This window comes from Acinonyx jubatus, chromosome C1, assembly GCF_027475565.1.
Source record: "Acinonyx jubatus isolate Ajub_Pintada_27869175 chromosome C1, VMU_Ajub_asm_v1.0, whole genome shotgun sequence".
In the NCBI taxonomy this organism is placed as follows: domain Eukaryota; kingdom Metazoa; phylum Chordata; class Mammalia; order Carnivora; family Felidae; genus Acinonyx; species Acinonyx jubatus.
In genome coordinates, this window is record NC_069381.1 from 194,166,402 (window position 1) to 194,310,580 (window position 144,179).

Here is a 144,179-nt window from a genome sequence, read left to right on the forward strand (position 1 = left end):
TAGCATGCCAGGTTGTCATATAGTCAAGGTTATTATTTGATTCTAATCTAGGTAATTATTTTTCAATAAAAATAATTGATTTTTTTTTTGACAGACCAAAGTAGACTATCAAAATCCAAACAAGCCTGAGCAAGAGGCATGTTTGGCTATAATACAAGATGCTAACTGAAGAGACCAGTGGAGCTGGGAGAACACTCATTCCTGGAATAAAGTATAAGAACTGACCAAGTAGAGAATGTTCTAGGAGCAGCTGAAATTAGACCAGTGGACCAAGGCACAAGGTCAAAAATGCTGAGCCAATTCCAACAAGAATCACTGGCACCATGGGATTCAGTCCAGAAAGCAGAAAGCAGCAATTAATTGTCTAAGCTTTTCTGTTCAGAAATCAAACAAGGAGACAATCTTAGTTATATTCAGTAGGAACAGTAGGTTCTATTTAGTAGAATCTAAACCAAAGAAGGAAGGGCTTCCCAGCAGGACCAAGAAGCCCTTCTTTCTTTAAAGATAAGCCACTTTGGAATGGTCCACTACTGGAAATGCCATGATTATTAAGACATACTTTGTCTTATACATTTCTATATTTCTTATTTCTTCAAATGTGAATAGCCTATACAAATGAAAATATTAAATCAATAATTCCTTATTTCATCACATTTTTCAGTGTATCAATAAACAGGAAGGACCAGTGACACAAAAAAGTAGGTGAGAGTTGATGAAAATAGAAGAAAAGGGAATTAGACAGCACTTCGGGAAAACACAATTTTCTTACTCAAAATTAGTCTTCAAAGCTATCAAACTAAGCACATAATCAGGCAATTGCCTGAGAACATACTACACCCTTGGCCAACATTTTTATTTCTTAAAGACTAGACTCCATTTTTCATACAGAAGTTCTCTTATAAGTACGGAAATATGCAAACATTTATTCAGTGCTCACTCTACATTGCTAATACCATCACTATAGAGCAGAATGAGGAAGTGCAATGGTAAAGTGGTCCCTGGTATCACAGAGTTTGCAACTGAAGAATTCTGTTTACTTTGTCCATGTCACTTGTAGAGAAAACAGCCACCAATAGTGGCTAGTTTTTACCTAAAATAGAATAGCATCATAGAAACATTCTAAAATTCATGCCATCTTCTTAATATTTCTTGCAGCTTCACTTTCAGGAAGCAATAGAAGCTTAAAGCATATTCTAACAGGCTAAAAGCAAGAAACTCAAAGTAGAAATCTACTCTATGGCTACTAGTTTTTCAAAAACACTGCACAAATCATTCAGGATTGGGGTGCTGCTTATGTGCCGTTCATGTACAAAGGAACCCTATGCCAGGCAACAAAGCAGTAAGTGATCTGCTAAATAAACAGGCACTTCCCTTGTAGTCTCTCTTGAAGAGAAAGTGGTTGTTATTAAGTATGCACTATGTTGAATAGGGCAATTCAATTGGAGAGAACTTATGGTAAAGAAATTTTAAAAAAAAGTTTCTTGACAGTTTAGAAATAGAACTTATTTTCAAGAGTGTCTTGATAACAGGTTCTATGGAGGCTGTCAGCTTGCTTTGGCCCTATTAACACAATTGTGATTCAGCATTCCTGGAAGAAAAAACTGGAATGTAAAATTCCTCAATAAACATTTTCAAAACATGAGAACTACAGGAACACATTCTGCAGTCTTTTTGCGAAAGAGCTGGGGAAGAGAGACTATGCTTAAAATTATGAGTCTGGATGTTCCTTTTCTGTTCTCTTCCAAATAGTGCAGCAAAAGGCCCCGGTGCATGATTTGTTTCCCTGCACTCTGCAGTTACTGGAGAGGATCTACAATGGATACAGTGTTGACATCAGATTTATTTTCAGGATTTAAGAGATGATGTCAGAACAAGTGGCAGAGCCACATAAAGCAACAAGTGGGTTGTGAAGTCAGCTTGTCCTCATAGCACCTATTGTCACTTTGTTTACAAAACAATGGGTTGCCTATTTCAGGGAAGAAGAGTGTGTGCTTGTGTGTATGTGCTTGTGTGTTTGTTATTTTATTAGTGTAGAAAGATTTCCAACATAGTAGGAGAGTTTCTCAGCTAAGAATGAATTAATATATATATATTATATATATGTATGATATACATATGAGTGTTGTGTGTGGCTGAAACATTGCTACTTAGGTAGGGCTCTTTTATACTGCCAAACTATCAATCACTTAAAAAATAACATAAATCATAGGGGGAATGGCTCATGAAGGTAGATACCTCAGAGGATTAGTGTTATAAACTGATTGTCTTTGGCAGTATCTCTTTGGAAGTGGCTATTTTTGAGGACAGGTGTAAAAGCTAAAACTATTAAGAGAAGGGAAATGCTGACTTAATCAGAGTGGTGTGGTATTTACCACTGAAGAAGTTATCTTCAGCCCAGGGATAGTGAGTTATATTCCAAAGATGGTACATCCTAATTAAAGGGGTCTGGGATTTAAGACAGTGTCCTGGCATAACTAGAAACCATACTCTCAGGGAATTGCCTATTTTTGAACTTGACTTTCAATATTAAACAAGCATATTATGTGTGTGTAATACATAGACAGATGAAGGTGGAGAGAGAAAGGGAGAGAGAATATAAATATGGGCAGTGTGGGCAAAGGTTGATCCCAAGAATTATAAGGCTAGTAAATTTATATGGACATAAATTGGACACTTTGTAATCCCTCTATGGATTATTCTCTCTTTTTGAAATGAAGAAACCAAAATGAGTCGTGCTTCAGTAACTTGTCAGAGATACCAGAGCTAGTAAGCATTGACTTGAACCTGAGCCTTTAAATAATAAGACCAATGTTCTTCCTACAATATCATGTTCTTCTGTTTCAATTGCTCAATTTCATGTATCTTTACAGCCATTTTCCACTCTCAGTCCCTCAGAGGAGTCCCCAGGTAGCAAAACCAGAATTCAGATGAAGGAGGAATTGATTTCTACCTGCCAAATTCAACTACAAAAGTTTTAGACACTCTTGTATATAGACACACAACATAGACATCAAGAGACAGAGCTGAAGGGCACCTGGATGGCTCAGTCAGTTAAGCATCTGACTCTTGATTTTGCCTAAGGCCATGTTCTCACAGTTGTGAGATCGAGTCCCATGGTGGGCTCTGTGCTGAGCATGGAGTCTGCTTAAGATTCTCCCTCTCCCTCTCCCTCTAACCCTCACCCTCACCCCTGCTTACTCATGCACACGCTTTCTCTCTCTCTCTCTCTCTCTCTTTCCCAAAAAAGAAAAAAAGAAGAAAGAAAAAGAAAAAAAGACAGACCTGGGATTGTTTATGCAATCCTAAACACATCCTTTAAGAAGAAGTGAGTTGCTGGGGCGCCTGGGTGGCTCAGTTGGTTGAGCATCCAACTTCAGCTCAGGTCATATTCTCACAGTTTGTGGGTTCAAGCCCCACATCAGGCTCTGTGCTGACAGTTCAGAGCCTGGAGCCTGCTTTGGATTCTGTGTCTCCCTCTCTCTCTCCCCCTCCCCAGCTCATGTTCTGTCTCTGTCTCTGTCTCTGTCTCTCTCAATAATAAACATTAAAAAAAGAAGTTGCTTGATATACAGATAAATTGTACTACACATATGTAACCAATATAGTTATGCCTTGACTAACGTGTGTGTGTGTGTGTGTGTGTGTGTGTGTAAGTAGAAAATATTATCAAAATATAGTTTACCCTGGGCCACACACCAATCTAATGAACATGACAATTTTTCACACTTTACAGTTCAAGGCCCAAACAATTACTTTGACTATTAAAACATCACCTATATCAACAGAATCTCTCTACTTGTTTTATTTAATAAATATCACATGGATTTTAATGAAACCATACCACCATCATTTCGTGACAGCAGTACTTATAATTCATTGTTACTACAAATCGATTATCCAGGGCATCTGCTATGCTAGATGTTTTAGTAAACTGCCCCATAGGACACACATAATAGGGCTAACATCTGGAGTACCACACAATCATGAACCACTATGATTTCTGATGGATGACTATTTATGACATATAAACGTTGTGTGATGCCTGATTAACTCAGTTGGTTACTGTAAGGTTTTCATAAAATCAAGACTATGATCCTACCAAATACAAATAGTGAAGGCTTTTATACAACAAGTGCCACAATTATGAAGATCAGTCCACTTATTTTTTCATAGAGGACAACTTTACTCATGGCCAGACATCTCCCAAAAGAAAGAGGCTGGCCCTAAGAAGACAGACACAAGAGCTGATTCACTAAATCACTAATAAGATAACTAAATATCTCCATCTTGATGTGTAATCAGGGACAAAGGAGGAGATTTGGAGAAAAACTTTAGGTGTCAACTCCATGAAAATAACTGTTTTTCAGAACATGTAAATATGTTCATTGCTTAATTTCTTGGTTGACAGCATGGTAAGATAAATTCATAATGTTGGCATTCTTTCTGTACTGAAAATGCTCATGACTGAAATAACTACATAACTAAACACTTTAACAGCTTTTCTCAGTTGTCTATCAGAAAAGGAAACAGCCATATGAACTTTCTTATGTTCTAGGTGCTGCTGGCTCTCTACACAGTAGCCATGCAGAGTAGCTGATGAGCCTTTGGCTCCCCGAACTGGTATGTAATGAGTCTGGAGAGGTAGCATAGGGAGGAAGAGTGCACATTCAGCAAGCACACACCCAGACAAATGGTTGCTTGACCTTAAGTTTTGTACAATGTGAATTATAAATCGTGTCTTGATTTTGGCTATTTCACAACTCTCAGCCATCTAATAAGAGTGCCTGGAGAAAACAATGTCTTTGAAGTCCTCAAGCAGCCATTCACTTCAGTGAGAAACACAACAGTTATTCAAACCGTTGAAACCTTCTCAGTTATCTTACTCTGTGCTTTTATACCTTACTTTACAAGTCATAAGGGTTTATAATCATTTCGAGCTGCAATATCTTCAGCTCACTAGTGTCACAGGAAGATTTTAAATCTTGCCTGAAAATTATACAAAGCTGGAACAAAGGTCTCCCTTGTTCCACCAAAAGTGATCTCTCGCTCCGAAGCTATCCCAATACACAGCAAATGCCCTCAAACCAACCAATCAGGCAGCCCACCTAATATCCCACACATAAAACAAAGCTATCTCAATCCACGTTATATGGCCCCCAACCAACCAACCAACCTACCCAATACACTACCCCACCCCAACTCACAAAACAACGAAAATACTATCTTCAAAGAACAAAACAAAGAACTAGCAGACTCCCCAAGAATAAAGGTGAGTCAAGAGGTTAGCTATTTTAAATTTAACATTAGAAAACCAACTGGAAAAAAATGGTCATAAAACCTAAATATATGCTTTTAGAATCTGTCATTTTCTTGATTTAGTTTGATTCTATCATACCACATGGTTAATGTGACATTTACCTTAATTTTGTATTAACTGGCTGGAAAGAAATCTGAAATTTTCATTACATTTGATTTCTTATTCTCATAAGGCACTGTGAAGCTCTAGGATTTCCTGTGCATCAGTTTCCACAATCAATAAAATCCAAATAGGTTCAGAATGAATAAATTAACACTTATAATTTTTCTGCCCTGCTTCAGCAAAAAAAAAAAAATACAATAGAAAATGTAGAGATTACAAAATGAAAAACATCTATAAGAAACATTGGTACACACTACTTAATAAGCTTAATTTCTAAAGCGTTCCCCAATATTATTCTCAACAAATATCTGAAGTAGACTTAAGGAAGAAAATGGCAATAATAGAAACTATTGAATCTACAGTCCTTCTCATTTAAACACCATATAAAAACCTGATGGTTCCTCAACTGACAACTAAGTAGATCATCTTGTAGCAATCCAAAATCTAACAAATGTGTAATTCAGAGAACAAGCTATATTCATTATTCCTAGTGGGTAATTTATTAATAGGTTACCCTACCTACTTACAATATGAAAAACAAATGAAATAATGAAATATTTCCAAACTGAAGCACACTTAAAAAAATATGCACACCATATGCACACCACCATTGCATATGTTCTCATATTATACAAGGTCAACACTGCCAGAAGCTTGTACTGAATCTGTTTAAAACACAACACCTATGAGAAAACCCTCCTGGGAATGGTCACTGAAATGTTTCACATTTTCCAGACAAAAGCAAGATGTATTTTTAAAACCTCAACAATGGACATTTACTTTGCTAACCATTAACCTGTTAACATTTTATTACTTTGCCTTTACCTTTTCTACCTTCCTTCCTTTACCTAAAAAGCCACTATCTGTGTTGTACAACCAAATATTTAAACATTGATGTACTCCCATGATACTGCTAACCAGAATACGGAGATATGATAATAGAATCACCTGCCTCAGTAATGAGACTCTGGTCATTTTCTGTTTCCTTTGAAACTGTTACCTTGGATGTTTAATCCCTCCATAATTTCTGATAGTTTTAGTGATGGGAATGGTGGCATATCAAGGAGAAATTGCATTTCATCATTTTGGCTTTAACACGTACACTATAAAAGTGACAGCCTGGTGCACCGTAGCTGACAGTTCCCATTAACTGGAAGCTAATGTTGCAGAGTGGGTCCAAACACCAAGTCACGGCCTCTGGCTATAGGAAGGTCCCCTTCATACTAGGATTCTCACACCCCCTATGGGAAAGAAAAGCTATAAATATTTTCCACTAGTTTCCTCCTCAAAGCGATATAATGAATATTTACACATTGGGACCCTTTTCCTACCCTGAATCTTGGAAAAACACCTCCACTGCCACATTGTGTTGGTCTGAGCAGGTGACTCAAGCTGGCCCTCCTTCTCTTCACAGTAAACAATAAACATGCAGCAGGGTTTGGAATCACTGGTAAAACAATAGGTAAAAAGGTAGGAAACTTGTTTTGAACATTTTTGTAGGTTTTTGTTGTTGTTGTTTCTTTATGAATTGGTGGAAAAGTGAAGCAAGTACCAGGAAAAATCAGCAAAAATATGAACAAAATGTTAGAAAGTATTTTGAGGGAGATTGCAAAAGTAAAATAAATGTTAGATTGATTTGTTAAAAACTTAACTATGGGAGACTAATGAAAGAAAAACAAATCCAATTTTTGTGAAAATGCTTATGTTCATTTAACACGTTAGGTTGCTCCTAGTTTGCAAGTTAGGTTACTGTGAGTTTGTATGCACATGCAGTGGGAGGAGAGAAAGAGGCAGAAGATACAAAGAACCTGTCACTGTGTACAAAGTGCTCATACTCTAGTTGAGCAAACTCACAAATTACAAATTTTCCAGGTGAGGCCATGGAGTCCGGAGATTAAGAGAAGAAACAGAAGAACCAGACTGCTTAGGGCCAGTGTTAGGGCCAGACTGGCACTGTCACTTACCAACTGGTAAGCAACTTTGAGTAAGTTTATTTAACCATTCTGTATGTATTTCCTCCTCTGAAAAATGGGATAGTAATGGTACCCAGTTTAGTTTAAGAACTAAATGAGCTCATATTTGTAAAGTGCTTAGAATAGTGCAAATAGTGACATAATAGCATATTTGACAATATTACTAGGGAAATATATGGGGATACAATGATAAATAAAAAATATCTCCTGCCCTCCAAGAGCTCATTGACTACTCAGGTGGAGACAGATAAGTACTTTACAAGTTTCCAAAAATGTGGGTACAATGGCACAAGGTACCTGTGGACACAAAAGGGAGATGTAGCCACCTAGAATAACTGAGGGGGCTGAGGAGTACCCAAGGGAAGGTAATGTTTAGGAGATGTGAAGGATGAGTGTGAGTGCCCAGACAACAAGGGGGGTTTGAATATATATTTTTTAATGTTTATTTTTGAGAAAGAAAGAGAGACAGAGCGTGAGTGGGGCAGGGGCAGAGAGAGGGGGAGACACAGAATCTGAAGCAGGCTCCAGGTTCCAAGCTGTCAGCACAGAGCCCGATGCGGGCCTTGAGCTCACGAACCGAGAGATCATGACCTGAGCCAAAGTCAGACACTTAACTGACTGAGCCACCCAGATGCCCCTGGTTTGAATGTTTAAAGCAGAGGGACCAGCATGTATCACTGCCAGATGTGAATTGTGGGTGTATTTGAGTCTAAGAAGGCATTTTGGCAGACATGGACTGTAGAGCACAATGGACAGCAAGACGATGGAAAGTCAGGCTGGCACCAGGTTATGAAGGGCCCCATGCGACACTCGGACTTGATCGTGTAGGATAAGGGAGAACCTAAAGGTTTACAAGCAGGGTGTTCTGGCAATATTTACATTTTAGAAAGATCACATAAGCAACAGAATTGAGAATGAATGAGAGGAGGGTAACATTAGTGATCTAGATATCAACTGGTTATAATAATCAAGGGAAATGCATACTCGAGGGAAGGATTCAAAGAGGTTGAAAAGAATCTACAGAACCTACTTCTTGGTTAGAACAGGGGTGAGGCTAAGGGAGGGGATGAGTTGAATCTCCAGGTCTGGTCTGTGGGACTGGACTGATGAGATACCTTTCTCTAATAGAATACAAGGGAAAGCAACAATGCTACAAAATATAATGAGTTAGATTTTTCATTTGATGTCCAGAATATATACTTAAAATCAGAAAAGAATTCTAGTCTTAGATTTGTGTCCAAAACTCAGTCGAGGCATCATCACCTCCAGGAATCTTCCTTAAAACACCACATTGACTTAAATGTTGATTTTCTGTGCAGGATCCCTTAGCACCCTTGGCTGTATAATTTATTGCATTCTATTTTAATTTTGTGTGTATATCGATATCTCTTTATTTATTCATTCTCTTGATTATTTATTCATTTATAAATCAAAGAATATTTAAAAAATATACCCCATGCTATACACAAGACAGATGCTGGGAATTCCCAGTGAACCATACTATTCTGATCCTTGCCCTTCTGGAACATTCAGCCTAAGAGGAAAAACAGATCCTCAGTAAATGCTTGTTAAATCGGATGAGATAGATTTGGGGATCATGAGTAAAAGTGGTGTTGAAATCTTGAACATGGATTAAACCTTTATAGTAAGTGAAAGATAAAAAGAGACTTAGGCTGAAAGAGGATGGGAAACCCCAATATTTAAAAGGTGAATGAAAACAGGAAGGGGAGAATATAAAGGACTGTGAAAAAAAAAAGGTAAACTTAGATCCCTAAGAAGAAACAACATAAAATTACTTTTTAATCTAAGAAAGCAGAGCTTCAGGGAGGGAATAGTTCAGTGTCAGATGCTGCAGAGGTCAGCGAAGATGAGGCCTAATGAGTACCAATTAGACCTGGTAGAGGGCAGAATTTGGTCTCGATGACCTTCAACCCCTGGTGTTATTCTTATAAATTTGTTAGATTGCATAAGGGATATAAGTAAGACCTTAGAAAAGGGTTGTTATCCTGGATTATCTGTGTGAGTCTAATCCAATCACATTACCTCTGAAAAGCAGACGTCTTTCTTCAGGTGAGAGTAGAAAGGGTGTCAGAAATTCAAAGAAAAGAACTCTAAGGGCTATTGTGGGATTAATGACGAAAGGGACATGTGTGCAAAAACTGGGAACCTCAGTCCTACAACAACAAGGAACTGAAATGTTCCAATAACCTCAATAAACTTAGTAATGGAATATTCCTTAGCACTTCCAGATAAGCGCTCAGTTCCACTGACTCCTTGATTTCAGCAGAAACCCCAGCTAAGCTACACTGTGACCAGACTTCTGAACCAGAGAACTGTGAGATAATCAATTTGTATTGTTTTCAGTCACAAGGTTTGCAGGAATTTGTCAAAATAACTGTTGGGGAAGCAGCTGTCAGAGGACCTGCTACCCCTCTCCAGGATTGTGCTATCAGCATTCTAGGCCTGGAATACTCCCCTGTATGGAAGGTGGGTGTTGGAGCTGTGTGTTGCTTGACCCCAGATTGTTCTTCCTTGTTAGGAGAAATCATTCACTTGTTCTAGCTACATGGTGAACTTCCTTGTGCAGTGTGTGTGTGTGTGTGTGTGTGTGTGTGTGTGTGTGTGTGTGTTATGGCACCTGGCCAGCCCCTATATCTGCTCTCTCCTGTTTCAAGGTAAAGTGATATTAGCTTGCAGCATGAGAGGGGTATCTGCACTCCCTCACCCTGTGCTGGCTATCAGGGAGGACCCAATGTCCATGGGAGACTGATGCACACTACAGATGCTAATTACGCTGTGTTTTTTTCTTTCTGTAAGTAAAGCATTGTTCCAAACTGTGTGTGTCAAACCACAAACCAAACTGTGACTCCAAACCCATAGAAGGTGCAATGGTCTGACGTCTGTGGGACTGATCTTTGTGGTTCTCCATCCTCGCTGCGTATTGCTAGCTGGACCTTCCTGCTCTGCAACAGAAATAGAAAACTAATATGTCTAGTTGATGGCTAATTTTATGTATTAACTTGAATGGGCTAATAGATGCCCAAATGGCTTGTAAAATATTACTTCTGGGTGTGTTTATGAGGGTGTCTCTAGAATAGATTATCATTTGAGTCAGTAAATTGACTAAAGATTTCCTTCACCGATACAGGTGAGCATCATCCAATTTACTGAGGTCCAGAAGAGAACAGAAAGATGAAGGAAAGGTGCCTTATTCTATCTGTTCGAAATGAGACACCCATCTCCTCCTGCCATTGGATATCAGTGTTCCTGGTTCTTGGACCTTCAGAACTGGGCTGAATTACTTTCTAATTTTCTAATTTTCTTTCTACCTTTCTAGTTTTCTAGCTTGTAGACTGCATATTATGGAAGTTCTCAGCCTCCATATTTGTATAAGCCAATTCCAATAATAAGTTTCCTTATCCTCATCCCATTGGTCCTGTTTCTCTGGAGAACACTGACAAACATGCCTGGCAACCATAAGCCAATAGATAGTTGATGCTGTGAACACCTTTAGTGGTATACTGGGGCTGAAAAGCCACCTGGAGTTAGGAAGGGGTGGGAGATTAGGACTAAAGGAGCATTTCCTTGTTTATACAAGTTTTCATTGTGCTCCATGTAACCATGGATTTTTGTGAGATGATATATGAAAGTAATTTGTTGAATTTTACTCCTACCTCTACCAAATAAAACTTAACTCAATGAATTTAAAACTGTTTGTAGGGGTGCCTGGGTGGCTCAGTCGGTTAAGTATCTGACTCCTGATTTTGGCTCAGGTCATGATCTCACAGGTTTATGGGTTCAAGCCCAGCACCCAGCTCTGCTATACTGATAGTGAAGAGCCTGTTTGGGATTCCATCTTGCCCTGTCTCTCTGCTCCTCCCCCCACAAAAAAAATAAATAAACATACTTTTTAAATAAATAAAACTGTATCTTTGATAAACATTTCCCTAATCCCTGTCTGGATAACTAACAAAGAAATGAATCAAATAGAACAGTCTCAAGACCAACCTTCAAATGTCAAGATAAACTTAAAATCCTACTGCATTTACTGTATGTTTGCTAAATATCAAACAGTTTCGAAAGACTCCTCTTCAAAGTCCTTTTCCAAAACTCAATATAGAAAAACACATGATTGAAATGACTCTTGTGGCACTTTGAAGCAAATTTCTTTTTACTTGAATTCCCACTTTTTCCTTTCTCAACATTTTATTTATTTATTTATTTATTTATTTATTTATTTATTTATTTTATTTATTTATTTAGAGAGACAGAGACAGCGTGAGCGGGGGAGGGGTAGAGAGAAAGTGAAAGAGAGAGAGAATCCCAAGCAGGCTCCACACTGTCAGCACAGAGCCCAACGTGGGGCTTAAACCCATAACTGTGAGATCATGACCTGAGCCAAAATGGAGAGTCAGACACTTAACTGACTGAGCCACCCAGGCACCCCTCAAAATTATATTTAAACAGATAAAAATTATAGTGGCAATATTTATGGAAAACTCATAACATATGTAATTGATTTCAATCTATGTTTTAAACTAAAATTTAGCTCCAAAAATAGGAAGAATGACACTAGTTCTCAAACATGTTTTTACATCTACTTACCACATATACATACATACATGCATATATAAATGTGTGTATATTGTTATACAGATATGCATACATTTATAATTCTTTAATAAAAATATTAAAACCATGATGAAAAAATGTTTTTTGGTTTGTATTTAGAGGATTTGATATAATACTGGTTTAATAGACATCTATTTAATTCCTACTATATATAAAGCTCTTTCTACTAGACATGAAAATAAATAGAAGACTATTCTTCCTCTCTCAAGTCCATATATTACATGTTTAGATGGAAATCCAAAGAAGCTTTGTTAGTATATATATGGTAATAACAAATGGAATCAATATAATTCATCAGGTTCATCCCATGTTTGTTAAGATAGTCCCAGAAAGAGTGAAACTAGTTCTCTACCTCTTTTCTTTACAGGACTGGGTCATGTACTTCTGTTTCATGTAGTTCAAAAACTATTACAATAGTTGCTGCTATGGGTTTTTAACTGAATCCAACAAAAATACTATCTATTGGTTACTTGTTACATGAAGCCTGAAGTTTAAAAGCCTTGTCATAAGACAAGACCTTGCCCTCAAAGAGCTGAGTCTCAAATACATACTTCACTATATGACTCATGCCAGTCTTACAAATCAAGGAATATTTAGGCACTTGCCATTAAATCTTTAAAGTTTTTTAATGTTTATTTATTTTTGAGAGATAGAGAGACAGAACACGAATGAGGGAGGGGCAGAGAGAGAGGGGGACACAGAATCCGAAGCAGGCTCCAGGCTGTGAGCTGTCAGCACAGAGCCTGACATGGGGCTCAAACTCACGAACCATGAGATCATGACCCGAGCCAAAATCTGACTGCCACCAACTGAGCCACCCACGCGCCCCCATTAAATCTTTTTATATGTCTACTTTTGTGTTTCTCTTTTTCTCACATAATTTTATTCTAACTGATAATATACCCAGATGGTATACAGCTTTGAAGATTTTGTCATCATTATATCAACTTGATGGATAAAATGGTCTTTAAAGTATATTCTAATTTTTTCATGAAGTTGAATTCATGCTAATTTATGTTTATATTATGCTTACTTTGGTAATTCAAAAATACAAAGGATAATTGGTAAGATGTCTTCAGAGAACTGATAGTATGATCTTAAAGTCTGGAACCTGGCACATTATTTACACCTACTCCATGTAATTTATGAAACATTTTTCTCATATGTGTATTATGCAATTTAATCCAATTTAAAACAACTTATAAGTAATTTCCAGGAACAAATGTACTAAGCTGGTATGTAGAAGCCATTAGATATTTTCATCTACACATATAGCTTTAGACAAATCACGTTTTATTTTAAGTTTTATTTGTCACACCCTTTCATTGTGTTTAGTAAGCATACTATTCCTTATGACTATAAAAACACAATGCCAAATTCAAAAAATGCCTTGCATTCTTAAGAAAGTAGTTGTGGTTGTTGCCTTGTGCCATATACTTGATATATTTGGTGATTTAAATTATGGCAAATCTTTAAAATAAAGAGCTACAATTTTCTTCATTTTTAAATAGTTCACAAAACCTTCAACGTAATGTAAAACAGAAGGGAAGCTAACATCTGTTTGGATGCTCTGACCTGGTAGACTGCTGAATATGACTTTGTAAAGAAATTACTTTGGTTTAACAATAACTCTCCCCCTCTCCTTCCCCTCCTCCTTTTTCTTCTTTTTCTCCTTTTTTAACAAAGGGATCATTGTAGAGAGTCTGTGGAAATTATGTCTTTAGTTTTCATCATATTGATATATTTTTAGCCTTGAAGGAAAATAGCAAAAATAATATGACTTATAAAACAAACCATTGGTTTCTTAAACCAAAAATAATTTTGAGAAATACATTTGCCTTTACTCTTGGCTTTATATCCATTTAACTGACTTCTTTCTTATTTGTGTGCTTCTCTCTTCATTAAAAATCTAATACGAAATGAAACATGTTTTGTAACATCAATAAGAATCCCTGCTGCCAGTATTTGTAAAACATGTAAATTTCTAGGCTCTCTATTTTTCTACTTCATCCATGACATAAAACAAATTAGTGTTCTTTCACACAGAAAAGCACTATAGTCAACACTAAGCTTACTAATGGCCAGCTTGCATTTTTAGAGCATGCTTCTAAAGTCAGAAGTAGTCCATTTTAACCAGAAGTCCATCATAATCACATACCAAGTCTCTCATATTTCTACCAAGAATAAAAATACGATATAGCCAACTCATTTGCATCGTAATATAATTTTGAAATTACTTTATCAGTGCAATAACACATTCAATAGAGCTTTTGTCTTATTGATGAAAAGGGAATCCACTTGGTTAGGGAGTACATAACATTTTTTAATTAAATTTGTGTTATTATTGTCTTTACATTCAAAGGGCCAGGTGATGGCAATGTTCCATGGAGGAAAATAATATTGCCATAATAACAAGAATAGTCATGAAAATTTAATAACATTTTCACTGAGACATGATGACATAATAGTAAATATGTCATCATTGTTTAGGTGTTTTGTAGGGAAGTGTTAATTGGTAAGAATATTTGCTAAATCAAAGACATTTCTAGAAATTAGAGATATGGAGATGGGATAAATATGACTTCTGTAGGTTAGTCGAAGAGATACTACATAGTCTTATTCTACGTATGAAGATAAATAATAAGGTCAATGTATAAGGTCATCAATGTATGAGATGTCTGTGAGTCAGGTTATTGGATCACTATTTGAAGAGGCCTTGGAAAAGAAAGGGAGTGGGACAGAGATTCCAGACAGGAAAGGACATAGCTATAGAAATATAGGTGATACGTTAAGATGATAAGTGGACCAGAGAAATGGTGTAGACACTTCAAATTGGAGGCCAAGGTGAGATGAACCTAGAAAGGTAACCTGAGTCAGACTGTGGAGTATTTTGAATGTCCAACCAAGGAGAGAAGAGCATATTGTCTAGGAATCTGGATATGACTAAATGACCACCTCAGTGGGAATTTAAAGGGACATAAGAGGCCTAAGGTCATTTTCTAGGAAGAATAGGTAGGACCTAGTGATTGAAGGAGAGCTTAATTGAATAAAGAGAGTGAAGGATGACACAGTTTTAAGTTTGGATGACTAGAAAAATGAAGACATCATTTCTCTGTAAACAATTCTTAAGAATATTTTCTCCCGCAAGAAGTTTTCAACAGAAAATTCTGAAAATTCTGAAAATTCAGTAAAAACAAAAACAAACCACTCTAGTTATATAAGTGATTATGTGAAAATCACAACTGTTACTGTATAAATATTGGTAATGACAGGTAAATAGAATTTACCAAATGTTATTTTTCTTAGATGGATGAAGATTAAGGCTAATTAAAGTCACTGCAAGAAAAGCCAAGAATTATATTTATCAATTGTTCCAAAGCAGAATTTGTAATTGTTTCTTTATACTTTATAAAAATCACAACTGTTACTGTATAAATATTGGTACTGACAGGCATCAAGATTATAGTGACAGTGTATATGAATTGTGTCTCTGAGCATGCATTTACTTGGGCTTCTTGTAATTAAGTCTAGAATTTCTACATGTAATGTTAAACATGTGCACTTATATTGAATTTTATATAATGTATAAAAGTATTTATAAGAATTTTGTGCATTTCTGAGAGTTTACTTAATCATATAGGTTTCCTGTGAGCACTTAATCATGTTTGAAAGTTAAAAAAGGTAAAAACTGTGGAACCGTAATTAAAAATTTTAAGAAACCTACAAGGAATGCTTATTAAACATTAAAAGACAAATGAACCCTAGGACCATGGTCAAGAAGAACAGAGAATACTGAAGAAAGGAAAGAACAAATTAAGATTTAAAGAGTGAAATGCCCTAAGATCAATCAAATAGCAATACCAGATGTGAACAATCAGCAAGCTTTAACAAATGTGAAAGAGTAGAGCTCAGGAAATAAGTGTTAAACCTATGGGCATTGCAAGATAAGGTGTCAGAAACAAGAGTTAAACACATTGAATAAAGGCAATCTGATTTAAATAATAACTATCAAGGAGGTATTACAGAATAACATATGTCACACAAAGTGTAACTAGTTATTGGCTATCCAACCCTGATTTTTTAAACGTGGCTTTTCTTTTAGTATAATTTAAAAGATGACACAAGAGGAAATACCATGAGAAAAAGAAAAGTTTCATCTAAAATATGGTCAAATAAAAATTAAAATTAAATAAAATAAAATAAGGTCAAATAATTTGGTACTCCTGTGTGTGTGTGTGTGTGTGTGCACGCGCGCGCGTGTGTGTGAACAAGTCTACTACAATTAAAAACTCTTTGCTTTGGATTTTCTCAGGACCCAAGTTTATTCTAGATTTAGATACAACCTACATGAAATATTCTCTGCATACTGGTTGAGTGCAGAATTCAGTGCCCTGTACTGCTCTAAAGATCCCCAAAGTGAATAATAAACCCACATAACACCATGAAATAACTTAGGTACTGGTTGTTAGGGAAGTAAAATGTATACAAAATGAGTAGATACCCTCCATGTAGGAGATAATGTAAATGACAGCCAGACAGACAAACTTAAAAGCGGTTAAGTCTAGTATTTTGAGCTTTATTTTACTCAGAGTTTGTAGCTCATGATCACAAAGTACCTACTCAAGTGTCTGGTATGAAGAAGGTATCTAGTAAAAGTTTAGTAAGTAAATTAATATATATGTGAATCAGAGATTTGCAGAAGTAATGCAGATGGTTGTAATCTTAAAAGCAAAAAACAAAAACAAAAACAAAAACAAAAACAAAAAACAAAAAACAGTTTCAGGAATATTTACTTTTGCATTTGTAGAGAGCACATTTTCCTAAAGGGCGGGCAACTTGCCAAGCCCTTGTAGACATCACATGGAAATAACAAATTTTATCACCCTTTTCCTTTTCTGCCATATCTTACTTATAAAGGTATTCTAAGTTAGCTTCATAATTTTATTTTCATTCACACATCCTCAGGACAGCTCATTTTTCTTATGCCAACTGTTTTTCAGTTCTTCTTTTAAGTCTCCGTGACTAAAGGCTTTCCTCTACTTTATTTTTTTTTTTTAACCTCACCTTTCTAGAGAGCCAGCAACTCTAACTCAAAAACCCAGTCTCAGTCATCTTCCTTTTCTTCCTGAGCTTTTTAGATGGGATGGACCAAATTATCTTTTATGCACTTCATTTTACTGCACATTAATTTAGCCTTTCATAACAGCCTCATGTTTTAACTGCAGAGAAGAATAGAGAATGCTGAATGCCCCTTTAGAGCCCCAAAAAATTGAGAGTATTTTCAGAAGTGTGTATGTGTGTGTAATAGAAAGAGGCAGACGTTGTCCTGGTTCACAATATACAACATGCACTATTGACATATTTATGAAACTAGAAAACTTGCCATCCAGGAATGTCATACATTCCACAATACATCAATGCTAAATACATTTTATTGATCAACTGAAGGTAATTTTAAATTATACGTTTTGATCTCTCTTGAGCTATAATTGGAAGGTCCATGTGGAAAGAAAAACAGAGCCAAAGTGGTAAATGGAAAGGCAGCAACAACCATTCTATGACCAGCATATGGTACCTATTCCTGGTCTGCAATCATTTAAATCCTTACATAAGTCAGTCCTATTTGCAGATTTTTCTAAGCAGCATTAATTCATAAAGATCCATGCAAGTATTTTTACTAGAAGTTCCCATATGGGAGTACTACAGCATTGACCCTACAGTAACTACAGCTTTCTTCAAGGTCATTTCTTCAAGCGACCTTCATGGTGAAAGAAAATATTATATGTTATCTAAGGGAAGAAACCAAGAGAGTATTAGCTTCATTGGTTAATGTGGCTACTGACATTCCTAAAACATAGTCAAGAAGCTATTGGTTTAAACTAACCACATTTTTTGTTTTCAGATGTGTTGTTTACCAGAAAATCCTATGATCTAAAAATTCTATTCTAAATTTTTGTGCCAAAAATTCTAAAACCAACTATAAAATAATTGTGCATATCTTTCCTTTGCAAATGCTCAAACACTAGTAAGATATAAAAGTAATATAGGCAAAGGAAGTGTAACATAACTAAATTAATATCAAATAGTGTGAAAAGATTTGAATCAGAAATATAGGAAGGGTGCATTTTTCACTCTTTTACCACATGAAATATTTTTGATACTTCATATGTTAATCTGATCAGCTAAAATACAAACATATGTAGTAGAACACATCAGGCAAATAAAATAAAAATGTTCATAGAATTTACCAAATGTTATTTTCTTAGATGGATGAAGATTAAGGCTAATTAAAGTTACTGCGAGAAAAGCCAAGTATTATATTTATCAATTGTTCACAAAGCAGAATTTGTAATTGTTTTTTTATACTTTATAAAAATCACTCTAGATTTTCTACAGTATCATTTAAAATTAATGAAGATAGTTGGAGTACTGAATTTCAGTTTTAAACATTCCTATTCTTTGATAGATAAGAATGAGAAATTACATTAACAATTATTAAGCCCCTTGTACAAATTCATTTTATATGGTAGACGATGCAATAAATACAGTATCTGTAGGTCTTCCTGACTAAAAAGTAAATTTTTCAAGTATTTTTGGTGTCACAGATTAAAAACAATACTGATTTTAAATTAAATTTAGAGTGTGACACAGTCAAGAGTAACTCATGGATCAGATATTCTTAATTTATATTTTTGTGTATCCTTTCAATTAACAATGATTAAGAGCAAACCACTAATAAATCTTTCTGGAAAGTTGGCCTTTGAAATAATATGCAATATCGTCTTATTTTAAAAGTCTATTTTTTTTTCTCTTTCATCGCTGAACTAGAGAAAGCTGTTCCTTCTTCCTCCCCCGCCCCCAACATTGAACAAGGAAAATCTAGGCTTGCTAAATGTAACTCCTTTCAAAGAAAGGGCAGTACTGTCCCCTAGTGGACATATGATATAGCAAAATAGTTGCTCAAAAGAGAAAAATCTATTTTTAAAAAAAAGTTCAATAGCAGGAATTTTAATGTATCAATGTGTCAGTTTTAGAATTGTGCCAAGATGCCATCCATTTTTCAAATAGTAATGGTCTTTACGTGTTATTGGTAGTCAACCACAATTTGTTAAAGCAAAAGAAATCGAAATATCAATGAAGTTGACCCAACTTCTGTACGTATATAGAATATATATTACTACTATTGCCATTACTGTGAGCACTAGGAATATCATTCGCTTAGATTCCCATGGCCCACTGCTTTGTGACAATCATTTAAATGTAAACTCAAATATCCAACTCCATGCCCCCCATTAGATTGTGTATCCTTCTTACATGTTCCTATAACATCATTCCTTTTCTTTGGTAGCACTTATCACAGTTTGTAATTGTATTAGTGTGATGCTTTGCTTAATGCCTGTTTTACCCACTAAATGTATAAGGGCAGAAACTACCCCTTAATATACACCACTTAACACTGTGTACTTAACACTGTGCCTGGCACAAGAGAGAAACATTGGATAAGTCTGATGAATTAATAAGTAAGCCAGAAAAATAATTCACTAGGAATAGAGGTGGGGTTAAAGTCATAGTTTCATACTAATTTCCCATTTAATAAAATGCTTCTATAGCCACTCAACTAACAATTAAGCATGAAAGCAATACACTCTTGGCTTTCTTACTCTACCCTTCCAGGTTTCAGTTCTCACAGTATGCTTCTTTCTGATTTCCTTAGTATCCTTGTCCTTCAATAGAGCATTATCATTTAGCTTTTGCTTTCCCCTCTTTATTAGGCCTTGAAGTATTGCTGCTTTTGGTGTACCCTCTAGTTACAGGTGAATGGATTTATAAATTATAGTCCACCTCCTAAAGGGGGTGGTATAGATCTCAAATGTGAACTTGATTTTCATAGTTGGCTTTCATTCCTCATTTAAGGCAATAGGACCTAGCATTATCCTACTATAAATGCCTACTATGAAATAGGAGAAAGCTAGTTAACATTATTTTATGGTATTTTAGAAAGTAATTAGTTAATTTTATGGTGAGAACATTATCACTGGGAAAGAGAGAAATTGGTCTACTTCTCTCTACAGGGGATACATTCGGAGTTCCTTGACATATGACTTCTCAGTATGCATGGTTATTTAAAATTCTGAAATGACTTCATGGCATTTCCTCCACAAATACTTCTTGGAGTATGAGTAAGACAATGCCAAAAATTCAGTTGTCCTCTTCCATGAAAGAGATGCAGCCCAGAGTGACTGACTCACAGTCATGAGTCATTGTCAATGATGGCAAATTAATATCTTGGGACTTTGAGATAACCTTGACTTTCCTTGGGATTCCAAGCTCACTTCGCAATAAGCTTAAGCACAGTGCACAAATTGCTCTTGAAAATATAATTAGAGGATTAGTTCAAAAGCAATGGGTAAATAAGGGAGATTTTTGTACAGCACAGAAAGCCCCTTGATTCTTACATAACTTTCTCAGCACATTAATGGTTTGGCCTACCAAGTAACAATAGCCAGACATAAAATAGACAACACAGCTGAATATAGAAAGCAGTTGTGTTACAAAGTATGGTAGCCATGCCCTTTGATCCATCATTTCTCTTGGTTCAGTTGGGCCAAAGGCTATGTGACTATGGGAAGTGCTTATTATGTGATTTATCTTGTCTTTTGCACATTTTGCTTTGACTTCATAACTCACTAATTTCACCCACTCCTTATACCTGCTTCCATCACAGTACATCTCTCCCCATTCTGATTTTTAAATTTCTATACTTAATGTAGTATATAGATGAGGGACCTGGGTGGCTCAGTCAGTTAAGCCTCCAACTCTTGATTTCGGCTCAGATCTGATCTCAGGGATCGTGGGATTGAGCCCCACATCAGGCTCTGAGCTTATAGCACAGAGCCTGCTTGGGATTCTCTCCCTCTCTGTCTCTGTCTCTGTCTCTGTCTCTCCCTCAGTATAAATTTTAAAAAAATTAAAAATTGCTTGTTTCAACCCTCTATTTTTCCTACATGCCCTATTATTTTTAGAGTGTTACTTAATAGAACATGAGGCTTTTCAGGAATGTACATATCCTATGTAATAAACTCTGGTAAGCAGAATATTGGTTCCCTGAAGATGTTCATACCCTAATCCCTGGAATTTGTAAATATGTTACCTTACATGACAAAACAAAGTTAAGATTACTACTCGACTGACCCTGAGATGGGGAGATTATTTTGAATTACCTGAGTGGGTTCAATCTAATTATTGAGTGCTTAAAAGTAAAAAAAAAAAGAAGGGTCAGGAAACTAAGGACTAGATCCACCAGTGCCGGCTTTAAAGAGGAAGAAGGGGCCATGAGCCAAGAAATGTAGTCAGCATCTAGCAGCTGGAAAATACAAGACAATATATTTTCCCCTAGAACTTCTAGAAAGCAATGAAGCCTAACAAAGTTTGATTGTAGCCTAGAGAGACCCATGTCAGACTGCTGACCTATAGAACTATAAGATAATGAATTTCTACTGTTTGAGCCACCACTCTTGTGGCAATTTATTTACAGCAGCAATAGAAAACAAATGCAAACACACATCTTTAAATTGTTGCTATTATTTATACTATTAATATACCATATCTCATGTTGCACAACTGCATTGGGAAAAAATTAAGTTAGAATGCTTTCATTAATATAGCAGGAGACATATTTTAAGATCTCCTTTCTAGGCTTATTTTCATTCAGGGATTACCAATAACAATTAGATCTAGATTGTCATGAGTTCAATACCAACACTCTTTTAGAGAAAGCAGGACAACTCTTGGTGAAATGATTATATATGTATGTGTACACACACACACACACACACACACTACTTGGAGATAAATCATGACCCCTCTTCTAGAAGGAGATAAGCAGAAGGTTTATCGTTTTAGTAACAGTATCATTACCAGATCATACCCTGACATCTGCACAGCAGTCCCCCGCCTAATTTTTCACTTAAGGTTCCCTTCAGGATGTCATCTGATGTGGGAAACTCCTCTCTATACCCCTGTCTCCTTAAAACTGTCCTGTCATCTATTCTCTTTGCTCAAATTCCTAAGAATGAATTAATTTCTGTTAATGAATTAATGGAAATTGATATATTTACCTTAAATTAAATAATTTAATTTTAACTAGATCCTTTAGGGGATAGTCACTTAACCTTTGACTTTAACTGTTAACAACTTTCAGGAGATAATATTGAGCAGGTGGGATTTTTCACCTTTCAAATCACATATGTTCAACTTTAATTATAAGGTTGGGTCCCATGCATCAAACAAACTCACTCTTTAACCCCAGCTAATTAGCAGTACTATTTTTCTGTCTCTAAAACATTATTAATGGGATGACTGATGGAAATTTATTATTATTAAAAGAATAGTTATCTCACTCTTTTTCTTGGGTGACTTAATGGAAAGTCTTAAAAATATTTTTATAATCTCCTCAATTGTAGCTTTTTTAGCTATAAAAGACTGATATGATAGATTCTATATGTATTTGATGGACTGTCCTATATAAAAGGCATTAGACTTATTTATCATGAGAAGGCAGAGCAGCAAAAGAGAAATTAGAAGGGAAATAAATTTATGTTTAATATAATCAAAATTTGAACACTTACTGATGCTGAAAATGGCATCAGTTTCCTTCTGGGGTACAATGCTTCTGTAGTTTGAAGTGTTTAAACAGATATTAGATGACACTTAAACAGGAATAAATATTGTGGAACTTATTCCGTTTTCAGTGGACTTTATGGGTAGAGCTCATGCAGATCTATCCTGGGGCTCAAACAACTTCATGAAGATTTGGTCTCTTTCCAACTCTTGGCTTTGCTTTCCAAAGTGTTGGTTTTATTCATGTAACCTTTCTCATTCTGAGGTTGGCAAGATGGACACCAACAGTTTGAAGCAAATGCCTAAATTCTGCAGTCATTCCAGTTGAAGTAGAGCTTCACTTTCCAGACAGAAGTTCTGAAACTGAATCTGCTTTGCCCGGTATGTGTCATGTGACCTGAATCAGTCATGGCCAGAAAAAATTACTTTGATTGACCAGTCCTAGGACATATAGTGAAACAAGAAATTGAAAGTATGACCCATCCTACTCAGTCACAAGGACTGAGCATGGGGAGCAGGAGATTATCTAAGAAAACCAGAATACTATCAAAGAAGAGACTGGATATCAGGCAGTCCTAAACAACAGATACTGTTGATGGTATGATTTTTAAAAATTTCTTTCAGCTCAGAGATTCTATGGTTTGTAAATTTCTTCCCTTCTTATAAATGCAATTGATATAAACAAATATTCTCTGAGGACTGCCGACTATTTTTAATTTTGAAAGAAAATAAATGCCCTTTTTCCAAAAATATATTTGATTGATTAATTGATTGATTGAGAGAGTGCACTCAAGCACATGCATGTGAGTGGGGGAGGCGCAGAAGGGGGAGAAGGACAGAGAATCTCAAGCAGGCTCCATGCCCAGCCCCAGCGCAGAGCCCAAGGTTAACTGAATGAGCCACTTATGTGCCCCTCCAAAAATACATTTTAACTAATAAGGGAAGATTTCTTAAATAAATCACTCAATATTAGGATGAGAATTTAGATGCATCATCTTCAAAAGGGAGGTATTCTAGGTAACATTATTTGTTATACTTTAATAAACAATATTGAATTATGTGTATTTTGCATCTGGTAGAAACTATTCATAGTATTTCTCCAAATTTGTGTTTGTGTTTCATAGAAATCCATGAATACTGCAAAAAAGAAAGTGATAATCTCTGGGAAGTTTATCATAATAAGATCCCTTTCAAACACCTACTGGCAAAAACTTGAAAATCCTATCACCGGGTTCAGTTGGAATGATGTGATATCAGTTATTTAACTACATTCAGAAGTGGCATTCAGAAACTCCCAAGATATTATATTGCTTATTGAAAGGTCCTCTGCCAGTGAAAGAAAATATTAATACTGGGAAAGTCAAAGTCCTCTGTCACCTTCTCTGGACCCACATCCAAACAACTTCTGAACAATTTGGTGTTTAATGCTAGAGAATTGTTGGAATCTATAACACTGCTGCAAATTTTAGAAGTCACCAAACTCCTTCTTAGGCTAACATTCCAAACAGGCAGCAATAGTGTAGGGATTAAAAATACAGAATTTGGTGCCCAACTGTCTAGGTTCAGATCCTACCTCTAACACCTACCAGCTGGCTGGCCTCCACCTGCAGATAATAAGGGCTGCTACCTAAGAGGACTATTATGAAGACTAAAAGAACCAATGTTCATAAAGCATTCACAATAGTGTGTATCACAATAATAAGTGCACATAAAAATAGTTCATTTTCCCTTTCCAACTCTTTTTCTGTGGTTTGTGAAGATATAGACAGCACTTATCTGATCAGTGATTAGTTCAATTTTGTCATCTTTTTGCCTCTTTAACAAATGAGCACTTAATATTGGAGACGGTATGTTCGTAATAGTCTGCCTCTCTCTGGGGATTAATTGATATAATATTACATGATATGACATGATATAATTTATAAGGAAAATAATAAGAATTCTAAAGAGAAAGGTCTTTTATTGCTTGTACTGTATTGCTTCCTCAAATAGATTTGTTTTGAAGATTAGATGATTCACTGAATACATTGTCCTCAATGCTTTGAAGTACGAAAGTAAAATAATTGACCATATTCATCTTGCCTCTTTTTGTGACTGGTTTTATAAATAAGTATTCTGTCACCCAAGAAGGGGAAACTCAACAAATTCAATTACACAGCAAGAAAATACGTGTTTTTAAAATTAGATGCCATTTTTAAATGAAGTTATTATCAGTTGAACTGTTTTAAAAAATATATTAGCTAAAGAAAATCTGGAAGTAAAAGAGAAAAACACATATTTGAGATGCAAATAGTTTTATTTAGTCTTGTAGATGTAAAACCAAGTTAGGAGTTATCAATAGATTTTTTTGAAATTCTCTTGATTCTCATCAGTCTAATTGCATTGCAATCATTGGTCTAGTCTACATGGGCAATTTGGGAGTAGAGGTTGGCACATAGCTCTGTGAGGGGGGCAGAACAGATGCCAGTATGGATTCATGAGATGAGCTGTAAAGTTAATTGCATTCTCATTGTTTTATCAATGTTTATACCCAGAATTATTATACAGAATCCTGGCTATTTGTTATTCATAGAGGCTGTTAACTCTTGCCAATCTTAAAACATAGAATGCCTTGGCCATTCAATTTTAGCAAATAAACGAACAGAGCAGCAAATGTGTTTTTGTTTATTTGTTTTATAGTTGCTTGCTTGACATTGGTTAGTCAGGATTCTCTCCAGATTTTTAATTTAGAGAGAAAAAGAGAGAGGGAATGAGAGACAGAGAGAGAGAGAGAGAGAGAGAGAGAGTACCCTTGAGTGGGGGAGAGGCAGAGAGAGAGGAAGACCAAATCTGAAATAGGCTCTGAGCTGTCAGCACAGAGCCTGATGTGGGGCTTGAACCCATGAATAGTGAAATCATGACCTGAGCCGAAGTCGCACGTTCGACCCACTGAGCCACCTAGGCACCCCTTTCTCTTGGATTTGATAGGTCCTATTGAAAATATAGGGATAGCCAATTCATCCTCCTTTCATACAGGTCCTGAAAAGAAATGTGGTTCCTGAGGACAATAGAATATCGCATGATAGAAAAGAGAATATATAATCTGCACTTACATATTAAACTGTAATTGAGACACTTAAGACATATATTTTATAAATTTTTCTTCTTTTAAAATATACTTATCTTTAATATAGATATGGGCCTAAAAACTGCTTCTTTTTGAACATGGCTGCTGAAACACCTAGGCTATAAATGCTTGATTTGTTTGAAAACTGGGCTAAAATATACTTTGTTTTCTCAAATGTAAATAAAAGCAATGACATGGCAGAAAGGATCCTTTGACTAAATGATACACACACACACACACTTTTACATAAAGAGTATATACACGCTATAAACATATTTGATCACGTACAATGTTACTTCCCTACACTAAACTTTACAGTGAGCTGTGTATGTTATATGTTAGGAGTTTGATACTTAAGTATTTGCAAAAAAAATCAATGTATTGATATTAAAATTCATTTAACAATGTAATCTGAATGGCATAATCAAAAACCTGATTTGTGAAAAAGTAGGTGAACATATTTGTACATAAATAACAAGGAAATAAGAAACATGTAACTACAAGTCACATCTAAATATGTTCTGAAGATATGGTTTTACGATTTTACAAATAATTTTTAATGACACTTATGGCAATTTCTAATGTTTTTACTCTGACCAAGACTTTGCGTATCTAGTTCAGTCTAAGAGAAACATTTTATTTTATTAAAAAAAAGTTTTTTAATGTTTATTTTTTTTGAGAAAAAGAGACAGAGTGCAAGTGGGGGAGGGGCAAAAAGAGATGGAGACACAGAATCTGAAGCAGGCTCCAGGCTCAGAGTTGTCAGCAAAAAGCCCAATGCGGGGCTTCAACCCACAGACAGCATGGATGGTGAGATCATGACCTGAGCCGAAATCAGTCGCTTAACCGACTGAGCCACCCAGGCATCCCTAGGAGAAACATTTTATAACTGAATTATAATCCCCAAGAGACAGGAATTTAACCTGAAAATTGTAAAAAACTCCTCAGTTATAGCACCATAAATAGGAACGTATAACAACTTGATGGCTGTTTATGAATTAGAGTTGAGTGTACTATGTAATTATCTAAAGCCACCCTGATGCTTTCTTAGCTTCTCTTAAGAGTAGGGCAACTGCTAACTTGACAATAAATTATACTAAAATAAAAAAAAAAAGAGTAGGGCAACTATTCAGAAAAACTGAGCACAGCTAAATACTCCAGAATTCAGATGTATAAAACATTTCATTTCCTGCCTTGTGATCCAACCAATTTAGTATGTGCATTTTGAGCTGTAATTTCTTATTTTGAAAAATGAGTTGTTTTTCTAAAATTATTTAACATCTTCAAAAATAGTGTAAAATAAGCTAAACTTTGGAAGAAAGATCACAAGAACTTTTCTCAGCTGGCCACCAATATTCAGAAACAAGGTCTTTAGGAGAAAAAAAATTCCATTGATATTTTCATATTGCTGTTAGATGAAAAAAAAAGATTTAGGATGGACTACTACACAGTTTAGAAAAGAAAGATTACAGAATCACTTGCAGGGCTTAGAAATCATTATATCTTGTGTTATTTATATTTAAGTTCTTTCCAGCTGCACTGCAAGATGACATCTTTGTAAGACAAAACTACTGTGTACAGTTTTATTTATACAACCAATTAACTGCTAGTAATAATGGCCTTGGTGATGCTAGACACTTTTAGACACTTTCTCTGTTAATCTTTTTCATCTATTAATTGTAGATATATTCTATTTGTACTTTTGTGCCTTCATAATATTTTTGTAACAAATTTCATCTTTCTCTTAAATGTTTTCCTGAGATATCTATATAGGGTTCGATTTAGATATAGACACAGATATATAGATATAGATGATATAGATATAGATAGATATCTCCCTTCTAATTTGCATTTAATAGTAATGAGAAAATATTGAATTGTTCCCAACTTTGTATTTGAAGACCCAAATATAACCTCCTTTGCTTTTCCCTCCTTTTTTTAATATTTCAGGTTTACTCAGAAATCAGAAGCAGCTGTAATAAGACTAAGAAAATGAATTTAGCATTCTAAATGCAGATTTTTTTACATTAATGGAAAATAGTATTCTATTTTTTATGGGTTGAAATTTCCTTTCTACAAAAATTTGTTAGACAATATCAATTTAATTTTATAAGTAAATCTCTTTTATAACTCAGAAAGCTATCCTGATATCTTCTTGTAACTTGAAACTAAATTATGTCTTTCTGTACATTCAATCTTCATATTGACAGGGGCAAGATTTTTTTTCAAGTTTTTACAGAAAATATGTTATATTGTAAATAGTGCAGGGACTCTTACGTAAGTCACTGTCACAGAAAGTTATGCATGGAAAGCCAAAAGAGGTCTTCAATAATGATTACTCTTTAGTCTATAGGCAGCAATTTTCCAATAGTCTATATGGCATGTGCCTAGAAATGTTGACCATTAGTAAATCATAGGTGGCATAACAATCTGTTATGTGGGTTCAACAATCTTCGCCATCTTTCAATTATTGATATTAGCATTTGGATGAGAAAAGGCAATTGAAACACAATTCCTGTTGAGAGAGCAACCAGTAAAGCCATCCATCGTCATCTATAATCTGAAAGAATGGAGATAATCTCTAAAATCTTTTGTTGATCCTTAAAAACCTCTAATTCTTGTCACTGAGCAATGTATGTGCTCTGTATTCCCACATATCCCAGAGAATCTATTTTTATTGAGTACTTATGATGCCTTAGGCTTATAAACAAAAATCTACTTGGAATACATGACACCTATGAAACAGTGGGTAAAAAAGTACATTATTTAATCTATAAAAATCTCTGCATTCATGATATAATTAGCAAAATTCTTAAATGGGTTGCTATTCATCAGGCATTCCTAAAGCTATATGTGCTTAAATTTGGGTTTGGAAACATACTGTCAATGTGAAAAAACAGATTTGGAAATGTGTGGATATTATGATTATGAAATGGCCATTAAACATGTCCCCCGCCAACAGCCTCTAACAGTTTAATAGAAGTCTTTAAAAATCTAGGAAGTGAGGTGAAAGAGATATTTTTCTAAAGTTGAGCCATTAAAATTTCTTTGTTTTATTTTTAACTTCAAGAGAACAAGAAGTATCAGAATTGACGTTCTAACACCTGGACACACACAGACTATGTACCTGAGTAGTTGGTTGTGCTTGTTTTCATGTGCTAATGAGGATGGGCCTGATCCATGAGACTTTCAAGTTCTTAATGCTTCAATCACATAGCAAGTAAACTATAAAAAAAGATAATAAATGTTACACAGCTATTCCACTGGTTACAAAGAAGAAATATGGTCATTTCAATAGAAAGAAGGGTAGTAGGTGGGGATGAGGGTCTTTAGAGCCCAAAATGAAAATCTGCCACCCCCCAAATTATTTTTAGGCAAACCTACTGTGCTTATCCAGGTAAGAGTAAACTATCAGTGTGTAGTATACTGAGAATTTATGTGCAGTAACTTGGTAAACCAGGATTAGTCAAATGCTGTCTGGGTAGTAAAACAATATTTTAAAAAATCATAGTAAAGGGAATTTTAAAAAGTTAAATCTCTTCTGGCAATCCATTTTAATCTAGCATTTTCTTTCATCCTCTTAATTATTGAGACAATGGTATAAAATTTAACATCTCTTGATTTTTTTAAAGGCTTGTAGTAAAATAGGAATAGAATGAAATTGCCTTAATGTTATTGATAATAAATCTTCATATAAGAATAAGCATTGTACTAATGTTTATTTGTTTAATGACATTTACTATTAGTATTAGTGTAATGGTACTAAGTACATTCCTGTTAAAGGAATGAGAAAGATAGCAAGTAGTAACACAACCTGTAGCATTATTTTGGAGATTCTAAACAAAGTGCTTAGAAAAGAAAATGAATTAGGAAAGGTAAGTGTTATAAAAACTGGGATGAAATTATTATTGTTTGTCACAGCAAATTTTTTAAATTCAGAAATTCCAAAAATCAAGTGAAGAGTTGTATGAAGCAATAAGAAAGTTAAGATGTCTAGAAACAATCAACCAACATGCATACACTCAATAAATGAAGCCTGGGAATAAATAAGCCATGTGAAAGATTCTATATAAAAAAAACCTTAAGCATTGTTGAAAGATATAAAGAAGACATAAATAAATTATAATGGTGAGCATTAAGAAATTTGCTCTAACATATCACATCATCTTCAGTATAAATTTATTAAAACAAAGTAAGATTAGTACAGGAATAGGAAAATATATCCATGAAGCATAGCAGTGAGTCAGGACCCATGACAGTGAGTGAGCAGTGACCCATGTATGTAAAATAAAGGCATCATTTCAAATCACTTAGAAAGCACAAATCATTGAATATATGGTATTAGGATATTGAATACTCATATGGAAAAAAAGACTTAGTTAAAGTCCTACTTGTGGATTTCAGAATAAAAAATAAATTCCAGAAAGATTAAAAGGTTAAAAACATAAAAATCTCAAAGGGATAGAATGAGACATAGAATTCCATCTTAAGAATGAAAAAAAAGAAACAACTTTTCTAATTATGACATGAAAGCGAGAAACCCTAAAGTAGAGGAAGGCCAGACTTGGGGGGAAAAAAGACCTTCAAGACTTGTGTAGAGGAAAAGACCTTATCTGCAGAGTAAAAAAGACAGTGCCAAACTGGGGAAAATAGTATTATTTTAACATATTAAAACTTTCCAAATATAGATTCCTTCTACAAACAAATAAGATTGATTTTGCTGAGAAGGATGCTTGAGCACTTTCATTTTCTACTTTACATACTTTAAAATATTTTAATTTTTTTAAATTAAAGGTTTAAGACTTAAACCTTAAAGTCTAAAGGTTCAGAGATTTTGTGAGGGTTAGAAGTTGAATGAAAGAAAATTTATAACAGGGAAGAAAATAGAGGATTGAGCTTTGTCATTTTGTAGTGTTGACTTTGATATTCCTTCCCTAATTCTCCTCCACTTGACCTTGACCTATCCCACTCCCACACCTCTGTCATGGCCATTACTTTAGAATAAAAAGTGGCTCATTCATTTGTAATAGCCTATATGGAGTAAAATTAACAGTGCATTCTGAAATCATAGTGTTTTACATATAAGAAAGGTTTCTTTCTTACTCAAGTAAAGTTGCTAAACTGCTGGAGATGCTCTATAACAGCCCCCTTCCAAGCAGGGACATTGTTACATCTTATAACTGCCATCCCATGTATGTTACTTCCAAATTTGCTGTCACATGACAACAAAGTAATGGAGGGGGTGGGGAACATGCCATTAAAGAGAGGGATCTTAGAGACCCTTCAGAGAGAGCTGCTGTCTCTCAAAGCACTAGGGCATGTTACTACCTGTTCAGAATCCTTACTCACAAGCTTAAGTATGCGAAAGGAAGAGCCTGAGATGTTTAAGGCATTAAATGCTACAGACAGTAAATGCATTAAAATAAAAAAGGCTTTCGTATTCTAAGATACTAAATCTATTTTTAACATGCAGCTACTTACTTTTATCATGATATTTTATATCGTTTCAATGGTTATTGTGGTATTGACTATTTGCCAAATAATACACTAAGTGCTGGCAAACTCCATGTGTTCCGTATTATATATGTCTCATGAAGATCTTCCCTATGAATACAAGTTCTTCTTAAACTTTCTCTATTTATTCCCCCAAATATGTTTATTCAATTACCACATTTGCCCATGAAAATTCCATAAATAATCCGTCATCTAGGTGGCAGCCGTTGAACTGTTTTAGAGCTCAGAGGAAGTAGGACAGTGATTAGAATAACTTCTATCTCATTCCAAAGTCCACAATCTATAACACAAACTGCAAAGGGAATGAAAGGCATTAACGTTCAGATGTTCTTGAGTTTTGCTAAACATGGGACATAGAATGAGATTAAATATTCAACAATCATTATTGTAAACCAAGTTTGCTGGGAGCCCAAACATGTTAGTATTCAATAAGTATTTTTAAAGCACTTTCTATGAGAAAAATTTGGTGTTCACGGTGCTATAAGGGGAGACACTGGGAAATATAACATACCCTCCACTCACAAAGAAAATTACAATCCAGTAGTAAAATAAGCAAGTAACTAAAGATTTATCATGATTAATATCACACAAGAGATACTAAGTTGCCACTAAGGGATCAAAGGAGGAAGAGACAGCATTGCTCTTCAGCAGAGAGTGCAGGATTCACCAATAGCATGACCTTGGATGACATTGGTTCGAAACTCAAGTTTGATCATTTAATTTTACATGAGGGCTGGAAATCTGGATTTTTATGTGTAATATTCTTCTACAATGTTACAATTTTTAAAACAATATAAATGTGTAGACAAATTTACAGGCTGAACCTGATCATTAGTGGGCCAACACAGCAGAGGCACTCTATTTGGAAATACTATTAGAAGAAACAGCACGGGATTTGGGATTGGAATGTGGAAAGCTTTGCAGCACTTAGGATTTTATCCTCAATGGAGTAGGAAGTGGGGACATTTGAGGGGTTGTCAACAAAGGCATGAAATGAAATGACTAAAACAATGCTGAGAAAAAAATGCCCAGAAGAAAGCTGAATTTAGCAGCAACATGCACATTGAAGAAAACTGCTCAGTTAGGGCGCTGTTCCAATACACCAATAAGAATGTGAACCAGGGTAACAGAAGTGGTAATGGAGGGAAGGGACAGAGATGGTAGTTTGAATGTAGAAACACATGCAAAGTTCATAACATGCTGCTCACGCTCTTTTTTCAAACATAATACAAGTTCATACGAAAATTCATATTTTGAAAAGCAGGCCAGCATATATATATATATATACACACACATTTACATATATACGTGTGTGTATGTGCATACATATATATGTATATGTGTGTATATACATATATGTATATATGTGTATATGTACATATGTACATGTGTATATATACATGTATATGTATATGTACATGTATATGTGTGTATATATATATAAAATACTTTATATTTATATAAATACTTTATATATATGTGTGTATATGTGTGTGTGTGTGTGTGTGTGTATATATATATATATATAAAATACTTCCTGGCAAAAAGTAGGTATTACAATAAGTGTTCAACTATTTAAAACAATAGTAACCACCAGGGTAGACAATCACTTTTTAAAAACATGTATGGCATCTCTTCACTGACTTCTCTTACCAATCCTCTTCACCTTCCTCTTAAAAATTTCTCCATCAAAGTACTACATGGCAATGAGAAAGAATGAAATATGGCCCTTTGTAGCAACATGGATGGAACTGGAGAGTGTGATGCTAAGTGAAATAAGCCATACAGAGAAAGACAGATACCATATGTTTTCACTCTTATGTGGATCCTGAGAAACTTAACAGAAACCCATGGGGGAGGGGAAGGAAAAAAAAGAGGTTAGAGTGGAAGAGAGCCAAAGCATAAGAGACTCTTAAAAACTGAGAACAAACTGAGGGTTGATGGGGGGTGGGAGGGAGGGGAGGGTGGGTGATGGGTATTGAGGAGGGCACCTTTTGGGATGAGCACTGGGTGTTGTATGGAAACCAATTTGACAATAAACTTCATATATTGAAAAAAAAATTTCTCCATCAAAAAGTAAGATTTCAAATTACATAGATGCCAAATGTTTATACTATATCAAAGATATAATTCAGAAGAGCGAGAACTATCAATCCCTTAGTGAAATAATCCCTTGGTGATAATTACTTTCTCTTCATTGTCCTTGTAACTGTTTATATCTAACTTTTAGCCCTGATACAGGTAAAGAGAAATGTAGACATATTTTCTCTCTGTTAAATACGCATATGTTATGTATACAAAACATATGTATATACATACATACTATAAATATACTATAGGGAAAATGTGGGTGCTGCTTTAAAATCTAAGCTTTTTCATTTTGTTGATTGCATGGTACCAGGTAGAGTGTTTTCATAACCATCACTTAATAAATGTTTGTTACATAAAAATAAATTTTTGATATTCTGAGTATCCTCCACCTTGCAAGATATTTGGGTAGTGCTCTTATTCAGATATAACAGAGAGAGGATGACACCAAAAAAAATCTGTATTCTCTCATCCAATTCCTTTTAAATCTGAAGAATCTAATTCCCTCCTCCTTTCAGATACTCTAAACCCAAGACTAAGGCATCATGTTTGTTTGCTATGTACCTATTGCCTCTGTGGGATGTGCAACTCAAAATGTTTAATTTGGGTTAGGGAAAGCCCACTTGCTTTTTCATTTACTTTAATCTGTGTCTATTGTGTGTCCACTACATCCAAGAGAGCTAGGCAACCTCAGCAGACAGAGGGGTAAATCAAACATTCAAATTTTGTATCACAAGGAACACAAATCTAGAAAATTTTAAGGACAGATGTTAAGTGTTACAAGTAGTAAATTTTGCCCTCTCTACCCAGAGAGTTTAGTTATGTTGATTTGCATATGAGAGTTGAGACACCAGCCAACTTTTGCTTTGACATGGTGGGAATAGAGTTGCTTATACATGAACCCACAAATCAACCAACCAATAAGTTCAGTTGCTTACTCGGCCAGTGCTGGTTCAAAGAAAACTGACTCGTGCTTTGTGATAGTTGACTCACCTCGGTACAGATATCCAGAGTGCATCTTATCTCTCAACATGACACATGAACTTCTCAGATTCTGTCTTTACGGTGAATTAGGCATTTTCTTCATATCCACACTAGTTAAATTCACTATCTGGCCTTCAGAAATTCACATTATACTGTTCTAATCTAATAGCAGTGAGTGGTCTAGAAGAAAAATCTTCCATTTTAATCATAGCAAATAATTTTGATTGCATAACTCATTCATTTTTTTCTCATTAAAGTTACTGGACTTTTAAACTGTGAAATCACATCTTTGAAGTAAGTAGCAGCTTTCAAACATCTAAACGTTTAAATTTAGAGATCCAAAAGTGTTGCGATTATTACCTTAAAGTAAATAGTACCCTTTCAAATCTCGACTTCTATAAATTTTTCTCCACGTCTTGATGTTGTAGATGCCCAGGTACACAGAGCATAAAACACTGAGTAGTATTGAGCGGTACAATACAAAGACTATAATACAAACAAGGGGTGATGAAAGGAAATAACTAAGAAAAGACAACAGTAGCAGATACCAAAATAGCTGCTTATTTTTTGTTGTTTCAAGATACATACCCATACATACATACCCAAGGAACAGTAACGTGGAACTGGGGGCAGTGGTGTGGAAGAACAAAAGAGGTACCATAGAAAGTACAAACATCTTTACCTAACAACCAGAAGAGTGTTGACTATACTACAAATTCTATTTCTTCTGGAAAACAATAACCCATCTCCCAATAAACACAGGTATGTTAGGTTAAATTTAAAAATGAGACACCTAAGTTATTTTCTGTGGCTATTTAGTTTCAGCAAATTAAGTAGCAAAATCATTTCCTGAAGAATGGAAGCTGTACTTTCTTTGTAAGTTTGTATGTGTTGTCTTTAGAGACCTCATTTCCAAAATAAGTCTAAGCAAAGGTAGCAAAATAATGTGCACATAATTCTGAATTTTTAGACCAATTTCAGTCCTCCTGCTGCATCTCTGGCTATTATTGTATGATCTTGGCTTGCCTCTTCAGCTTCAGTTTATCTTCTGGACACAATGGAAAAACCCACAAAGCTAGGGAGCCAAGTGATACTCATCTTTGTATCCCAGCCCCTAATGAAGTGTCAGACACAAGAAATATTTTGATAAGTGTATATAAAAATGTATTAAGTAGGGACAAATAATTTACTTTACAATGTGATTACAAAGATCTAAAGAATCACCAGATGTAATAATTTTCAATCTGTAAAATATACATAAATAGAAAATATTTCAGGGGCTCCTGGGTGGCTCAGTCGGTTAAGCATCTGACTTCAGCTCAGGTCATGATCTCGCAGCCCGTGAGTTCAAGCCCCACGTCGGGCTCTGTGCTGACAGCTCCCTCTCTCTCTGCCCCTCCCCCACTCATGGCCTGTCTCTAACACTTTTAAAAATGAATAAATGTTAAAAAATAAAAAAGAAAATATTTCATTATTATCTCATGGCTAAAAAAATGTATATTTATATTGCATACACTTTTGTAAGCAGCCTTATTTCTTTTTCTTGAATATACTCTCAGTACATGTATGTGTGTGTGTGTGTGTGTGTGTGTGTGTGTGTGTGTGTAAAATTCAATTGATCTAAGCCTGCATGTCCTCATCTTTAAAGAATTATGTTAATTATCTTCAAAAATATATTCCAATTGTATCTTTTATGGAAAATAAATTTATGATCTAATGTTATATACATATCAATTTACCTGTATAAATATGAGATAAAATATTAAGTAAATTATTAGAATTTCTCTTCATCTGAATGATATTTTTAAGTAAGTATACAACAAGGTCAGATGGCTCTTTTTTACCTCATGGAACTCTCAGTTCATTGCAATACAAAAACCAATACAACAAACCTATCAAAATTTACCAAAATAAATATCAAAGATTGCAGAAAATCAAAATTTCAACAAACCCATCAAAATTTTTTATCAATTATTGAATGACAGGCTGAAACATTTTGAAAAGGGTGTTTAGAAGAAGTATAGGAATTCCCTGAACTCAAGGAATTTACAGTCTAATCAATGAGACCAAACTATTCCATAAATAGAAACAAATAGTAACTAACTCAAGACAGATTATAACTAAACATCAAGGAGTTACAAAGACTCTAAATGCTACAGAAATTCAGATAAGAAGTAGTTTGGAAAGACAAGAGAAAGGGAAGACATGCCAAGAAAATGAAACTTGAAAGATAAATAAAATTTGACAAAAGACAGTGAGAAGTACCTTCTAGGCAAAAGGAATATAAATCAAGTTGTGGAAGTAAAAATAACCTGATTTCTTTTTTAAAAGTGAAGAAATCAAGTCTGACAAAACTGAGCATGTGTTGTGGGAAATAATAGGAAATAAGATTAGTAAGAAAAAAGTGAGAAATACAATACAGGAATTTCATAAATCACTGTAAAGAGAAGAAAAACATATTAGTATGTGGTGAATCCAGAATTAAGGAGAACACCTACGAAGGACTGCGGTCACTAATGTGATACACATGAAAATGGAGAACAGACCAATGTAAGAGATCAGAATCTGCAGATGTAACTAATAAATAACTCTTCCTTCATTCATCTTCAATCAACCTAAAGGCATGTCTATTTTTATCTTCCTTTAGATCCAGTGACATGATTTTGCAGGCACTAGATGTCACTGTTCCACTTAAGCAAAATAAAATCTAGTCAGTTTGAAGTCAATTGCATCTACCTAATTATATCTACCTGTATGTAGATCTGAGTGTGCTTTACTTGGTTCAGGCATTTTCAAGATAAAGTACTAGAGATTTGTACCTACTGCAATCTGAAGAAAAATCAGCTCTGAAGTTCTCTTTGACATCTTCTTAAAGTCTATTTTGCAAAGAATAAAATAAAAATTAAAAAGAAATTAATTCAAGAGAAAAACAAGAGGGAGGGAAGTTATTCATATCATTAAAAAATAGAAAAATTTCTACCATATAAGAAAAAATGTTGCTAGTTTCTATACAAATAAAATAAAACCAACACCATTTCTTCAGAATGAGTCCATATTCAATTTGCCTTGTGAACCTACCTATAGGGAACCACATATAATTTTCTTTTATCTGTCCAGCACCCCATAGTTAGATCTTTGACATCCTTTATGGAATTCCTCATTGGGCCTAATCTTGAAAAGTATACTCAGTCTCACACGCAAAAAAGATAAGTGACTAATCTGTTCTCTGTCTGCTGACAGGATTTGATCCACTGGATACTCTTAGGGACTTTGAGTCTTAAGTGAATGGTGCAAGGACATGGGGACTGTTGGAGGTATTTCTTTAGGAGCTATGCTGATGTAGACTGGTTCTGTTAAAAGGCTGTTGCACTTTTTGTGACTGATTGCTCTAGCGTTCCCATAATTCCTGGGTGTTCTGAAGCTTGGCCCTCCAGCTTCTTGTTGAGTCCATGAGCCTCTCACCCCAATACCACAACAACCACAACACACATGCACACACACAAAACAAACAGCCTTACAATAAATTCCCTTTTCCTTGTCCTTTTCCTTTTCCTTACAGTAGTAGTTCCTGTTGTTTGCAGTCACACAAAACAAAAGCCTAAATCAACAGCTTGCAGAGCAATACACATACTGACCTGGTATTAAACTATCAACTTTGCTTTGTCAGATGGGAAAAGGTTCTCAAGAAAGAAATCTTTTATGTACCTCATCACAAAATACCCTGATTCTGAACTCTATTTTTCTCCTAAAAGTATCCAGGCACTTAATCATCCTCAACCTCTAAGGTTACACTTTTTGGACATCAGTCTTCACATTTCTCTGAGAGATATAAAGGAGTTGAAAGACAAAGCAAGAGTATTTTGAAAATCACTGGCAATATAGTCACCTCTCAAGGCATCCCCAGAAATTGCAGGAATGTGGACTGTCATTTTAGAACTGACACTGACACAAGGCCCAGCAGCAGGAAAAGAAAATTGGCTGGGAAATGGGTTGCTGCCCCAGTCCTAGATGCCATGATTTCTTGTTAGGAGGTAGCCTGGTATGGTAGAAAGGGCAGGGACTTTAGCTACAAGTATACCAGGGTTCCATTCCCAACTCAACTATTTTATGTGTTAGTCATACTAACATTGATAATTTAATAATCTGACTCTCGGTTTTCTTTTTCAAACAGGAAAATAATGCTGCTTCTCAGGGTGGCTGTAAAGTAAAAGTGAACTTCCTTACAAGCAGTACACTAAAATTCAATTTCATTTCCTCTTTTCTGTCTCTCCCTCAACTGCTATACACCCCAAGGAGTCTGATCCGGATGCCATAAATGTGGATCCAGAAATAGGTAACTAATAGCATGAAAAAGAATCACACGTTAAACTCTGGGACGGTCACAGAATTACTAACTTCTAGAGCTTTGAAAGAAACTTACTGATCTTACACATATCAGGAAGGAACTCATGCACAGAATTTTAGGATCTTGCCCAAGATTACAGCTAATTAGTAACTAGAAGCACTTACACGCCTTATTTCACACAAATCTCCAATCAATATTTTTACATTTTGAAAAAGACATGATCTGAAAATCTGATCCATTAAAAGGTATTTGTGACATAATGATCCTTGCCCAAAGCATTTGCATTTTAAAATACTGACAGAAAGAGAAATACATAATATTAGTTGGGTGGTATTTTTTTATAACATAGGGAACATTCCTATCTGTCCTCTAACATAATGCTGGCATTCACCTATGTGGATGTGTGTAACAACTGGAGTCTGTAGAAACTGCAAAGACAGAAATGTCTGGAGGCTCATTTTTTTTTTACGTTGTTTTGGTTCAAAAAATTAAAAAGTACAGAAAAATAAAAAGAGTAAAATGAAAGTGTTTTCTCCAGTAATTTGACCACCTAGGAATAATGGCTGTTAAATCACTGCTTTCTCTTGGTTTCATATTCTCTCTTTTTTGCTCATTACTTTCTCCATAATGTATGAATGAATATTTCACAAAAATGTGATTGTACAGGGCATATGTTTCACAATATTTTCCACTTAGTCCAGACTTAGGGCAGGGTTAATTTGAAGTGAATAATAGCCAGCAAACCTACATTTCATAGTTTAAAAATACTTTCTGGTATATTATTTTCCTTACAGTTTGTGACCATAGATGTTTGAGGGAGAAGGGACAAGAGGTTACACTTAGGAAAAAACAAACAAACAAACAAACAAACAAACAAACAAGAGTTACATAAACAAGTATAATCTTCTTTTCTACTTAAAAGGTTCATTATGTAGAAGAAAATACTAGCACAAGGCAGAGCGACTGTTCTTTATGTTGAAAATTAAGATGCCCCTCACCAATAAAACTGATTTGAAAGACACCCACAATGCACGTTCAGATAAAGGATTCCAAGTATCTAAACAGAATCTGTAATGCCATACAGACCTTGCTGTACAAATGTAATATTAAATCTCTACAGTAAAGTCGTATCAACAATTTCAGAAAGACAAAGTAATTGTAAGTCTTATGCACACATCAATTTAAAAAAAATGAAATAAAAGAAGAGAAAGTAAAAGTCAAATATCCTAGTAAACTCTTTTTTTTAAAGTTTTTATTTAAATTCTAGGTAGTTAACATACAGTGTAATATTAGTTTCATGTGTACCTGGCTGACCCAGTCAGGGGAGCATATGACTCTTAATCCTGAGATCATGAGTTCAAGACCTATACTTTAGGTATAGAGATTTTAAAAAATGAGATACTAGTACACCTTATGTTTTTTTAATGTTTATTTATTTTGGGGCGGGGGGCAGAGAGAGAAAGAGAGAGAGAATCCTAAGCAGGCTCTGTGCTATCAACACAGAGCCCACCGCGAGGCTTGATCTCATGACTTTGAGATCATGACCTGAGCTGAAATCAAGAGTCAGACGCTCAACCGACTGAGCCAGCCAGGTGACCCAGTACTAGAAAGCTTTTAGCATTAAAATAATGTATCTGGTTGATTATTTCAGTGGGCTACTCTTCAGTGTTGTCTTATTTCAAATCACTGTTTTAAATGGGGCTATATTCCAGACCCAGGATGCATGTCTGTCTTGTACCCTGGTATATAAACTGCTGTGTCTCTAATACCTCAGTGTATCTCTAGTACCTAGCACAGATCTGCAGTAAAGGAGCTGCTTATTGAACAGCTGTTTAATAAACATATTCAACTCAATATCCTCATCAATTAAGAAGAATAGAAGTAATTAGCTCATGTTCCAGAATTATCTTTATAACTTTAAAATTAATTTGAATTTATTTTTATTATGCATCAACTAGTGAACATGCAATTACAATATTTATTGAGACACTACTTTCAGCAATACATTACGGTGTAGGCAAAGGAACTATTCCTGCCTTGAAAGAGCATATTCTCTAGTAAAGAAATGTGTCTGATATACTGATATAGTGAGCAATGCACATTTGAAAGTAAATAATTAAGCAGGGCGCCTGGGTGACTCAGTTGGTTAAGTGTCCGGCTTTGGCTCAGATCATGGTCTCATGGCTCCTGAGTTTGAGCCCAGCCTCTGGTTCTGTGTTGACAGCTCAGAGCCTGGAGCCTACTTCGGACTCCGTGTCACCCTCTCTCTCTCTGCCCCTCCCCTGCTTGCACTCTCTCTCTGTCTCTCAAAAACAAATAAACATTAAAAAAAAAAAAGTAAATAATTAAGCCATTTAGAAACAACGGAGCTTATGATGTTTGGCAGGCAAATTTCTTATTTTGCTCCCCACTGATCTTAACTTCCTTCTGGGATTGCATGACTATGCTTTCAGGTTGCTTAATGTATAATAGATTTAAATTTATGTTAAAGAGATGCATCCAGGACTTCAAGGGAAATCTAGTTGAACTATGTATGCCAAATGGACATAAGCTTTTGATAAGGAAAGGTAGACAAAACACTGGATTTCCTGGAATGGAGACACTCAAGAGAAGCAGGAAGCACAAAGAGAGAAGATCAAAGGTTATAAAACACATACTTACGTATCTGATAATTTAGCTATAAATTTCTCTGCTGGTCAATGTGGGTTGGCTGAAAATGAAACAAGATAAAGTACCCAAGGTTCTTAATCCTTACACAGCGCCTGACAGGAAAAATGTTAAAAAGATATTTGTTGTATTTCCTTCTATGTGTGTTATTTCATACACTGTGTTGAAACTATTTTTAGTCTAGGGCCAGGAGTCATTTTGAAATGGTCTTTAATCTACATTGTGTCTCTTATATCATAAAATATTTTTTTTGTTTTCTTTTTTCTTTCTTTCTTTTCTTTTTTTTTCTGTTTGTGCGTTCATCATCTGTTCTGTCATACTGAAGAACAAACATAATATCTAACCTTTTTTGATTAATGATATAGGGACTAATGGCTGATAAACAAAATCATTTATTAATTGCTACAGATAGCACGCTAAGTATGGATTTTCAGGTAGAATAGCTTGTACTAACTCTGCCCACAAGGAAGAGAAAGCCTTAGAGGGAGTTTGATGGAACATTTGCAGAAAAAAGATCAATGTTAACAATGTTATGGCGTTCCTCAGCACACAGGTGGTACAAAGGTCATACAGATTCTCAGCCAAAGCAGAAAATTATAAAAATTTCCTAAAAGGGCAAGGCCAATATTTATTTTTAAAAGTAAATATAAGGTAATGCTGAAAACCTTTATATGTTTTTCCAGTGGATGTATTTGTGTGTCTCTATAAAGACAAATATAGCCAACTAATTGGTTCTATTTTCTCATTTACTTTGCTTAAGCTGTTTTGTTTTAAATTTTCTTTTTTGATAGTAAACACAGAATCTCTTAAAATCCAATGTCCTGTTCATGCTCCTAAAACCTCTGGAAAATATACAAATGTATCCCTACTTTCCATGTACAAAATGCAAATCATTAGAAAAAGATTACGTTAAAAGAGAAAAAATTCTATCTATTGGGAAATAAAGTTTTAGCCTTAGAATGCATTCTATGGGGGACAAAGAGTATGATTCTGACTTTTTTCTCATGGCCAAGCTATATTTAGAATGAACATTTAAAAGTTTCTAATGAAAAACAAAAAATACAGTGATCAATCACCAAAACTGATTGTGGGTATGGGGAAGGAATAAAAATATGTATATTTTATTTGGGATTATTCCCTACATATTTTCTCTAATAGGGTTGTGGTCCTTAGTTCCTCAGCCATTCATCCACTTCCACTTTTTAATCAGTGCTGTTGAACCTAGCAATAACTGACCTCTGTGGGTTCTTTTTTACTGGACTCCTCACTCAGCTCAAATACCTCTCATCCACCACTGGAATTACAGATGTTCTGCTAAGTGTCAACACACTTGGTTAAAAGCAAATCACAACCCCAAGCCCAGAAAGGAAAGGCAAGGAGTACATTAGGGGAGGAGATAGTGACAAAAACTCAAGGGGTCTTTTAGAATGTACCCACTACATTCTTCTGTAAGACACTATTCCTCCCACCGTAAGTGAAATTCTTAAGCTATAACTATGTTTAAATTCATCCATGTCCTGAAGTCCCTGAAAGACCAAGTAGGATCATCTGGCAGGGTAGCCTATGAAGAATATAACTCGGTCAACTCACTGAGAGACTCATATTTATTTCTCTCAGAACAAAAAATGAATGTGCAGCTTCAAAGTTTTAAAACTGTGAAATCATTTTTAACAACTGTTCTCAGAAGAATAAAATAAGAAGCAGAACTAATTGGCATTTTTTGTCTATAATCTTTCTGCTTAATTTATATAGGCACTAGAGTACTAACTTATGACATAAATTCAACCTAGAAAATTTGTTTACTATGTGTACCCACAACATCCACATGACCGTGCATGTTTCATAAACATACTAAACGCATTGAACATTCAAACAAATCCAGTAAAACTTGGAGTTTGAATACCATATTGGGATTTTTTTTTCTGACCTACACAAATGTTACTTAGGAACATCTAATGAATAGGTTATTTGAAGGAAAGTATGGCAAAGGAAGTATATAGAAGAAATAAGCATCATCGTTATCCTTTTTTTTCAGAACAGTCTAAGGAGCACATTCAACTATTTGAACATATCAGATAGTTAACTTGTAAAGAAATGATTCATGTGTTCTTTTCAGAGATGGAAGAATAACCAGAAAGTTTCCTTAGCACTCTATGTCATCCTTATTAAAGATAATATTAGGTATCCTTTAGTGGACACCTAAGTCATAGACAGTGCTAGGCTCTTTATATATATTTATCTTGCTAATTCTCACCCTACCTCATACTTACAGTAAAATGCTTAATTTAGTCTTCCATTTTTAGAAGACCATGTACTTTTGGGACAAATAAAGAGTAATAGTTGATAATATCACTACATGAATTACTACTTAGTGTGATTTCCGCTATGCCAATATAGATACTCTGCACCACAGCAGCATAATAAAACTGAGTCATTGCAAACCACAGAATGCCTTGCATTAGGTCAATCTGAAAGTAGTATGGATCTTAGAGATCATTCAATCTAATACTTTCTAATACTTTCATTTTTCAGATGAGGAAACTAAACCTAAAGAGTTTGTTTGATTTGCCCAAACAGTGACTCAATGGTATGAATAAGATTTGGCATTATAATTTATTAATTAATTCTGAAACAGATTATTTTCAATGTGAAATTTTCCCCTTATGACTATTTATTCTATTTCTTCCCCAAAATATCTCAGATCTTTGGAAATTGTGTTTTTGGTTTATTTGATTTTTGTTTTGTGTATATATGTTGTGTATTTTGTTACCAAAGATTAAGTGTCACTAAAAGATCAAAAGCTACACATCATAAAATATTCTCTTCTCAGTTTTACTGATACTTTTGAACAGTTAACATTTATTGAGATTCTCTCAGAAATGTACATGCATCTGTCTACATACCAAAGACAAATGATGTGTTCTTTCTTGCCTATACAATACTGAATTGATCAGCCATAAAGGAATACCAAGTGAGATATGGTTTATTTCCTTTACAGCCAAATGGATAATTTTAAGGCTCATTAAAATTATAATTTCCTTCTGAATGGCTGAATGAGGATGGTTGTGGTTTCCCCAGGATGGTGGTGGTTTCAGTCTCATGTTTGTTACCACAGAAGCCTTATTAATTACCTGCACATTTCCATCATGATAATGATAATCAAGGAAAACAATTCTGTTTTTCAAGAAATACATGAAAGCTATTAATTTGGCCAAAAGATTAACACAAAACAGCAAGAAAGTAATGTTTATTTCTATATAAATAATTAAATGGAACTTAGATGGGAATGTTGAGATGATTGATCAGTTTTAAAACCTCTTTGTTATTATACTCTCACTAATGAAAAAGTTAAAATATAAACATCAAACTGTCAATATAATTATTTAGATTTTATCTTATGAGAGAATATAGATATTCAGTTTTACACTTATTTTTCTAATGTAATTAAGTAATGTAGGTAATATGACGGGAAGCTCTACAGTTGAGTTGCCTAAAAGAGTAACCTGGAGCCACCAGTTACTCACTGTGTGACTTTAGACCAGTTTACCTGAGCTTTCCATGCATCATTTTCAGGATAATATTAGCAACTATCTCATTGATTTAGAGTGTCTGTTAAGTGTAAAGTTTTTAGAATAGTGACTGGCACATAGTAAACCCTCAATAAATGATGGCTGTAATAATTTCTATTAGAATATATTCACTGTTACCAACTCTAATATATACCAGGCTTGTATAGTTTCATATAGATTAAAATAACAAGTGATCCACAAACCTAATGATGTTTATTTTTACTATGAATAACCCTCAATAATGAAATAAAAGCTTGACAAAATCAAAATCAGTAAATAATCCAATTTGACTCATTTGTAACTGCAGTTTACTAATGGCAGCAAGGAAGTTTCTGGGTTTTTTTTTTGTTTTTTTGTTTTTGGTTTTAAACTGGACAAAGGTCCCTGACCACAAGGATCTTGATTGCGAGATTGTTTGTTTTGCACCAACAGTGGTCCTGTCATATCACCAGAGCACATAGGATCATCTCATCAATTTACAATGAGACTATTGGCTCCTTTTCCTAGATTAGCTGACCAGTGGTCACCCATTTCTCTTTGAGTGAAATGATGCTTCTGCAGATCTGGTCACTGATTTAAGTGCTGAGAGAAATAGGTGTTTGGTGTCTTTTTTTTTTTTTCATTTATTTTAGAAGTCACAAAAATTAATTGCCATTAAAAGCTGGTGTGGTTAAGAGAAAGAAAAAGAATCGGTTGGATGTCTTAAAAAAGCCATTAACAGTTTGAGAAAAAGAAAAGTTAAACAACAGATAAGGGTAAAGATATTTGTAACAAACCTGAGAAAATATTGAATCCATATTAATTTATAAGAAAATACCAAAGCTTTAGTGTAAATAACACAGAAATGACAAATGAATCATTTTTAAAGGTTTAACCTTTCTAATCAAGGAAATCAGGGTTAAAACAAGATATTCTTTCACCTACAAATTAATACATATTTTAAGAATAATGCTATTGAATGCATAGATGTGACAGTATTGGTATGATGAAAGTAGTACCCTTAATACTATTGGAACAAATAGATTGCCTCATCTTTTCAAGAATAAAGTTTCAAAATATAAGCAGTAACATTTAATAAGGTATCTCCTTTTGACTTAATAATTTTACTTTCAGGGATCTACTTTAAGAAAGAAATAAAACATGCTGACAATTTACCAAAGATAACTCATCATTGTAATACATGCAATAACAAAAGCTAGAGAAAACCTGAAAATTCAACAAAAGTAAATTCCGAAAATAAATTAAGATGTATCTATGTGATAGAATGATATGTGATCATGAATAGATTTTTTCATGTATCATGAATAGATATTTTTCTTCATTTCTCTACTTTTAATATTCTCATTATCAACAAATCAATACTAAATACTTCTGCATCCAAAGCTCTGTAAAAGGTTTTTGGATTCACAAGAGATGTGAATTCCCGCCTCAACCCTCACTTCCTGCTCTAAAGTATTCTTAATGATTTTAGAGAAACAGGATTCATAATTTAGAAAATAATATGGTATAACATATGGCGTGTTTCAAATGAGTGGCACACTGCATTTCATCCCTAAACAATGTGCTTCAATATGATGTAGTTAACTTTTTTTAATTAGCCTCAGAATGCATGTTGTTACTTACCTTATAAAAACTTCTGGAGAAAAATATCCTGACAAAAAAATCCTAATATCAATAATACCAACCCAGAACCTGAAGAATTAATCAAAGCCCCCCCTCCCACCTTTTTTTTAATTCAGATTTTGGAAAACTTAGAGGCATTTTGTGGCCTACTCTGGTAGATGTGTATTTTTTTTTTTGCTTCATCTTTCATTCCATTCTTTTGCATCCATCTTTGTTTTCATTGATTCACCCTAATTTTAATTCAGTCTCCTTTATTGATTTTATGTGTCTTTTACATCACCTTAAATCCTTGCTAAAAACATATGCGTAAATAATAGATAAATAAATGGAAGGAATGGAAGGGATTAGTTAAATAATAGATAAATAAATGGAAGGAATGGAAGGGATTAGATAAATGTATCAGACAGTTTAGGCTAAATCGTGCTGTCATAATAAACCATCTCAATTTTTCAATGGCTTCCAAACAAAAAAGATCAGTGCTTGCTCAGACCACATGTTCATCAGAGGGGGCTTCAGCTAGGTTCCATATCGTTTCTATTCTGGGATCCCAGGGGAAAGAGTAGCCCTGATCTAGTACGGCTCTAGCCCTGATCCCTCCTAGAAGAGGGGAAAGTGGCTCTTAAAGCTCCTGCTCAGAATTGGTACATATCGTTTTCACTTACACATCATTAGTTACAGCCAGGCAATTTGGCAAACCTGATGTCAGTGGGGTAGAGATGTATACTCCTCCCACAAGGGGGGACTACAAACACATGAAGAGTATTCTAATGGATCCCATGAAAGAAGGAATAGTGTGCTTTGAGGTTTGTAAAGAAGTCAACAACCACAGGACAGCTAATATGTTTCATTTTTTATCTCCTATAATTTCTAGCACAATGTAAGCGCTCAAAAATATTTACTCAACTGAATAGAGGAAAATAAAGGTCAAAGCATTAATTGTATTAATACAGAGTTTCTATGCACTGATTCATTGTGACTGTCAAAATTCTTAACTAACCAATTTAAATAATTTTCTGTAAATTAAACCTATTAATTTTAATGAAACTTTCCATTTAAAAGAGTAAAGATGATTTATATGCTTAAAGCCTAAGGAAAAATGACTCTAAAGAATTTCATCTGGCCATCAGACCACACAGCTGATATATTCATTTAGCAATACTTAATATTAAAAGCGGGATCAGACACATACACAGAACTGAAAGTCAAAGAACATAAGGCAAGGAATCAAACAATAGATGTCTTCTTCTGAGAAAATATAAAAGGGAAAAAAGTATGGACACTTGGACCCTTATAGAAAAGCACCCAGTGAAACTTCCTGGAGGAAAAAAAATAATGTCTAAACTGAAGCTGTTTCTGAACTTAGAAATCAACTAGAAGTTCTTAATGAGAGTTTGGTATTGATAAAGCATGAAAATGGTCAGTAAAACCTCTCTTCTCTGTGTAAGGATGGATAGGATTACATTTTAGGGCCTACTAAAAAAGTAAAAAATTCAGAAATTTTAGCAAAGGGAAAAACATTACATTTCCCCACAAATTGGCATATTAAAAACACCTTCAAGAACTTCCAAGCCTTATGTATGGAAAGTAATGGTTAAACTTAAAACCAGTTTGAACACTTGCAGTTTTAGAGAATGCAGGAACACTATTGTAATAAACACTTATGTGGTTAGTTGCCAGCAGGTCACTATAAATCAGCCATTAGTTTTGAGTATTCAGGTACTTAGAAGGAGAAATGTGATTAAAGTCATCAACAATATTGCTAATCTAAGACAATTTTTCCCTGTTTTCTGATAAAAAAAAAATGGTACTAATTAGAAGGCTTACATTGGCCTTCCACTGTGTAATCATGGTTTTCAACACAAATCTAGGAAATTGAGTTTTTAAAAATAGAGTAATAGAATTATGCCTTTGGTTCAGATAGATAATGCTGGATGCAATGGCTTTCCAAGTAACTATTTTGATGGAAATTATTGAATTGCACACTAAATAACTGAAAAAAAAAACCTTCACTTGTTGCAGTATAAGATATTTTTGTGATAATAATACAAAGATATGGGGTACAAAAAGAAAAGAAAAAAATTCTTGAGAATGTAAACTATTAATATGGACACTTATTTTATTTTATTTTCATTTATTTTTATTTTTATTTTAGAGAGGAGGGAGGGGCAGAGGTAGAGTAAGAGAATCTTAAGCAATCTCCACTCTGTGTGGAGCCCAACTCAGGGCTTGATCCCACAACCTGAGCCGAAATCAACAGCTGGACACTGAACTGACTGAGCTACCCAGGTGCCTGTGGACACTTTTAAAAGAAAGAAAATTGAATGTAAATATGTCAATTACATGGACTTAATATAATGCACTAGATATAATTTAGATATAGGAAAGACAATACTATATCTAGAGGGCAAAGTTACGGTTCTTTCTCTTAATCTGGGCAAACCAGAGTTACCACCTTTTCACTCTTTGAAGTAAACGGATCAGAGGGTTTAGGCACATAGTAGTCAGCAAATATTTATTCAGTATTCACAGGAGATGATATACTAGAAAAGACTTTGGAGAAAGAAGATTCTTTATAAAAGAGAATAGTTTAGCTGGCTCTAGGTTCTTTAAAATATCAACACATTATCTAAATAATGAATTTTTGTAAAATTCGATAAAAACGCTTATGGGCACTTTTAGCGTATGAAAGAATTTTTGCAAGACACTCAAGCTCTGGGAACCTCAATTATACTATCTGTGAAAGTGGGGAAATAAAGGTTAATTGCTAGAATCTATGAAAAAAGTACATGATGGAATATAGGCACATTCTCAGAATATCTTTCAGTTAACATTTCTTTGTTGAACTCATTTTGTTTAACAGGGCCCAAGTTTCATGGAATGGGGATATCTCCCAAAATAATATATTTGGCTGATGTTCACAAAGAAATATCACTCACTACATTTTTAATAAAATAATACATGGGGAAAATCTTGCATTACCTTCTAAATACAATTGTTAGACCATCAGAATCACATGTAGAAGTTTTGAAAACAGATAAATGTCAGCAAAGTGAATATATAATACGTTTCCACTCACATAGACAACTGCATAAGAATCAAGATAGTGATTGGTGATCGATAATTGACAGTTTAATTATTTTACTTTCTAATGTGATTCTGTGTTCCTTACACATAGTTTACTTTGCCTTATTTACTTTTTAGGAAATTGATTGAGGGCTTTGAGTGGACAAGTAACACATTAAAATATTTTACATATTTATGGGGTGCTTGGGTGACTGAGTCGGTTAAGCATCTGACTTTGGCTCAGGTCATGATCTCAAGGCTCATGAGTTTGAGCCCTGCATCGGGCTCTGTGCTGACAGCTCAGAGCCTGGAACCTGCTTCAGATTCTGTGTCTCCCTCTCTCTCTGCCCCACCCCCTGCTTACACTCTGTTTCCCTCTCTCAAAAATAAATAAATGATAAAAAATTAAAAAAAAATTTACATATTTATAAAAAGAGAAATAAGTCTACCAGCTAGTATATTGTACAGAGTATCAGATTTTCATGAACGTGTCACTGACGTTAAGCAAGTGATGCCTGTATATCTGACATTATTACCATTTAGTAGTGGATCAAAACATGTGAAGAATTTTATAGCAAAATCTCAAAAACTACTTTTGAGAATGTTGTAACTAAACATAGTATAATAGAATACCTTACCTCCCAAAAGTGTGCTTAAAAGAAATACATGCTCAGAATCATAATTTCACTATTTTTAAGTAAAATGTACATATTTAGAGCCTATTTTTGATTGTTAAAAGGTGTTACTTTGTAAAGAAAAAACCTTAAGCTGCTTTTGATATTTTTGATGGATGTGCATAAAATATAAACATGTGTGCTCGTTTAGTTATCTGTAAATAGCTTGTGTTCATGCAGAGTGGCCACATTTTCATTTAAGACTCTGCTATCTATTGCCAAATTTTACCATTCTTGTGTATCTGCTCTGATTGCCAAGCATCACATCAATAAACAAACTCTCTTTTAGAGAGAGTCATACAGTACTAAGAATAGCTAAGTAAGTTACATACAGGCTCTGAGGATGTGCCACATGGCTAGAGTTTTCTATTTTTGTGGAGGTGGTAAGGATCATCTTAACATTTAGGGCATAACTGCATTCATTTATTTGTGATTGCCTTAAGAAACATTTTGTGATATTTAATCTATTTGTGATATTTAATCTATTATGGGATTGAGCCATTCTATATTTGAATTAATTTCTGATTATGTTTAATAATTAAAAATCACATAATTTTCCTTCCTATATAAATAACATTTTTACTTAAAATCCTTATGAAAACAACGTGACGAAACAACTTGAAAGACCGCCAAGAAAAGGAAGGCAAAACTAGAAATGTGTCCTCAAGAGATAAATAATTATAAATAGTTACAGCAAGAACCCCACTATTTTTTTTCATGAGCCCCAATGTTTTGTAGTTTCCATACTTCCTCAGTCATCTGTACTCTCTCCTTTGCTATACTTATCTTCTTGGCCAAAATTGGTTGTTTTGAAGTAATAGAAATACATGATAGAATTTTAGAAATGGCCATCCAGGTGTGCATTTTATTCACCTCTATATACCCTGGATGTATTCTACAATTCCCACATAAGGCATTCAAAACATGTTTCTGAATAAATATATTAGCCAATCTAGTCTAGTGTTTCCCAACTTTTTTAATATCACAGAAGACATGGAGAGAGATCATTTTGTATGGCACTCTTGGGTAAATGGAGAAGGCTATTTCATGGCCAAAGATCACTGGTCCAAAGACTCTGGACAGCCTATGTCCTGTCCTGCTGCCTTGAGAGGCAGAAGAGGGACTGGAAGCCAAATTGACAGAACCCCATTTGGAGAGCTCTGTTGGAAGATGCCAAGCTCAGCTATACTGAAAAAAGAAATGACAGCACTTCCAAAAGAGGCTAATGTTCTAAAACCTAGCTCTTAATTTGTTTTGAAGAAAATTTAACCAAAAACACTAAAGTGTATTTTTTCCAAACTAGTTAGTATTTTTGAGTTACATATTTATTTTGCTTTCCTATGGCAATGAGTCTTAATGACACCCAAATATATGTGCAGCAACAGGATGATATCAGAGACATCTCTGGCATTTGCTTGTGGTACACTATTGCCTTTGATATTTCAGTAGCCTATAGTAGCATCTGGCCAGTATTTGACTTTTGAGTATTTAATACACTCCCTAGGTATTTGCTGAGAATCTGCTTTTATATGCCAAGGTATTTTCCAAGACTTTAAGGACTTGTCCAGATTAAGTAATTTATCCTGTGATGGATGACTTAGCACTAAAGTTTGGATCCTGGCTGGATACACAAAGGAAAGAAAACAGTAAGCGGGTGGGAAAAGAACAATTTAAGAATGCTATGCAGCATGAATGCCTTTTATCTTCTATCCTCTTTGCCCCATTAAGGATGAGACACCTCTTTCGAACCATAATCATGGACTGAAATGTTTCATGTTCTGTTTGGCATATTTCTGTTCAGTTATCAGAAAAATCCATTATCAGAAAAATGGAGAAATCCTCTTGATTAACATTCATCGCACTTAATTAATAAATAAGATATAAGTCATCATTGCCTGAAATGACTTTTAACATAAGGGTGTTCCCTTTATTATGTTAACATTTAAATAATGTGCTTCATTCATATAATCATCAAAGACAAAATCAACACCAAAAATGTTGTCCAGCTTGTTGAGCAACCATGAAATTATGCATGTATGTATGGAGTGAGGTACTTACATAACAAGAGATAATATATCAAGTATAACATCAGAATATTGTGGCAAGGGTGGGAATAAAGTAAAAAGGAACTGGCCTCTGAGGGGGAAAATAAATTCATTAAGTAAGAACCAGTGGAACATTTTGAATCAACAAAGTTCTGACTCATGTTGCAAAAGAGAACTTCCTAATTCTCACACTACACCCTTCTCCTTGAGTTAGTAAGAATCAAATTGGGATAGATATTCCATGGACTTAATAGAGCATATCATTCTTCATTTAATAAATATTATTGAGCATCTACTATATGCTTCAGAAGCTATTAAAGAAAATAGATAAAGTACATGACTTCATGGAGTTTGCATTGTAAATATACAATATGCCAATTGATGATAATGACTATGAAGGAAAACAAAACAAGGTGACAGAATGATGGGGTCAAAGTGAGCTTTTTGATAGGGTTGCCAAAGAAGATCTTACAAAAAGAAGGCAAAGTATAAGGAGCTGGGGTTGGGGTGGTTACGGAAGTAGGAAAATAAGGAGCTTATTTTTCATTGCTATATTTTATCAGTTGGAAAAATAAAAGCAACATGAGCTGACAGTGAGGAGGAAAGAAAGAATGTTGAAAGTTTGAGGACCAAAGAGAAGGTGTAAAATAACTCTCTGAGGAACTGAATTGGCCTGAGGGAAGCAGGAAGTTTGCTGGACCATGCTGAGGACCTGCCTCATATTTGTGATCATTTTAAATTGTGACCAGTCCATGTAGCCACGGATTGTTCTCTGGCACACAGAGCTGCTCCAATGCAGGGGGAGAACAAGTGGAAAGACAGGTTTAATTAGTTTTGGGGTTTCAGACAAGAACTTCATGAGAGAGAAGCAAGGAAGGTGAGTGTGATTACAATGACTGATCATAGAATGTGAAGCAATGAAATGGGGATAGGACGGTACAGGATGGATGGTGAAAAGAAGATTGCACAATGGATTAGAAATCCCTGTGTGGTTGAAGTGAACTTGGATCACTTCCCACGGAACTGAAAGGTAACTTGAATTCTGTGCCAGAAAATAAGAAAAGGCCTTGAGAAGGTTGGAAATTCAGACTAAATACGGAGTAAACATGGTCATAAAGTCATTCTCTTGAGTGCCTAGTAAAGCTCTCAGGAGAAATAAGCAAACAAAAGAAAAAAAACCCAAAATGAGTTACTTTGTCCAGAGAAATACAAACATGATCATTGCTTTTTGTCCCCTAATGACCACTGTTGGCTGGTCACTGTGTGTGTGTGTGTGTGTGTGTGTGTGTGTGTGTGTGTGCACGCGCGCGCGCGTGCATGTGTGTGTGTTTATGCCCCATGCTGCTGGAGATTGAAATCAAAATTTTACACGTTTGTTGACTTCCTGGAGAAAGTTCCTTTCAACACTGAACTAAACTCTATAAGAGAGTCTTAAACACAGAGAACAAGGTGAGGGTTGGGGGGGTGGTTGGAGAGAGGGGAAAATGGGTGATGGGCACTGAGAAGGGCACTTGTTGGGATGAGCACTGGGTGTTGTATGTAAGCGATGAATCACAGGAATCTACCCCTAAAGCCAAGAGCAAGCACACTGTATACACTGTATGTTAGCCAATTTGACAATAAATTATATTAAATAAATAAATAAATAAATAATAAAATATTATCTTTGTCTGCATTCTTGATGTAGATCATCATTTCAAATGGGTTACTTATCTTCCTCCCTCCCCCTTTTAATTCTGATGGTTAGAATTTCTCAGCCAGACTAAAAGATCATTGTTTTCTATTATCTAACAAAATTATCTTTTTCTGTAGTTACTGGACCCTGACAATGGTAGTTTGTTTCCCTCCCTTGTCTTTCTTGTCTTTTCTCATATTTCATGTTTTGAAAGATAACTTTGACATCTAGACTTTCTTAGCAGGTGGGGGAGTGATTCTGAAACTAATGAATGAAAATTGCATATGATTTTTCTAATTATGATTAGTAATATAAAGATTTATGTAAACATTCTCAAGTTGGGTGAAATAAATAAGTACACTGGAATGACAGTGAGGCAACTCACCACACCTCCCCTCAAAAGTAACATTGAAATTAGATGTTCTTCCAAAAATTGGATGAATGTTCTGCACATAACAGATGAGACTAAGTAATCCTTTGAGTACAGAGTTCTGTGTACCCAGTCACAGTGCATTAAGTCTCATCAGAGAGTATGAGTATGATATAGTTGTAGCCAAGAAAGGTGTGCTCTAATCATTATGTCCTTTCAGGCCTAAAGAAAAACTATGAAGCAGAGAGATGTATTATAGCACCTTAAAAAAAGGAAGTAGATCCCCAACTGTGATTCTCACTCACTGTGGTAATATCTGACAGCAAAATAGCAGAAACTTATTCTGAACTTTGAAAGGGAACACTGAGAATAAACACCCATATAAGATAAAAGAATTAAGGCCCCAGATACCTTATGTACAGTGTTGCAGTGATGTTCACCTGAAGGCTTTTTTTTTTCTTTTTCTATTGAGTGTAGTTGACACAAAATGTTACATTTAGTTTCAGGTGTACAATGAGTGGTATGACAAGTTTATATATTTATGCTATGTTCACTCCAAGTATAGTTAACATCTGCTGCATTACATCATTATCACGATATCATTGACTGTATTCCTTAAGCTGTGCCTTTCATTCTAGTGACTTTATTCATTCCATAACTGAAAGTCTGTATCTCTCACCTCCCTTCATCCATTTTGCCCACGCACCTTCCTTCTGGCAACCATCAGGGTCTGCATCTTTGCAACAATGAAGTGGCCAGCTAGCTACAGACGAAGCCTTTTCCATTTTACAAAGGTAAACCTAGCATTATGGCTTTATAAAATATTTTTATTATGAAAAAATCAACATACCAAAATAACAGAAAATCACTTAAGTATCCACCATCAGGATTAGCACGATCTTTTGTGCTCCTCTTCTCCCACTCATTATCCTTCTCTTTCTGCTGCTCCCTACAACACACACCACTTTATCCCTTTACTTTTTTCTCCATCTAAAACTAAATTCTTACCAGTATGGCCATCTTTTTTTTCTCTCTGTTTCCATACCCAAATACAGTCTCCTCTATCCCAAAGTTGTTATTCATTATACTTATATATTTTTTTGTTCATTTACTACTTAGAAATGCTTCCACAAACAATGAACCCTATTATTTTAGAGGTTTGTGAATATGATAAAATTATATATCATATGTGTCCTTTTGTAACTATTATTTTGTTTTGAAATATACATAGAGATCTTATTGAAATGTTTATAAGGAATGTATGAACTGAATGTTTATATCCTTCCAGTTTCATATGTTGAAGCCCTAATATCCAATACGATAGTTTTTACAGGTATAACCTTTGAGAAGCAATTAGATTTAGATTAGGTCATGATGGTGGAGCCGTCATGGGAGGATTAGTGCCTTTATAAGAAGAGATCAAAGAGCTTGCCTCTCTCTCCACTATGTGAGAATACATCAAGAAGGCAACCATCTCCAAACCAAGAAGAGGGCTCTTACCAGACACTGGATCTGTTGGCACCTTGATCTTGGACTTTCCAGCCTCCAGAACTGGGAGAAATAGCTGGGCTAAAGGATATGAATATCCCCCTATACTAAATATTATTAAATGATGGATGTAAGTATATGAACATCTTATGTCAGGTATTGTAAAATTGCTCTCTGAAGTGTTTGGAATCTATACTCTAACAGCAATAGCTAGGTGTTCCTATTGCCCACCCCCCAAAGTCACTAACACTAATAGTTAGTAGTATGATTTTTATTATGACATTTTCTGTTCTGTTGGATAGGAAAAGGTATTTCATTGTTATTTTCCTTTGTATTCCCTTGAATGTTAATAAAGTCCAGCATTACATTTTTCTAATCAATGTATTAAGTGGTTCTATATAATAATTGCATGAGATGGCATATCAGTGTATTATGCACCTCATGTTGGTTCAGTAAGTGAGCACTACTAATGATCCTGGGTGGAGGAGAGAGCAAGTCATAATCTCTGAACTTCAAACTGGAGCTACAAGTCTTGGGGGATGTTGACTAAATGAGAACCTTAAGACAGAAATAAAAATATAGTTGTGAAGATTCCTTCAACTCCCTGAACAACCTCAAAGGGCCTACATGACAATGAGAATGGTCTTTAATGAATTTAATTCCCAGGTTGCACAAAGGTGAATTATTAGAGCTGTCTTACTTGTACAATAAAGACTAATAATTAACTCACTGCTAGTTGTGGGTGACAATTAATATGATGCTAGCTAGAGATTCCAGAAGAGAACAATGGGCTTTTACAGTTTACCAAGGCATGGCATGAAGCAGGTTGTTTGCTAGTATCAGATACCATCAATGCCCCTGCCTCAGCCTCCAGATCAACTGTGAAGAATTTATTTTCTTATTAAAGCCATCAAATGTGTCTGTATGTAAAAGTCATGGAATGGACTCCTCTTGTACACTAAATCAAATCTTCTTAGCTCCACTTCTTATTCTATTTAGCCACTGCTGCAGAGACAGGTCTGTAACATAGGTACAACCTGACGTTATATCAGGCCCAGATGAAGGGCCTTTGCCTACCTTCCTGTACAGCCAAAGCCTTCTCTGACATCACGTTGTGGGACACCTGAGGAAACCCACCCCTCCCTCATGCACTTGCATCTTGGAGTGCATAAAAGTTGATGATTCATGGGGCAGCCCTTGACTAATTGGGATGGGATCCAATGGAAAAATGCTTCTGTTCTCTAGGTGAACTGCCCTGGTATGTTATAAAGATCTGGGAATCAGTCTGATCTTTAAGGTTGACAAAAGGAAAAAAAAAAAAGGAGGGGAATCTAGCAAAGCAAACTATGAAGGAAATGCAAGTGAGATAAGAAAATCCATAGACTGAAAGGAACAATTGTGGGAGCAAATTCTTATAGGGGTGGGAGTGAGATACAGTGTGTAAAATGGTGGGGTTAGCAATAGATTGGACCAGGGAAAGTGCATCCACTGTAACAAGAGGAAAGTTAAAATATATGAGTACAAGGGTGAACTAGCTGGTAAATATGGTAGCAGGAGGATGAAGTTCAGGTAAATTTAAAGCACTGTCATCAGCAAGGGTCGGGAGAGAAGAGGAGATTTGGGATGTTTGAAAAGAGAAGAGATGTGTAATGAAGAGAAGAGACAAGGGGGTGGGGGATAGTAGTCCTGGAGAGGGAGGGAGTGAGGTGACTGGGGACAGTATTAGAATTAGTGGCAACCCCTGTCTTTATTTTATTTTATTTTTATTTTTGGCAACCCCTGTCTTATATCTTCTCCCACGCACTAACCTATTTTAAAAAGACCTTTCTAAAATCATTACAACTTTAAACATTGCATTTTTAGCACATATTAGTCTACTTGCAGTAGTTAAAAGTGTGGTCTCTGGACTAGCAGCATCAACAATACCTGGAAACTTATTAGAAAAGAAGATACTGAGGTCCCCCAAGACCTCCTGAAACTGAAACTGTATGGTTGGGCCCAACATTCTGTGTTTTAATAAAGCCTCCAGGTTATTCTTATAAGAAGTAAAGGTTGAGATCTGCTGGCCTACCTTAATTTACCTTTAAAGAAATTATCTGTGCACATGTGATTTATGAAATTATTTCTCTTAAAATAAAAATGCTATACGATGAACACAAACTTTCATTTTTGAGTGTATTAATATCTAGAACCAACCATTTTTATAAGTCAAAAAGTTTTATAAGTTATAAAGTCAAAATACTTACTAAAATACCAATTACACTACTTTTGAACAAAAGCTATTATAATTACTATGATTCAAACTTGAGGGATTACAAAAATTCCTATAAAATGTAAAAAAAACCCCATACTTTCTATATTGGTTAACTGATGTACAGCCTAATTTTCTTACTACATTTTTAAGAACTGATAGCTATTGGTTCACATTAGATCATAACATTGCAATTAATACTGGATGTTAATGAAGCATAAATTTGCCAGATTTAACATTAATATTTTAGATTGGGATTCAACTGAATTTACAAAAAATAATAATGAATACATTGAATATCTTCTTATTTGACTTTGATATGCTAAATTACTAACCATTTTATATGTGTTTTAGTGCCATCTATATGACTAAGAACAGAAATATTTTTTTGAATAGACACATTCTACAAAATAAAAATAACTGTAATGCAGATAGGATATTTGTATTACCATTGAAATGCATGTTAAAAATATTTCAATAACTTGATATTTAAAAGCATAATAATGTTGCAGCTCTATTATTGGTAGTTATTGATGAGAAATACAAAAGCATATAAGTCTGCAATACCTCCTTTATCAATAAGTAAGTTTCAATGTCAGAGTTGTTTGCATACTATAGAGGTTATCTTGAATATAGAATATCATATACTAAAAAGTTCTGCTGCCAAGAACATCTCCCCCAATACACTATAAGAAAATGCCCCCTTGATTTGGTCAGTAATAGAAAACAAAATAGTGTTTTATATTGCAAAAACTCATCGATGATTCTCAATTTCTTACCATCTAGGGATTGCTACAATCTATTCTATCTCCCTCAGTGTCCTCAGAAATTATTTGCTACACATTTTAGGGAATTGATCATCATCATAATCATCATCAAAAATATAGATTGATTGCTATAAAAATGAATAAAAGATATATGGCTTTTGTCTCCTTGGAGCAAAATAAAAACAAAGAGTTTCACTGCATTTTTCTGGGTTTCGTTTTGTATTGTTCCTGTGTTTTCTTTCCTTGTCCATTTTTTTCTTTGTCCAATTGCTCCTATGACATTACAATTTAAATAAAATTTAATCAAGCTGACATGTGATGATATCTGAAATCGGCTATAAAATCCTCCTGTGGTGGGTATGGGAGAGGGGTGGGAGAGAATATAAATGAAAAAAGGTTTGAAATTTATTGATAACTGTCAAACCTGAGTCAATTGGTACATAGAGGTTCATTACTCTTCTATTATTATTGAATATGTTTGAGATCTTCCATAATACAAGGTTAAAGTTTAACTGTTGTAGACTAAGTCTAAAGCTCTCTTTTGGCCAGCAAAAGAGCAGATGCAGGATTAAGGTGAGAGATGGCTAATGTCCAGGAAAAGACAAGAGCCCCAAATAAGGGTCCTTGCCCTGTTTTTATTAGGATCAGAAGGCTTACAAAGATGGTGATGGACATGCACAAAGGGACAATGAATCTGTGAACAATTAACTTGTGGACATGAGGGAAAGGGGGTCTTGAGGATATTTGTGGTTAGGAGTTTGGGTTAATACAAAACAAACTCCAGGTGCGGGCAGTCGGGAGGAAGGTTGTTTATAGCGGATACAAGGCAGCACCTCTGTTTACCTTAGCTAGTCTAGGGGATAAGACAGGGGAAATAACCTCAGGGTTGACAAGGCACCTTTTCTTTTGTTAACCATCTCCACCCTGGGCTGCTTTGACTGCAGTGCAGAGGTCCATAGTCCAATTCACCAATTTACCTAATCGTGTCCTATCCTCCTGTAAAAGCAGCTTTTCTGCTATAGTACTGAATTGGGAATGCTTCCACCCTGAATATCTAATCTTGTTTATTTCATATACCTATATATTGGGCACCTTTGTGCCATTCCTATTTTAGGCCTTTGCCTCTCCCTCTCTATTTTTGGGGCTCTGCTCCCCATCTCTATTTTGGGGTGCCTTTGCACCTTCCTAGTCCTGGCACCTTTGTGCCTCCCTATTCTCGGGTGCCTTTTCACCCCTGTATTCTTGGGGTGCCAATCTGATTTACCCAAATGTGGATGTGAGCATTTTATGACTTTGTATTTCTCCATGCCTTGTCAACCCATTGGTGTAAGCTCGGGGGATTCCTAAGCTTATCCCCGACATTTAACCACATTTAATATTGTTTGGAAAGGAAATTAAGAACTTTACTGCAATCCTTGAAATAACTGGAGGCATACTGCAGTGTTGCAAAACAAAGATCGAGAATTAATGTTGAAGCTTATGGTACAAATTTTCACAGTAAGAATTAAAAAAAAAACATGTAGCAAGTAGATAGCATAATAATCTTTCTAGAGATTGATAGGGAAATAGCACCAATTTTCTCATCACTTTCAATTTGTAGTAATTATGAATAATTCCAAAGTCTCCCCAGGGTGTTTCCAGGGCGATCTGACATCTGAACTGAACTCAGTCTCATTTACAGCCTGTTTCCATGGGCAACAGCTCAGATCCAGCCTGGGTTTGTGCTGTCTACCTAAGGCACTATGCTGGACAACGCATATATGGGTATAAAGAGTGGTGGAATGAGGTGAGGGTTAAGACTTTGAAAGAGAATTATACTAATGAGCTCAACAATGAGATGAAATCCCAGAGCTTTTACAGGTATTCTACCAAAGGATAATAATATACACAAACTTCAGAGTCCATTGGCCTGTGTTTGAATTCCTTGTATGTCTCTTACTTTCTATGTCAAAAGGGATAACTTTTCCTCTGTAGTCTTGTTTTATTTATTTTATTTTATTTTTTTTGTTTTGGGTTTGTTTTTCCTTTTGGTTTTTGTCTCTCTTGTAAAATGGGAATGATAATACAAGTCAAAAAGAGGTATTTTAAGGGTTGAGTAATATTTGCACATGTAACACTCCTGGTACATAAGAGATGACACAGGAGACAGTAATGATTTATCCTAACATGTGTTACATGCTACTATACCTGAAATAGACTAAGTTCTGATGAGGTAAATTCTGATTTCATGATATCAGGGATGCAAGTTATAAAAAAGAGACATACTTTTCCCACATATGAGTGTGCAAATTCTAAATATCCTTTCAGTGATACCTGAGGGTACCATGTTTGAGGTTCAACCAAGTAGAATCAGAGCTGGTCATAGTGATATTGTCTGGATATGCAGCATTTGGATGGGTTGGTCAAGCAGAAAGGGGAAAAATTCTAATGTGACTGAAGGACATGTCTTTTGACCTATCGTCATGTATGTTGACAGATCTAGCCAGATTAACTAGGAGATGACTGGAGAAAATACCTCTTTTGGACTGCCTTGTAGCTGTAAAGCAAATACAATTTGTTTTATGTTTTTTTGTTTTTGTTTTCTTAAAATAAGATCTTTTCACTTTAGACAATAGGCATAGAGATGGCAAAGTTGATGTGAACACTTTTGCTTCTACCTATGAGGATTTAAGTGATTGTTATATCCCCAACACCTAACACTGACCCTTAGCACATCCATTTATTCACTGAACAGATAATTACTGAGTGTGTACTGAGTTCTAGGTACTGCTTTAGGTGCTCAGGATACAGCAGTTAGTGAAATACATAAAGGTCCCCCATAGAGCTCATATTTTAGAAGGCAAATAATTGTTTCCTAAATTAAAGTGTACCTCATGAAGCCCCTGGAAACAGGCCTTAATTAAGCATCTTCTTTGTAGCAAGCACTGAGAAAACTCTGAAAATTCTTAAAGAGCTAAAATTTTCCACACCCTGCACTTCTATCTGTAGTTCTCTTCCTTCCTGCTAGAATGTAAACTCCAGGAAGGCAGAGATCTTTGTTTTATTCACTGATGATCTGGTGATATCTTTCACTATGCTTTGGTGACTTATTTCTTAAATAAGTGCCATAAATCATCTTCTCTATTAGTCTCTCTGTTCCTAGTAGTTTCCAGGATTGCTCAACTTCACACCATCAGCTTCACGTATCAGGTATTATGAAGAGCCAACAGTCTTTTCCCATGGCTGCCTTTTACACAGTGGAAAATCCTGGCAATTTTTCTCATTTTCTTTCTCTTCATGATTTTATCAACCTAACTACTACTTTTCCTTAGTGGTCATGTTCTGAAGGTCATTATTCATCTAATAAAATTCTGGGTCATCTCCCCAAAAAATGTTCATACTAATATACAAAAATACATACATACATACATACATACATATTTGACAGTTGATTTCAGGGGTTTTGTTGAACCCAAATGCGTCTGGACCATGGAATCAGTGTTAAGAAGTCCTGATTTAAAAATAAAGCATAGGGTGGCTCAGTTGGTTAAGCATCCAACTTCAGCTCAGGTCATGATCTCACAGTCCATGAGTTTGAGCCCTACATCGGGTTCTGGGCTGACAGCTCAGGGCCTGGAGCCTGCTTTGGATTCTGTGTTCCTCTCTCTCTCTGCCCCTCCTTTGCTCATACTCTGTCTTTCTCTCTCAAAAAGAAACATTTAAAAATTTTTTAAAAAGTAGAAGATAAAAAAAAATAAAAGAATGGCATAATATACATAAAGACATGTGAGGACAATAATTTTACCTATATATGCAGACATACACACAAACACACATATCAGAAATCTACACTATGTCATTTACTTTTGTCTCATTTTATCAAACTTGTCCTATTTCTTCAGTAATGTAAAATTACTCATTGAAAAAAGTAAAATAACTCAATCCATATTTCAGCCTAGATATCTAGTTTATAAGCAGTAACTACTAACATTTACAGTTAAAATTTATATTCACAGCTGCTCTGATTGATGTGAGATTTATTTGTAGTTGTTCATGAAAGTGATATTGTGTAAAGAGTTTTCTGTTGTACCTAACCCATTTAGCTTGAAGCGGTTTCCTTCAGAACTCCTTTGTCAGATACCTGTAAATGCATCTAGGGTGATTCTAGAATGATACTCCATCTGATATTCCTGATAATAATGACAATAACAACAACAGAGTTACAACATAATATAGGGCACTCCTGTTTGTTCCATCAAGATGCCCTATGTTTCTATGGTAACTCTTCTCTGTTCCCATATTCAACCTTTCCCACCCGGTAATGGTACAGTGAAATTCTTTCACTTTTTAATGCCATCTCCCTTTTCCATATTTACTTTATTGGATTTTTTTGTTCCTTTTCCCCTCCTCTCATTCCTCACAAGGTGAAGTACAATCTCATCCTCACATCTCCTTTCCTACTTTGATATGTATCCATCTCTCTTCTCAGCTTCTGTTATTTCTTTTGGGTCTATTTTCAAAACAGCAATAATTTTTCTGATTCATATAGAGAGAGATAAGTCCAATCATCTTAACCAGTAGAATTCCAATCAACTTAAAACCAGTTTAACTGGCAAAGTAAGTGACATCTCATTCATGAATTCAGATTGTCATGTTGCCAGGACAACTGAAAATATGATCGAGCTCGAATCTTTCCTCAAGGAATACTAGTCATGTTGTCATGACAACCTATAAAGCTTGGTTTAAGTGTCATTTCTATATGGAAGATCAGCATATACTTTGATTAAAATCAGGAACTTTGATACATTTCTATAAATTTTCACACTTTAAATTCACCTCAAGCTTCTAAACTAAAAGTAATCAAATTTGATAAGTTTAAAACATGAGAATTCTACTATTCTAATGAAAATAAAATTACACTGTTGGTACAGAATCTATATGACAATGTAAGTTATGACTTATGAGTGATATTTTAAAAGCTAGTGGTAACTTGTGTATTTTTTTTTTTTGCCTGATTAGTCTTTGAAATTTGAATGTGTAATGATGAGATCTGTGGGTCCTTACTATCTATGGAGACAGTAGTGGAATAAGTTTTGAATTAGTGGTATTTGTGTCTTAAATAAATCCAATGATCCTTCAAATAGCAAGACATAATGAACATTAAACGTTAAACAAAGGGAAGCTTCGATAAGACTGAGATTGTATTACTGCTCTACTAATTATTTCTCCCTCTTCTGAAAGGTTTCAATGATTCATGGATTCAGAAGGCTTTAAATGCCTTTTTTTGTGTTCAAAAAACCTTCTCTTTTCACTTTATTCAGTGATGTATTACTAATATCAACATTGGACACCAAATTACTGACAGAGTAAAAACTGCTTTGAAAATCTATCTTCTCAAAAACAATCTCTTGCATTTTTTATCATCTCCAGAATGTACCACATGTCACACCTCTTTACAAATAATTCGAGTGTGGCTTTTGGCTATTCCCTTTGTTTCCTGCCTTATGAATCTCAAACTGATCCCATTTCTGATCCTTTAGCATCATTTCTTTGGCACTTATATGGAAGAATTGTAATTGAAATAATATTCAGTGGGCTCTCTCATGTCAGGCTCCACCTTCTCCTCTCAGGATCCCAATTACATGAATTTATAGCAGAGCTTCTGAGAGAGTTCATGGATGGTTTCAAAGTGTCTAAAAACACACCTGAAATTGTATGCAATTTTTAAAAAATATTTACTTATTTTTGAGAGAGAGGGAGAGACAGAGGGTGAGTTGGGGAGGAGCAAAGAGAGAGGGAAAAAAAAAATCCAAAGCAGGCTCCAGGCTCTGAGCTGTCAGCACAGAGCCTGATGCGGGGCTCCAACTCACAAACCTGAGATCATGACCTGAGCTGAAGTCGGATGCCCAACTGACTGAGCTACCCAGGTGTCCCAGCAAAATTTTAAATGTATATTCACATATGTATTTTTGTGAGGGGGAAAAAAACCTCCATAATTGGCATCACATTAGCAAAGGAGGTATTACCAAAAATTAGCAAGGACCACTACTTTAGGGCATAATATGGCATTGAAAAGCATTCATGATGAAGTGGAAAAAGCTGATTGTGAGTCAAAAGGGCTATTTTTCAAATCCCAAACTTTCCTTACTAGTGAATAGGCATTATGTATCCTAGTATAAATGTTAAAATATACCAATGATTGATAATTCTGGAAAACAATGAAGTCTATCACAGGAAATTAAAAACTAAATACAGGCAAAATCATTAATAGTAGTTCAATTTAGAGACCATCATTAATGTAAATTAACTTCCACATAATATTCTTCTAAGAACTGACAAGGAAGGTATTTTTTTAAGGTCAACATTGTCTCTAAGAGAGAGGAATAGAAAAAAATGAAATAAATTATAGAAAAATACATTGAAGTGTTTAATACAGTTTACATTATAGATGCTTAGAGAAGTCATTGTCCCTAGATTATAAATTCCTTAAAATGGAAAAAATAACAAAATATTTTATACCAACAATTTGTGATTAGCATTGACTGGATTTAGCAGGATCCCAAAAAATCAACGTACATATTTCCTAAGGAATGTTCAAAATCAAATTAGGTGCTGTCTCCCTACATATGAAGAACTTTTCTAGTACATACAAAGAATTATTTCCCTTTAGGCAAAGATAGAAAGTGAACTTTAGGTAGAGAAAACTAAAGCAATTGAAAACCCTCTAGCAAAAACCTATAATAGTGCCGTAAACAGATACCAAACCAAAAGAAATAACATACCTTAAACTTAGTGTGGTCTCAGTGGATAAGCTGAACACGAGAAAAGCAGTAGATCAACTAAAGGGAAAACATTCTGCCCATGACAATGATAAATCAAGAAGAAAACAAAGTTAAGAAAATAGTACTTACATAAAATAAATACTCCTGTGAACATTTTATTTACTAGAGGATTAAGCTAATGTTTAGTGCACTTAATTAAGCACTGGAGTTAGATCTCCACCCAAATAAGTGAGTTTTGAAGGAGAAAACTTTGTCTCAAGTCACCTGAATTCCAGCTAACTATCTCATAAACATGAAAGAAAACCAATAAGCAGCACCATGAAGCAGGAGCTCAGGGAAGGAAACCAGAATCTCCTAGGCCTATTCTGGAACTGAGGTTTGCAAGAAAGTTTCTTGAAAAAAAACACATATTTGTCGTGGGGTGGGGGGGTGCATTTGGGGACTGGCACATGTCCTTGGAGTGGCTCACCTTTGTTGGTAAATACAGAATTTGCAGATGTGGGAAGTAAACAGCTCCCTGTCAGAAATGGGAAAGAGGACCATGAAACTCGTGATACCATTGGTCATGCCAAACAACTGTCCATTCACGTTCCTGGCTAGAGTTACATGGCATGAGATTATGTATGCTGGAACTTGGTTGTAAAAATAAAGGAATGCAAGAAAAATGAGGACCCCCGCCATGCCCAAGCCCAAGCCAACACCCCAAGCCAGCACCCTTGAGAGTACGGAGATCCTGATCTGTCAGGAAACTGTTCCGAGTGCTAGCAAACCTTTGCAAGTCCCTTGGCCTTGCAGGAAGTCCTGGAAGTCTGTAAACCTCAGGTGATTTCTGGCTCTCAAGAACAGCTAAGAAGCTAGAACACATGACACAGGAAAGAAAAGCTAGATGGATAGAGCATATGAGGGTAGAAGCAGAGTCTCCTCCCTGTCATCGCCAAGAAGCAGTTCACCATTCCCTACCCTTTTAGTGAGAACTTATTCAAGTCCAAAGAAAGGTAGATTTCAGAGAAGAAGATGTACATGTCATCTTAAAGAAGATTGTCATAGATAACTATAACAACTTGCCAGAAATTAAAAAGAAGAACAAAAGAAAAGCGTTATGTCACAGAGTAACAAACTCCATGCCAAAGTTTTCAAAAAACAATTACTGGACCAGCTCTTTCTTTTTTAATTTTTTTTCAACGTTTTTTATTTATTTTTGGGACAGAGAGAGACAGAGCATGAACGGGGGAGGGGCAGAGAAAGAGGGAGACACAGAATCGGAAACAGGCTCCAGGCTCCGAGCCATCAGCCCAGAGCCTGACGCGGGGCTCGAACTCACGGACCGCGAGATGGTGACCTGGCTGAAGTCGGACGCTTAACCAACTGCGCCACCAAGGTGCCCCTGGACCAGCTCTTTCATAAGAATACCATCTAACCACAGGATGCCCCACTGACCCTCTACCTGGACCTAGGATGACTTCAAATGCTAGATGAACCACCAACCTTAACATTATCTTCATGATGAGAAACAATTATTTTTCTTTTGATTATTTTTTTCACAAAGGGAAACACAGCTTCCTGAATTACTGACCCAAACCAAGTAGAAACAATAATTCTCAGGGAAATGGGTCAACAGACTCTTGTGGAGTAATCAACACAATGTAAGTGACTAGATACTGTCCCTTCAATTTTTACTTCTGAATTTTCCCTTTCTGATTTTTACTCCTTACCATTCCCACCCGGGCAAAAGGCCGTGTATGCTCATGTGGTCTTAGATCTCTGGGGGCTGTTTCTTTCATCAAATTTCTGAGACCCAAACACATTACTTTTTAAATTTCAAGCCCAACTTCTGCCAGTTAGGCAAACTCCAAATTTGAGGCCATCACACAGTATATTTAAAAACTCTCGGAAGTGTGTACCCCATAATACTAGAAGCTGACTTTGGAAAAAGTGAGTTCTCAGCCAGAGACTATGGAGCAAGAAGTCTGTTTCTTTATGTCCTGAGGTGGTCAGAGCAGCCCTCTCTAGCCCCACCCCTCACATAGCATCCTTCTTCATTTATCAAGAGTATATTTCCATGGAAGTTATGAAGGCAGAATTGGCTGAAATTCTAACAGCCTCCACACCATTACAATAAGCATTTGCTCTTGGTATCTAAAAGGTATTGGACATCTTCTCCATACATAGCATTGTGTTAGGCACTGGCAATTTCAACAATTGCTGGAATGTGTCACAACAACCAGTGTGAGGCAGGAGACAGAAGGAAAACTGGAGTACCGAGAGCTCCATTTACTTAGTAGAGTTAAGCAAGGATATTGACTGTGGCAGTCAGCACATATGGGGAGGTTGACTCAGGGGCTGAGTCAGACTAATTAACTCTCAGCCTGGAAAGCCCTGACAAGGAGTGAAGACTGAGAAAGCCATGGTAATGGTGCCAGAGCATTCCAGCTCAGACATGACAATTCAAGCCAGTCTGGGCTGAGAAAGATAAATATTCGGTCAAGTGGACTGTGGTTGGAAAGTTAAAAAATCACAGCACATCAGGACAAGGAATAAGAGCAGAAGGCAGTGGGTCAGGATCCATGGCAAGAGTAAATAGAGGAAGTCGATTTCTGCAGCAAGACTTGAGGTTAAGTAACATCCAGTACAGGATTTTTAATGGGAAGTAACCATACATAATGGAAGCCCTTCTTGTCTTACAGGAACCACTATGTAAAGGTGAAAGAAATTTAGATAAATTTTTAACAGACATAAGTCACTGCCCTAGCCATCATAAAACTAGTTCCAGAGAAAAGATATATAGAGAAAAAGTCAAATAAAAAATGTTACTTTGCTTGTTCTGCAAATAAGACACCATGTTAAGCCTTGGAGAGGACGCAAAGATGAAACTAATGTGGTCACTGCCCTTAAAGTTTTTTATAGTCTATGTAAAAGATAAACATGAAGATAAAGTTCATAGCTTCATGAGAGAAGAGCCAGGTAAGTAGAAGTATGAGATCTAACATGACAAAACCTTGAACTGCTAGGGACCTACGGTAGCACTTAGATTTCAATGGCAATCAGTATTTAAACACAGGGTTAATCATCTCAAGCAAATGTTTCCTTCAGGGAAAGAAAAGTTCTGCCAATAACAGATGGAGGCCTGAAAAGATTGCCCATTTAGTTAAGCAGTAATGGAAGCCAGTGCTGTTGACAATCACTTCAGCCACACCTGCATCAAGAAAAAATGACACCTGGGCGCCAAATTGTGTGAGTGTGCCTGTGCATGTGTGTATGTGTTTGAGCATTTAAAAAAAATTTTTTTTAAGTTTATTCATTTTCGAAAGACAAAGAGAGAGTGTTAGCGAGGGAGGGGCAGAGAGAGAGAGGGAGACACCGAATCCAAAGCAGGCTCCAGGCTCTGAGCTGTCAGCACAGAGGCCGACGTGGGGCTTGAACTCACAAATCGTGAGATCCTGACTTGAGCCGCAGTCAGACACCCAATGGAGTCACCCAGGTGCCCCAGTTGAGCATTCTTAAAAACTGAGTCTTCCCGAGGTGCCTGGGTGGCTCAGTCACTTAAGCGTCTTACTTTGGTTCAGGTCATGATGTCACAGTTTGTAAATTCAAACCCCACATTGGGCTCTGTGCTGACAGCCCAGAGCCTGGAGCCTGCTTCAGATCTGTGTCTCCATCTCTCTCTGCCCTTCCCCTGGTCGTGCTCTGTCTCTCTGTCTCTCTCAAAAATAAACATTTAAAGAAAAAATTTACAGTCTTCCCTAAATATTTCCAATCATTATTCAAAAGAAATTTTATCAATCTCTAAGGTTAATAAGTATATGTCATTTATTGTGTAGTCGCTTGCATTTTTTTCTATAATTAAAAAAAAAAAGATTTTACCTTGGAAGTTCACAAATTAGACTTCCTTGCTATTTCTTTCATCAGGAAACCATCTTTGTGTTCTTCACTAAATTGACAAATGCAAAAGCCCGATAAAACTGAAATGGGCCATTTGAAAATAACAAATTGTATCCAAATAAATCATGAGTTCTAAACAGAAATTGTGCTTTCCCATTTGTTTAATACTATACTAGTCAGCTCATGCTATATAAAGAGTGGAAACTTGGTATATTTGATTTCATTAAACAAAAAAAAACAATCCAATTAAAGTAGCTGAAAAACTGATTCTGAGGTATGTCCTAAATGAATTAGTTTTATCATAGAATCTCTACAGAGTTTGAGTTTAGTTGCTCAAGAAAGTCAATACTTTCTCATCAATCAGAAGTGATGGATGGAGGAGTGCCTGTGTGGCTCAGTCTGTTTAGAGTTTGATTTCAGCTCAGATCTTGATTTCATGGTTTGTGAGTTCAAACTCCGCATCAGCCTCCCTGCTGTCAGCATAGAGCCCACTTGGAATCCCCTGTCCTCCTCTCTTTTCTGCCCCTCCCCAACTCACACTGTCTCTCTCTCAAAAATAAATAAACATTCAAAGAAAAAAAAGAAATTATGGGTGTGGCAAATGGGGAACTATGAACACTGGAAAGAAAGCAAAATTATTCAAAAGACATAATTAGATAACTGGAAATTCAAGCAAATCAAGTGAAAAATTTTGTGGATGGAAAAATTATAGGAAGTTAGGTCCTGTATACTGCCATATTGACTGAGAAATTTGAGAATTACCATGTAAGCCTGGAGGCTTTAAGTGGGGATTCAATACCATGTCCAAAGGTCTTCCCATGGTCAGTTCATCACTCCCTTTTCATGGTAAGTTGATTATTTTACACTTTTAAAATTATTTTTATTCTTAGCTATACAGTTGACCCTTGAACGACATGTGGGTTAGGGATACCTACCCCTCATACATTTGAAAATCCATGTAAAAATTTTGATTCCCCAAAAACTTATCTAGTAAAAGCCTACTATTGGCCAGAAGCAATAATACAGTTGATGAACACATATTTTGTATGTCATATATATGTATATATACATATATATACATATATATGTATATGTATATATATGTATATATACATATATATAATACACTGTATTATAATAAAGCTAGCTAAAGAAAATGTCATTAAGTAAATCATAAGGAAGAGAAAATACATTTACAGTAAATATAAAAAATCCATTTGTAAGTAGACCTGCACAGTTCAAACCCATGTTCTTCAAGGGTCGACTGTGTATTAAATTACATTCATTATGGATTATTTATTAAAGACAGGAAGCATCCAGGCATGGACATAGTGGCTTATGGGGGCCTGACAGTGGCTGGTGGGGATGAGAGGCTCCCAGACTCACCTGGGCCTGACAGGTACTGGCCCAGGTATCCATGCCTGGGGGACCAGGTATCCATTCCTCAATTTTAGTGGAAATGCCTTCTGTCTTTTCCCATTAAATAAGATACTAGCATTAGGAATAAGGTTTATTAACATGGTGAATGATACTGGATTTCCTAATACTGAATCCAACTTTTGTTTCGGAAAAAAGTCTTACTTGGTCATGCAGGAGATTAGAAGCCAAGTGGCTGGACAGGAGCAGGGCTGCCCCTGGCCCTGAGAGACCTGGTGCCCTGGAGTGTGAGGGGCTTCCAGAGACAGGCCCAGGATGGCTACGCAACAGCCACATGCACGGGTTCCTCTGAACTTGGAAGGAAACTCGGCCCAGCCTTGCCAGAGATGTGTTGGGACAGAATCTGCTACTGTGTTTTACTGTGTTTTACAATGAAAGACAATGATTTTGTTTAAATTAAGACCTACAACTGTGTCACTTATCACCCACGTGAACCTCTAATCAATGGCTTCAATAAAGAAGTCATTGGAAAAATATGAAAACTAAGCTTAGTTTCCAACTCCTTCCATGAAGCTATGCTTTTCAACTTTTTGTACTCTTATATTCAGGAAAATTTCTGCATGTTGTGTTGCATTCCATGGTGTAATCCAGAACAATGGAAAAATAAAAGATCCAGCAATTTGAACTTACTATATTTTAGGTTGATTCATATAACAGCCAAGCATGCCCTGGAATACAAATAAATAATGTTTACCTTGAGAAATATGGCCCTATTATGAGGAAACTCTATTAATTCTGATGACTAACTGGTAACCTCTTTTGTTCTCATCCCATTTCCAAGGAATGTATCTTTCAAATCCCCACACCTGTTGGGCAAACATTTAGAATGTACTATGGATTCTTAATGCTCTCAGAGGTTGTGTTCTAGCATGTATGGCTTAAAGAAAAATAAATTTGGCTCAAGCCACTGATTGGATCATTTCAACTAATATTCTGTTTGAACAACAGTTTCTATTTGATTAGGATTTTTCCTACCTTTGTAATTCCCCAAGTTTGCCTCTGTTATGTTTCATAGGAAGTGAATCTGTGAGCAGAGAACCTACACTGATATATTAATATATCATTTTTCCTTAGTGCTCAATATTCTTTTCAGCTAAATTTCAGAAACAGACTTTAAAAAATCAGTTTCCCTTTATCTGTAGCTATTCTCAATAATATTTCACCCAGCCTTGGGTGATTTAATGTTTATACCCACAGTTTCTAAAAGTCTTTGTAAATAAGGATGGAAATATGAATTTGAAAAAAAAGCCAGGAAACATGGATGTTTAAATACAACCTCTGTTTTTGATGATTGTAGAAAATTTGATAGTTTTGCAAATTTACTTAAGATTCATTCATTTAGCAATATAGAATGAATGACTACTATACTTCAAGTGTTATGATAAATGTTGAGTCTAAAATAAACAAAACAGAAGATTTCTACTCTCACTGATTTTATAGTTTAGTTGGTGGTATAATAAATAAATATGAAAATAAACATACAATTATAAACTCTTACAATCACTATGAAAAAAATGAATAAGGTACAATAAAAACATAAGTTGGAAGTCAGGTAAAACATCCCTAAAGAAATGAATATTGAAGATGAGATGAGAATGATGAAAATGTGGAGCTTTCCAGAAAAAAAATTAAAGATGGGTATGTGCAATTGGGAAAGACAAACAAACAAACAAAATACACACACTAAAACAAAACAAAAACCCATAATACTTTTGTGGCTAGAGCATGGTACCCAGAAGAAAATTGCACTTAGAGAGTTAGGCAATGAGAGACCCTTGTTGCCCCTAGTAAAAAAGTTAGACTTTTATTTTAAATACAGTTGGGATCATTAAAGAGTGAAATAAATTTATTTACATTTTTAGTGTTTATTATGACTTTTATGTAGAAATGGCTATGTAGAAATGGTAAGGATGGGAGCAGGGATGCCACTTAGGAGGCCTCTGCTGTATTCCAGGGAAGAATTTACTTTGGCAAGTGCTATAAGCAAATATACAGAGTGACTTAGGCTATGGTGGGGAGCCGTGGAGATGGACAGAAGTAGATATATTTGAGAAAGTTTTGGCAGAGGACTGGACAGGATTTGATGGTGGATTTCTGGATATGGAGGATGATCAAAATTAAAAGGTAAAGTTGGTCTTTTGCTGTAAGTTCAACATCTAGAATAACAGCTAGCACAAAATAGATACTTGATAAATAATTGTTGAATGAATGGATGAATGTCCTGCATAAACCAGTGCAGGTGTCACTTACTAAAATGAGGAAAATTGGAGTTGTTTTCTGACAAGGTATTGAGTTTGATATGACTGGGAATATTCAGAGGGAACCATTAGAACTATATCTGGAGCTCAGAAAATAGGTTGGAATCTAACATATGAGTTACAGTTAGAGTGATGGGATTTAAAGCCAGTGAGCACATAGAGCGAGAAAAGAAGAGGATCCCAGATTGAGCCATGAGAAAGTCCAGTATTTAGAGGATGGACAAAGAGTGGGAGTAAATAAAGAAGACTGACATGGAGCATCCACGTTTCTCCTTACGTCCAGTACAACATCACAGACACCAAGATAGACAGTGCTTTAAAAAGGATGGAGTAGTGGGCCACCTGGGTGGTTCAGTCGGTTAAATGTCTGACTTTGGATCAGGTCATGATCTTGCAGTTCAGGGGTTCCAGCCTGCATCAGTCTCTGTGCTTACAGATCGGAGCCTAGAGCCTTTCCAGATTCCGTGTCTCCCTCTCTCTCTGCCCCTCCCCTGCTTGTGCTCTGTCTCTCTCTTTCTCTCAAAAATACACAAACATTTTTTTAAAAAGATTGAGTAGTCAACTATGTGAAACATTTAGTTACATGCAAAGTTTAAAGTCCATTAGATTTTGCAACACTGATATCATTGGTAATCTCCATCGTGAGAGCAAGGTTTATGAATGATCCAGGCAGAGACAAAATGGGTATGGGCTGAATAGTGAGTCAAGGAAAGGAAGTGGAAAATGCAGATGTGGACAACCCAATTATACATGGAATTTATCTGATTCACATTTTTACCTAGTATATTCAAATGTTTCTAGAACTCTAGAAATTACATGTTTGTAAGAAACGACAGGAAATGATTGTATGTAGTTTTTCATTTATTAGAAAGAATGGCTATTCACACTTAAAAACACCTCTACTATTTAAGAACAAAACAAAAAAATTTAAAGATTCCCCTTATGGTTCAGAATAGAAAATTGAAGATTTCAAAACATCAATTATGAATGCTATCTTTGTCTATTCTTGATGTTGTAACTTGTGGAAAACTGTAAAGTGTTAGGGGGTTGAAGTAAAAAGAGAATGACCATATAGAGCAGAGCCACCTGGCTGCTTGAAAGGTCTGACTGTTACTTACATATAAGAAAATTCACTTACTAAGTTTTAAAATTTTCTTCATAGTAGTTGGGACTTCCAACAATTAATATACTGAGCTGAAAAACAAAACAACAACAAAAAGTCTTACTTAAAACCATTTGTTTATCATATAAAATGCAAAAGTAAAGGCTTAATTTTCAAAATCCTAAAGAGAGTTTACAAGATTTATATTAGCATGAAATGGGTCAATAAATGGTTGGGAAACTTAAATCTGGAGAAAATGCTGCAATTTTCTACTGCTGATGTTCTTGGAGATGTCTTGGTTCCTACCCTTTCTGTGACCTCTCCTCTCCCTCAATTCTGGTCTTCCATTTTTAACTCATAAGCTAGTTTGAGTTGGGTGCTTGAACCACTGAAATATTTAACCACCACATCTTGTTTTTGGTAGCAGCCAAGAAAAGGAAAATGGAGAAGACTGTATTCTTCAGATACTAGTGTTTGGGAAAAGAAAATCTAAGTGACAACCGTTGTGTCGATGTCTAAAATTTTTTACATACATACACACAAGATGGAGAACATCAGAAAATGACCAGGAACTGAGGTGATACTGAGACTGAATTAGTTGAATTAGCCCTCATGAGAGTAAATTCACATTTATTATCTTCAATTTAGTTAACCTGCATAACAATTTCTCAATCCATACCTCTAGTTTAAATTTTCGTTTAAATGTAAAGATAAAATTTTAAACCTGAATTGTTTCCTTTTATTTTTATCCTGTAAAGTTCAAGTAAAGGCACATATATAAATAAGAATAGACAAAGTAGAGTAAAATTTTTAAAAAATCCTTTAAGAAAAGCAAAATAAGGTAAAGCAGAGAGGGAGGCAAACCATAAGAGACTCTTAAATACACAGAACAAACTGAGGGTTGCTGGAGGGGAGGTGGGTGGGAGATGAACTAAATGGGTGATGGGCATTAAGGAGGGCACTTGCTGTGATGAGCACTGGGTATTATATATAAGTGATGAATCACTAAATTCTACTCCTAAAACCAATACTACACTATATGTTAGCTAACTTGAATTTAAGTAAAATTTTGGAAGAAAAAAAATCCACGCACACACACAAATACTTCAAAAAAATTAAAAATAAATCCTTCAACCATGGTTTTGTCAAACAATATCAAAGAACAGTTAAGGGTTATTGAATCAAAAGAACTTTTTTTTTCCCTATGAAGTGTTAAAACAGAAGAAAAATGAAAAAAAAATGCCTGAAAGAATTAACTACTCTATTTTACACTCTGGATGCAAATACACACACACACATGCACACACACACACACTTTATGCTATTTGAAAGTTATGCTCAAAAAAGACTGAACAGTCCAATCTTCCCTTTACTTTAAAAGATGAGGTTGTTTAAGCATAGAAGGTAAGATCTGTACTTTACCTATATCAGAACATGCTTGGAATACTTTGCACAGTTCTGGACTACAAAATTGGGGCAGACGTTGACAAAATACACATGGTTGAGAAAGGACTAGGCCTTATAAGAACAGATTGATGGAATTAGTGCCATTTAGTCTAGAGAGGGAGTACAGTAACTAGAGGCCAGGTGCCCAGGGCAGTGAGATCAGAGTACACTATTAGGGCCCTCAGATCCTGGAAACACTTGGCTTCAAATTGCAGACTTAGAGCTAATAGACACAAATCAAAGCTTGTCAATGCTTGGATCAATCATGGTGACCATCCAGATAAGCTGTTAATGTGAAAGGACTACACCAAACATGGAAGATAAATAATAAAGAACTGATCATACATTTTAGAGCTCCAACAAGGACAAACATGAACAATAAGACAGAAGAGGAAGCCTGGCTTAAAGGAGGTTCATCATTTACAGCCAGTTATCACTTTGCTAATTTTTTTTTAAATTTGAGATGGGGGAAGGCAGAGAGAGAGAGAGAGAGAGAGAGAGAGAGACAGAGACAGAGACAGAGAGAGAGAGACTCTTAAGCAGGTTCCATGCTTAGCACAGAGCCGAACACAGGGCTCGATCCTACGATCTGGGGATCATGACCTGAGCCAAAATCAAGAGTCTGATGCTCAACTGACTGAACCACCCAGACGCCCCTGAAATTTTCTTTCTATGGTTTTAGAAAGAGGTGGTGAGGGAAATCCTAAAGGAGTGCTTGAGCTTTGATGGAATAAACCTAACATGTTTTATAACTTTTATGCTTATAACTTATATATAACATATTACAACTAATATATAAGTTTGTCACTTTATAAGTTCATAAGTACTAGGCATTTTACATATATCACCTCCTTTAACCTTTACCACCATTTTAATGTCAGATGCATTATTGTGATTATTATGCTTATTTTACATATGAGGCTTAGCTATGACACCTCTTCTCTACAAGCAATTAAATGATTACATTAGACATCTGTGAGTAGAACCAGGCCTTATCCACAGCAGTCCAGTACTGAATCACTGTAATTCTCTGTAGAACTTTCTGAAAATGGAAGAAGCTACCTCAGGACGAAGTGAGATTCCCATCACTTGGTAGGTTCAAGAAGAGTTGGGAAATACAGAGTGGTGAGATAAGAAAACCTTTAAGGTCCCTTCCATTAGAAGATTCTAATTCTACATACAGAGTAAAGGAGTTAAGTGTTTAAGTATTTCAAGTAAGGGAATTGGGTTAAGATAACTTCATCCAAATCTTACATATTCTTAAGGGTGCCTGGGTGGCTCAGTCAGTTAAGCATCCGACTTCGGCTCAGGTAATGATCTCACGATCCTTGAGTTTGAACCCTGTGTTGAGCTCTGTGCTCACAGCTTGGATCCTGGAGTCTGCTTTAGATTCTGTGTCTCCCTCTTTCTCTGCCCCTCCCCTGCTCTCTCTCTCTCTCTCTCTCTCTCTCTCTCTCTCTCTCTCTCAAATAAATAAACATTTTTAAAAAAGTCAACTCTTAGTCTATCCACTACCGGCTGTTTGATTTTGATCAAGTTGCATAACCTTCTTAAGCACCAGTGTCCTGTCTTCACTGATGGAGAGAATACTACTGACTTCACAGAGCTGTATTATAAAGTTATGAAAGGCAGTATAGATAACATGCTAAACCAGTGTCTGATGCACAATAAGCATCACTAAATGGTAGCTGGTATTAATACAATTCAATGAATGGCGTATTACTTAACTTTTGTCCCCAAACAGGAGAACTTTCAAGAGTTTTTTGCAATTAAGGGAAAGTAAACTCTAGCTTCTGAGTGCTGTTTCATCATAAGAGTTAAACTCTAACATATCTGGGGTAATAAAGGGAAGGGGGTAGAAAGAAAAATAATGAAAGAAGACAGGAGGCCTTATATGAACTTTCCCATTACTCATCTTGGTCAGATTCCCTGAGTTACCCAAGTGGTAATTTTTGCTGATAAGGTGATCAGATGAAACAATCCAATGTGAAACAATGTGGAGGCACCAGACTAAGAACTAAAATTCTTCCAGTCAGAAATTAACTACCAGGACAGGCAGTGTACTGACAGCAAGATAGTTTCGATTTTTTAACAAAAATTTTGTTCTAGCAGGAAAATCATTTTTTTTGTTCTATATCAATTTTGATCATCTCTCTTTTTTTCTTCCCCTTTTTTCTCTCCAGGACATCTATGATCATAGAATCATCCTCTGCCCAGAATTTGGAAAAAAAAATAAGTAGTGCAGTTTAGGGGAGGGAAGTATAGAGATCTGATGATATTTTTAAAACTTCTACTTATCTCCTGCTCTTATACTTAAAGCTGTGGTATGTGTGCCTGGGTGGCTCAGTTTGGTTAAGTGTCTGACTCTTGATTTTGGCTTGGATCATGATCTCAGGGTCATGAGATCAAGCCCCATGTCAGGCCTCACACTGAGTGTGGAGCCTGCTTAAGATTCTCTCTCTCCCTCTCTCTCTGCCCCTCCCCTGCTCTCACTCTAAAAAAATATTTTAAAAAAATGATAAAGCTGTGTTTTCAATGTAGGCTCAACATTAGCATCACTTGAGGAAATCTAGAAGACATCAATGCTTGGGTTCCACTCCCAGAAATTCTGATTCCATTCAGCCTGAGTTAGGGCTGTATATAAGGATTTTTTTAAACATCCCCCAGGTGATTCTATTATTCAACTAAAGTTTAGAACCATTGGCTTCAACAAAGCCTAAAAAAGATTAAACCTACTTTATTATGCTGCATAGTCACCTATAGATATACTGGCCTTTCCTTTGGGGCTCTGGCATAGAACAGACTCCACAAGTGCTTTGGGAAGCTATTCTTCTGAGCAATATGGGTCACCTTGATGCTTTGAGGGGTAATGTCTTGCTTGCTTTTGGCATATAGTTGCAAAGACATTGCAATTCTTGCTAACCCAATAACCATAGAGGAGAGCTGTCTTACTGAGCCCTGTCTGCCTTTAAGAATAAAAGATGTCTCCCAGTATGCTTCACCTATGTGCATGGCAGGCTTCCCATTATCTTTATCTTTCCAAGAGTCCTCAACAGCTGATTTAGACAGGTGTTAGAGATTCCCGCACACTCTGATAGAAGTAGGCAAAAAATGATTGAAAGGTATTTAAGGAGACAACATCACTGAAAAAAAAAAAAAAGACCAAAACTAAGGGACTTATAAGGAGGCAGCACTATTATAAGAAATAAGACAAACACATACACATGTACTCACACAAATATAAGCACATACATATTAAACCTTGAGTGTATAGCAATGGATTAATCTTCACACTTGGTTCATAAAACGTCATCATCAGTCATGGACTTCTCATTTAATTTTATTATTTTATGTGTTTTTAATCAATAAAATGAACTCTCATAAGCTATTACTTAACCTAAGATTTAGACTATTACCAATTACTTACATTCATTTATGTATTTTTCCTTTATTTCTTCTTATCACCTTCTTGCATAGATATAACCGCCATTCTGAATTTTGTGCTTTTATTTTATTTATAGATTTATTACTTAAATAGGTACACCTAAATATTGTTTAATTTTGTCTTGTGAACTTTGAAAAAGGGAATCTTCTGATAACTTGCTTTAGAACTCAACCTAATATTACTAAGATTGGTGTACAAAGTTTCCATGTGTTAATTCACTTTCACTTTTATATACTAAAACTGAATGTACTACAACTTATCTATTCATTCACCCATTAATGAGTATTTGGATTGTTTCCAGTTTTTGCTAATACAAACAGAGCTGCTATGAACATTCTTTTCCAGATCTCCTAATGCACACACACAAGGGTTCCCCTTTGGTATATGCTAGTTCCTCTTGGGAACTGATGAGCCCAACTCATGGAAATATTCAGCTTACAAAATAAAGTGAAACTGTTCTCCAATTAATAAGAGGTCTCAATGATTTCAAATTTGGGGTTAGTTTTTGCTAATCAAAAGTGTGTAAAATGGCATTTCAGTGAGATCTTAGGGTTCTTCAGAAGATACGATTAGAATCTAAAAAGGTTTAATTTAGCATTAAAAAAAGATACTGGGTCTAGATGAATTCCCTTAATTCCCTTAAGTCTGTCTATCTTTCAAAGAACAGATGATTTTGATGTCATTCTACAACACAGAAACATTTTTGAAAGCATCTCCACACTTAGGTTTACAAACTTTGGACTCTAAATTTAATTTTAGAGTACTATGAAAAAGGGAAGCTATAGATTGATTTCACTTATGGCCACTAGTGAAAAATTCTGAATAGCTATTCCATCAGCAAGTTGAACCCTGTAGTATATTAATAAAATCAGGTGTCATGACTAAGTGAGGTGTTCCTGGGAATGTAGGAATTTTCCACTATCAGAAAATTGATTGATGTGATTTATTCCATCAGAAAATTAAAAGGAAAAAACAAATGAATACATCACTAGATGTTGAACTTTGGTAAAACTCAGCAGGCTACTAAATTTAAGTAAAACAGAAATGGAATGACACTATCCCACATAAGACGTATTCCCATACCTGTGTACTGGAAAATTCTTTAAGGACGATTACAGTATTCATTCATTTTTATCCTCATTACCCAAAGTTTCATCACCTAATGGAAACTCAGAGAGGGGGGAAAAATGTGTTCCCATTTACTTCCCATTTAAAAGAAAAAAGTGGTACCTAGGTGGCCCAGTCAGTTAAGTGTCTGACTTTGGCTTAGGTCATGTTCTCACAGTTCACAAGTCTGAGCCCCACATGGGGCTCTCTGCTCTCAGTACATAGCCTGCTTCGGATCCTCTGTCTCCCTCTTTCCGCCACTTCCCTGCTTGCTCTCTCTCTCTCTTTTAAAGTAAATAAATAAACTTAAAAAAAAATAAAACTATGGGGGGGGGTTGGGAAGATGCTTTATTCATGGAAACTCTAAGAAGTGAAAAAAAAATCAATCAGGGTCACCTGTTCTCTTGTGGTTGTTAAAATATAATCCCATGCTAAATAAATAACCTTGTACATAAATATTCTCATAAATATATGAGAATAACCTTGAATTTTCTTCTAACATTTCTCTCTCATTAACTCCTAAGAGTCTTTGGCATTAATGCAAATATGAAGAACTGTCACACTCCCATGGCTGCTCTGCAGTCATTGTGCAAGTATATCCACGAGGTCACTGAAACCTGGAGAGTACTTTATTAATCCATAGGAAAACCCTCCTGTCAATCCTAATGTAATTTAATGTGCTACCAGTGGTGCTTAATTTAATTCAATTTTTTTCTTGACTGATTTTTGTTCTATACCATCTATATCTTTATGAACTTCTGCCAGATGAAATAATTTACATCTGAATTCTCAACAAGCTCACAGTGAAAGATTTTGCGTTTATATCTTCTTCCTTGAGACACTGAACAAAAAATTAGCTTCTTTAATGAAAGTACCTATGTCTATGCACACATACAAATAGACGCTCACATACATGCACATTCTAGATTATATCACTCGGTGACCTCACCCATTAAAAATTATGGAATTCCCAGGTGCCTGGGTGGCTCAGGTGGTTGAGCGTCCAACTTCAGCTCAGGTCATGAGCTCATAGCTTGTGAGTTCCAGCCCTGCATCAGGCTCTGTGCTGACAGCTTGGCGCCTGCTTCAGATTCTGTGTCTCCCTCTCTCTCTGCCCCTCCCCCCGCTTGCACTCTGTCTCTATCTCTCTCAAAAAAAAATAAAAACATTAAAAATACATATATGGAATTCCTTTTTCCCAATATCCAACATTTCTAAATCATGCTAGGTCAAGAGGAAAGCCATGTGACTATATGCCACCAGCCAATTGCTAGGAAAAGGGGAATTGCTTCTGAGTTGTTGACATCTTAAAATATATATTTTCTTTTTCTTTAAAAAATTTTTTTAATGTTTATTTATTTTTGAAAGAGAGAGAGACAGAGGGTGAGTGGGGAGGGGCAGAGAGAGAGGGAGACCCAGAATCCAAGCAGGTTCCAGGCTCTGAGCTGTCAGCACAGAGCCCAATGCGGGGCTCGAACTCACGAACTGTGAGATCATGACCTGAACTGAAGTCAGACACTTAACCAACTGAGACACCCAGGTACCCCTAAAATGTATATTTTCAACAACTGTTAAAAATAAAAGCTAACTTGTGAATTCCAATGTCAAAGCTCTAAGAATGGTGCTGGGGGAGGAGATAGAGCACTATTTTCATTACAGTAAATAGATTTTCTCACACTCCAACAAGAAACAAGGTTTAGATACTTCAATTTTATGCAAGACTTAAAAAATTATTGCCCTTTGTTACATTAATTTATACCTACAAGTTGGGAATAAGGTGTCAGCAATGCTTCAGAAAATTACATTTCTTTTCATCAAATGTTTATCTCATTGTAAACGAAAATCACTCAAACAAAACAGAACTTCTACAAATTCATTCTTAAATCACAGATTCCTTTTGAAACTGGGAAATAAGAAAACCAGACATAAACATTCTGAGAGAATTAAATTACCCACTTGTACTTCCTAGCACAGTTTCTATTCTCTCTCTTTTTTTTTTTTAATGTCTATATTTAAAATACAGAGACACAGGGGGTGAGCGAGGAAGGGGCAGAGAGAGGATGAAACAGAATCTGAAGCAGGCTCCAGGATCTGAGCTGTCAACACAGAGGCCGACATGGGGCTTGAACCCACCGGCCGTAAGATCATGACCTGAGCCAAAGTAGGATGCTTAACCGACCGTGCCACCCAGGTGCCCCACAAAGTTTCTATTCTTTAATGCTGACGTGCAGATGGCATTATCTTCTATTTTCTTAAGGGTCAGAGATATAGGATTTTTTTTAAGTTAAATGCTTTTGTGATACTCAGAAGTCTTGCAATAGGCCTTGCCAACAATTAAAAAAAAAAAAACAGGAAAAAGAATGGAACATTTGCATCCTATTAGAAGGATTCAAACTTGTATTAACTTGATAGTGTTTTTCTTTAGCTATTGTCCCTCCATATGGTTACTTGAAATGATATACAGTAAAATCTTGGATTGCAAGTAACTTGTTTTGCGAGTGTTCCGCAAGATAAGTAAACATTTCTAATAAATTTTAACTTGATAAACAAGTGATGTCTTGTAATAGGAGTAGTATGCGATACCAAATGTCACATGATCACAACTGAGCTAATGATTCTTCTCTCTTTCACTGGGAGCTTGTGGGTAATTGTCTCCCATGCTCCGATGCTGTCTCAGGCCACAGTGTTTGGCAGAAATCAGGGATTTTTCAGAACATCGGAAGGTGCCCACAACTGGCACCAGTGTATTTTTTGTCACTTCAAAGCATCTCTGGACGGTCCTTTGTTTTTCCATACAACAGTAAGCTTAGGAATGCTTTGCTTCATTCTAGGTCAGGCTGCCTGCAGATACAGACCCATTCCTCTGCTGCCTAATTGCAGTTACATTCAATACGGTATATGACAGTTTATTAATACTGTACTGTAGTCAACATCTGTTAGTGACAGGGAAAGTCGTCCTACACAATAACCCTCTTTTTGTCTTCCTCACACCAGCCACGAAGGTTTTCAAAAATAAGTGCAGGTTCATTTGTTTATTTGTCTTTATATTTTGTGCTTTCTATTTTGTATTATATTACAGTATTATAGTCATTTTTATATGAATATTTTGGGGTTGTGGAAAAAATCATCTGAGTTTCCATTATTTCCATTATTATTTCCAAATTTGCTTTGATAAAAAAGTGCTTTGGATTACAAGCATGTTTCTGGAATAAAGTATGGTTGTGAACTAAGGTTTGACTGTATGAGCATTGCCGGTCTCTTCACAACTACTCACTAAATGGCAGCTATCATTGTTACCATTTGTCCAGTATTTATAATGTGCTACTATACTACAGTATGGTGCAAATACTTTCACTTTATCCTTCTGAACATCCCTATCATCTTGTTTCTATACAACAAGAAACTGAGGCTCAGAGAGTTAAACTGCCCAGGGCCTTACATCATAAGAGCGGCCCACGGTCAGATTTAAAACTCTAGATTCCCAACACAGAAGATATTTTGGTGCTTTCCTTATGCAAATCCATGATAAGCTGAAAACTAAAACAATTCTAAGCTATAAGATATTGTTAGTCTAATCGAGATCTTATTTCTTCAAGATGACTTTATTTCTCCCCCCTTACATACCCAATTCTTTCATTCAGGAGGTGAGATTGAATCTGGATTTGGATTTAAACAGCCTGAGTCTAAATTCTTGCTCTGCCACTTACTCATTCTATGACTTGAACAATAATAAACCTCTTGTTTTCCTGAGGGTCATAGTAGTCTATCCCTCATAGGACTGCTGTAGAGGTCCAAAGAGTTAATCTGTATGTTAAGTGCTGAGAGTAGTCCCAGGTGCACAGTAAGCCATGAATAAGCATTGGCTATTATTATAAATATTTAAATTTTATCTTATGTTTGGAGGACCTGGTTCTTCCCACGTTCCTATCCAGGTACTTGGTCTGCCTGTTTATGACCCACCTTACTTGCACAAATAAGTAGTGGAACCAGTATTTGAATCCAGTTAAGATTCAGTCAGAGTTGGAATGAGTTTGGGAAGTTTCTACTTTGTACTTTCATCTACAGTTATGGTTTTCTCTAGCAGTGTGTGACAATTATATGGAGTGAAAAAATTTCTTATTTTAGTACATAAATAAATCTTAAAGACAACTGTAATAACTGGTCTCTCTCTTTCCAAAGCTTTCCATATTCAGTGTAACTAATGCCTTCCTTCAGAGGACTGTATGTAGGGCCTTTGGACACAAATGGTTAGGAGTAGCTAACTCCTCATCTGGAGTAGTGCGAGGGTGATGGCTATGTCTACCGGCCTCTTTGGGATACAGGTTGTAGTTTTCAAGATGCACGACCAATTACACATGCTGTTCCATTCTACTAGAGTTAGATATGACTAAGGATCCAATGAATACATTTATTTAAGGGAGATGAATACATTTATTTTGCTTATGTAATTTCACATTTTCAGATAATCAATGTATATAAATTTTTTGAACATGCAAAGGATCAGTGTTCTATTTCAGACAAACATTTATTTTGAAAATCACTTTTATAATTATGCCATATTTTTAAAATCAGTAGGAAATAAGGAAATATTTCAAAAAATTGTGGAATGTTGATGTCTAGTGCCCTCTTTCACTGTCTAAAGTGTATGCTTTGGGACAATGCATTGTATGTTCTCATATCTGTAATTCTGCTCTGTTTTACAATCCACCCCAGGCCTCATGATCTTTCTCTCAGCCTCACCCTAATTTAGTCATTCAGTTTCTCCTAGTTACTCTTGAAACGGACTTGGGCTTTTTAGGTCAAAAGACCTACAGGGCACTTAGGGCTTTGACATTGTCAAGATAAGTATTAGTCCTGGGATAGATTCATATTAGAAAAGTTGGCATCTCTCTTTCTGCCTTGAAAAGCACTACCAAATAGTTTTTGGGCTTTCTCCTGGCCTAAGGTAGGAATGAGAGAAAAAAGAAGAAAAAAAATCTATCCAAAATATACACATGAAAAGATACAGTTTTATATGCATCATACTTAATGTATTATTATCACTTCAAACCTTCTTAAAAAAGATTATGTTAAAATAAACTTCAAAATGTACATAAAATTGTTATCTATAAACTGATCACCCTTTGCTGTAGTGAATAAGCCTTCCAGTTTTTCTTTCTTGCCTCATTCAAAATGCTTCTTGTCAAGATGCTTCAAAATTATGAGACATCTCTTTTAATTCTATGTGGGCACTAAATTGGGCAAAATTCCACTTCACTTAAGCCAAAAATACTGACCTTTCCAGCTATTATCTTAGAGGGAAGCCATTCAAGTGGAACTTTCAGAACTTTCAAATGTACATGCAGTTCTTAGAAGCCACAGCTTTGCTCCCCACTCATCATTTTAGCACTCTGACCTATCCACACATTATAAGAAAAATAAGAAAGCCTGTATAATAACCAAACACTGAGCATCAGTGGAAATATTTCCAAATTCAAACTACCAATCACTGCTGGAAATTACTTGTCTACGATTCTGTATCATCCCTGGCTTCTGAGTTTGCAGGGGGTATAAATAGCCTGTTAACTACATTTCCAGATTCCTTTGCCAGCAAGGACAGAGCTGGAGTCCTCACAGTGCAAGAAGCCTGAGTTAGAGGTGGAAGGCAGGCAAGAAAGGGAAGGTATTATTCTCAGGTGGCAGTTGCTGCAGGTATGGTCTAGTCAGAGAGCTCATGAGGTTTTGCCCAAGGCTTTTGGATGACTTCCCAAGAAACACCCATGTTAGTTGCTGCAGGCAGGTGAGACTATTGGTCCAGCTACACTCACATTCTGCCCTTCCAGATTCCCTACATTAAACCTCCTTTCTATACTAAATACCGAGGATGGCTTCCACTTTCATGACCAAAATTTAACTTACACATCAAATGCCCAAATATTCAAAAAACAATTCGAATAATAATTGTCAGTTCACATGTACAATATAATATTATTAATTACAGTCCCCATTATGTCCATTAAATCCTTAGAACTTATTCTTTTTATAATTGAAAATCTGTGCCTTTGAACCTCCATCACCCCATTTCACCCACCCATCCCCTGGCAACCATCATTCTATTCTCTGTTTCTATGAAGTCAGTATTTTTTTTAAAGATTACATGTACAAATGATGCCATACAGTATTTGCCTTTCTCTTTCTGGCTTATTTCACTTAGTATAGTGTACTCCAGAGTCATTCACACAGTTAATAATAGGATATGGAAGACTTGAACGTTGCTGAGACTAGATCCTAAGGATTTTCACCACACACTCAAAGTTATCTACTCTAACTATGTGAGGTGACGGGTGTGTTAATTATCTTGACCTTGGTAATCATTCTGTAGTGCATATGTATATCAAATCATCAGGTTGTGCACATTACACATATACAATTATATTTGCTAATTATTCCCCAATAAAAGTTAAAAAAGTAACTTAGTTCACTGACAGATTTCACAACACATCTTCATTGAGCCTCGCAATAATCTTACAAAATAAATGTAGTTGGTATTGGGGTCTTATTGAACGTGAGGAAACTTAGATGCTTCTAGATGCAACTCCCTCCTGAATGCATGTTTTCTTCCTTTTTGAATGAAGAAACAAACTAAATAATACAGTATATGAAGACGCAATGTAAGGATCCATCTGCAATTTTATCTAAGTCCTAGTTTTTAGCCTTGTCTTTGTGAGCAATCTCAATACAGCAGAAGTGTTCTTAACTGGCCCTCTTTCAAGGTACCCACTGGGTTAACTTTAATTAATAGTTTCCATTTTATCTGTAAATTAGTAACTGATGTGCATTTTACATTGAACTCAGCTAGTAGGGAGCACACAAATTAAGTTTATCAAGAATCAGTTGTGTTTGTTCCCAGTCCTGTTATACCAGCCACACCTGATAGAATTCAGTAATTTAATAAATATATTAGTAGCAAATATTTACAGAGAAGTTACTTCGTTCCTGGCACTGTTCTATACACTTTATATAAATTAATCTACTTAACAACAGCCTGGAGTAGACACAATTCACTTAACAACAACCTGGAATATTATTATCCCCCTTTTAAATGTGAGAAAATTGAGGCCCAAAGAAGGTAGGAAACTCTTCCTGAGTCATATAGACAGTAAGGTAAAGATCTGAACAGTATCTAACTCCAGAATGCATGTACCCTGTTGACCACTAGGCAAATAAGAATACAAAGAGAGTTATTTCTATTAAAATTGAATTAATCACAAAATTCACACAAAAATGCTCATAGCAACATTATTCATAGTTGTCAAAAGTAGAAACAATCCAAAACAATCCAATTAATAAATGGATAAACAAAATATGGTATACCCACACAATGGAATATTGTTCAGCCACAAAAATGTATGTAGTACAAATACATGTTACAACATGAATGAACTTTGAAAACATTACACTAAGTGAAAAAGCCAGACACAAAGGCCACATGATGTATGATTTTATTTATATGAAATGTGTCAAATAGGTAAATCCACAGAGATGGAAAACAAAGCTGTAGTTGCCTCCAGCTAAGTGTTTAGAGACAGATGGGGAAGGACTGCTATTGGGTATGGGATTCTTTTTAGAATAATGTATATGTTCCAAAGTTGATCATGGTAATGATTGTACAACTCTGTGAGTATACTAAAACCCACTGAATTTAGGGGAAAAAAAACACAACTAACTTAATTGCTTTGGAAAAACTCAATAAAGGTGGTCTGCTAAAAGAAATACAATGGAAGTACAAATGCAAAACGACTTGGAAAAAACATAAACATCTACAAGGATTCTGCAATTGGAATATTTCAAGAGTGTTCTGACCTCCTGCTTCACTTGAAAGAAACTAAGACTGGGAATTGTAAGCATTGTGTTATGGATGTGGGTAGTACAAGAAAATAAAGGTGTAAGTCCAATAAAGCAGAACATGAGGCACCAGGGAAGCCTTGAAGAGGGAAGCAGGGGAAACAAGGAAAGGCTTCAAAGAAAGAGTGATACTTGAGTTGGTTACTTCTAAACAGTGCTCAACAAACACTGAAAAGTGCAAATGGTTTTCCAAATAGGAGCATGAAAGCCACATGATCAGGATATGGTGAAAAGTTCTGTGTGCCTGGAACATGAGGTAGGTATAAAGAAAAAAAAAAAAAAAAGGAAAGAGATACAAATCAGAGATAAGTCAGGGTAAAAATGTCTTACTAGGGATTATTTTATCTGTCCAGGAGATCCAACAAAGATGTTTAAGTGAGGATCAAGCAATGATATAAACCCTCTTGTGTTTAAGAGAGAGAACACTGGGGGCACCTGGGTGGTGCAGTCGATTAGGCAGCTGACTTCTGCTCAGGTCATGATCTCACAGTGAGTTGGAGCCCCACATTGGTCTCTGCTGTCAGTGGGGAGCTGCTTCAGATCCTCTGTCTCCCTATCTTTCTGCCCCTCTCCCGCATGCATGCTCTCTCTCAAAAATAAAAAATATACAAAGAGAGGGAGAGAGAGAGGGAACATCATTGGCAATGCAGGCTGGAGCAGAGAAACTGTGGAGGCCCAGGAAGCAAGTTTGTGGTTAGTCATTTTCAAAGGAGTTAATGATGAGACCCAAACCACAGCAGTGGCTATGAAGATGGAGAGGAAGGGATGTGTTGATCTCTTTATATAGCATAAAAAGAGCTTAATGATGAGGATAGAGGATGAACTCCATGAGGGCAGGAAGCAGGTGGCTTTGTTCACAGTTTTTTCCTCAGAGCCTATCCAAGTCCCTGAAACACAACTCCTATTCAATATTTGTTGAATAAATAAATGATGTTGCATGTGTAGGAAGGAAGAAGAATGACCCTATGATTTTTTTTTGTTATTTTCTAGTATGATTTTCTGTTTGTTAATGATAGTTGTAAATGGAAATGAAAATTGCAAGAGAAAGATCAAAAGGGAAATGGTAAGTTGGGTGGGACAGCTTGGGAGTCAAGAACCTGAAAATAAAACACTGGTGAAAATGTAAAACATGAAACTAACTGGAAATATAGTCCTGGAGTTCCAGAAAGAAATGAGGGCTAGTACATTTTAGGAGCCCCTGAGATACAGATGATAGCCGAAACTGTGAACGAATGAGCTCAAACCAGTTAAATCTTCAGGAAAATGCTGTACAATGTCAAGGGTGGTAGCTGGAAAGGCCGAGGAAAGGAGGAGGAGCAAGGCAGACTGTAGAGGAATACTCACAGCATCAGTGAGGGATGTCATTAGAAAGTTTGAGAAGAAAAACGTTAATATTTGGGTTTCTAATTCTGAATGCAAAATTAGGAAGGGCTTTCCATATGTACCCAAAATTGACGTGCTAGAAGAAAGATGGCTCCTCATAGCTATCATTCCAGTCATGCTGATTTATCACCAAACACCGGAGTTAATCCAATCCCGGATTTGAGAACTCAAAAAATAAGCCCTGGGTCATCCACCCATCAGAAGCATCCTCAGCCAAAGTGCTAGATTTTTGTTTCTTCCCAGTGATAGCTTTGCTGGCCTTACATTAAAATATTGCCTACCATGAGAAATTGTTTTTTGAGATGTTCATGTTAAGTTCGAAAACAATCCAGTAAAAAAGACTAGCCTCCCTGCAAATTAAATCATGATGCCAAGTACATATCCATAGTAATAAGAAAAGAGCTGGGGTAAAGAAGTACATTACCTACCCAGTGATGTGTTAACCTAATGTGACAAAGTTGTGTTCAGAGAGTGAAATCTAGAAATGGAAGGCCCAAGGACAAGGAAGTTTCAGCTTCTCTCTAGCCCAGGCCTGAGTGACTCCAGGTGTCCATTTTCATCCTACAGACAAAAATAGCTTTGCGGTATGGAGGTGTAATGCATCACTATACCTACAATTACTCTAAGGAGTAATTGTCAAGATCGTATAATTTCCTTTGTTATTATTTGATGTCCTCCAGCCAAGCTCTTTATCTATATTTATCTGGAAGGACCTGTCCCTGGGTGGTAAGCTTCTGGTGAGACTTTGCAGTCAGCCAGAATCTCCTTCTCTAACATCTTTCCACAGAAATGCACGAATCCCCCTAGAACTCATGTTCTAACAGATTATTTTGTTTTCAACATCAGTGGGGTAAGACAACACTGATTCATCAAAAAATTTTGTTGACTGTCTACTGTGTGTTAAGATTTGTGTTAAGTGCATTGGACGTTGAATACATCAGAGGTTAAAACAGAAACTGTCCCTCCCTCATGAACATCAATGAGAAAGAAAGACAACAGAAGAAGAAGAAAGGTTAATTACCTTCCATATTGTGAAAAGTGTTGTGACAAAAGCTGAACCCACTCCAAACTCTTTGGCCCCTTGTTGTTCCTCAAATGTTCCAGGCAACACTCCTACCTCAGGGCCTTTGCATTTACAGTTCTTGCTGTTATCTGCATGACTCATCCCTCTGCTTCCTTTAAGATTTACACAAATGTCACCATCTCAGAGAGGACTTTTCTTATATTAATTAAAATTGTAATTTTTACACTCTAAGTTTTCATCCCCATTCTCTACTTTATTTTTTTTAAGCACTCACCACCTTCTATCATATTATGCAATTTAATTATGTATTCTACTTCCTATATTAGAATTAAAGCTACTTGAAATTAGAGATATTTGGCATATTAATTGATTTACTCCATGTCTGTAATAGTTCCTGGTACATAACTGATGTTTTTCCTAAAATAGATAAAGTAGGAGTAAGGAAGGAAAAACTAGTTTAGATTGGGGAGGGGTGGATCAGAGGCCTTGCTGAGGAAATGATATAAAGAATTTAATGGAACTAGCCATGCAAAAAGAAGTGGAAATGTGTTCAGGGCAAAGGCCCTGAGGCAGGGGAGACTTAAGGCCCTGAGGCAGGTGCAAGGACCTGAAATAAGGCCAGTGTGAAGCGAAGGACCAGTAACCTGGGATAGGGTTCTAGAAGTAAGCAAGGGACCAATCATGTAGTGCCTTGTGGGTCAGAATAAGGGATAAGGACATGCAAAGAGAAGGACTGGGGGTGAGGGAAGGGAGGAGAGGAAGGACAAAAACCTTGGCTGTTCTACAGACACACAGATTAGAGGAAGCAAGGATAAAAGAATCGAGAGCCTGTTAGGAGACTTTAAGTAGTTCAGACTAAAGATGAAGATGACTTGGACAAGGGCATACCAGTGGAGATGAGATGAGAAGGATTTAGCAAATCATTTGTAGATCTAATTAACCACAGTTGCTGATGGATTCTATTGGGGCATGAAGTATGTGGAGTTGAGAAAGCCTTCTAGGTTTCCAGCTTAAGAAGCAGATTTCAGCAGAAGCATAAAGAGGTTCCATCAAAAATAAAATGCTAGGGGGCGCCTGGGTGGCTCAGGCGGTTAAGAGGCCAACTTCAGCTTAGGTCATGATCTCACAGCTCAAGAGTTCGAGCCCCGCATTGGACTCTATGCTGACAGCTCAGAGCCTGGAGCCTGCTTAGGACTCTGTGTCTCCCACTTTCTCTGTCCCTCCCTTGCTCATGCTCTGTCTCCCCCCCTCTCTCTCAAAAATAAACAAACACTAAAAAATAAAAATAAATAAATGAATAAATAAAATGCTAGGAGTGTGTTGTAAAATGAAAGAGACATAAATGAGATAAACCATGTGCTAAGTTTTTTGAATGTCTTTGAAACCTCTAACTCCATTAAATTTGAGGATGAGTTAACTTGCATTTCTATTTCATCCAAAACTTTCATTGAGTTTTAGCTTGCAGCCCTTATAGTCTAGTCTGTCAATGTCTTTTATTCTATTGAAGGGAAAGGTTAGATGCTCAATATATGTTTCTTCCTCTCCCTTCTTTTTGTATGTACCCACTGCTTTACTGATGCTATTTCATTCTTCTTTCTCAGCAACCTGTTGTGTTCATATTGTTATTACTTATGAGAAAAACCAAGGCTCTGGGAGGTTGAATATTTTACCAAATATCACTGAGTTAGTAAGTGCTGGATCTAGGATTCAAACACATGCCTGCTCATTCCCAAACTTTTTTCTTTGCCTCTTCTGATGGTTTGGATGATTCTACATTCAAAACAGCAAATAGTCCCCATACTCCTGCCCATTTTTACTTTCAAATGTGTTTTTTTTTCATTATTTTTATAGCATTTTTATTCACATTTAAACTAATATTAAAATAGTTGTTGGTTCTTCTTGAAGGAATGCTTCCTGGACAAGGTAGACAGGGAGAGGAAGGCTAAGGATAACCCTAGCTTGAAATTAAAGATGAGCTATGACTCCAATAATCTTTTTTTTTTTTAACTCCAGAACAGATTGTGGCTGATTTATTAACCAAATCACATAGAATAATATCATTTTATTAAAGAATTTTCTCCCATGATCTGATTAGAAGAGGAACTCTCTATTGTCATTTAAATAGGGACCCTTTAATTATAAGCAAATGATATTTTATCACCTTATTTTCATCTCTAATCTCTAAATGTCTGTAAAAAGATATCTGACTGGAATATAATAACACTCAGCCTCAGGAGTATTCATTGTTTATGGGGGTATTAAAGCTTCCACATACAAAAGAAAGGAGAAAAGTTCCTTTCTTTGTTTGACTTGGATATCGTGTGATCTGATTTTATCCCTTTAGATTGAAATGAAAATGTTTTGAATTCAGAAATCCCTGGTAAAGTGAAAATGCCTGCATATGTAATACTCTACCTAAATTCCATATAGATTTTTTGTCTGACCAAAATTAGACAACTGTGGCTTGGGCTATTTTAAGTTTGAAAGTTCCATCCAGCAGTTGACATTTGTCTTGTTTTTAGATGCTTCTTTTGTGAATGGTATATAGAACCCTCATATACACATTTATTAATTTTAAAATGCATATTAATGTTAAAATGAAGAAAAAAACCCTGAAGCCCTGGATACTAATCACAGTGTGTGTTTCTCACTAAACATAAAATAAAAGATTGTACATGAAATAACTGAAGTTGGTGTTGTCTTAAATGATAACTGAGCTAATAATATCCCCTTCACAAGTGTAGGTTGGAGGGGAGGGCAGGAAAGAAGATCATTTTATTATTACAATATGTAAAAATAAAAGGTAGTATTTAAGTTACCAACATAGTATAAGGTATATAAGCACATAATATTGCTTTGGGGCATGATAAATATTCCTTAATTACAATGTAATAATAAGGAACATAATAACAGACATCTAGTAGTTAAATACTATATTACTATTCCTTTCATCTAATTCTTTTAAAATTTTTTTAATGTTTATTTATTTTTGAGACAGAGACAGAGCGCGAGTGGGGGAGGGGCAGAGAGAGAAAGGGAGACACAGAATCTGAAACAGGCTCCAGGCTCCGAGCTGTCAGCGCAGAGCCCCACACGGGGAGCGAACTCACGAGCTGTGAGATCATGACCTTAGCTGAAGTCGCAGGCTCAACCGACTGAGCCACCCAGGCGCCCCCATCTAATTCTTTTAAATTCAGTTTAAATACTGTAGCCCTGCTTATCTTTGGTTTTGCTTTTCACGGTTTCAGTTAGTGGGGGTCAACTAGCGTCTGCAAGCAGGAGATTTCTCCTTCCGACAAAAGTCAATAGTAGCCTAGGGCTGTATCGCAATGCTTATGTTCTTCACCTCACTTCACCTCATCACGTCCACATTTTATCCTCTCACATCATCACAAGAAGAAGAGTGAGTACAGTACAATAAGATATTGTAAGAGAAACTACATCCACTCTTATTACAATATGTTGGTATTGTTCTACTTTATTATTGTTGCTAATCTCTTACTATGCCTAATTTATAAATTAAACTTCATCATAGGTATCAATGTACAGGAAAAAACTCAGTACCTAACAACGTTTGGTACTATCAACAGTTTCAGGCATACACTGGGAGGTCTTGGCAAGAATCCAGGTTGGGGGGAGCGGGTTGGGGGGGGAAGGGAACTACTGTATGCGAAAAAATTATTTCAGGTTCCTAAAAGAAGTGCAAGTATATATTATCCCACAAGGTGGCGCAAGCATGCCACGCATTGTTCTTTTGTGCGGGCTCAAAATGTACGATTTCATCCTCCTCATTCTGAAGCCATAGCATTTTCTCTTGTAAAGAGTTCACACTTCAAAAAGCCATCTTTTTCTTGGGCAATGCTTGCTGGTACACAAGCTATGCACCTTGCATGCAAACATATAATGGAATCAGGACAATTCTAAGCAAATAAAATTTCAAATCTATTCAATAACCTTTACTGAGAGACTATAGTTATCACTTTGACTTTATTGTTCTGGACTCTCTCTGAATCCCAGTGCAGTACATATTTGAATTTCCAGCTTCAAAACATATTTTACAAAATGTGTTTAGAAAATTCTCCTTCACCAGTGTCCCAGGGTGATATTGATGATGCTTCCTAATAATAAGTACAAACCACAGGTCCTCAGAGGCTTTGTGATCTGAAGTGACCAGAGAGAAGCTACGTTTCTTCACAATCCAAAAATCCGTAAAGTGACCAAAATCCCACTTTAAAAAATAGTTATTCTTTTAGGTAACATATTACCTTCTGTACTTGGGTCTTCCTTGAAAACACAAACCCTTCTGTTATTAGGGTAACGCTAAATCTCTAGCAGCCTCACTGACCGACTGTGTGACCTTTGGTGAATTACTTAAATTCTCTGTGTTTCCATCTTCCCATATGTGAAGTGCAGGAAATCATAGAACTTACCTCATAGTTCTTCCGAAAATGCAGGTGAGATAAACACTTTCACAGAAAATACCTCACTCAGAACCTGGCATATAGCAAGGACCCAACATATGGCAGCTATCGCGATGATCATAGTGAACGACCTGGCATGTTTTTTAAGTAATTTTTGCACCCAATGTAAGGTTCGAACTCAAGATCCCTAGATCAAGAGTAGCATGTTCTACTAACTGATCCAGCCAGGCGCCCCAACCTGGCGTGTCTCTCTCTCTCTCTTTTTTTTAACGCTTATTTATTTTTGAGAGACAGAGACAGAGCACAAACAGCAGTGGGGCAGAGAGAGAGGGAGACACAGAATCTGAAGCAGGCTCCACGCTCTGAGCTGTCAGCACAGGGCCTGATGCAGGGCTCGAACTCATGAACCACGAGATCATGACCTGAGCCGAAGTTGGACGCTCAGCCAACAGAGCCACTCAGGCACCCTGTGTAATGTCTCATAAGAGACCTTTCATTAGGTGACTGAAATAGGGCCATGGAAGAAGAGAAAGGGGCAGTGGAGAACTTCGAAGCACATTTTGAGTGGCAATATTGTTCAGGGGTGACCTGTATGCTAGATGTTCCTGTATTGCTATGACTTTACAGCACTTAAGTCCCTCTTAAACTTCCATTTTGAGATCTTTTTGGTTTCTTCTCTTTATCCCACCTGTTCCTTCCCAACAAGATGTTTGAATGCATCCAGAAGAAGCCTATGTATTCTTTCTGTGGCCCCTCACCCCAATTTACAATTTAACTAATAGTCACATGGGACTTGAATTTCTGCAGGCACTCAGTATGTGCCTGTCAGTTCAGGCAGCTCTATTCAACACACATCAATAGCTTAGAAGGCTTCTTGTCTGCCAGTGTCTTCATATATCCAGACCAGTGTGCAATGCCAACACTAGCAGATACAGTGCATTCCCACATCAGTATTAGTCCTGTCTTTCTGGGTGTTACGTTTACTGAACAGGTGCCACTGATTAGCCTGATTAAGAAGCCAGAAGTAACCTCCAAAACTAAAATAACTTGAATTCATATACTGTTACTGATTTTAGTAAGGGTAAAGCACTAATGTTTTAAGGAAGGTGATTTCATTTTTATGTCTATATAAGATATTTCATATAATTAAGCTAACAAACAAGTAGAAAAAGAAAAAACAAAACAAAAAACTATGTCACACCCAGCCTCCTGATTTTTGAATAGGAAAATACATTTGTCACTTATATATCCCTATTTTTTGCCAAGTAATTTTAAAAATATGTAAGAGCAATTGTAGCAGAAATTAACTGCTAACATTACATAATTAAGGTGGTGACAATATTATAATCCTGAGACTAAACCTGCTGAGTGAGATTGGGCCATTGCATGTACTATTTCAGGGTTGTGGATGGGGAAGTAGAGCAAATTGTGTCAATGAAAGAAAATAAAATGCTCAAGACCTATGATTCTCAAAGTATACAATTCCCCAGACTTTGTAAAGGGTCCACAGGTGAAAATTATTTTCATAATAATATTAAAACATTGTTTACCTTTTTCTTTCTCCATTACAAATGTTCTGTAGAATTTTCCAGAAACTATCTGACATGCTAATGCCATCACTCTGACAGCTAATGAATGAATGTATTTGTGTATTCTCATGTTTTTTAAAAAGACTTCAGTTTTGAGGTGCCTGGGTAGCTCATTTGGTTGAGCAACCAACTCTCAGTTTCATCTGGGGGGTCATGATCTCAGGGTTGTGGGATCGAGACCCGCGTGTGGCTCCGTGCCGAGGATGCAGCCTGCTTCAGATTCTTTCTCTTTCTCTTTCTCTCTCTCCCTCTGCTTCTCTCCCCAGCTCCCACTTGCTTGCTCTCTCTCTCTCTCAAGTATGAAAAAAAAAAAGTTTTCAGTTTTAATTTCAAATATGGTAACTATCAGTAGACAAAATTTACATAAACAAAAGTTCTTTGTGGTCTCCAAATATTTTTACTTAGTGGCAATGTTCCTGAGACCAAATGTTTGAGAACTGCTACTCTAGACCATGTTTAACTTTTTTGCACAGCACTAATGACTTCGTCCATAAAAATAAACTATTCAAAACCTATAGCTGAGATTCTGACTCTTGTTGATCTAGTTTTTAAAGTCTAAATTTCTATGCAAATTGGTGCAGCCACTCTGGAAAACAGTGTGGAGGTTCCTTAGAAAATTAAAAATAGACCTACCCTATGACCCAGCAATAGCACTGCTAGGAATTGACCCAAGGGATACAGGAGTGCTGATGCAGAGGGGCACTTGTACCCCAATGTTTATAGCAGCACTTTCAGCAACAGCCAAATTATGGAAAGAGCCTAAATGTCCATCAACTGATGAATGGATAAAGAAATTGTGGTTTATATACACAATGGAGTACTACAGGGCAATGAGAAAGAACGAATATGGCCCTTTGTAGCAACGTGGATGGAACTGGAGAGTGTGATGCTAAGTGAAATAAGCCATACAGAGAAAGACAGATACCATATGTTTTCACTCTTATGTGGATCCTGAGAAACTTAACAGAAACCCATGGGGGAGGAGAAGGAAAAAAAAAAAAGAGGTTAGAGTGGGAGAGAGCCAAAGCATAAGAGACTCTTAAAAACTGAGCACAAACTGAGGGTTGATGGGGGGTGGGAGGGAGAGGAGGGTGGGTGATGGGTATTGAGGAGGGCACCTTTTGGGATGAGCACTGGGTGTTGTATGGAAACCATTTTGACAATAAATTTCATATATTGAAAAAATAAATAAAGTCTAAATTTCTAGTAACTGGAAACTGCACTTATTCAAAGGAATCTTGGAGATCCCTGTATCTAAAGCTTTCCCTCAAGCTAAAGATTAATTGCAAGACTACATAATACCAATCCAGCACTTTTGGAAAGTTATTTTGTATTATACTTCTCTCATTATAAAAATAATTTATATCATTTCTAGATAAAACACTGAAGCAAGAAACAGAAAACAAATATAAACATAGCAATGCAGATAGATCTTTAAAAAGTGCTGGATTTTTAAAAAGTTAGAAAAAAATCTACAGCACAATATCATTGACCTAAGTTAAAAATACATGCACACAAAACAACCCGGATTTATCAAGGTATAATTACATGCAAGATCATAAACATCATGTCATTATGGAATGCCAATGGTCAGGAGGGGAATGGGAATAAGGGTTAGGGATAAAGGAAATAAATAAGAAAAGAGGTTTCAGAGACTGAGACAATAATGTGCCATGAAAGAGAAATATAAGCTCTCACATCCACTGCTAAGGTACAAACAAACAGAAAAGGAGGAAGAAAATAAATTATCACTAACCCACTATTCAGAGATTACCAGTGTTAACATTTGAGTGTTCATGATTATAGTCTTTTATCATTTTTTTTTCATTTTTTCTACTAATAATTTTTTCTGTACCTTTTATATTTACATAATTAACATCTATCTTGTTAAATTTCATTCAAAGCAGCTTCAATCACTCATAGTATTCTATAACAAGATCCATCATTTTAAGTCATTCCCAAATTGGTAATTACTCATTTCTAATATTTGCTATTTGCAATAATGATAAAGTGAACATATGTATTTATGTGCCTGTCTGCCTGGGATAAGTTCCACAAAATAATTTTTTTTAGGACAGAGGAATGAATTTAGTTACATTTCTTGATATAAATCACAAACTGATTTCCAGAAAGAATGTATCAATTTTACTCTCTCATCATCAATATAAGACAATGCTGGCAAACTACAATCTAAGCAACTCTTAAGAATTTCTTCTTGTCATTCCCGTTTGATCAGAAAAACATGGAATCACATTGGTTTCCTTAATTTTTATTTCTTTGATTACCAATGAGGGCAAACATTTTGTCACATTTTTATTGGCTGTTTGAATTTCTCCTCTTGTGAACTGTCTTGTACATGACTTCATGCCAAGGTATTCTTAACACATTTGCCAAGATGCTTTTATAACCAAAGCATTCTGGTGTAGTAAAGAAAAGTGCATTTGTTTATTAATTAGCCATATATAAATTATGAAAACCAATATAATTTATGTAATCCACGTTTTAGATAAAATCACTGTCTCCTAAGTTTACTAAGTAAAAAAAAAAAAATCTTACATCCTCCATGCTGATTATTCTCCATTTGCCCCCACATCCAGTCTCTGTCCATCTCAGCCCTGCTCTGTGCACTGAGAGGCTGACCTCTACACAAGGCATCACCTACACTCCCCTGCTCTTTGACTCCTATTTGGGTTTAACCAATAAAGGTTACCAACAGGAGTTTACAGTGCAAGAGGAGAGAGGCTGGGGTAGTTAATCTTCTTGCTTTTTCCTGCTTTCACTCAGTTCTGACATGGTTACCGAGACTGGCTAATCAGCTTCTCCTTCAGACTTCCAAATCTCAACTAGGCTCACTAACTGTTTCTCCCCACTTTCCCCTTGGTCTACAGAGGTAATGCCTTCCTTAGTTAAAAGGGGCCTCAACTACCCTTAGTTCTTTTAGATCTGGCTGTACCTCTGTATATACCTTCATCAAAACATTTCTTCACCAGCCCCAACTAAATGTATTTCGTTTTTGCTAGAACACTGAAAGATACACAATTCGCTCTTTAATTTATGTTTACGACTATCTCTGATATCAAATACTCAATATCAGCTGAGTATTTACTTTGAATCTGGCCCAATGACATGGTTTGTGGATACATAATTCATCTCTCCTAACTTAGGCAAGATTTTTTTTTAAGTTAAAAACCCTTAACATTTTCCAACTTACACAACATCAAATATGATGACATTTCAGTCTACATACCCTACCAGTTCCTTACCTGTCTGATCTGAATCTCCAACTCCCTCTCTGTGCATCCCGTGCCTCAGAGAATTGATCTCTGTCTACTGAATAAATCAACTTTATTTCCTACCCTCAAATCATTGCTCATGAAGCTCTTTCCACTAGCTAGGACAATTTCACAATTTGTTTTTTTTCTCAGTTTTGCTTACCTAATGTGTAAAATACTATTATCTTGTTACCTCCTCTTTCAAGTTTTGAACATACACGGTGGTTCTTCTTTTGTATATTTCCTTTCAATCATCAATCTGGGGCCTTAATCAAATGCAGTTAACATGTTTCATGCTTATATCTTGGGTGTCTTTGAAGTTACCAAATGTTTTTTTCTTCTTATTATTTTATATTCTTTATCAAATTTGGCATGATATTGAGCATACAGTAGTGTTCATGAGGACCTTTTTAGCTAATGTATGAAAGGATTTGGCTAATACATAAAATAATAAAATATAAACAAGACATGTTAACCTATAAGAATAAATCAGGGGGCGCCTGGGTGACTCAGTCAGTTGAGTATCTGACTTCAGCTCAGGTCATGATCTCATCAGTTGATGAGTTCAAGCCCCACATCAGGCTCTGTGCTGACAGCTCAGAGCCTGGAACCTGCTTCGGGTTCTGTGTTTCCCTCTCTCTCTGCCCCTCCCCTGCTCATGCTCTGTCTCTCTCTCTGTCAAAAATAAATAAACATTAAAAAAAGGAATAAATCAGATTTAGAGGAGGATTTTAAGGGATAAATTCTGAATTAGTATATAGTATATTAAGTGTATGATTTAATTTTCAAGGATACATGAACTGGTACTTTGTTTAAAATAATTAATAAAAAAAAATTCTCCAGTCTTCAAATTCAATTAGAACCACACATATGTTATTGGCATGGCTATTCATGTAGAAATTGACTAACATAATATTAGACCTATTTCATAAAATTCAGAATTTGGAGATTCAAGTGAGACCCATAATGAAAATAGCTAAACTATCAGAAGAAATCTAGGGCTAAGTTTTTCAAATTCCAGAGCACATAACTGTGTGTGTTCAGAATATGGACGATATAAGAATCTCCCATTCACCACTAAGACCTGACTCAGGTCAGGCTCAAGCAGATTGCTATGACCAGCAGCCTCTGCAGCTGCCTCTTAAGGATTTCCCAAGCAGCTCTCACAGCTGCACAGTAAAATGTTGGAGGGCTCATGGGAAGCACAGCTGTGCTCACAGACACAGCTGTGCACCAGGAAAATGGCTGGGTGGGGTTATACTTAGCAAATGCCACCCATTGTTATAGGCCCAAACTAGTGAGACCCAGTAACTGGGTTTTCATTGCACAGTACTTTTGAGGTTAGTAGCAAAGAGAATAAATCCACAAAGTTGTATTATGAGCTGCTGTTCAGCTTCAAGATGGAGAATTAAGTGCATTTTCTCTCCTTCCCACACAATACACTCCCCAACACATACACACACACACACACACACACACACACACACACACGCGCGCGCGCGCGCACACACACACACACACACACTTGCTCTACTTTGTTTTGTTTCTTTGTGAAGTTAATCTCACTGGATTATCACTTGAAATGACACTAGTTTGAGTTTGCATTGACCCTGAAGAAAGCTTTACAGGCTGATCAGTTATCCAGCACTCCAAAAAAAAAAAAAAAAAAAAAGGCAAGAAGAAAGCAAGCTTAATCTTTCCATGTATGTAGCCAAGAAAGCACAAACTAAAATTGCAGAGATCATAACCACTCACTCAGCAACTAGCCTTTACATAACAACTAAGTTTTTGAGATAACTACTGAATCAACATGTATTCATTTATTCAACTAAATATTTCTTGTGTGTCTACAATGTATGAAGCACTTAGAAACAATTCCTAGATTTTTCCCCCATTGATAAAAAGAAAGAGCATTAAAATGATGGCTGGTAAAAAATACTTTTTATATTAGTGAGTTTAAAAGCACTATCAGAGTAACTTCATGAAAAGATACCTTCCACTTTTATATGTCTTGAGCAAAATTATTTAGGTATTATATTAACAATCTTTCTGTTCATATCTGTATCGTTGCTAGTGTAAAAATTGTATATGGTACGCCTGATGTTTGGGGAAGTTTAAGAAATGCTTATGGGTTTAATTTATTCTGAAGCTTACATTTTTTAAAGCAATAAAACAACAGTATTTTACTTGGATGTTTTACTAGAATACCAAATGCATTACAAATTTTAATTATTTTTCTCAAAATCTACTCAATACACAATCTACTCAAACACACTCAATAACCATTTCATATACAGGTAAAATGATACATATAACTCAAATGACATAAACGTTGAAAAAGTAAATGAAGATGCTGGATGAGTAAGACTTGAAAATAAAAGCTAAATGCTTGTCTTTTTTTTTCTATCTGGTAACTATTCTCCATGTTTTTCTAGAATACTATTTGGCATTTGCCTTTCCTAAAATTGGTGTCATGACAATTACTGGATTTATCATGCTGTTCTATGTATCAATGCCACCTATGGTTTTTATCTGAGGCGCGTGAAAAGTGCTGGGGAGGAAGCCGGCTACATCAAACTACAGGAGAAGTTTATGTCAGAATTTACTTATCAATATTTGTGCAAAGAGTGATGCAGAGTCTTCCTCTAAAAATCAAATCAATTTCTGAAAAGATTGATAGTAACTAGTATTCAATTATATACACAGAGAAGACATTTGGCAATGCCCACATTTTATATGTTTCAACTGACACTAACATTTTTTTTTCCTCTATCCTGTACACACACTTGGGTAGTGTTGTCCTTATGAGTTCATTAGTCATTCCATTAACAAAAATATTCTCTTTCTTGCTTTGTTCTTGGCACAGGTTATTCCCTCCTTCCTTCCCACATATGTACCCTTCCAGTAACTAATCTCTACAACTCTGGCAGTAAGAATCTGAAATGTTTAGTGTGAGATTTAAAAAGAAAGATGGAAGCATAAGTGCCAGTTCTTTTGCTGTAAAGTACAGAATTAAAATCATATATCACTCTTCCCTAAAAAAGCCTTTACTCATTAAATTTATTTTAAACATAACTATCTCTACTAGAAATAACCGTGTTGCTACGCATCAGAATGTTGATGAGATCAGAAGGGCAGACTTGTGTAACTTTAGCAATAACTTGAACTGCACACTGCTCTGTGTACAAAAGCACTATGGGGATGAGTATTTTGACACAACTGAAATAAAAACCTGAACTGTTGCCCCCCTCTCAAACTGATGATCATACAGTAGGAGATTATGACAAAGGTCAGTAAGGAAAAGAGACTTTTACAACCAGATCTTCATTTAGACTGATGGAAACAAAAACATGTACAACCAACCCTCTTCACACTAACGCCTGGAGAGCAGTGATTTAATGAAGTAATTAAATCCAGTGGAGAATACATGTTTGGCTCCAAATTCAGTATGAGCGCCTTCCCGTCACGATTACGGGAAGCTCTGCTAATGCTCATAGTGGAAACCTAAGACTTCACTTGAATGAAATTCCATAATAAGCACAAGTAGTAACATAGCTTGCTGAAAAATGAAAGGGGATAGCAAATCACAAAATGATTAGCAAAATAGAAGGGAGAAGCCTTGTATTTTTTAATTAAACTTTTCATTTAGATGGCCACTGTGAGCACATATCCTTTACATCTTTTAGTGCTCTTTCTCCTCATCAATGGAAAAAGAAGCTTACCCTAAATATATAGATTACACACATATAATAATATACACACATATGCCTATATCATATGTGTATGTATGTGTGTATAGTAGATAGATGCCTTAGCATGTATATATATATATATATATTTTACTAAAAGAAAGTCTTCCATAATGGTTATGACGGTAAGGACTTAGAATGGATCACCATAAGAGGTGGTGAAAATTTATGTTTAGTATCTATTTTTAGTTTACCTGTCTGAATAGATTTAGATCCAAAGAGAGGGATGAAATAGTTAAACTTCAGTGTTTTAAGTTAAATTATTAGGGGTATAGTAGTGCTCTGAATCATAAGATCCTGAAGGTAAATCTTACCAGTCAAGAGAGCAAATCAGATGTTTTTATTACACATTGGTCCAGAGGACAATTTAATTCAAATGGCTTGGCCACTGAAGGACTTACTTTCCACACTGCTTATAAGAAACCCAGAATAGACTCAAGGGATGTAATTAGTGTACTGGGACACTTAGTGGCCAAAATCAACATATGCAAATTTCCCACTGCATTAAAAAGATAATAATAATAACTCTTCTAAAGGTTAAGGGTAGCTTATAGGTCTAAAGTTTCCAGCCAATTCTTTGTGTCTTTCACCCTAATTCATCACTAGTTTGCCAACCACTATTAAAACACTTTCACATCTAAATGTAAAGGCCCATATCCTGACATTGATCCAAGTGCGGAACTCCCATTGAAGTCGATGAGAGTGTTGCACAGAAATCAATGACAGGATATGGACCTCAAAGTTGGACCATCTCTCCCCTGGAACTTTTTTTTTTCATTGACACTCAGAAATTTGAGAGTATTACAAGAAACAAGATACATAAAGCTGAGCATGTACAGATGAGCTACATGGTTCTCTTTTCCTTCTCTGGCAAAGTTCATTGCGAGTTAGAGGCCAGTTGTATTTAAAAAGTGGGGGACTAAACACAGCCACTTTCAGTGACAATATGCTTGACAAGAATTTCATCTCTCACCATGCAGATGAGAAAGCCTTGTTTTAATCACAGCCTCTGTTTTGGCCAAGACACTGCCTTACAAAGTGAATGAGTTATTTTTCCAGTTCTAATGTCTGAAATTGGCAATCATAAAATATTTTACAAATATTCTACCTATTCAAACTTGAATAATATTGAACGTTTTATAGTCTAATTTCTAATAGCAAACTATATGAATTATTGGCCATGCCATAAATGCTACAAATTGTCCTTTAGATTTGAATTGAGTCTTTTTTTCCACTGAATGCAAAGCATTTCAGGCATAGTAAAGGTAATTCCTTCATTGTTGCAAATAGTCTTAAACAGTTTTCAAAGGTCTTTAAGAAACTGCAAAACATCTTAAAATAAAATAAACTTAAAATTCCTTCTTTCCTTACCACCAGTTATATCCCATTCACTTTACCTACAAATATGAGGGAAATAGAACTTATAATAATCATTCAGTCCACTTTAAGTTTTAAACAAGTCAAAGATTAGCTACCTAAAAGCACCACTTTTATTATGTTGCTTACAATATGAACTCATGTTAGAGTGAACAAGCCCATTACTCATCTTGGCCTTGATTTCCTTCTAGGTCAATTGGATGGATTGTATAGAACCAGTGATCCCCACATTTTAGCTGGCTTTAGAATCTACTGGAGGGGTTATTAAAACACAAATTGCTGGGCCCCACCCCCCAGGAGTTTCTGACTGAATAGGTCTGGAGGAGAACAAAGAATCTGCATTTCTAACAATTTCCCAGGTGATGCTGATTCTGCTGGGCCAAGACCACATTTTCAGAACCACTTACTGGTCAACAGACCTCAGCCTTTAGCACGTATAAGAATCAGCTGGCTAGTTTATTTAAATTGTACTGCCCATTTCCCCCCACCCCAATTTATATTGAAAAGGTCTGGGTGGGGTCTGGGTATTCTCTTTTTAAGGAACGCTGCAGCTAATTCTAATGTGGCTGATCTCAGAACACTCACTGAGAAAACCTGCCTTTCGAGTCCCTTTTAGCATGTGAAATAATATGATTCTTTTTTGTAAGTCAAATTAGAAAGGCTAAGACAAATAGCCTAAGGACAGAAAACAGACATCAAAGACAGACACAGCACAGAGGTAATTCCATAGCTGCCCTAGTCAAGTAACCTTTTGGATTGTCTGTTTAGTGACAAAAAACAATGACCAGACCACCTTCCATTATAAACTTAACCTTTGTAGATTTTATGTATTTGTAATTACATAATTGCTTATCTGTAAGAATGTATATAATGTCTATCTTGACAATAGGAAAAATATGACCAGGTTCCATCATTTACAAAATATACCATTATATCTATTGAGTTTGGCATACTGTAATTCATTTAGGTTAAGGCTACTTTCTTTGGTATGGAAATGGTAGATGCCTGCCTTCCTACTATGTGAAGAAATCCTATAGAGAACTTAGTAGAATTTATAAAATTACTTTTGAGTATGTTGATAAATGGCTTAGCAGGATATAATGCAGTGATATACTTCATTAACAAGATTCTATATACATGTTAGGATGATAGAATCTAGGGGCACCTGGGGGGCTCAGTCGGTTAAGCATCTGACTTCAGCTTAGATCGTGATCTCACGGTCTGTGAGTTCGAGCCCGGCATCAGGTTCTGTGCTGACAACCTGTTTCAGATTCTGTGTCTCCCCCTTTCTTTCTGCCTCTCCCCCACTCATGCTCTGTCTCTCTAGCTTTCAAAAATAAATGTAACATAAAAAAAAAAAAGGATGATAGAATCTAATGCTCCTAACTTATTATCCATTACATTGTTAAAAGTGAATTCACATGAAAAATACACACTTTGCCTCATTGAGAACCTTATGTTTGAGAGACCAGAGAACATTTAACACCTTCAGTTACTCTAATTCTTCACAAGAGTACCATTTGTGGGGATCATAGTTTTTGACTTCGTAGTGAAATAGAGTTCCTTCCAAATTCAGGGCATCTGTTCCCTGAAAATACTGAGATATATAAATATTATTATCTATATTATATATTGTATATATTATATATAATATATTATATATAATATATTATATATTATATATAACTATTATTTTCTCAGTATACTGAGAAAATAAAATTTGCTGTGTTTCAGTTCTTCATTTGCAAAGAAAAAATGTGGTTGCAGTAGGAGACTTCTAGGAAAGGCTTCCTCCACTTACACTTTTTTTTTATATAACTTACGATTAAGAACTACAATGTTGATCCAAATGTCTATCATGTCAAAAATTCCATAATGATATATAGTTTGTATTTAATATTTAATTGATATTATAAATCATTTGATTTTTACTGAGGCTAAATGACTTAATATCTCTTTTTATATGAAAATAAAATATTCCTCTTAGGGTAAATCTCATGTTAAGTGTTCTTACCACAAAACAAAAAAATTATAATAATAAAAAAAACAAAGAAATGTTTCTCTTTGAGCTCTGGATAAAGTATTCTGTTGTTTGACTATTTATTAGCATTCATCACAGTATGAATACCTAGTAATTAGGGGTTTTTTCATTAATCAGAAGGATTGAATATAGAAAATTTATTTATCTGATTATTTGTATATTTTTCATATACTTCATAAGTCCCTGTGAGTGCCATAATTGTAACCCTTTATAACTGGCAGACATTAATTACTGAAATTGTACTAGAATTTCCATACAAATTCGTATCAGGGTCACATGAATACTGAACACATTCATCATGTTTAGAATACCAATGGGAGAAGTTAATTTCCACCTATTAAAAATGCAAGAATTTGTATGATATGAATGATAAGAATGAGATATGCATATTCCTGAGTAATATGTCTGTGTATGTTCAAATGTATTAAATCTTAAAGCAGTTGCTCTCCATTCACTAAGATTAATCCAGTCCTCTCTTACTAGAGAGTGCAGAAGAGTGGAAGGAGATAATAACAAGATCATGAAAAAGCTCCCAGCCAAGGGTGGCAAGTACAGGGTAAAATGTGATTACAGTTGTCCTCAATAAGCTCATCTTTTAGACATCCCTATTTCTGCACTTCTCTCAAACATCCAGGCATAGAACCTCCAAGTCATTTCAACTCCTTACAGTACGGCACACATTCTATAGATCGAACTTCCATAATCTCTTTTTAGATCAGTATTCCTTAATTTGAGGTCCCTGAATGGTCTCACTGTATATCTACTGAAATTGCATGCAAAATTGCATACCCATTTTACGGATACCCTTTCTGAGGAATGAGTCTAGTGCTGTTATCAGATTCTCAGAAAGGGCTCTCACTCAAAAAGTTTAAAGGTTGCTGGGCTAAATGGTTTCATTCTTCTTCAGATCCACTGCCACCAAGCAAAACCAGGTCCAGTGTTCCCTTTTTTAAATGGCAGGGTTCTCTCCATCCAGTCTTCAGGCTCCAGTTTTTTGTCATCTTAATCTATCCCATCCGCTGCTGCCAAAGCCATCTTCCTTGAGATTATTATCAGTCATGTTGATTCCTCCTTTTAGGGTTTGCTAACTTTTAGGGCTCTCCCAGTGCCCACTGAATAAAGTTCAAATTCCTGGGTGCATGTGCCATGTCTCCTTCATCTTTACACCCTTGGTATCTAGCTAACTCAAAAGATTCTTGCTTTTGAGTTCTAAAACCAGAAAACCTTGTGTGTCCCAGCTCCAACCTATCTCTAATGTTATCTGCCACTATTTTCTCTGATGAAATCTATGCTCCAACCAATTCAATCTTTGACGTCTTGTTAGGACTCTGAACAGAATCCATGTTTTCTCTCTTTCCTTGAATCTAATCATGCCTTTTTACTTTGCTTGGAGTGCCTTCTTGACCTCTCCCCACCCACATCATCTCTGCCTGATGAAATCTTATCCACTCTTCAATGCTTTAAAAAGAAAATACTTGGGGCACCTGGGTGGCTCAGTCGGTTGAGCATCCGACTTCGGCTCAGGTCATGATCTCGCCCTCCGTGAGTTCAAGCCCCCCGTTGGGCTCTGTGCTGACAGCTCAGAGCCTGGAACCTGCTTCAGATCCTGTGTCTCCCTTTCTCTCTGCCCCTCCCCCACTCTCACTTTGTCTCACTCTGTCTCTCAAAAATAAATAAATGTAAAAAAAAAAATGTTTTAAATAAATAAATAAATAAAAAGAAAATACTTCACAAAGGCTTCTAAGCTCTAAGCCCCTGTGAGAAATCATCTTTTTTCTTCTCTAAGCTCTTTGTACATTTATTAGCTCTTTCCATTTATTAAGCACATAGCACTCAAATTTTAATATTGAATAAATAAATCATTAATATAGTTACATATAACATTACACTGCACACTCTTTAAGGGCAAGGGTTGTTTTTCATTTATTTTTCTCTTCCCCCCAATACAGAGCATGGTATTGCACATCAAATATCTGCTGAAGAAATGAATGAAAGAATAAATAAACACAGAGTCATTGATTTTTCAGACATTTCAGATTATGACAAGAGGTCAGCACTGATTATCCTGATGAAGAATGTGAGGTTTGGAGAGGCAGAGAGAGTGACACAAGACTACAGACTCTCTGAGTAGCCAGTTTGAACTGGAGCTCAGTGTTTGATCATGATCTGAGTTTCTGCCCACTGCACAAGGATGCTCCTTTTTTGAACAAGAAAGTGCACTTAGATGTGTTTCTTTTAAGCAGCTATAACCTTGTTACTTTATCATTCTAAATACTGGTTTTAGGGGCACCTGGGTGGCTCGGTCAGTTAAGTGTCAGACTTGGTTTTTGGCTCAGGTCATGATCTCATGACTTTGTGGGTATGAACCCTGGATCCGGCTATGCTGGTAGCACAGGGAGCTTGGGATTCTCTTTCTCTCCCTTTCTCTCTACCCCTTCCCAACTTGTGCTGTCTCTGTATCTCTCAAAATAAATAAATAAACTTCATTTAAAAATTTTTAAAAATAAAATAACATAGGGGCGCCTGGGTGGCTCAGTCAGTTAAGCGGCCGACTTCGGCTCAGGTCATGATCTCGCAGTCCGTGAGTTCGAGCCCCCCGTCGGGCTCTGTGCTGACAGCTCAGAGCCTGGAGCCTGTTTCAGAGTCTGTGTCTCCCTCTCTCTGACCCTCCCCTGTTCATGCTCTGTCTCTCTATGTCTCAAAAATAAATAAACGTTAAAAAAAATTAAAAAAATAAAATAAAATAAAATAAAATAAATAAATAGTGGCTTTAACATTTATTATCTGTATGGATGAGTATTTTATTTGGTTTTCTCATCTGCACATTAAAGATCTAGATTTAGTTTAGATTTATGCTTCCTTGTAACTGTGAAGTTTGAGTTTCTTTGGGCACTTCATCCTTCTGTGTCTCCAGCAAAGAAGACAACTTCCCCAATTTTTCCAAGGTGCCCCACCTCCCATTCTGTATTCTAAATGATGCCTGGTTACCAGTGGGTGGTAATGACAAACACAATAGATAGGATCAAAGAATTCATATGTAAAAAAAAAAAATCAGGCTTGATAAAGATAAGAACTTAAAGATGGTTTAAAAAAAACATATATCCTTTTAGACATTTAAAAATTCAAACGATTGGAGGTGCGGAAAGGCTAATTCTACAAATCTGTTACTTAACTTCTGAAGTTTTCTTATGGGAAGCACCCATATATTTCTTCACTGTGACAAATATGTATAGCAAAACCAGGTCTAAGGCAAATGGCTCTGAGTTCTACCCCTAAAATCAAAAGCGAAACTTTATCTTTCATTTTTCATATTCCACATGTGGACAGAAAGTCATTCTTCTCCCCTCCTTGGGGTAAATGACGGCCCATTCTAATTCTATCTCTTCCACATACAGGATGCACATAGCAAATTGGCCCACTCTATTTCCACTTCGTTTTGCAAGTGCTGCATTGTAGTTTTTTTTTTTTTCAAATTTACATACTGTACCCTAAATGCACTCTGCCTCCACTCAATTCCAATACAAAATCCTGGGCAAAACTTGGCATTACTCCTAGGTTCTATAATTATCTTACATAGGTCTTTTTTTTTGTAAATTTTATATGAGATACAGCTTAAAAAGGCCCACATTCATTCCTTGATGATGAAGGTTTGTCAGGTGCATAGTCTTCAAAAGAACATGTTTTGCCTTCTTTAAGGACAACATACACTAGAGGGAACAATATGGTCTGTGTTCCACTAAAAGGGTAGCAGAATTCAAAAAGGAAAATTACTAGGTGATATGAGCACTATAGAGAAACAAACTGGTCCACTTATTAGTCAAGAGACTAAGTGAATCCCATTAAAATCTCTAGATTTAGCAGAGGGAATAAAATCTCATGCTTTCTAAATTTTTTTTTCACAAATTTATTACTTTCTCTCAGGATACATTGATTTCCAGTTGACTTGATACCAGGGTCTTTAAATCAAATCTAACTTATTGTGTTTTTCTGTCATAGAGAAGGCTGAGCAAAACAATAACAGGTGATCATAAGGGAAATTAATTCTCAATGTCATTTTAAAATACAAACATCCTTAGAACTCAAAAACCTGCCCCACTTTTAGTAGTTATTTTGCTATTATATTCTCCCAGGAGATAAGGTGATTATTCTCCTTATTAAATAAGGTGATTCCTCTGCACATGCAAGTAGCTTAAGTTTTTCTTATATACACACATACAAGTATATATATGTGTGTATATATATATATATGGATAGATAGATACACATACAAATATATATATATATATATATATATATATATATATATATATACATACATATGGATATATACACATTGGGATAAACATTCTTTATCTTCTTTAAAATATGAATATATGTATGTGTATATGTTTATATATGTAGTACATTTTTTGCAAGTTTGCATCAACACACTCACATTATGAACAGAAGAGGATAACTGTTTGGAACAGTGATAGGCCCTGTGCCACCTGATGGTGTTCAATTACTGTTAAGCTTTAAAACACAGGTTGGCTCATTGCCCATTCTGTTGTTACATAACTGCAGTAATGCCACTCAATTCTGATCTGAACTAGAAATAGTACAGAGGACTGAGATATTAGGGCCATATGATGAGTAGTTGTGAGAGCCACATAAAGTAACTCCTGGAGTTTGAGATGATAATGTTGAGGTACAAGAAAGTTAATAAATGCCACAAGGGCTATGCAAGACATAGTTGGACCTCAGCCCAGACACGTGAAATGTCCTGCCTACCTTCCAAGCCCTGTTCCCTGAGGAATAGTAGAAACTTGGGAGTCCCACTCCCTAAACTTCCCCAATTTTATGTCCTCTGCATTATTTTGGATTCTCACAATAAAATACTTTTTGCATGAAATGTATGTATTGGCATGCCCATTTTTGTCAATCCTCTTCAGGGCTAATCCACTATTGGGTTTAATTAAGTACACATTGGTGGTTAAAAAAAATAACATCAGTTCAATAAATGAGCAAGGATTATGTAGTTTATTTAGACATCCCAGATACTCTGATACTCTTTAAGTCTGAGGTATAATTTATATTATATAAAAATGTTAATTTAGTTAAATTCTATCAAGTTTTCAGCTGGCCTACCATTTTTTTATTTTTCCTTTTGCAAGGAAATCTGGTTCTCCCTTAGACCTAAAGCAAGTTAGGCAGCTAGAATGATAAAACTGCTGAAATCATTCAAATTATAACTTTTAATGAATATGTAATGTTTACATAAATTCAAAAAGGAAACTGCAGGGGGATGTGAGAAACCCAGAGAAGAAGGTGCCATATCAACTGATTTCAAGGAGCTAAAGGGCCACATATGACAAGTGCCTTCACTGCAAACTTAGTTGAAAGATGGGAGCCTTGGCTTTAGGTTAGTTACAGACCTGAACCTTGAGAGACAGTTGGAACCAGGAGGTAAGTAAAGGGGAAAAAAAATAAAAAAGAGTCTGAGCAAAGGTTTGAAGGCATAAAAGCAACAACAGTGCATAGAAAAATCCAAGAATTTCCAGGCTAATGCGTTTGGATTTTAATCAGTCAGATAATGGGGATCTACTGAAAGTTTCTAAACAGAGAAACAAACATGTCATTGTAAATTAATCTATAGAAGGTTCACAGAATGAATCAGCAGAGGTAAGTTTAAAAGGCAAGAGGCTGTTAATTTGCCCAAGTGCAAAGAAACAGGAGCCTAACCTGAATCATGGCAGCAGGAATCCATACACATCAATGAATGAAAGAATGAAGCAAGGTGATTCAGTGCTCATGATTTCACCCCAAGAGGACTATATTCTTAATCCTTCCCTCCCATATAACTATAAATAAGAAATTCTATGGGATTTTGGACTGAATGTATTTAATTTGAAGTTTTGACTTCAGTTCATAAGTATGTCTCAGAGAAACACCTTTAAGATTTTATGTTATAATAATTGTTATAATTTCATATTGGACACACATAAGATCACAAGAATACCATTAAAGTGAGTCTTGGCTGAGTTCTCTGTGCCTCCTTACATACAAAATGGAAAAGACTTACTAAATAATCACTGTATTAGTGATTGTGTTTAATTCCTAGTAATCAAGAGATAGCCAAAACTGGTTCATTTTCCCTCACACAAAAGAGATCTGGTACAGATATTGCACTTTTATTTTTTTTTTAATTTTTAAAATATTTCACTTATTTTTGATAGACAGAGAGACAGAGCACAAGTGGGGGAGGGGCAGAGAGAGGAGACACAGAATCTGAAGCAGGCTCCAGGCTCCGAGCTGTCAGCACAGAGCCCGACATGGGGCTCAAACTCACAAACCACGAGATCATGACCTCAGCCGAAGTCGGACGCTTAACTGACTGAGCCACCCAGGTGCCTCAATATTGCAATTTTATAATGGCTTTTTTTTACAATGTCCTGGATTCCCTGGGCCCTTATTTTTCTGCTTCATCATCCTTGCTGCATGGCTTGAATTTCCATGGCTATAAAATAAATACTCCCTCCCAGGGCAGCACATCTGTGTTCCAGGCAGAAGGAAGGCACTGCCCTCTTAAATAATCTCCAGTCCTTCCCAGTGACTTCTCATGACTCATTGGCTGCGCCTATCTCCAAGGAAAGATTAGACAGTCTACTCTTCCAGCTGGGTACATTGCCACCATGACTTCTGTTAACAAGGCAGAAAAGGGGGAATGGTTTTTGGGTGGGTCACTAGGAGTCACTGCCATAGTCAGGGAAGTTTCTCCCAGCTCTAGAATTTTGTGATCATAACTCCACATAGAACTCCTATACAAAGAAATAGTTACAAATTATTTCCTGGTGTCTTCTTTCAAATATCAGCTTTTTATATCCTACTGAATTATGGGAAAGAAATGTTTTTCTTTAAAATTTAATCCCCCCCCTCAAAATCATGTACCACATTCCACCTCTTGATTTTTTTTTCCACTTATGGGCAATCAACTCTGCCCACAGACCAAAGATTGCTGCTTTTCTAAACTGTGCTGGACACTGATAGATTATGATACAATAAAATAATACTGTGAAGGCTGCCAGAGAATATCCATTACTTGCACATGGCAAATTTGGAGCTAAGTATATAGTTTTTCAGCATTAAAAGCTAATGTCTTATCTTTGAATTAAAGTCATCTATTTAGGACCCTCATGTTCCTGTCACCTGGATGTCCCTAAGGTCTCCTGTCATCTGAAATCACCATTTCCTTTAGTATTTATATAGAATGCATGACTACCCATCTCAGCGTCCCTCACTCCGCTACAAATCTACACAGATTTGCCAGAATGCTTATGATCTCCTCGTCACTTCTTGATCTGATATTTTTGCTGTCCCTGAATTATCCATGTCCTCTCTGCTTTCTGCACTTCTGTGTTCACTAATGCCTTCCTTTGCAGCCTTACCCCACGTGGACACTGACTCTACTCCTCAAGTCCCCAAAGTACTATTTACAAATGCTGTTACTGGTAACCAAATTTTCCTAATGATTTGGGAGAACGAGAGAAATTAGAGCACAGCACAGTACAGATACCAACTTAAATTGAACATTAGACAACAATGTACTAAAAATTCATCAGATTTTCCCTAAGGGGAGAGAAATTTCTTTTTTTTTTTTTAAAGCTTATTAATTTATTTTATTTTGAGAGAGAGAGAGAGAGAGAGAGAGAGAGAGAGAGAGGGAAACGGAGCACATGATCAGGGAATGGGCAGAGAGATAAAGGGAGACAGAGAAGAAATCCCAAACAGTCTCTGCCCTATCAGCATGGGAGCCTGACACAGGGCTTAATCCCACGTGAGATCATGACCTGAACCAAAATCAAGAGTCAGAAGTTTAACTGACTGAGTCACCCATGTGCCCTAAGAGAAATTTCTTTCTGACTGCACACCTTTTTTCCCTTGCTCATTGCCCACATCTCTTTGGCTCTCCAGACTCTATCTCCCCTCTTCCTCTGCCTCCCTATTTTCTCCACTTTCTTATGCAAAGGAATTTTGGTTTTATTCCCTGCCTTCTTAAAAAAAGAAAAAGAAAAAATGAAAAAGAAAAAACCAACTAGCATCATCTATATCTGCATATTGAAGATCTTATTAAGATGCTCTGCTAAACACAGAGCCATTAATTCCAGGCCTCTCCACTTTATAATATAAGAAAACAGCAAACATTTTGAAATCATCAGGTTACATTTCCTTTGTATAACCATAATAAAATCAGAGACTGATATAGCATAGCCTAGGGGAAACAGTTTCCAAGAACTGCAGAACAACAAATGCTAATTGTAAAAGCATTACAACACTTCTTTCTGTCCCTCAAAAACCATTATTGTGAATCTAACTCATAACCCATAGTACTATCTCACCAAATCCCCTTTTTTATTCTCTCCAAATCTACTATACCCAGAGATGTGTTTGGGTCTTTCACAATTTAAACTCCAAAATCTCTCCCAGAAGCCTCATTCCTGGTAAATTTCCTGTCACTTTCTTTCCTCTTTTCTTTTCTCCTGCTTCTCCGGGTCTGCTCCTATTCTTCCGAATATGTGTCACAGGCTCAAAGAAACTGGACAGGGACAAGTGAAAGAAGTTGACAACTATACTTAACCCTGAAATAGATAGTCACAGACTGGAAATACTGCAGTCTAACACTGATGGTACCGAGAGCCACCTCTCGGTTAAGTGGCAGGTCTACAGAAGGAAAGCAAAGAATGAACAGAAACCCACTGGTAAAGAGAAAATGACAGAGGACCATTCAAGAAAGTATTCATGGTCGGCATTCAGGTTAGAGTAAACATGTAAACCATATTAGACCCAGTAATAGTCCAACTTAAACCACAGGAAATCCAAGGGATAACATAGGGAGCAAGAGCATTTTATATTGCTGTCCAGTTCTTGATGTTAACTTTGGTAATCACAAAATCAGATAAACAAAGCAAATCTAAGAGAAGGTTGGGTAGAAATTTTTCTGTTGGCAAACGACCCACATTCTAAAGGGAGTAGTCAGCAGTGGGCTGTTATGTCCTAGTCATCACCACCAAAACCACAACAAGAGCAGAATCAGCCCTACTAAAATCAACTACTACCCTGTTCTCCCTCACCTCATCCATAAATACATAGGGAATGAAAAAGAGGAAATGAGAAGTAAAGTCTGGGGAGAAGTTATTAGCCTACTACAGAATGCAGTGATCATGTTTAGAAGCCAAGATTGGTGAAGGCCTCCAAGAGAATGACTTTTAGAGTCAGAGGAGAGGGACCTATAAGAATGGGTCCAACTGAATGCTTGCTAGAGGTCTTCATGGGGCTGCCCTCAGAGTACAGGGGAGTATAAGATGGCAGTCTTAGAAGAGAATGTCAGATTCCCAAATTGTGAGTTGTACACTTTCATAGACAATGAAGCTTCCATCTCTGGAAATTTCTAAAGACAGCAAGATTGCTGGAGTAGCCTGAAGGAGAAGAACAAGACATGATGTGATATTGGTTGCCTGTAAAGAAAGTGGGGTAATCTTGAACCTCATTCCATTTTCCTGCAACACTCAAAGGGCAACAGTTGCAAAGGTTTCACATTAATGAGAGGAGTCAGGAGAACTGGATTCAATAGATTAAGCACATTACATCTACATTTTAAAATGTTCTTTTCTAGATTTTTACAATCTCCATCTATCTTCTTTATCTTTCATGTAACTCTGGTGCCTCTATTAAACAACCCATGTTTAGGTTGTCCATTGGGTATTTCAGCATTGAACCCTTCAGCATTTTGTTTTCTGAGATCAAAGATGCAAAACTAGCCCCCCAAATATGTCCGTGTGTATCTAATTCCACCCTGGGCCAGATCATTACCATCTCTCACCTAGAATTCTGTAGCAGTCTCCAAAGCAGTCTTTCTGCTTCTAGTCTTGCCTACTCTCTTCCACCTCCTCTCTGTGTTGTAATAAAAGTAATTTCCTTATAACATAAAATGGATCCTGGCCTTGCTATGGACACAGAATAAAATCCAAACTCCTTGCCTTGCCTTACAATACCCATCATGATCTGGCCTCTGCCTCCCCCTCTGACCTCACCTTCTTGGTGAACCCCTGACTCTTGTGCCACTTTCCCTTCCTTGATCTATGTTCTTCCTTGAATTGCTGTCACATATGAAACTCCTACATCAGAGCCTTTATATGCTCCATTTCTTCTGTCTATCTCTCTCTTTACCCCCTCTCTCCATGACTGACTCCTCTTTTGGAAAGTCTTAGCTAAGTATCATCTCCTCAGAGTGTCCTTGCCCTCCCTATCTAAAGTAAGCTCCTCTTGCTATTCTCTGCCATACATCCTGGAGGTGGTGAAGAGAGGAGTTGTTCATATTTACTGATCACAATTTTTAATTGAATATTAGAATATATATTTACTTTCTTAGCTTTTATTTCTCATTATAAATATATATTAAATTTAAGATTGTTTAGAATTTGAAAGCACAGGAAAAAGAGTCTGATGGATTGTCTGATGCTGGAAGGTCTCTGAGAAAGAGGTGGGAGAGTTCTTTGATATGAGTAAAAGGAAAGGAAAAAGCAAAATAATTCTTTAGATATAAATATGCCTTTCAATGAAGGTATTGGGGAAATGGAAGAGAATATTGTGGAGGATTCCCAGCTGATAACCTCTGTCTCTTCAGTGAAGGAGGAAATAAGAATAAGCATCAAAACAGCAAACCACTGGGCTTCAGAAGGATGAAGAAGGTCAGAGAGAGCTGCTGAAGCAAATGGGAAAGAAAGTTGATTAGGGACATTCAAAATGGATTTGTAGTGCCATCAAATCAAGCCTTCATTTAGTTATCCATTCAATAAATATGTATTGAGTTTCAACTCAATACCAAGTACTATACTTGTTTCTCATATCACAAAAACAAATAGGTGCCAACTTGTGTAAAATCCCCTGGATTTGAATTAGAGGATACCAACTGTGTAGCATCCATAGTGTCCAAACACCCAGCTGCCTCACTTGGTTCCCCCTGGTCCTGGACCAAAATAAGGCACAAGTCACTGACCTCCCTTTGCTCAGGGTGAGCTCTTACATTTCATAAAAGTATCATGCCAGGACCTGTTGTATGGAATTCATAAATCCTTCATTATATGAACTTGTGATATTTGAAGATTTTGTAAAACATCTCCATTCCTCATTTATAGACCTACTTCTCCCACCATTTCCATGGAACACATGACCTTCAGATACATGTCATCCAAGGAAGAGGAACAACTTTGGCTATCCTATAGTTTTCTAAGAGTGAGATCAAACTGTAATAGCAATACTCAATTCATAAAAATAAAACATAAGTACAAATATTATACTTCAGTATGATTTTTCTTTAAATAATACTGATTCAAGTCTTTCTGCAATATAGCCACCACTTTACCTGTTCAACCAATCTTAGCTTTTCTGTAGCCCAGGTTAATTTCTCCCAGACTCCGGAATAAGCCAAACCATTCCTATGGCTAAGGCCATATGATGCCAGCCTGGAATTCTCTCTCCCTTCCCCTTCTTTGAAAAGCCTAAATTTTAGTTAGATTTCATCTTCAGCCCTATATTTTTCATATTCTAAACAGTTCTAGATTATTTGAGAATCTTAGAATATCTGAAATTCCTTAACATCTCTTTTGATAATTAAATTTTAAATGATGGTCCTGCATTTCAGATAAACTTCTACCCCTCCTCTCAAATAATAAATCTCACATAAACAATTAAAATACACAATTCTTGAAAATTGAAGGCTGCAGTAAATAGTCTGGATAAATAGTCTCAGAATGGGTTTTAAAAAAATGGAATAAAATTCAGAAGACCAAAAGCACCTAAAGTTAAAAAGTGTTTAGATTTTATGGCTAATAATTAAGTAAATATTAGAATTATGTTATTAAGTTAAATAAAAGCTTATGAAAACCCATCAAAAAGGCCACACTGACATTCAGAAATAGCTGGGGCTCTGTTGACTCAGATGGCTTATTCCATCTCTCAGGAATGCAAGTCGTTAATGGCAGCATGAGAGATGAGGTGATCTACCCATAAACACAGGGCTCTGATTCAGCCTGAATGCTAGTGATTTTAATGCCAGACACATCCACTTTCAGCTGGAGGGTATTTGTTGAGAGCTGCCGTGGAGAATGCCCACACTTAGGAAAAAATGCACACCCTTAGCAACCACTAATGAATAAAATAGAAACCTACTGATGAGGATTTGGAAGTTGCAAAAACGATATGATCAGGTATTCTGTAGTAATTCCAGGTATACCAAAAAAAAAAAAATCTAATATTACAGGTTGGATTCAACAGGTGTTACCCAAGGTACCCTTCCTTTGTGATCCTTGGGAATTTTGACCAAATAAGCTCTGGAAGCATGAATCTAATTTTTTAAAATCCCTGGACTGTCTTCTTCACCCCATGTGAACAGCATTTACTAATGGGAATTTCTTTGGGTTGGTAATTTGAAACCTATGGCATGCCAATTGAAATCTGTGGAAACAAGATCTCTATCTCTGAGAGAGATAGATAGGAATATAAGAAACCAGAAACAAGCTAGTGTCTTTTCCAATATTTCTGACCACCTCCACCTGTTCACCCACCCTATAGACTGGCCCAAGTAACTATTTCATGGAGATAAGAGGAACTAATATTAGAGGAAAAAATGAAGGAAAGTGCCCTGTCATTAAATTTATAATCAGAAGTCCTGGCTTCCACTTGCATTTCTACCACCTATAATGCCAGTGAGGGGTGTGTAAATCAAGTAACCAATAGGAGTCTCATTTTCATGACTGGTGAAGCAAGGACTCGCATGCTTGCTTTTTTATAGCTTGCCCAAAATATCCTACTATGCACTAGGGACAGTAGTAGATGGTATGCTAGTTGTAGTCACTATTTTCAGGCAGTTTGTAATTTATTTTGAGAGAAATATAAACATCCAAACATACAAGTAATATGTAACTACATGTTTTTTTAGTTGCCATAAAGAAAAAGTAAGTAGTACAAATAATAACAACAATAACAAGAGGGAGATGTAGCTTGATCTGGGAGGTCAAAGAACATCTCCTTAGGGAATGATATTTAATAAAAAAGGGTGGGAGGGTAAGGGTTGGAAAGAACATTCCACAACAAGGGGAAAACATGTGCAAGGGCCCCAAGGCAAGGAGGAGTTTGACAGGGTCCAAGAACAGCAAAAGACTCATGTGGCTACACTGAGGGGGAGAGTGGCAGGAGATAAGGCTCATAGTGTTTTTACAAGAATCAAAGAGAAATGTGTGTGAACATGCTTTGCAGAGTACAAAGTCTTATATCACTGTGAGAATGAACACAGTCATCAGTGTTTCAGGAGTCTTGCCCTCAGCACCAGAAGCAGCAGGCCAAATAGAAAGAACACTTGAATACAAGTTTTACTTCTTCTTCCACCTTTCCTAAATTGACTATTTCTCTCATTCTTGCCATCAACCAAAGTATAAGAAGATTTTCAATTTTCACTGATATCATAAGTCTTAATATAAGACCTATCTTTTTCTTCATGCACCCAACTGCGCTTCTTTAAAGCCAGAACACAAAATTGCAGAGGCCCTTTTATGTCTAGGCAACAGAAAGCAGAGGACCTTACGAAGCCCAGATTCCTTTATATATCTACTTGTGCTACATAATACCATTAAAAAAAAAAATAGGAGAGGAGCTGGACATTCCCTCTATCCACTGTCTCTATCTCTTAAAAAATAGAATGTGGGAGGAAGAATGGTTTTTTTTTTTTTCCAACAAACTCATTCACTCACTCATTTTTTCAATCAGCCAATATTTATTATCTATCTATCTCTGTAATATTAGGTATGAGGACTCTAGATATTGATTTTTATCATAGTGATTTAGTTTCACAATTATCCAGACAAATTAAGAACCTGGGGACAGATTCCTTTTTAATTTTTAACTTTATCTCCCTTATATAAATGCATTGTTAATCTAGAAGGATGATGTAGATTCCACCTTCCTGGACAAGGCATCTGAAAGGGATTCTGACATCAAGAAGGCTTAAAAGCCAAGGGTCAAGAATGGAGAGGGGGTGGGTGGAGACTGGAAGGAAGGAGAAGCCAAAGGGGAGCAATAGGACCCTAGTGTGGGGTTAGGGGGTGGGGTGGAGGCTGATGTGCACACAGGGTATACTGATGGCAATGTATGTGGACAGTGTACTTGAATGTGAGCTCACTTTTCTTCTCCGAAGAGTGTATCAGGAGACAGCTTTGCTTGGAAGAGATTCTTAAACCAAAGTCATCAATAAAGCTTGTGCCTGCTTCAATAAGTGCTGTCTCCAGACCGTTTTGTCTTCTGTCTCCCATACACTGAATACCTTGGGAAAACGGAGCTGACAGTGATGCATAATAAGATATTAGGCAGTTGCCGCAATGAGAAACAGAATGAAAGGATTGTTTCTGCAAAGTTCCACATTAAAAAAGGATACAGAATGCAGTAGAAAGGAATTACCCTTAATGTGAATGAAGGAAATTGGGAATGAAATACTGCTCCTAGAGGATAAGCATGAAATCATTTGGGTACGTTTAGCTGTAGATGGTTAATCTGAGTTTTAATGGAACTGTCTAGAAACCAACAAGAAGCACAGAAGAGTTTAGAAGAGTTAATATGTCACAGAAGAACCTCTTCCTGAAAGGCATCATGACACTCTACCACACGTTCAGTTTCTGTACAGATATGAGACTGGAATTAATGGAGGGGAGAGCTGCTCGATATAGAATCATGCTTTTTTTTTTTCCAGATAGGAAAACAAACAAGAAGGTGAAACATGGCAACAGGGAAAAATTGTTAAAGAAGAATGTCAAGAGCTAAAGTAGTTAGAAGTTTGCTCTTAAATTTTTTTTTAACGTTTATTTATTTTTGAGACAGAGCATGAACGGGGGAGGGGCAGAGTGAGAGGGAGACACAGAATCGGAAGCACGCTCCAGGCTCTGAGCCATCAGGCCAGAGGCCGATGCGGCGCTCGAACTCACAGACCCGCGAGATTGTGACCTGAGCTGTAGTCCGACGCTTAACCGACTGAGCCACCCAGGCGCCCCAGAAGTTTGCTCTTAAAAGGGGATAGTCTTATAGTCCATACACTATCAGAAAAGAAAATTTAGATATAATAGTAAAATTTTAAAGACACAAGAAGTCTATTGCAAATAAATATCAATTAGCTAAAATACTTTACAGAGCTCCTTTCTCAAATGCAATAAGAAAAATACAGTAGGACATGTAAAAGAACAATAGTTCTTTCTGATTTATCCCTTGCTTTTGCCATTTTTGACATATCGATGATCAATTACTCTCTATTTAGTTACACAACCACTGTAAACAGTGCTGAGCACCCTTAAGGACTCCATTACAGTCATTTCACTATCTGTTCCAAATTATAATTTTGACTCTTTCAAGTTTGAAAAATTAGATTAAATGTTCCCTGAAAACAACCACCACCACCATTACTACCACAACTACCATTTGGGCCAAAAATGCTTTCAGTAAAATTTACCAAGTCAGTGTTAAAATGAGATTAAATCAATATGAAAGACCCAAGTCCTTGCCACTAGAAGGGAACTGACACTGTCAGTCTCCTTTGGACACACATTAAATATTTATCTAATTGGAAAAGCCAATTGTTAGGGAAAAAGGTTCATTTGTAGAAGTAGCAAAATTTAAAAAGGCAAACTACTTCATATTTAAAGACTCATTTTTATCCCATCAGCTAATAGACTTGAGAAATCACTGTCAGGCATATCTATAAAGTAATTTCAAGTGCTAGTTCTAGGTTGCCATGGATTGTGGATAGAAGAAAAATCACTTGCGAACATATATATAAATGCTGCCCTTATACAACTTTGCTAAAGGTATCCACCTATTGATTAGATATATTTAGAGCACAGAAAGCAGTTGTGTGACATGTTCCCCATATCTTCAAATTGCTTATTCATCTTAATATCATAACTAAAACAAAGGGTTTTTTTTAATTTAATAGTAACTTACTAATGATGGAATATAATTCCATCAAAACCTTTCATCAAGACCTACCTTCTCCAATCAAAAGACTCATTACCATTCCCCAGTTCTAGGCTTTATTCTGATTCAGACAATCTAAACAATCCCTTAATTGGTCTCTCTTCCTTTAACTTCGTCTTCCTTAATCCATCCTCTACAGTACCAGGATATTTATCTTCCTAAAAAAACAAATTTAAGAATTTTTTTCCTCCCTATTCATACTAGAGCATAAAATCCAACCCCTCAGCATAACATTCCTACTGCAAATCTGCCCCAACCTGCTTCACCCTCCCACTACCATTTCTTGTCTCTTACCACTCAACCCTCTTAAACATTCCATTCTCTTCCAAATGCTCACACCTTTGCTCTTGCCTTCCCTCTGCTTGTAACCTTCTCCTCACCTGCACCTGTCAAAACCCTACTCCAGGAACAAAATCTTTGAACCACTTCTCTTGTCCTCAAAGCCTTTAAAATGCTATTCCCTTTTATGTACTTTGTCTTTAAATAGTTGGGGTTTTGCAGCTGTTGGGGGACCTGCCAGGTAAACCTTTATTCTCAGTGTGCCATACAAGAAGTCCCAAAGCAGCTTCTGCATCCTCACTTAAGGTGCATTATGTCAGGTTTTTATATTGCTTCTATCTACCATATGTCCCCCAGGGAAGCTTTCTGATCCTTGAGATTTAATTCATCATTTCTCTGTCAACCCTGGTACTTAGAAAGGTTAAGCACTCAAGAGTTTTATATTGTATTGATATGCAAACATCTGCATTGGCAGGATGGCCAAATTCAAGCTGATCCATAGTCACAGAAGGTTCCCAATGAACTGTGTTTGAACACCACCCAGCCTAGTCATTTTTAAACTTTTTCTGTTTTCTCTTTTGTTTTTAGTAGAGCAATCCTGTTTTCAACAAGGATTTTATTTGAAAGCCTAGATGCAGAACAGATAAACTTCATTCATGTTAAAGCTTGAAGGAGTCTATCCACATGCTTCCTACTCCCATTCCCAAACATTAAAGGGAATCTGAAGAACACAGCTTAAAATTCACTTCACAAAAGTTTAAAAAACACAGAAGAAGAAGATATTTACCCAAAATTCTAATATCCAGACCTTATAATTATGTCTACGTTTTATTTGAAGCAGGCATTTCATACTATACATTATCAAATGAAATGAATTCTTACAATATGAGAACAATCTTATGGAATTTCAGGAAAAGTTAGAGGGTTTCTAGTAACAGCTGGTCCTTAATAAAACTATTATAGAAAGTGATCTGCTTAAAGGCAACGTGCTGCAGTGTTTTTGCGCCCAGCTCTAGACTCAAGTTCACTTTTCAGCTACAACGCTTACTAGCTGTATCACAAGTTACTCAGGCTGTCTTCTAGGTCTCCTCATTTATAAAATGTACACACACACACACACACACACACACACACACACACAAACCCAGTACCTATTTCACAGGGTTTTGGTAAGTATTCTTACCAATTATAGCTTAGAACAGTTACCACACCTAGTAAATGTCTAGTTAGTACACTGGGGTTTGTTAAGATCCATGATGAGAAAGACAAATGAAGAGTCTCTAGGCTGTCACTAGCTGGATTCAGTGTTTCACAAATGAAAAATTGATATTGTTAAGTGTGTGCACACTGCTATAAATTTGCATTGTCCATTCTGTTAATCTGAGGAATTTGCCAACTGATTTAGCTATCCTCTTTTCCTTTCAAGTAAAATATTAATAATAATACAAAATTTCAATGCATGCAGGTACTCATTTATAATGTTTCCAATTGATGAGTCCTGCTAAGTAACAACACAGTTATCCAAATGTTTACTGGATGCTTCTGTTCACTAGCCATCTGGGTTTCTATTCAGGAACATCACTCATCGTCAGGTAAAGCCATTCTGTGGATTCTGCCCAGTATCTCTGCTGATTTTCTGTACTCCCAAAGCAGTTCCTGGAACTCAGTGGAGCAAATGTCTGTCAGAGAAAAGTAGGATTTTCAGAGAAGAGCCTGAAAGGGGAAAAAGAGAAACCTATTCCAAATAGTCTGAAAATAAAACATCCTGCTGATGTTGTCATTGTGAGGACAAATAAGGGTTGTCTCAGAGCTCCCTATTTAATCATTTCACTGGACTGGAAAAGCAAAGTGCAAACCTGGATAATAAAACAAAGGAAGGCTATCAGGTGGTGATCACACATTTCAGAAACTCTGTTTGATAGTCAGCTGGGCTGTAAAATGCTTCTGCAGAGTTGATGTACAGTCCTTCCTGCCTCTGATGCCCAGACTCACTGCAGAGGCTTAGCACAGTCCTTGGAGTGTGAGAAATACAGGTTGCCTGTCTCGGGTACATTTGTGGTACCCAAATAACTGTGGACCAAGCTTGGAATCAGAAGAAGGAAGTCTCTCTTCCTGCAAGAATTAATACAGCCATAGGTTCACATCAATCAAAGAGGCCCATAAATCAATGGTTCTCAAATTTCAAAATGCAAAGAAATTACCTTAGGAGTTTGTTAAAGTTCATGCACAATACCAGCTGTAATGGAGAAGGTGAGTCGGTTTTTTTAATGTTTTACTCTTGACAACTTTTAGAACCCTGTCCCTTCCCTGCCTTTTCTACATTTGGGCAACTAAGTATAGAGCACCCACATATGCCATGCGTTCCTTGGTACCGGAGGGAAGTTCGAATCTTTCAAACTCCTAACTCATGCTTCAAACTACCCCCACTGCACTCCACAGCCACTCTAAGGGCTGAATCCACTCTCTCTACTTGGTTCTTATTCTCCTTTAGACCTAACCTGAGGCCTTCTCCTTGGAGAATCTTTTTGCTGTTTACTATGTGAATAATATACTTTCTTTCATATCCATTCGTGCTGTGTGTCCTTCATCCTAGCATCTGTAAGTTCTTGAGGTGGGGGCTGTGCCATGTTGAACATAGGATTCTAGGTGCCCAAATAAAACACAGGACCAAATTCCAAAGATCCTGATTCAGTTGATGATGGACATGGAGGACTGGGTACAAGGCCAGCGACCCACAGTTTAAGCAACCATTCCAGGTGAATGTGTGGCATGCAGGTCACAGACTACTTAAACTCTCTCAGTTTTCCTTTTCAGTCTCCAACACAGCATTGCATTATTGCCCTTACCCTTCCACACAGCTACTTTAGATTTTATGGTACACTATTATGAATCATCTGACTTCACTATTCATCAATCGTTTTGTAGTTCTTCTTCTACCAGATAGCCTCTAAATAAGGTGAGACAGGAAAAGAAGCGAGATAGAAAAAATCACAATGTGTTCTTTTCTGGTCTGGGCTCAGTTCCCTAAAGACAGTTTCCCCCAAGATATTTCTTCATGACTCCTCTCCCTGTTACATACCATAAGAACATAATTTTTTTTTAATTTTTTAATGTTTATTTATGTTTGAGAGAGAGAGAACAGAACATGAGTGGGGGAGGAGGGGCAGAGGGAGAGATGGAGACACAATCTGAAGTAGGCTTCAGGCTCTGAGCTGTCAACACAGAGCCCGACGTGGGGCTCGAACCCACAAACTGTGAGATCATGACCTGAGCTGAACTCAGACTAACCGACAGAGCCACCCAGGGCCCCAAGAACATAATTATTTTTAACAAATATTTTAGAGGATTGTTACATGGTTACAATTTTCCCAACTTAGTAGAAATATAAGCAAAGTGACTTGGCTGGACGGAGGCTGAGTGATCCAATGAACTACAAGATGGTGGCTCCCCTACCACCACCAATAGTATAATGTTGGTCTTTTTCCATTAGTTCATTTTCTGGGGTAGGAGTGAATATAGGAAAGGTCACAAGATGGAGATAGCGGTCCAAGTTACTTGGGAAGGAAAGCAGTAGTGGAAATTAGACAATATATCTCAGTTCCAGATCTCAGCCCTGGTGAGAGAGAGAGAGCATTCTTCCTATTTCTGTCAGACCACACTATCACTCTGGAGCTGTGAGACCTGCAGAGAATACAGCAAGTTATTAATACCTCAAGGATTTTCAGATTCAGAAGCAGAAGAAGATCCAGATGGTGATGCTCCTTGAGCGGCTGTGGTGGACACCAAATATTTCGAGTGACTCTGTTGGTGATGGACATTAACAAGCCACCAGACACAAAGTATGTGAAGAGACATGTCCATGAGCATATCGGAGACTCAAGGACAACATCATCTGATGGCAGTGGGAGCACCAAGCTAGTGACATAAACACCAAGCTACTAACAGACCGTGTGCATTTTATTGGTCTTATTTGTATATTTTCATCAAATATGAGAGAGGTGCAATGAAAATGAAACTGGTAAGTACTCTATGTAAAACTCATTCGACTTGAGGGAAAAGTTTCTCTAACTCAGCAGTCTCAATGTTTCAGCTTTTAGCATAAGTTGGCCTGACGCAATTGGTAGGAACAATCTAAGGTGCACATGAAATACTTATTCCCATCCCGTTTTACCTTTGAGATAACCAGAGAGTGCCGACTAGGACTAATTTGTGCTAACTTCCCCCCAGAGATGACTTCACAGAGAGCTACTTTGATTTCTCACCCCTACGTTCCCTTAATCAAGTGTTAATGTAGACAATGCAACATGCCTACAAAAATGTTGATCACTGACCCTTGTAAAAACACTTTGCAATAAATTCATCCTAGAGTTTAGAACAATGGCATGAGATCAGTAAACGTACTGAAAACACCTATGTGTTACATCATTTTTTTTTTCATTTTATTTTACCCTTTGCCAGACGCTCATGAGGAGGAGATGAGAATTGTTATACCCATTTTCCAGGTAAGTAGAGTACAGCTCAGGTAAATTACAATGTGTGCGAAGTAAACTGTGAGTGAAGGGCAGAATAGAGATCAGAACCCACCTCGGTCCAGTCTCACAGACCATTCTACTGCCCTACTGCTTCTCTTGTCTTGACGAAAGTTTAATTTTTCCTTTATAGATTATGAAAATGATGGGAGCCTACTGGATTTCCCTTTTTCTATGTCTTCTAGGATATTCTTCCCTCAAATGCCACAGCTTTTGGGTTCTAATATTGCTTAATCTTATTTTATTAGCTAAATTGTTCTTGTACCTTTTCATATATAGTTGCTAAAATCATTTGGAAAATAGGGGGACATAAATAATCAACAATTTAGTAATCTTTTACTCAGACACACTATTTTTTAACTATATGATTCAGACTAGAAGGTAGGAGTTGTATATATAATAGTTTATGAAGTTACTTTAACATTGGAATTTTTCATCTACTTTTACCTTTGTCACCTTTATCCATCTTTACTAAGAATAGGCAACTTAAAGAATATCCATCTTTACCACATATGCAACATAATGTAGGTATTTTTAAAAAATCTGTTGGAATAAGTAGATGTAGAGACCAGTCAGAAACCTAAACCCACAAAAATTTATGCAGAAACCCTGCTTGGTGCCCTGGTTATCAGACAGTTATTCTTCAGTAAGATAAAGTAGAATATTTTCCACCAGATTGCAATTTTCATTGCATCATATTTTGAAATAGGGCCATGTACAATACAAAGCACATCTGCATTGGCAGTTGTGAAACACTCAGAATTTCGTAGGCAGTTGTTGGGAGTTCTACACCACAGGATCACAGCTGAATAATGGACAATGTCAAAGGTATTCAGCCTCTACACTTGGTTAGCTGAGTAACAAGGTCAGGAACAGTTACATTGGCTTGTTAGTAAAGGTGGACAAACCAGTCTTAACCACCAAAGAAACATAATCTAAGAATTTGGACTCAGCAATTGTTGAATATTAGTTGCTGCCTATAAAAACTGAGTCACCTTGACATGATGTCCAAAGAGTGCATTGTCTACGGAGATCATGAACCTGAAATGCCCTAAAAAGTTTGGCAAGATTCATCTGACCCAAAGACTACACTCTAATTACACATATGTTGGAGAGATTTCATCAGCAGCCATAAGGATTAGTGGTTCTAATGTCTACAAAGGTGGAGATGACATTTTGGAAACTACCCCAGTAGAGAAAGGGCTCTGTGTGTAAGGCATATGTAAAGTGGGTGTTATCCAAAAAGGTCTTTTAGGAGACGAAGCAGGATAATGGTTTTATTTTGTCTTCTTTGTTTGTTTGTTTGTTTTTCATGAACCAGAACTCTTCAAAGCAGAAATAGGATCTGATAGAAATAAGCTTTTGTATCTAGAAGTCTTAGTGTTTTAAAAACCATATTACATCTCAGTCTAATACAGGGAATTGGTCTTAAAAACAAAACACAAACAATTCCTTTAAAGATAGAGGTTGTTATTTGGCTTGGTTAAGAATGAAATAATTTTTATTTCTGAATTTTGATTTCAGTATTCCTTTCTTGGGCAAGAGTTTTGCTAAGGAAAATACAAGTTCAAAACACTTTTCTTCATTATTCTAAGTTATGACATGTCAAAGGTAGAAATTTTAGGAAAAGGGAAACAGAAAAAATAATACAAAACCAAACAAAAAAGGTAGCAGAAGAAAGAGGAAAGTGAATCCATGGGCTTATGTTATGAAACCACAGACACAAGTGAGGAGCACATAACTTGGGGACCACAGAGTACCTTCTGGATTCTCTCTCCACATATGCTCCCTGTGTCAGCTTTCATCTCTCAGCCTAGCTCTGTATGGGACACATCTATGGAAAGCTCAGAGCTTATAGCCCAAGAGTTTGTAACCATAGAAGATAAGAAGCCTTTGTCTGGTTAAGACAAATGTCAGGGACAGACCCTGGGCAACTCAATTTGGGTCACATACTCATGTCTGGACTAAATGCCATGATACATGTTGTCTGGGACAGCCAGAATCCTAGAATGCTAGTTCTCTCTGTGGCCAGGGAAGAGGTAATTCTAATCAGTAGCCATCTTCAGAACCACCTGATCAGAGGTGAGAGGTAGTTCTTCTGAACAGGCAAAACAGTAATTATTCATTCCCCAAGTATTCATAATTAACACTGCAATTATCCCAAATGTATCCTTTTTTATTTATTTAAGTCTACATGTCATATATATATATATCTGTACACACCCACACGCACATGCGCACAAACATGCGCACACACACACACACACACTTTTTTTCCTCAAAAGTATAGTTTGTTATTTTATGCACTTGTTAAAACAATTTTTACAATTGTACACATTTAGTACAAAATAAGTTGTGAAACATTGTGCTGGCAACTTCTCAAAGACACAATAGAAACATTTTATACATAAATGACATTTCCTTTGGGTCCAGAGTCATTGGACTTTAAAATTCAGGATTTCATTCAAAGGAGGAGCATGTGAATTTGGGACACAGAAGAGAGGCTAGAACAATTGTCTTTACAAACCGTAAGAAAAGGTGTATTTTTGGCAAATAAGAACATATCTTCAAAATCTGCTTTAAAATATTTTGTAAAGATGATATTCTATACTATTCCAAACTGAAGTCTAAGATGAGGAGATTACAAAGACAAACAAACAAACAAACAAAATGGAAGGCTCAGTAAATCTAACTCAGGTTGTGTTGAAAGATGTAAAGTAAGAGCTCATGTATAGACTGTCATAATCTTCCAGGAGGGTCGGATTGCTTATAACAACCACATGGACTCTGACCAAGCCATGCAAGTTTATGTCTTCAGCAGGAAGTGTATTCTAAACTTCAGGCCTAACGTAGGCATCAGTAAAAAATCTTTCTAAGCCAAGAGTATACCTTAAAGCCAGAGGTCAAGGAAGGGCACTGAATCAAAGTCAAATAAGGTACTTGGAGTTAGGAACAGATCAGATACTAAAGGTCAATGCAGAAAGCAGCAGCCAGGAGAGCAGAATATACCTTGCTCCTGGAGAGCAAGAGCAGAGAGTACCTTGCTTGGAATATCACTCATACAATAGTAGAAACAAGCAAGTTACTATGTGCATTATGCAATTAAAGAGTATTTATTCAAAACAAGTACAAACCTGATGTGAAATTTCCTTCTGTTGAAAAGCTAAAGTACCTTCTAGGGGTTTTCTCATATCTTTTTTTCCGTATTGTTATGGAAGTCTTGTGTTTGTGTATGGACCAAGGCAACAGAGAAACTGGGAAGGAAGGCAGGGCACCCAATGGCAAATAAGGATTAAACAACAACAACAAAAATTCTGGCCTCTAGCCACTTGCACCTGGTAGAGAGTGTCAAGAAAAACCACAGATTTATGCCTGGGGCTTTGCAAGTTTAAAAAAAATCTATTAATTCTTTCAACAAATATTTATTGAGGATCCATTACCTGTCAGTTTGCTAGGAGATAGGGATGCAAAGATATAGAAGACACAGTCTCTTTCCTTGAGAAGATTACAATGTCAGGGTGAGGCTAGTAAAATTAACATTATGAGCAAAGGTCTAACTGAGGTGTAAATTCTATGAAAACCTAGATGAGGGAGCATATCACACTAACGGATGAAAATGAGTGGAAGTCTAGAACCTAGCTATAAACAATGGCACCAGATACAAATGTAAAAACTAAGGCCAAATCAAAAGACTAAAGTTGAGTTTAGAAACTGCCAATGGGCAAGGAAATCATGTCCAAACAGATTTCTTGTAAATGTTGAGTACTTCCTGCTTTGGGATGGGCCAGAAATATCAAGATAACAAGTTAAGTATAATCTGCTGAAACCAGGAAGTAAAGAGGACCATGAAAGCTAAACCTGAAAAACAATGAGAAGAACACTTAGAAGAGTTAATGGTCAAAAATGGTGTAGAACTTGGAATGAGACACAGGAAAGAGATAAGTGTATATTGTTCACTGTTGAGATATCAGTTCACCAACTCAACATAATGTTTGCTCCCTTCAATCTAGAAATCTTGCAGAAAAAGGAACAAGAGTCCTCTTATGTCCCTTATTCAGCAAGACTGGCAATACAGAGAACTTCAAATTCTTCCAGGCTCCCGCTCTCCTTTTCTCCCCTTGCATGACCTCTTGTAAGGCTTTGATCATTTGAAAGGAATGTGTGGGTGGTGTGTAACCTTTAGAAAACGTTTTTCTGCCAATTTACTAGAGGGAAGTTTTCTTTTTCTTTTTTTTCCCCTTGCCCTAAGTTCTGACAAAACCACGCCTCACTGCATTGTGCAAAGCCACTTAGAGGCGTCCTTGAAAGACTCCAGTGAGAAGGGGAGGGAGCCGAGGCTGTGAAACCAGACAGCACCCCCTCAAAACCAGATTGTTGTGGCCCCAAACAATCCTGTCTCTTTGTGTGGGATGGCTAGTGGTTGGTGAGTCATGTTACCAGGTGTATTTATAGAGCGTGGATTAAAAATAAATAAATAAGAGCAGCTATTGCCTCTTGAGAGTTTCAGAAGGAGCAAAGAGAATAGCCAACGGAATGTCTGAAAATCAGATGTGCTGCTGTTAAGAGGGAGCAAGCTGGCTTGAACAGATCAACCCAGGATAAAAAGAGTTCATTCAAAAGACAGAGATTCTGACTGAGTCTTCTGTATCATCCCCAGAGTCTTCATACAGTGGCATGCACTTGAAAGATGATCAGTAAAATTTGCTGTGGAATCACTAGCAATGATTGTCAATGAACAAGTTGGTTCTCATTTTTTTTTCATGTATCTATTTCCTGTTTCAGCTTGAAATATGCCTGACACATAAGAATATCCCTTTCCACTAAGTTTTCTTTTTATATTTAGCGCGTGTTAAAATTACTTTTATGAAATGTAGTCGTTGGGCTCATGGCAACTACTATATTGGGTAAAGAAGATCTGGAAGTAGCAACTGAATAATGAATCCGCTCCCTCAAAAAACATCACCTACTGATTAGGTAACTTGAGCTCCCAACTAATAACCCGAGCTGGGAAAGTTTTTTGTTGTATTTTTTATTTTTATTTTAGGAGCTCAGAACCACACAAACGCTTCTGAACAGCTTCCAGAGCAAGTTTCGCAGCTAGGAAACAGGACCCGAATAAGAGACCCCAAAATTCAGTTTCAGTTTTGAAACAGCAAAAGTTATGTAGTGGTAGAGAGATGGATGTAAAGCATGCAAACATACTTCGAGAAAAGATGGTAACATCCAAAGAGGCCACTAGGTTTTTGCAGTCACCTAAAACTGGTCTCTAAACTGGGATATGCTGAGATATAGGACGTGCAAAATCACCCACTTGAATGAGGGAGAAAAAAAATTAGAACTTACATCTTTGTATGTACTTCTGCTTAAGAAAAGAAATAAAACTTTACTAATATTTAATATATAGATTCAAAGTGGTATATATGTGAAACATACATATTTGTGTGTTTTTGTTCAAATACCTTTTTCTGGCTGGCTTTTGTTATTCATTGGGTTTTTGTATCTTTTTGTGTATTTCGTTTACTGATGTTTCCCATGTTTTAGAAGAGAACTTGGGATACAGAAACATTTAAAACATTGGTTTTGAGTGAACTGGAAAATGTTTGATCACAAATATAGGAGACTACTGACTTAGAATTAAGTGTGATAAAGATGAGGTTTCAAATAATTAAATTAGATCAAGCATCAAGTAGTGTTTATGCCATTGTCAAATTGTATAGATCAGAAAGATACCCACCAATGGCTTCTATCTCTTTTAGATAATGGAAAGATTAAGCATATAATTTGAGGCCCGTAACAAGCCTCCCTGTGGGCCAGACAGGGAGGCATCTTAATAATCTGGAGTTGGTCACCCAAGAAGACCAGGAGAGGCTGTGGTGATAGAAGAAGACCTGTGGGGGTTTGGATTCTAAGAGACCCAAGACCCATAAAAATCCCAACCACCCTCACCATAAACACATTAAAAACTACATGAAATCTACCTTATACCAGACTGGAAAATTTCCCACATTTTCTCAATTTGAGAGGAAAAGGGAATGTCTTCGCCTGTGGCTAAAATAAAAATAAAAATTAGAACCCCCACTAAGAAAAAGATCTGGATTTGTGAGTCATACAATACTGGGTTTAAATACCAATTCACCTTGGAGTGCCTGGGTGGCTCAGTCGGTTAAGCATCTGACTCTTAATTTCTGCTCAGGTTATGATCTCATGGTTTCGTGAGTTCAAGGCCTGCGTCAGGCTCTGATCTGGAAGTGTAGAGTCTGCTTGGGATTCGGGATTCTCTCTCTTCCTCTCTCTCTGCCTCTCCCCTGCTCGTGCTGTCTCTAAATAAATAAACAAACAAATAAATAAATAAACCAATTCACCTTTATTACTTGTATAATTTTGAGCAAACTTCTTGATTTCTCCAGCCTCATTTTCATTGTGAATGAAACCATAATTTCCATGCTGATAGAGTAGAGCCTGCTTGGGATTCTCTCTCCCACTCTCTCTGCCCCTCCCCCTTGCACTCTCTCTTTTTCAAAATAAATAAATAAACACACACACACAAAAAGAAGAGTCACTAATACCTCTGTTAGGTTTGCTGTGGTGAGTAAATAAATTAATGGAGCATTTTCCAAATCTCAGTCTTTCTTATAATGCTTCAAAGTTTTATTCAAAAATACCACTAGTATTATTTAACTGTTATTTTTTCCCTTATATTCATGTATTTAAAAAGAAAACTTTGTATCATTATAAATTATCACTTATCATAAATAGAAAGCATCAGAAAGATTAATACATATCTCCTAAAATTAGGGGAGCCCCATTGTTTTAGTTGCCTGGACAATTCATTTCTTTTGTCCTGGTGTAATTATTAATAGCATTACAAAAAATACATACATGCATGCATACATACATACATACATACATACATAAATGGGCTCCTGAATGGTTCAGAGAGTTGAGCTTCCAACTTTTGATTTAGAGCTTAGGTCATGATCCCAGGATCATGGAATTGAGCCCTGCCTTGGGCTCCGCCCTGAATGTAGAGCCTGCTTGAGATTCTTTCTCACCCTCTGCCTCTCTCCCCCATTCATGTGTATTCTCTCCATCTTTCTCTCTCTCTCTCAAAAAAAAAATGGCATTCCTTTTACTCACAAAAGTATTTCAGTCTAGACAATAAATGATGGGGTCCCTCTATTTAAAATTATCTGTATACCTCCAGGGGTGTACTTAATATTGGGAAATATGGACTCACATGTGTGAGGTACCCAGGATGATGACTGGCACGTGTAAAGAATCAACCACCTTGAGAATTTGCTTCCATCCCTGGAGTGCATGTGAGATGGTAATCATGGTGCTAACATCTCCAAAGGTTATAGAGAGTGACAGGTGGGAGGGGAACAAACACTGTGGAGAAAGCAGGACACAGAGATAGCAACAGATGTGGCCACTAATCCTTTCATGTCCTTGAATCCTCGCATGCTAATCAAAAACAGATGTGCATTGGATACTGGATAATTTTGGTGTAGGTATATTAATGAATAAGCATGATTTAGCATCTCCCAAAGGTGAAAAAGTGATATGTAATAAAACACCTACAAACAGAGCAAATTTCCAGTGACACGGTACATACATACTAGGGATGGAATGTACAATTCAATGACTAGACTTAAGATAGCTGTATGGTATATTTGAAAGTTGTTGAGAGAATAGATCCTAAGAGTTTTCATCACAAGGAGAAAAACACTTTTCCTTTTATTTTTTATATCTCTATGAAATGATGGATGTTAACTAAACTTACTGTGGTAATCATGTCATAATATATGTAAGTGAGTCAAATTATTATGCTATACACCTTAAACTTATACAATAGTGCTATATGTCAATTATATCTCAATAAGACTGAAAAAATAATTTAAAAAAACACCTGAAAACATAATAAATCAACAGGGTATCTCTCTTTCTCTGTGTGTGTGTGTATGTTTATATTGTGTGTATGTTTATGTGTATGTGTATATACATATGTACATATAAATGTGTATATATATATGTGGGTATCATATATGTAATACATATCAGTAATATACACACATATGTATATGTACATATACCTGGAATAATGAAAAAACACAGGAATTTATGAAACTCTAGAAATTGTGATAAAAATATAATTGTTTTAATCTGAGCTCTGACTGAGTTAACAAATTTGGTGATGACTGAGAAGGGAGATTATTTTTAGTTCTCTCTTAGATTTCCTAAAATTTCATAGATGATTAGAAGAATCAAACAAATCAACTAAAGTTTTCTTAGCATCTGAATCTATTACCTTTATAGTCTAAAAAACATTTTCTTGAGATGATGAATTACCACTGCTATTATAGTTAAAACAGAAAATATTATGAGAAAAATTATTGAAAGCAAAAGCTGAATGGTGAGTAGGGATAAAAACCATCCTGAGAGACTGCACAACTATCATCTTCCAGTGAGAGTTGTAACCTTTACAAGTAACATCTTGATATTGGCAGAAAGTACCAAGTACCCTTGCTAAGGCAAAAAGAATGTGTCTAAGAATACAGAGTAAAATGAGTAAATCTTAAAATTGATCCCATGTGTCTAGATATAGAGCATAAAATCATATTTTTAACTAGCAAGAAAATTTCCTTTTTCATTCATCAACCATCTCAATTCCATGACAAAATGGATTCTGGATTGTTCTGTTAATAAAGGTGATAAGTAGCATTTTTCTTCTCTTAATATATGCTGAAAGTGTTACAAAATTGTGTTCTAAATAAAAACACTATGCATGTGAATAAGCCAAACACCAAAAAAGTAACAGAAATAACTAGATGACTAACAAACAAAAACAGATAAAGGAAAATATGAGCATTTCAAAAGGTCAAAGAAAAACTCAAGTAGCTAGAGTTCTGTGCATTTGCCCAACGCTGAGGCTTTCTGAAAACTCCTTGAGGGGCAAAACACCTTTCCAAGCGAAGTAGTTTTGCAAGTGGTTTCAACTCCTCTGATGTGTTACTGTCTAAATCAAGAAAACACTTCCTTTGTCTGCTTATCAGTAGGTGCTTGAGTATGCAGAAAGGATGAGGTTCCAAGTGGAAGGTACTTCCCCAATACCTTGTAACCTGTAGTTCTAAATGCTGGGCTGTTTGCATACTCAAAAGGTAGTTTTTATAACAAGCATAGACATTTTGTGTAAAAAGATATCCTCTGTGGTTTTTCTTTAGAATAGAGGGGGAAAAGATTGTAAGATACATTTCACTATAAGCTAGGATCTTGGGTACAGATTAGTTTTTTGTTGTTGCTATTCTCTTAGAGGAAATTTTTATTCAAGGTTAAATTAAGGCTACCTCTAAGTAAAATAATGGAAATATGAATGGAGATGGAATTCATGGTAGGCCTTTTTCTGTTTTTATTGCTAAATTTCACTCATGCATGCCATCACTATAATACTTATAATTTGTTACCTTTTCCAGAAGCATTTACATTTTAAAGGTGCATCATAGTTTCAAACTGATCTAGAGATTCAATACACATGATGAAAATTTCCAGAATTTTTTTGTTTAATCAAAACAAGCTGATTTTGAAAGTTATAGGAAAATGCAAATGACCTAGAATCATCAAAATAATTTTTAAAAAGAACAAAGCTGAGAGAATTATACTACCTGATTCCAAGATTTATTATAAAGCTAGGTAATCAAGACAATGTGGTAGCCGCAAAACATTGGACATATAGGGAATAGGATGGAGAGTCCAGAAATACAGCCTTGCAAGTAAGGTCATTGGATTTTAAACAAAAGTGCCAAGACAAGTCTTTTCAAAAAACTGGAACAATTGGAGATGTGTATGATAAAACAATAACAGCCTTGAACTTATCTCATATTATACACAAAATGTAAATGGACCCTATATCTAAATGTAAAAGCTAAGCTATAAAACTTATAGAAGAAAACATATAAGAAAATCTTTTTGACCCTGAGTTCGGCAAAGAAATTTTAGACAACACATACACACATACATGCGTGCGTGCACACACACACACACACACACACACACACACAAACACGCATAACCCATAAAAGAAAACAGAAAGTTAAGCCACAGATTACTCATTATCTAGTAAAAGACTTGTATTCAGAATATACAAACAGCTTTTAAAACTTGTAACTTTAAAAGCAAGAATGGGCAAAGATTAACAGACACTTCACACAAAATAATATAAATTGCCAGTATGATTGGCCAATCAGCACCTGAAAAGATATTCAACATTAGACACAGAAGTTTAAATTAAAACCACAATGAATACCACTACAAACCCACTATAATGTAATTTTAAAAAGACTGATAATACCAAGTGTTTTCAAGGATGTGGAGCATGGAGAAAATGAAACTCTTATACACTGTAGGTGGGAACATACAATGGTACAATTACTTTGTGAGAGTTATTTTTTGTTTGTTTTTAAGTTAAACCTCCTGTATGACCCAGGCAAATAAGACCTAGTTATTTACTCAAGTGAAATGAAAGCATATGTCCGCAAAAGACATACATACAGAAAATTTATTCTGATCAAATACTCAAAAACAGGTTCACATTTCACTTAACAACAGAAGTACTCTCCTTTGCCTTCATTAGAGCTTTTGATGCCAAATAACAAGTCGATCCCAGATCTTGACACTAACAGTGGTGGTCTTAACCTTGTCAACTCTCATTGTCATGTCTTAGAGTCATATAGAATAATGTATGTACATAGCAGCTTGATTCATAATTATCAGAAACTGAAACCAACTGCAATATTTATTTATTTATACTACAACATCCACAAGAGTTTCATGGATAAACAAAATGCAATATATACACACAATGTAATAATAACTCAACAATAAAACAAATGAAGTACCAATATATGCAACAATGCACTTGAAGCTGAAAATTGGTATGCTGAGTTATAAAAGTATATAGAATACTTATCATGGTCAGGGAGAGTGGAAGAGAAGAAGCTGGGACTAGATAGGTAAGAGGGGCAACACTGTGAATATCTTCTATGAAAATGACTTAGAACATATCACAGAAGCCATTAAGAATTGGAGCAGGGAAATGCTATAATGAGTTCTAACAGGGGGAAGACTAGTTAAACAGTATTATGTATTTAAATTATAAAATAATAAAAGAACAAGGGAATAATACAACATTCAAGATAGTTGTTTCTTCTAGAGAAGGAGGATATACCCTAAGAGAGGGGCAGCACATAGGTCATTGTCCTAGTCTTAAATTAGAGGCTGTTCATTGTTGCACTATGCTTTAGATTTTAGTACATGTTACATATTGTATCTTGTATAGGCCAAACATGTTATTATGAAGGAAACCTACATGGAAAGGTTATAAAGAAGAAAAACCTACAGGAAAAGTTTGTAAAAGATATAAGGGCTGATATAGAATGGAGGTGGTGGTAATGGGAATGGGTAGGAATAAAGTTATTGAACGGGAAAGCGGTGGAGAATGAAGGAAAAGGAAAAGTTAGAGATGACTTCTAGGGCACTATCTCAGTAAATTGTATGAAAGAGAAAGCCATTTGATTAAGAAACATATTTGAGAGTGGGGTTTCTCTGTCTTTCAAAGTCATACAATAACATGACCATTTACTTGAACTGTACAGAGTTATCCAGGATCCCATAAAACTTCAAGTGTGTAGGGTTATTATAAACACAGGCAATAATATTATCACCACAAGGAAATAAATATATTTATATTTATTTAAATATTTACATTTATTATATAAATATTTGTTTATAATATAATGTAATTATAATAGCAAAGATTATAAGAAATCCTTCCATCTACAAAGGTGACTATCATTCCCCCCTCTTTCAGAATATTATTCTTTATATATTATTCAGAATAATATATCTGAATCAACATATTAAGTGGCCTGGCTCTTCAACTCAAGTCAACTATGCCACATACCAAGAAATCTGAAACTGACAGGCTGAAAATAGACTGTCAAATTTCAGGGCATGTGAAAACTCACATTCCTATAAAAGGGCTGCAATAAAGGCTCTGTTGAATCATATCAGGCTTTCACTCCTCAACTATGAGTTAAAAACAGCACCTTCCTTAGTCTTACTTGCCCTGCTCATGCCTTCACAGAAAGGAATAAGGAAAATCAAGGAGTTTTTAAAAGATGATGGGAAGATTACCAAGAAAATTTATTCCGATCAAATTCTCAAAGCAGGTTCACATTTTACTTAACAATAGATGTGCTCTCTTTTGCTTTCATTAGAGATTTTGATGCCAAAAGCCTATCTACTTTTGATAACAAAAGTCTATCCTAGATCTTGACACTAATAATGGGGGTTTTAACCTTGTCGACTCCTGTTGTCATGTCTTAGAGTCATATAGATTAAGAAGTGTTGATATACACTGGCTGCTATATGGAATTGTTGAAGCACTATATGGTACACTTGAAACTGGTATAACACTACATGTTAACTAAACTGGAATGAAATTAAGAAAATAAATTAAATTTTAAACTGTTGAGATAGACACACATTTAACACATCTGTCAAAGTTTCATTTTGAGGAAGCATCTTGAGATGCTTGAAAGAAGTTTGAAAATACTAGTTTTTAATTATACTTTTATTAACAGACAAAAAACTTTGTACTTGTATTCAAGCCTAGTTACAGGTTATTTTGTTTTAAGTTAGAAAACATACAGTAATTTGGCAGGTGTCAAGAAATCTTGAATTGTAAATGGATAGAAAAGCGTGGGTAGACCCTTAATTACAAAAATTCCTAATTGGCATATATGCAAATTAAGCACTACACTTACAAAATTAATTTACCTTTCATTTCCTTTCTAAAATTTGTTTTAGCTTCTTAGTCAGTGAGGAACTATTTTTTTCCCTTTCTGTAGTCCTTTTTACTTCTACGAGTTGAATAAATAACAGTTCTAGCAATTTTGAGTTTTTCTGTCACTGTTGTTTCACACACACACACAGACACACAAAACAGGAAGAATCTGATGTGTTAATAACTCTGTCTATGTGACTGTTTCTAATCATATAGTGACTATGCCTATACAATTTCAGATTTATATTTAGTGGGTTCATTTATCAAAATACATTTCAGGGCAACTATTGGCATAAATTATAATCATTTCAATGCAAATAAGCTAATGAACTTATGTTTTATGAACTTATTTTGATTCATTTTAATTTAACCTTATTGAACTTTTTACTAACACTTGATATTTAGCTAGAAACTATAAAGATTATTTAAAAAAATGAGATTCTTCAATCTTCTGTTACTTCTTCAAGAAGTTACAATCTGATGACAAGTAAAGGACATGGATACATTTAAGATAATGCAGAATAAATGATATACCTGAGAGAATGCAAACAAAAAATTATCAGTGTGGAGGGAGCAAGAAAACAGAGTCCTTGATTATAATTTAGGAAGTTATTGGTGAAGTTCAAGAGCATCTCCTTAACTCATTCCTGGGATTTAGAATATCCTTTCAAAGATAAAATCAAAACCTAAATAAAAATGTTAGTAAGGTTGTTATCTTAGTCAGTTCGAACTACTATAACAAATTACCACAGACCGGTGGTTTAAACAACAAACCTTTATTTTTTCAGTTATAAAGTCTGCAAAGTCCAAGATAGAGCCACTGGCAGATTTGGCTTCTGCTATGGGCCCATTTCCTGGTTCGTAGATGGTCGTGTCCTCACAAGACAGAAAATTGAGACAGGTCTCTGGAATCTCTTTTGTAAATGCACCAATCCCATTAATGAGGGCTCCATTTTCATAACCTAGTCATCTCCCAAAGGCCCCATCTTCTAATACTGTCACAATGGGAGTTATGCTTTCAACATATTAATTTAGGCAGACACAAATATTCAATCTATGATGGTTAGTGACACAGTGATCCTAATATGAGCTCTGAGGTTTTAATTTAAGTAATGAAATAGTTATGGGATCTATCAGCCCTAAAGGCTAACCCAAAGAGTCATCAAAAACTTACAACTTCTCCTTCATTTTTGTGGTACAGGAAGAGATCTCTTCACCACGGGAGTCCTTTCAAAGTCCTACCTGATCCCTAATTGACAGATAGGTCTTTGGGTGAGATTTATTTCAGAAACTGGTTGATAAAGTGTGCATGTGTGTATAATTTAATAACTTGATTATGAATTTTAACTTGAGTCTATGAAAAGTATGTCATAGTTTCAAAAAATAAAAGCTGCACTGATGGGTTCTCCCTGTATAGGACCAACCCTTTATTTTCTTCTCAATCCTCAATAGGACCTGCTCTGGTAGTTTGGATGGGATAAGGTGACTTTATATATTGAAACCATTTTTGGTCATGGATTTTGTCATATGGAGCCAGAACCGTTTGAAAATGTGGTGACAGTGTTGCTCTAACAGGCTCCTGAATTGTTCTCTGACTGGGATTATTGCTCCTCCCGGGCAGGAAACCATGACATGTGGCTCAACTGATTTACCAGAAGCAGTAATTGTTTCATGTGAAGGTTGTCAAGTTTCATTTTCCTGGTGCTGCTGTGCTTGCAGGAAGTTGGCTCGTGAGTTAGAGAAAAAGCCAACTGGGAGAAGAAATCAATGCTGCTTGAGTGCCACCTCATAACCCCCAAGACACCTCTTAAAATGCTCTGCCCCTTGGCTTTTTGTTATTCTCTTTAGCTCCCTTCATCAGCTTTCTTGGACTTCACTGTCTTCAATTCAAAGGCCTCCTTGAATATTCCAAAAGGCACAAGTACTTCCCTTTACATTTCCTGACACCCGCTAGGTAATTCCAGCTGGCAGTGCCATTAGAATCTCAATCTCAAGATAACTAAAATTAAACCAATTACCTTTCCTAAAAAAAACCAGCTCCCTTTCCTGACTTCCATATCCCTGCAAATTGCCAATATCATATGGCCACTCACACAAGAGGTTTCAAAATAACTTTTGACAGTGTAAAGGGAACTAATTTGTTAGAAGAGTAAGGAAAGCCTCCAAAGTGAAATTTGAAGTAGCAGAAGTCATACAAAACTCAGGAGCCTTTCTACATTTTACTCTGCCTCATGAATAGATTGTAAATATTTTGCTCACACCAGACCATGACCCAAATTTAGTTATGAAGTTCAAAATAATTCTCAAAAATCTTTAGTTTCTCAAATGTCTCAGTTTAACAGTGTAACAGCATCAGTGTAACAGAAGGTTAGTAGAATAAAGAAACATGAGCCTTAAAAAGTAGGAATTTCTCAAAATTTTCTAATACTTTTATTGAAAGAAGGTGCCCTGGATGTGAAAGTTTGTTTAAAATATCTTGCCAGACATCCCCTGACAGGGGATGCACAGGGGATGCAGAAGGGATGTAGAGAGGGATGCATTAATCTGTCATTACTTCATTATACTGGTAGTCATTTAGACCATCAAAACTTCTCCTCCAATTTGTTGTCTATTATTTCCACTTAAATTAACATAACATGCAGGCAGCAAAACAAATGATAATGCCATCTACTGAGGGTATTATGAAAATTTAATCAACATTCCTGGGTGAGTTCAGACTAACAAACAGCTGGATGTGTGTGTGGCATAAGCAGTGTATTTGAGCCCTCATCACAAGTAACATCTTCACATCTGTTTGGCAATGCCACTGTTTCTGCGGGAGCTTGGGAGGCTGTGTAATACCGTCAGGAGACCAGCAGTGCCACACGATGTCATGTTTTACATTAAATTGGTACCATCTTGAAACCTCACCTGCCAGTCTGAGAGGAAGTCCGGTAATAATAAGTTCATACTTCTACCGCTGAATCTGGGACTAGACCAGTGCTAAAAGATAGACTGGACTTCCGCTTTTAAGAAGGCAGGTGCCCCAGCATCTCTCAGTCTGCAGTTGCTATTGCACCATTGCACTTTGCTGCCTCATGAGGCAGGGACTGGATGCTAGCTCTCCTAGATCTTATCTGCCCAAAGCTGCAGTTCTGAGTCCAAGAAAATCCCTGCCAAGGCAAGCCTAGGCCTTTAAGAGAATACTACTACCCAGTATCTCTACTCAATCTGGACCAAGCTTGGCCACATGTGCCACATGCCCAAGATCCCAAGGCTACTGATCATGGGACACTGTTCCTTCAGTCCTACACACAGCCTTTTTCATCTCAGTCCCACCACCCATCCAGCATAGCTCCAGACCTTGCTCTGATGGAGTCTGAAACCATTATTTATCTTTCTAACTTTGAGTTTCTATCACAGGGGCAGACTACTTTCCTTTTTGTCCACCTCTTG